This window comes from Lissotriton vulgaris, chromosome 1_1 (assembly GCF_964263255.1).
Source record: "Lissotriton vulgaris chromosome 1_1, aLisVul1.2, whole genome shotgun sequence".
NCBI lineage: Eukaryota > Metazoa > Chordata > Amphibia > Caudata > Salamandridae > Lissotriton > Lissotriton vulgaris.
In genome coordinates this window covers 1,967,895,416-1,968,039,594 of record NC_141685.1, presented here as the reverse complement: position 1 = coordinate 1,968,039,594, position 144,179 = coordinate 1,967,895,416, and the positions used below count along the sequence as shown (strand labels likewise).

The window sequence follows — 144,179 nt, the reverse complement described above, 5'->3', positions numbered from 1 at the left end:
GTAACATTATATAATTAAATAATATCCAGTATTATTACCGTATGATAGCAGAATTATAAAAAATACTATTCCCACTCCAGTGGGTGCAACAGTAGACAAAGCGTTGGATAGCGTAGGTGTAAAAATTACTATTCCCACTCCAGTGGGTGCAACAGTAGGGAAAGCGTTGGATAGCGTATGGGTAAAAATTACTATTCCCACTCCAGTGTGTACAACAGTAGGGAAAGCATTGGATAGCGTAGGGGTAAAAATTACTATTCCCACTCCAGTGGGTGCAACAATAAAGAAAGCGTTGGATAGCGCAGGGGTAAAAATTACTATTCCAACTTCAAAGAGTGCAACAGTAGGGAAAGCGTTGGATAGTGTAGGGGTACAAATTACTATTCCCACTCCAGTGGGTGCAACAGTAGGGAAAGCGTTGGATAGCGTAGGGGTAAAATTTACTATTCCCACTCCAGTGGGTACAACAGTAGGGAAAGCGTTGGATAGCCTAGGGGTAAAAAATACTATTCCCACTCCAGTGGGTACAACAGTAGGGAAAGTATTGGATAGCGTAGGGGTAAAAATTAGTATTCCCACTCCAGTGGGTGCAACAATAAAGAAAGTGTTGAATAGCGTAGGGGTAAAAATTACTATTCCAACTCCAAAGAGTGCAACAGTAGGGAAAGCGTTGGACAGCGTAGGGATACAAATTATTATTCCCACTCCAGTGGGTGCAACAGTAGGGAAAGCATTGGATAGCGTAGGGGTAAAAATTACTATTCCCACTCCAGTGGGTGCAACAGTAGAGAAAGAGTTGGATAGCGTAGGGGTACAAATTACTATTCCCACTCCAGTGGGTGCAAAAGTAGGGAAATCGTGGGATAGTGTAGGGGTAAAAATGACTAATCCCACTCCAGTTGGTGCAACAGTAGGGAAAGCGTTGGATAGCGTAGGGGTAAAAATTACTATTCCAACGCCAAAGAGTGCAACAGTAGGGAAAGCGTTGAATAGCGTAGGGGTTAAAATTACTATTACAGTAGAGAAAGTAAATACTTCATATATTATTTATAAAAATATAAATTAATATCTATAAAAAATTAATTAAAAGTTACTACCAATTTAATATAATTTAATAATTAACCTATTAAAATTAGTAATTAACATTAATTAGTACAAATAATTACCTAGTAATACAAATTAATTACGAATTAACAAATAATTATTTAGCAATTAAAAATTAATTAACAATTAATTCTAATTAAATACAATTACATAATTTATTTTTTTTAATTAATTATAAATAAATTACTTCCCACCCTATTCCCCTATAAACCCACAACCCGCTACAGAAAATACATTAGTAAAATTAAAATAATTTGCAATTATTCAATTAAATTAATTGGCAATTAAAATTTTATCATTTACACATAAACACTAAATTAACAATTAATTCTAAATAAATACAAATTATTAATTTTACATATTTAATTAATTATAATTAAATTACTTCCCACCCTATTCCCCTATATACCCACAACCCGCTACAGAAAATAAATTAGTAAAATTACCATAGTTATCAATTAATCAATTAATTAAAATTATTGCCAATTAAAATGTAATTAATTACCAAATATAAATTAAATAACAATTAATTAAAAATTAATACAAATAATAAATTTAAATATTTAATTAATTATAATTAAATTACTTCCCACCCTATTCCCCTATAATCCCACAACCCGCTACAGAATTAAATTACGCAAAAATTAAAAAACACAAAATTCATTATTTTTAAATTATTTATAACATAAATACACACTTTTCACACATATAATACCATAAAAAACACTATAAAAAATTCGATATTATTAAAAATTCGATAATTTTAAGAATCTATGGGGCATATTATCAAGGGGGTTTATCTCCGCTTTTTTGGCTTTAAAAGCCAAGAAAGCAGAGATAAAATTATCTCCCTATTACCTCGGAGATAGCAACCATCTTGGGCCCTGCTTTGCATGTCAGTGATATTTATCACTAATGACATGCAAAGTGGGCGTGCCAAGATGTTAGCAACTGGTAACAGTTGCTAACATCGCTATCTCCTATTACCAACTTTTGGAGATATTCGCGATAAGCGCGATTATCTCCAAAAGCTAACACCTGCCCTGAGCAGTTCTTAGCCATGTTATCCAATGGGAGGTGCATAACATGGCTAAGAGCATTTGCTCGGTAATGTATGAATATCGCTGACTTTTCAGCGATATTCATGCATTTCGGCCGATTTTTATCGCTTAGGAGATAAACCTTGATAATATCAAGGCTCCTAAGCGATAAAAATCGTCGCTACACGGCGATAAAATTATTGCCGCTAAGCCAACCTACCGATAATTATAGCTAGTTGTTGGTAATATGCCCCTATATTATATACTTCAATATTTTAACTTTCTATATTTTTTACTTTCAATATTTCATTACTTACCTTAAAAACAATATTTTTGCTGTCTATATTCTGTCCATTCGACATTTTGTCCAATCTATATTTAAAACTCGATATTATGTCCAATCAATATTTTTGACTTGATATTTTGTCTGTTTACCGTTGGCTGTGACGTCTCCGGAAATTAAACAACATCAACGACAACCCGACTAAAAGGATCTGAATTATTTATGAATGTATGATTGATGTATGGTGGAAACACATGTATACTGCTTGAACTATAAATACAAAACGTGTGCTAAGGAGTCTTAAGTATTGTGTGGCCCTGGCCAAACCTAGAAGAGGGAGTGTGGTTCTCTTCTCCTTGTAGCAACCGGCTCATCACATCCATCAGCTCCATCATTTAATATGCATTTCCCATTTGTAAAAGGTGCACCCCATCATCTCGAAAAATACACATTTCCTCCCGCTTTATGCCCCCATGAGAGATCACCTTAATGTCTCTTGCCATGCAAAAAACCCTCATGTTGAGTTTCCTCTGAGCTTTATCCACTGCGGTATGTGTCAAAGGCCCACCCCATTACCTGCATGGTACAGATTCTGTCCACACTAGACATGTCCCAGAAAAGTTTGCTTTGATAACCTCCAAATCGCTTTGCATATATTGCAGCAGCGTCAAGCCTGATAACTGAACAAGATAATTTTCACCCAGGGGAATCTGGAGCATGCCTGGTCAACTACTCTGCAGAACCAGCCTCGTCAACCAGGGCAAACTCAACGCATCCCCCATTTACCTCACCAGAGCACCTATTGCCAGCTGCTATGCAATCTCAGGTTCAGAACACATACTTGCTGTTCCGCTTACTTTACTGCTCACTGCACAAATGGATAGTCCCATAATCTAGATCTCTGGACTGCTCACACACCCTTCTTTAGAAGAATAGACAATTAGCTCTGGCTACATACCCTAGACCCCACACCCATCACCACAGAAAAAACCCTCATATAGCACTTTCAGCACTGCTATCTCCACCTACCTATCTGATGGGTCTGTCACCCACCCCACTGTACCCCAATTGTGCCACTGCGGTCACCGCCACAATCCAAAAGTAATGCGTCCCAAAGACAGCTGGGTCCTTTCCCAGACAGGACTCCCAACAGTTGAAATTCTGTCACCCTGCTGCCTTCCTCATGACAAAAAATCCTCTGCCACTGACCAGGCAAAAACCTGAAAGCCACGCCATTCCTGTACAGTGCAAGCCTACAGAATCCCCCTTCACACAACCATATCCACTTCCCTCTACCCTGTTGATCTGTCTAAGAGCACTGCAGCCAAATGCCCAATCATCCAAATGCACTTCTTCATGCAGCACCCTTACTCAAGTGCAGACCCCAAAAGCTCTGATGCATGAAAAGCCCCAAAAACATCCAAATCATGCATAGTCGGAAAACAGGCACCTCAAAAATGATCATAACAAGAAACAGATAACACCACCAGCAACTCTTACAGCAACTCAAATGTAATGGCATCCTGCTACGCCGACCCCCCAACCCCAATCGTTAACCCACTCTTTCAGAAGCCGGCCCAAAATCTCATCCTTGGCAGGGTCAAAGGCCAAGTGCAGCTTGGCATAGAATGAAACCCCCGCCAGCTTGCCTGCATTAGCAGTGAGCGATAAACCTTTATAATTGCAAAAAAAAACAAATCGCAACACTCTCCCTTTTGCTTCCTGTTGATCCCATGCCAAAGCCTCCAGCGAACAGCCCCAAAATAAATAAAGGTCTTCAAAAAAGGCACAGGAAATGGTGCAACCCATTGGCAAAACCTTGTCTACTTAGATGGCACCCCAAAACTTCATGCACAGTAAAGTGAAATCAGAGGGGTGTATCGGCAGCAGCCGAAAGGCAGACTTGATGTCACATTTTGGCAATCTGGTTCCCTAACCACACTGTTGCACCAGATGAATGGCATCATCAACCAATGCATACAGCACCCTGGTGTCTTCCTACCCAATGAAGTCATTCACCGAAGGTCCCTCCAGCCACATCAGGGAATGGATCAACCAAAATTCCCCTGCAGCTTATTTTGGTACCACCCCTAGCAGGGAATTGATCAAGTCTGTCATGGGCCACTCAAAATAGTAGTCTGCTATTCTTCCCTCTGAAACCTCTTTGTTCAATTTTGCAGCCATTACCCCCAGGAAATTCCTCGGCAGACCACAAATTGCATGCCCACATAAGACCCTGGTAACCAATCTTGAAACCTTCCATGAAACCCAATCCCAACTGCTAAAGCTGCTTCTCTGTCTGGATATAAATATAATATTCCATATTTGTAAAGCGCGAACATATCACCCCTTAAGGTTTCAAAGTGAGCTATTGCCCAGAGTCACATGATACTGAGCTGACTTGTCGCCAGCGCGGGGGATTGAACCGTAAGCCCTGTGCTCTTGATTTAGCTGCTCTAGCTGATGCACCACACGGATAAGCAGCAAATCATGAGATCATGGTCTCCACTCATCTTCGGCCCAGGCAGTCCCTGTTGACCTCAACCCCTAGATGCCTTCCATTGTTCCCTGGGGCTAGCTAAATCAAAGCACTGTGTGATGGTATTCTCCCCCACACGTTGCATGGGTGTCGGGAACAGAACTCCATGTTAAAATTCCAGCATGCCCCAACATTGGGTCCAACTAGCCCCCTGTGGAAGGGGGGTAGGGCTGAAAGGACCAATAGATAATGGGGAGGCAGCTCGCAGTGTCTGTAGAGGCCATGGATTGCAGAGAAGACATCCACTGCATTCACAGTTCAGAGTCCACCTCCCACTATGGTTTATCGGGATTCAGGCTCACCCTTGCCCAGAACTCCTTGTCATAACTTAGCAATGCATATCCCACAAAATGCACATGGGTCTTTCTGATGATGTCCACATATTTGAACAAAGTAATTGTTCTGTCAGCATGCCACTCACAGTAGATACAGGCACATATCAAAAATGCCGAAGTACAGTTATCCAAGTTGATTGGGACCTAGGGCCTCCTAGTCACCCTCCTTAGACTCCTCTTTAGCCTGAATGTCCTTATGTAATAGCTTGAATACGTCAACATATTTGTCCTTCCAAATCTTGTATTTAGTTTTATCCGAAAGATGGGACCCCAAGGGCATTGCCAACCCCATGTATGGGAGACTCTTCTTAAGTTACTCCTTGTCATCAGCACCCTTCCCCCTTGCAATATCCGACTTCCCCTAGTTCTCCATCTGATCCCCTTCTGCCAGAACACTTGAGCATGCCTTTCCCCGTTAAGGCACTCTTAACCTTCCCTAACTCCTTGTCAATTACTCTGCCACCAACATCCACTGACCTGCAAAGCATACCCCCAAACATTTGTTGCCCGCACGCCACACTGACCACCAATCCCAATAGCGTGAAGGCAAGAGTTCAGTGTCCTTCTTCTATCTGCGTCAGCTGCTGCCTGTCTTCGATGTCCTGTCCATGCTGTTACCCTTGTCCGCACTTGACTTCTGCAAAACACCTACTGCACTGCCTGTTGCACGCTCCTGCTCCTTTGACTGAACCCCTGGCATTCCCACTTCCTTGTCATCATGCAGCTGGCCCTCCTCTCATTCATTGCTGCGATCATCATAATCCAGCACCAGCTCATCCTAATTCTTAAAGTCATCACATGCAGTCCAAACCACAACACCACCACACTTCTGAGTGAGTACAACTCTCTTTGACAGGGACTGATTGTCCTACCTTGCTTTCAAAGCATGAGCCCTGGGTGTAGGAGTGGCAGCCGCTGACCTCTTCAGGCCAATGTCCAGGTGCCATCATGTTTCCCATCTGCATCTCCACCTGTCTGTCCGCCTCACCTGTTGGCTTTGGTACACTTTCCCCAGCAGACTGCACCAGCCAGGGGTGTCCTTCACACCACCGAGTCCCCGGGCTGCACCAGCTTCCTGCCTGCCTGTGAGCTGGATCCCCCCTTTTGGTATCCAGAGCCAGCTCCCCCTCCAGTCACTTGTGGCCCCAAAACTCAAACAACTTTTGTGGAACATTTCTGTAATTTGTATCAAAGTGCCATTTTGCATTCCCTAAATAGCGAATTTCAGGAAATGACTATTTTGGGAAAGCAAAATGGCATGTCATGAAATAGCATTCCTACAGAGATGCAATCGCAATTTGGGAATCGCTATTTAGAAATGGTTCTCCATTTCTCCCTACGGGCCACGTCCATCCAAAAAGCATTTTGTGATTACCAAAATAACAATTTTTACCGAATTGCTATTTTGTAATTGCATAAGGCTATATATGTAGGGAATCGCCAAAGATAAAGGCATAGTTGCATCAAGCTAAACACCGCTCGCAAAGGGGCAGATTCTCAGAATCTTCCCCTTTGCGACCGGTATTTTTGCATTTTGGATGCATCATCCCAAATGCAAAAATCGCAGTTAAAGTAATCGCAAAATTGCGATTACTTAAATTGCTATTGCATGAGATTCCTTAAATGCAATGCATTAAGGTTAAAAAATTAGCGATTTCGCTAATAGGGGGAGCAATTTACCATGAAGTTGAACTTCATGGTAATTTGCAAAAACTTTGAAAAATGCACTAAAGTGCATTTTCAAAGTTCCATTTTACACAGAAACATGCCCTCAGGGAATGTGTGTGTGCAAGATGTACCCATATGCAGAATTCAGGGGTGCAACAGGGTGTCCTTTTGACACCATGGCACCCTTGAAATTGCAATCTCAATTTGCGATTCTCTAATTGAGAATCGCAAATTGAGATTGTCTTCCCATTCATTCCTATGGGCCTCAACGCCCATAGGAATGAATGGGGAGGTATTCCTTAATTGCGACTTTTTTTTTAAGAAATCGCTATTTTTTAAGCGAGTTCTTCATGCATAGCATTTTGCTATTCCTTATTAGCGAATCCTTATTTTTCGCTAATAAGGAATCGCAAAATGGATGCATGATGAATCTATGGGTTAGTAACTCTTTAATATTACCAAATAGTGATTTGGTAGATACGTAATCACCATTAGGTAATACTACTCCATAGGTGCAGTGGTTTTGCATTAGCAAATGGTTTTGCCTTAGCTATTTTCAGATTACCTAATTGGTAATCACAAATTAGGTAATGCAAAACTAAGGGGGCCCAGGGGCCTAAGGCCCCCCTGAAGCACCCCAAAAATAACATATGCACATTTAAAGAACACAGATGTGTGCCCAACATGACACATTGAAAAATGCATATTTGTGCATTTTTCAAATTTTTGACTTGGAGTCGATGGTAATAGCATTTTACAAAATGCACACTTTGTATTTAAAAAATGCTTGGTACATGTGCTAAGGGAATTGCAAATTGCGATTTCTTATTAGTTGTCGCCACTTTAGTTAATAACTATTTTTGGCAATTGCCTAAAATTGGAACTCCAAACTTCATACATCTTGGAAGGCTATTTTGCATTCACAAATGGTCAAATTCAGCGATTCGCACCGTTTGCGATTGCAAAATAGGTTGACCCATGTGTTTAAATGGTTTAACTTCCTCCTAAAACTTCATGCGAGCTATTTCAAGCGTTTTTCACCTCCTGCTCAGGGCATGAACTGCAATGAACAAACACATTCTTTAAACAGTACGAAATCAATAAAATCCCCATTTATGTTAAACTATACATGTAAAAAAGTGCTCAAGAACATCGAGTCATCTTTAATTCAGATGTTAAATAAAATAGAGTATGTTAAATATGTGTATTGCTTTGAGGATATTAATTATACTCTGGAATTCAACTTCAGTGTGGCCTGACCCTCTGGTGACTGAAAGATAAGACCGTTTCCTCTGTCTGATTTAGAGCTCTTGAGTCTTTGTTCCAAGACAGATGAGGGCGTCAGCACACGTTTTTACCGCATTAGGAGATTCCTAAATTATTCTCTGAAAGCAATTCACGGTAATATATATCAACATTTGCTTTAGATAAATGCATGGGGTTGGAGTGTCTTTAAACTGCTGTCTCGCTTTTTAAATGACTCACACACAAAGAGCAACTTGGATTGCATTGATCGATGAGACATGAGTAAAACCCATAGGTCGTTTAAGGTAGGGTGGAGGGCAACATACAGACCAAATCTATTCACAGGAATGATTTATGCATGGAGTGAAACCGTATATTTCTATGGTGAAATTGTATTTAGTAGTTCAGACGAAATATATCAGTAAATTGTCCATTAACAACAAATGTTGCCCCATGATGTATTTGGTGCTTAGGGACAGAAATGTTAGTTAAACCCACACGATCACATAGCACATGGGGATGTGGTCTAACAGTTAGAGCGGTCGAACTCGGAGCTGGAGAACCAGGTTTGAGTCTCGGCAGGGAAGCTCAACGTCCTGTTATCCTGGGTGAATTGCTTAATCTATCTGTGCCTAACAAAAACAAGCATAGGCATAGCCAATATGTCTCGTCTTTGGGACCTTATAAGTGTTTAGTTATCGAGCACAATATCCTTTGTGCAACAAAATCAACTGTTGCATGGCTAAATACTTATAAGGTCCCGAAGGCGAGACCTATTATACTTCTGTCTTTACCTGGTTACTTTTACAGGCTTCAGTTGTGTTTCCTACACAGTGATAGCACTGTAGCATAACATAAGACGTGGAAACTAGTGTGTACTTTGTCGAAGTTAGCGGATTTTAGGCAATGGCACGTTTGAACGGAAATGCACTTTATATCCAGTAGTAGATACTTTTTTTGTGGCCTCCTATCATAAGTTGCTTGACTGTAAAATGTTTGAACGATTTCAGATGTGCTGTTTTTAGTGACGTAATTTATTTAGGTGTATATTTAAGCCTGTTGCTTCCGGATACTGTAGTTGTGCCATTGTTAAAAAATTTGCTAACCATAAAAGTGGAGTTAGGCCAGAATAGTAACTAGATCATCGACTCTGCTGCAGAGGAACACAAATATTTCAGTGTCTCTCTGATCTTCTATTCTTTGTATGACCAGAAAAGATCATACTAAGGGGTGAGGATGTGGCCTCACTGCTAGAACTGTCTACTTTGGAGCTGGGGAACCAGGTTCGAGCCTCGGCGTTGGCTGAGCATCTGGTGATTCTGGGGAAACCACTTAATCTCCCTGCGCCTACCAAAAATTGAATGTGTCCTTGTGTAATTTAACTGCTCTTGTAAAGGGCTCAAATATCTTTGGTCCGAGTTTGCGTTGTATAAATGTACACACACAAAAAATTGGAAAAAAAGAATCCCAGGTAAGCGCAGTGAGCTGAACGGAAAGATTTTGAGTGCTCGTCAAATTGCTATTTCATTGGCAACTAAGGAAGTCTTTCGGACTCCTAATTTCACCAGCTTTACCCAAAACTTTTAGAAAAGTTACTTTTTTTACTTGGACGTAGGTTATTATTTCTCTATTATAAAATATTTTTACAACAATTTTATACTTGAGTGGAAGTAGGCTGCAATGAATTCCAGAAAGACTTTCCAAATTTCACTCATTTTCACTCTTGATGTCTGGACTTCTCCGGCACTTTCACTGCCTGGCTCCTGGAACCCTTCCACTAAATTGCGGCACTGATGGGGATAGGGATTCACTGCGGTTGGCGCTGTGGTGCATTTGGCGATTTCTTGGCAGAGGGACAATGCCAACAAGGGACTGAAAGGTAATCTTCATTCCTGCATCAGCAGGAAAGCAAACAATGTAATGTGTACAGTTGTCAGAAGGCACAGCAATGTCAGCGCTGGCTTTACTTTGTGGAGAAGTGGTCCGGTGCGTGGCTGGGGACAGTGGGATGGGGTAATGTGTGAAAGTGCTAGAAGAGTCCCTAATTGATAGAGAGCAGAACAAATCTAGAGAAAGACGGGATAAAAGGCCAAAATCCGAACAAAAAAGACAATATCAGCTATGTACGAAAGAGCCATAGGGGGAGCCAGGCCATTATTAGAACAAAGACAGAGTTAGGGCAGTTTGGGAAGAAAGCCAGGCAGAGTCAGAACAGAACCAACCAGAGCTGTAGATGACCCCTGCAAGAACAGGTGGGCAATCGCAGAACCGAACCTTAGCCGAACAGAGATAAAGCAGGATTCATTTATCAAACGGTGCATGTACAGAAGCTAGGCAGAAACAAAACAGCACCTAAAACTCCACAGAACAGAGGTGGATGAGGCATGGAGCATAAAACAGAACTCCAACAGAACAGAGCCGAAAGAAAACATATGCAGTGCTCTACGGAGAATGAAGAGAACCAGAAATGATTACCCATCATAGATTATAGCTGCCATCAAAACAAAACTAGAACAAAGAGGGAACAATGTAAATGCCATCGCTCGAAAAAGGACCAAGACAGAGTCAACAAGTGGGAGGGGTGGGGGAGTGAGGCAGGGACACGCATTGTTAACCTTGCGGGAGCGAGCGTGATAATTGCTAACACATGGCGCCACTTGCTCTCACAAGGGAATCGCCAAATATGCACCCGTTGCCATTCAAAGCAATGCAATGCGTGCACGTTTTTGCCCTCAAAACCGAATCGATTACAAGAGGTCTACTCCTAATTAGCGTATGTGCGCTGCTTATGCGAGACCTAATGAATGTGTTGGTCTGTAACCTAACTGGTGCTAATGAGAAGTGCACTGATACCTAGGGGTGGAGTTTGCGCTATATAAAACTCCCCCCAAAAATATATATAAATGCCAAGATGTATGAGGGAGTTAGTCTATTAACCTCATAGCTGCTATGGAATGTCCAGCTCCAGTCCTGGACGTTCCATTGCGCAGGTGCAATTCGAACGTTCAACGGCCGACGGCAGCACTCCCGAGGTAGTGGTGCCGTCGGCCGGTGAACGTGCGCAGCACCTAAAGGGTTAATCACCACTTGAGGATTTTTTCTGCGTCATACAAAAGTTCGCAAACTTTGACAGGCAAATGATGTTTAGGCGTGTGTGAATTTGTGAAGTAGGGCACTTTACATTTTGCAAGCTTCGCAAAGTACGAACATTGCAAAGTTTAAAGAAAGGGATCCAGATACTAGGACCCTTTGTGCTAGCAGGAAACGTTTCTCTTGTCATTTAGGGTGAAAGGTCCACTACCACAGTGCAGGGAAACTGAGCCTTTTCTTCCCACAAGACTCACCTGTCGTCCTCCTGGTACAGGTCTGCTTTGCCTGGTTGTATGATAGTACAACGCATGCCTGAACAAGACATGCCTGCACCACACAGTCTCTACCACAACTACGTCTTTACCACTCATGCCTTCACCACACATTTCTTTACCATGCAATTTTGAGGTAAAGGGATATTTGTACTACACATCATACCCCTGACCTGTAAACTGTCCCTTTTGCCCTTGCCCTGAGCCCTAAAAATTATACCCAGGCCCCAAAACCTAAGCCAAACCTAAGCTGACCCCTACAAACTGACCCTGACCCAGTTCCCCCTCCCTGAGGCCTAAAACAGTCCCCTGCCCTGTAAACTGTCCCTTTCCCCTGCCCCACCCTGAGCCCTAAAAACTGTACCCCAACCCTAAAAGCTACCCTGACCCACTCCCCCCACCATGAGTCCTAAAAACTGACACCTACAGCTGCTAACTACCCCAACCCTGCATCTCCTGCTCTAAGCCCTGAAACTGCTTCCCTCTCTACAAACAACCCCGAACTTCTGAGTTATAAAACCTAACCCTACCCCAAAAAATTACCCCACAAAGACCTGTCCCCAGCCTCACTTACTTAACACATCCTCTACCGATTCCAGATCGTTATTCTACTTCTGGTCTTCCTCTCCCTCCCATCCCCACTCGGCAACTAGACCATGCATCGCCTTAACCACACATATCTGTGGTTAAGGCATATGCATTGTTAAGGCAAGCGTGGTACTGCTTGCGGGAAAATGGCTGAGCCTGCATTGTTACGGCAGTTTTCTTCTTTGCCTCTGTGAAGTTTGGAGCTTCAAGATTAACCCAGTCTGTACAGAGCGTTTTGGAGCATGTAGTACTAATACGAACCTATCCAGTCAGATACCACTGTTTACTGGGTAAGACATCCAGTGGCAGAAAACAACAAAATTGGGAGGGTCAAGTGTTGTTCAGCCTTCAAAGTGTTTTAATTCAAAGGACCTGGCATTCATTCATGTTATTTTTAGGTTTGGATGACCTATTTCTAACGCTATCCATAGTGTTTTTTGGATGAGCCCCCTTCAATCATTGGATTATTTGGATCAGCTTTTTCAGTCATTGGCTTAAAGAGTTGCCAATTATACCTTAGATCAGCAGGGATGAGAGTTGTCATGTTATTGGTGCACCATTCCATCTCTTATAGAGTGCTTGCATTGCAATTCAAGAATGCCTATTTTTCATTACTAAAGCAGGCATTTGTAGTGCTTTTATCATGACTCACATATGAGCAAATCCCTAATATAGCCTTCTAATTGATTTTGTTTATTACACTACCACCAACCCACATCACCAATATCATCAATACTACACACCATTGCCAAAACCACAACTACCAATACCGACAATATTAACCCAAAACCAACATTACACCACCAACAACACCAAACGCACACCAATGTCACATTATTACTACTTCCAGTACCAATACCACAAATACTCAACCTATACTACCATTACCACGACTACCACCCTGACCACAATCAATACCAACACCAGAAATACCACTCCATCAATACCAACACCACCATTACATAACTAATACAATCTACATCAATGCCACCAATCACTAGCAATTGCATCAATACCATCACATGATTATTACCCACAATAATATAATATCACAACTAAATATCACTATCAATACCACCACCATGAAACATTATCAATATCACCAATGCCACAAATACCACTAGTACCACCACCAATAACAATACAATCATTACCACCACCCCAATTCCATCAACAGTCTCACCACTAGACCAAGTGCCACCATCTATACCACACCAACAATACCATCACCATCAACACCACCAATATCACAACCACCAACACATCACTAATACCTCCACACCAATATCATCATCAAAATACCATCAGTACCACCATCAATACTACCAATAAAAATGTAACACTACCACAACCAAATACCACTATCAATACCACCACCCCAGACACCACAAATGCCACTAATATGCTGCAAAAATCACCAGCTAAAACACCACATATAAAACTGTTGGAATGAAAATGTTTCCGTTAATTTGCTTGTGCATAATTCTATATAAGTTAGCTTTGGCGGCACCATTTTATGTTTGGCCGCCATTTTGAACTATGATCGAAACAAATTCTTCCTTACTCGAGAAACGGCCTGTGGTAAGTTTCATTTCTCCAAGGTTGGGCCTTGCTTTGCTAAGGAATACACTGTACTTATTAGAGCATACCTTTCCCACAAGATAGAGGCCTTCTCCCACTGGTCTAGTGGCAGGCACGGACAGAGTGCCTTGGGTAGGAGATAGTGTGTGCCCGGCCTCAGAATCGAAAACCATTCTTCTGTACTTCTTTGTTTTGCTGCATCTGCCTGGAAAATTCCATGATGGGTGTGCCTTCATTGGTTCTGAATTGTACATACTGTATCTCCATGTTTGCTGATGTCAGTCCCTCTACAGCACTCCTAAGAGACTGTGCGGACTGGGTCCCCGCTAGAGTGTATCTGAATAAATATACATTGGTTTGTATTCTCTACTGCCTGACTGACTCTTCATTTGGTATGGAAGGCTGAGATGTGGCCGTGAGTGAACCGGGTGACCCTAAGAGGAGGAGGGACACAGGCGTAGCGAGTTTACCTTGTTGTTGCAGAAGGTGGCAGACCCTAGAGGACGAGGTTCTCATGGACGTCGTTGTGAAGTTGGTTGGGCGGACAGGGCTTAACATTCTGCGGCCTCACAGGGTCGTTCTTATAATAATCACTTTGATGACCCTTTGGAGGACAGTACTATCATGAGGATTATGACACAGATGAGGTGACAGGAATGTTTTATAGCTGGGACAGTGAGGGACCAGTTCCGATAACTGTATATCAGTGGGGTCCTTGTGTTACTGCGGATTTACATGGCTCGGCTAAGGAATTTTTGGTGCATATAAAGGTGCAACAAACAGTTCTATTGCTCGTTCTTTGGTCCCTGGGGTAGCTCTGTCTGGCCATAATAATGTTTCAATAGGTTTCTTCAGAGTACCGGTTATAAGCCCCATTTAAAGACTTCTTGCATTGAATATTGGTCCTTTCACTGTTGATTCGCCATTCTTATTGACATCTAATTTTGGAGAATATTTGATGGTTTGGATCTGTTGAAGAAATTGCATGCTACGATTTATTGCTCCCCGGCAGGTGTTTACATGACAATAGCTCCGGATGTGGTACGAGCTAAACAGTGTCTGTCCAAAGATTCGCCCCTTCTTGTTGAATTCAAAGATATGTCACCCACTTTGAGGGCAACGGGCGACACAGATGTGGGACTGTTACAATTACCGCAGGTTTCGATCCAAGTTAAAGACATTGCTATTTAGCCTCATTTCCCTCAGTATAAAATACCGTAGGCAGGAGAGCGAGCCTTATTGTAAACTGTACAGGATTTGATTGAGAAAGGTGTGGTTGAGGAAACAACTGCAAATATTTGTAATAGTCCTAGTGTTCCCATTCCTAAAAGGACAACTTCGGGTTCCTCGGATGATCAAGAAGATGTTTATCGTTTTTTGATTGATTTGCGCAAAGTTGATAAAATAGTAGTTCCCCAGTTTCCTGTGGTACTTGACATTACTAATCTTTTGACAATGATTCCTTCCACTGTCAAATTCTTTTCTGTTATTGACTTGAAAAACACATTCTTCAGCTTTCCTATCCATCCAGACTGCAAGTATTTGTTTGGTTTTACACTAGCTGGCAGAAGCTTTAGATTCTGTCGAGCTCCTCAGGGCTATACAGAGAATCCAAGTATCTATAGTCAAGCTTTAAAGACGCAATTGAATTCCCCTATGCTTCCTACAGGTAATTTATTGCTTCAGTATGTTGATGACCTCCTCATCGCTTCTGACACAGAACAGGGTTGCAGGAACAGTACAGTTACATTGTTGTTGTATTTGGCACAGCATGGACATAAATGTTCCCTTTCCAAATTTCAGTATTGTCGACAGGAAGTCACCTATTTATGTCACCTATTGTCGAAGGAGAGTTGGAGATTGACTCCTGAGCGCTCAGTACTATTGTTAAAACGCCCATCCCACAGACTCAGAAAGATATGCACGCTTTTATAGGTATCACTTCCTACTGCTTGCAGTGGATACCTAACTGTCCCTTACTAACCAAACCCTCGCTCGCACTAACTACTGAAGATGTGCATGAGCCCCTGCCTTGGACGCCTGAATGGCAGCAGTCTTTTGAGCAATTAAAAGCTGTACTTTGTTTGGCTCCTGTGCTTGCCACTCTTGACGATGGCATGCTGTTTGCGATGTGCATCCACAAGATGGCTGGGTGTGCACTTCCTGTTTTAACACAAACATTTGGAGATGAGCAATGACCATGTGCTTATTTCTCTGCTGTTCTTAACCCTGTCGCAAGAGCCTTCCCGAGCTGTCTAAGAGTGGGTGCGGCTCTGGCTGTCTCGTTATGACAATCGGCTGGAATTGTGCTTGATACCGATCTCACAGTCATGTTACCTCATGCTGTGGATACACCGTTGAATAAGACTAAGACACAGCAACTCACCAGTGCATGTCTGATGGGTTATGAACTAACGTTGTTTGCCAAACACATCAGGATCAAAAGATGTGCCACCCTGAATCCAGCCACGTTACTGCCTCTCCTTTCTGAAAAGGATGAAATTGATAAACATGATTGTACCTCCGAATGGAAGTAGAGACGAAAGGATGGGTAGACTTGAATGATGTTCCCTTATCTGACCCTCAAGGAAACTAAATGTTGATGGCTCTTGTTTCAAACTACCAGCTGCCACTACAACTGCTGCTTATGCTAACACCATATTGCTTACAGTTGTAGGGATATCACAAGTCCCTTATCAGTCAGCCCAAGCAGCTGAGTTAGCTGCCCTTATTTGAGCTTGTGAATTGAACGAGGGACTGGTTGTCAATATTTATACTGACAGCCAGTATGCCATCGGGGTTGTGCACGATTTTGGACGACTTTGGGCTGAGCGAGGGTTTCCTACTCCCCATGGCTCATTGATCCAACATGGTCACCTTATATTGAGGCTTTTGTCTGCTTTGACACTCCCGAAGAAGTTGGCAATAGTCAAGTTTAGCGCCAATAGGAAGTTTACTGACAATGTAGTTAGATGGAATGCTTTTGCAGACCAGCCAGCTAAGGAAACTGCACAGACTAAAATGAAGAGAATGTTTGTAGCAGGCCCCACTAGGCGGGTGCCTGTAGTTACCATGTTTGAAGATACGCTTGAGAATGTGAAGGAGATAAAAAGTGAGGCTACAACAGAAGAATTAGCAATATGGCAAGAAAGTACAGCACAATTGAATGATGAGGGATGTTGGATTGATACATTTATCAAAAAGAGAGGGGGGGACCCAAGGAGCTTATAAAGGTCCAGTGTCCGTGCTCCGAATGTCAATATTTAACCAACAAAGAGGACAAAGTTCCTGTCCCAGGGTGCAAAAAGTCACCCATGCATCGTGGTGCAAAAAGTCACCCATACTTAAAAAATTGGAAGAAAAAGCAAGGAAAAAGAGAAAAGGAGATTCCTAGGTATAAAGGACCCAAAATTATAAAAGGGAAAGACATTGTGTTTCCTCTGTTGCCCTCACACACCCCGAAGAGTGTCATGCTTCATCATCGGGCGTTTGCTCCTCGTAGGGCCGGCGCTGCAATTCCCTACGGGTCCCAAGAAGGGTCACTTTATAGGAGATCTTTTGGAGGAATGCCGGATGATGCATGCGGGTGTGCGGGTTATGAGTCAAGAGGAGGGTAAAGGGAATTCGTGCCAGTGTGATATATTAAAATTGAAACAAGGGTAAACATGCAGCGAATTGGTGAAAAATATTTTACCCTTGTTTCAATTTTAATATATCACACTGGCACGAATTCCCTTTACCCTCCTCTTGACTCATAACCCGCACACCCGCATGCATCATCCGGCATTCCTCCAAAAGATCTCATATAAAGTGACCCTTCTTGGGACCCATAGGGAATTGCAGCGCCGGCTCTACGAGGAGCAAACGCCCGATGATGAAGCATGACACTCTTCGGGGTGTGTGAGGGCAACAGAGGAAACACAATGTCTTTCCCTCTTATAATTTTGGGTCCTTTATACCTAGGAATCTCCTTTTCTCTTTTTCCTTGCTTTTTCTTCCAATTTTTTAAGTATGGGTGACTCTTTGCACCACGATGCATGGGTGACTTTTTGCACCCTGGCACAGGAACTTTGTCCTCTTTGTTGGTTAAATGTTGGATTGATAAGTCAGGGAAACAGAGATGGATGCTGCTAGATGCATATGTCCTTCCTGCAGTCACGAGGGCCCCTGACCCAGCCCATATCAGCGCTAAAGGTATTTGCAAGTTAGACCCGGTATGGAAAAATGACAATATTCCTAAGACAGCTGCACATTCATTGAAGTGCTATATGGTATGTATGATGCACAATCCTGGAAAAGGTACCCCTACACCACCAGGGAATTTTGCACCACCTACTATCCCCGTTGAGGTCCTCCATATGGACTACATAGAAGTAGACAGATGTAATAATGTCAAGTACTTGTTGGTGGTTGTCTGTGCTTTCAATAAACGAGTTGAGGCCTATCTCATTAAGGACAACACATCCATTACGACTGCAAAGGTACTCCTGAAGGAGTTCCTTCCTCGTTTTTGTTTGCCCCGTTTGATCTGGAGTGATAATGAAAGTCATTTTGATGCAATACAGCTAATTTGTGATGGCTTGAATATCAAACAACAATTTCATGCTGCCTTTCACCCACAGTCAGCAGGTTTGGTTGAGAAGTACAATGGTACTCTCAAACTAAAGTTGGTAAAAATTCAGGAGACCACAGGGTTACAGTCGCCAGATGCTTTACCATTAGCACTTTTGTTAATAAGAACGACAGCACATTCTAGGACAGGAGTGTCACAGTACAAGGTCATGTTTGGATGCCTGGCAAATGTCTGGGGCGTCTCATGCCCTCGTAGGTTCTCCGATATTGAGTATCCATTGTTGATAGACTATCTTTGTCCGTCAACTGAAAGTTTGTGTTCTAGTCACAAACAGGTCCGGGTTTCCCTACCAGCGACACCAGAGTGCCTCGGACAAGATATCCAGCTTGGAGACTTCATACTTGTTCGCAACTTTCAGTGGAAAAAGAGTTTGGAGCACCGCTGGAAGGGATCGGAACATGTCCTCTTTAATCCTGGGTGTATTTTGCATAGTAGCGATAATCTTAGCTACTCAAAGTGCACTTCGCACTATGCGAGCTATGCGAACTGAGTAGTGAACTGTGCAAAATGCTTTTCTTACTTATTGCACAGTGCCGGATGCTTGTCCGCACCGTGCAATCAGTGCAAACCGCATCTTGCACAGTGCAAGCGGTCGTTTTCTGCCGCTCGAGTAGATTGCTACTCGAGCGGCAGCTTTCTCAATGCAGACTGGTAGTTTCTCATCGCAAGCCGTCGCGAGTATACGCGACCACTCACAATGAGAAACCTGACCTCCCCGTGTTGAGAATCTCGCCAGGAGTTTTATTTTCCACTCTCGCGATCGACAACTTGGTGTTACTGATCGCGAACGATGATAAAAAGTGTTGCTGAGATGTCATTTTGCTCGCTTGCGGTCGCCAACTTGACGTTGAGGACCACGGGCAAGCAAAAAAAGACTGTTACGCTACGCATGTTTGCACTGTGCTACGCGCAATTCGCGTAGTGCGAAGTAGCGCAAACTTAGCAAACTACACGAGCGTAGCATAGGACTTCGCCGAGGGTTCGTCCTCTTATCCACACGTACTGCTGTTGAAATCGCTGGCCAAAAATACTGGGTGCATGCCAGCTATTGCTGCAAGGTCCCTCTACCTCTGCCCGAGCCGCGGTCGGTAGTGGGAGTACCTGCTGGGTGGTGACATGGGGAGGGGAAGGGTGGGGGGTAGTAAACAATGGATTACAGAGGTTTACAGGTAAGTAAACATATAAATAAATAAAACAAATTTTGTTGCGTGCACTTCATTGCATTTGGGTATACAGTGCCTGCAACAAAATTTGTTTTATTTATTTATTTGTTTACTTGCCTGTAAACCTACGTAATCCAAAGTTTACTATCCCCCACTCTGCCCCCCCTCCCCACGTCACCGCCCGGCAGGTACTCCCACTACCGATTGCGGCTGCTCTGCCCTATGAAGAATGGGTGAAGGAGGGAGTTGGGGACTCTGAATGTGAGTAGTTACCCCAGTTTGTTCCTTTCAGTGATGCAAAGTTGACCTGGACCATAACACATGAGGAAAATGATGAATTATTGAATGCGGTACAAAAGGGGGTGGTGATGGATGGAGGATATGAACCAATCAAATACTCAAACCCAGTCAACAGATCCGGGTTTAATCCATCACCGTTCTTTAGCCCACTCTGCCACCCCAGTTCAGACATGGCCATATGCAAATCAGTCTGACCCTGTGCCTCATGGGAACAGTCCAGCCCGAACTGCCAAGCCATGCCTTCCCTGGACTGGAAACAAGCTTCCGAGGACCGGTTTCTGGCACTTCAGCCGTCTTCAGCCCGGCTTGCTTTAATCCAGTGGCAAAGTGAGCAAGAGACTCATGTCTGAGCATACCCTGCCAACTTATGGCGAACAAAGCGGTGCAAAAGTTGGTTGTGATGGATGGTGCATATGAACCAATCAAATACTCACACCCAGTCAACAGATCTGGGTTCAATCCATCACCGTTCTTTAGCCCACTCTGCCACCCCAGTTCAGACAAGGCCATATGCAAATCAGCCTGACCATATGCCTCATGGGAACAGTCCAGCCCGCACTGCCAAGCCATGCCTTCCCTGGACCAGAAACAAGCTTCCGAGGACCAGTTTCTGGCATTTCAGCCGTCTTCAGCCCGGCTTGCTTGAATCCAGTCGTAAAGTGAGCAAGGGAGTCACGTCTGAGCATACCCTGCCAACTTATGGCGAACAAAGTGGTACAAAAGGGAGTGGTGATGGATGGAGGATCTGAACCAATCAAGTACTCACACCCAGTCAACAGATCTGGGTTTAATCCATCACCGTTCTTTAGCCCACTCTGCCACCCTAGTTCAGACATGGCCATGTGCAAATCAGTCTGACCCTGTGCCTCATTGGAACAGTCCAGCCCGAACTGCCAAGCCATGCCTTCCCTGGACCGGAAACAAGCTTCCGAGGATCGGTTTCTGGCATTTCAGCCGTGGGGTGGTGTGGAGTGCAAAAAAACAATGGATTTAGGCCCAGATCTCTGTACTGGGGTGAATGTATGACATTGTTCTGCATTCTGTCCATCAATTGTTGTTTTTGCATTTGTCACCCCGAGTGGGATGGGTATGCTCAGACGTGAGTCCCATGCTCTCCACACCACTGGAGTCAAGCTATCCTGGGTGAAGACAGCTGATAGCCAGAAACCGGTCCTAGGATGCTTGATTCCGGTCCAGGAAAGACATGGCTTGGCAGTTTGGGCTGGACTGTTCCCATGAGGCTCAGGGTCAAGGCTGATTTGCACATGGCCATGTCTGAACTGGGGTCGTGTGGAGTGCAAAAAATAATGGATTTAGGCCCAGATCTCTGTACTGGGGTGAATGTATGACATTGTTCTGCATTCTGTCCATCAATTGTTGTTTTTGCATTTGTCACCCCGAGTGGGATGGGTATGCTCAGACGTGAGTCCCATGCTCTCCACACCACTGGAGTCAAGCTATCCTGGCTGAAGACGGCTGATAGCCCAAAACCGGTCCTAGGATGCTTGATTCTGGTCCAGGAAAGACATGGCTTGGCAGTTTGGGCTGGACAGTTCCCATGAGGCACAGGGTCAAGGCTGATTTGCATATGGCCATGTCCGAACTGGGGTGGTGTGGAGTGCAAAAAAACAATGGATTTAGGCTCAGATCTCTGTACTGGAGTGAATGTATGACATTGTTCTGCATTCTGTCCAACAATTTTTGTTTTTGAAGTATTGAATGCGGCGGTCCCTTTAGAAATATAAGCTATTAAGGAGCCGCTATTTGTTGATTCAACTGTGCCTTGGGCTGCCAGGTACAATTTGTGTCCTCGGTTGAGAAACGCTGCACAAAAGGAGAAGTGAGATTAGTTAGGGATGGACTGCGTATGTCAGGTGTACTTTGCTACATTACCAACGGAATTAGTTTAAGGTGATGTGAGACTTGTGCACTGGCTTTTTTTTAAACATTTGACAGGATAGCTTAAAAGGAATCCCTTTGGGCTACTTTATCCGGATCGACCTGGGAGAGCACAAGCTTAGGACAGAGCAAGCTCCACCGCCGGTGCTCAAGAGTGCCAACATATTGATGAAAAATATAGGCCTGTACCAGTGAGGCTCTGACAGGCACTGGGAACACTTACCTTTATTATAAATTTTGTTGCATTTCTCTCCTTGCTTAATTATGCTACCCTTTGGTCGGCCTATTACGGAGAAGGATCAGCCATTTTGAACACTGTGTTCAATGAGGGGTTGGTCAACAAAAGATTAAAAAAAGTTTGCATACTAATTGTTGCGATTGCACTAGTGACAATATTTGGAATATATTGGTTTGTAGAGGAGAAATTTCCTGTAGATTCCTTGGTACTACTACCACTTACCATGAACACATTTTTGTTACTCTAGCCCTAAACAAAAAAGTGTATAGGCAGTCCTAGATGGACAGAATATTTATACAAATGGTGCATCATGCTCATAATTTGTCTAATACAACTAATTGTTGGGTTTGTGGGTTGTTCCCTTCGGTCACTTATAAGAGCAATAATTTGTTGTTGGTAATAATAATAATCCACATTTTGTAAAGCGTGAACAATCACCCGTAAGGGTCTCTAGGCGCTGGGGGCTATCTGGAAGATTAAGCAAGCTATTGCCCAGAGTCACATGGTACTGGACTAATCTGCCGCCGGCAACTGGGATCGAACCGTGATCCCCAGATTCCAAAGTCAGTCGCCCTGGCCGCGGCGCCACACCTCTACCCCTGGTGCCACTGTCATATATAGTGCCACTGTCATATACTGGCAGCTTTGAGGGTTGGTACGAATTGTTTCGACTGGTGTATTTCCAATATCATCTTTCTACTTTGGGTATGACATTCTTTGATTCTTACACTGCAAATGAATATTTACGCTTCTATCAAAGGTTTACCCCCCTAGGACCAGCAGGACAAGGGACTCTAGGAACATTGTCCTCAAGGTGTTTGTTTTAAAATGTTCCAAAGAGTAAAGGATAATGCCTGGTTTTGCATAGAAATTACTGATATCCAATGGTTTAACACTTCTGAGTACTTTCAGTCCTTCCATGTTTGAAATATTACTGAAGATAAACCGATACTTGTGCCAGTGGTCAATACAACAGCTAGTTTTTGTGTCCATGAGGAAAATTGAATTTTATATGGCCAGGTATGTCCCCTATCGTGTACCCCAACGTTCCATGTATGTGCATGACATCCATGCATTTTCCCTCCATGGCCGAAAATGAAGACGCATATACATTTGCGTCCAACGTTAACATGTCATCTACCCAGTCCTCCATGAAAGCAACATAAATTTGGTTTCTAGACACATGTTGCCAACGTCTTTACATGGTGCACTTTTAAATAACGCGAAGTACACGTTTTCCACGTTTTTCTGGCTCAGCCGAGCCAGGCCCTGAATTGAGGCTCCGAAGTCTCTTCTGTCTCTGAAAGCTGCAGTTTAGGTATGCATCCCTGACCTCTGCCTTACTTCCTGCCCAGCGAAGCGGTGCCCGGCTCGGCCTGGCCTGCCTGCCAAGACAGTATTTTGCCTACAGTTATCTGCTCAGCCTCCTCGAAAACACATTGCAGTCTAGTGAAATAGGCCTTCCTGTCTCCTTGCAAGCGATTTACAGCACCCGTTACCATGGTAGGCCCATGGCCCCCGCGCATTGTACCAAGACACGTATGCACCCCCTAGCATTCAGTGATGTATGGCCCCTGCCCGAGAGACCTTTTACTTCAGATAATACATCCTCCAAACATGAGATACCAGATATGCTATAGGTGCAGGTCGTTCTGACATCCCAGACACCAAGACTCTTCTACTAGAGCTAAAGTCAAGCCCCCCAGCTCTCCCCAGTTACACGTCTTTACCACGTCATGCCCAGTTGCGCACGCACTCAGAGTAAAGGTTTCTGCTGACCCTGTAGAATCCCTCTATGCATCCACCCACCTATGACACTTTTTGTGACGTTTCTAGCACACACCTCCGTGTACGCCTATTACACGCCTTCTTTTACGCCCATATGTTCTTATCTTCTTCTTTTCACTTGTCACGCCTACTGTATTCTATGCAATTATACTGTTTTACTATATATAATGTGTGATGTTAATAAAATGTTGAATATCCCTTCCTGAACCTTAGTGGTGATGGAACTCGATGTCCAGCTTCTCGAGATCCTTAATTAAAGCCCGTATGACTCAGATACCACGGACTCTGCCTCTCATTTTATTGAGCTATCCTTTATTGTCATTTAATGTATAGAAAAATAGTCCCGGTAATTTTATTTACCACATCCAGAGCACTGGGGAGATAAATGAGGGGGAGAGTAAATGTAATTTTACCTACATGTTGAATATGACTAATAGTCTGCCTTTGATCCTGCTCCATAATTTCTATTTTGTCAGTGGGTCATAAGCTCACGTCTGGCTCCCGAGGGATGATCAGGCACACGTTATCTTAACTTCCTTCTGCCTACTGTACATGTGGCCCCATCTAATTATCATAAAAATCATTAGCTGCAACGTAGAAGTATATTTCTAGCCCAAGTTAAAAGGGTTGTGGAGACAAAGGACATAGATCAGACAGACACCACTGCACAGCAATTTGGAAATGCTGTGATAGGCCTCCCACCTTTTTGGGGCCCCATGGCTAATAGCCTTCAAGTTTGTAAGTTAAAAAGAGTTGTTGAACTGGTTATCAATACAACTGCTGGAATAATGACAAATATCACTGCTGAGCTCCAAGCTACGAAATTAGTCACTTTGCAGAACCGGATAGTGCTAGACGTTATACTTGCAGATAGGGAAGAGGCCTGTCACGTCATTGGCAGCAGCTGTTGTGTTTATATACCTGATCATGCTCCCAATGTTTATCCAGCTATACAAAAATTACATAGAATATCGGCTGAAATACACCAAGAAGTAGGTACTTGGACGCTGTCAGGGTGGTTTTGGAACACGCTAACATCCTGGGGGGTGGAAGATCCTCATTTTCTTGGCTGTAGTTGCTGGTATCTTCTTTACATGTTACCTCCACATACAATGTCTCCCAACCTGTTGCTCCTATTGTGTCAATATCTTCATTTTCAAACAGAAAATGTTAAGTCACAATACTAATGCCACAATTATGATACAAAAGAATATTGATGATTTGATGCAGATTGCTGAAGGTATTTAGACTACATCTTTAGCCTCCATCCCTGATATTGAATATATGAACTTTTCCTAATACAAAGCTCCCTTTTCCTCGAAAATGTTATATTTTCTTTGATCATATATTGCATATTTTCGCCACATCAATTCATAACAATAGTGATTTCATTACAAGACCGGAGGCTACATTATGCATACATCTTTAATGCAGATCCCAGCAGCCGCATCACAATATAACAGTTCCAAAACAGAACAAAAACAACAGCTAAGAGCCATGAGCCAACAACACACAGCCTCTTTTAAATGCGGCTCCCAAGCAGATAAGTCTTACTTTAGCTTGTCTCTGTCTTATCTCTCTTTAGACTTTAGACTTGTAATTTTTATTATATTACTGTTAATATATCGCTATGCTGTTGTATTTAACTGTTTTAGTTAGCTACTGTTATTAGCTGCCCCTTTTGGCATGGTGTGCTGATAGCGTGGTACTTTCCTTTCCCCGCAATCCCTCACACCCTTTCCCACCAATTTCCAATCTATGGAAATTCCCCCTCTCGCGACCCCCCCCCCCTCCTCGAGTGTGTGTGGCGCCGGTCGCGTTGCGTGAGACCTTCGTTCAGAGCCTTTTTATGTAGACTCTCCGTATCTTTGACTCACCCTTAACGTGCCTCGCACGTCCCCTCTGGCGATGACCATCGTTTTCTTAAGTGTCCTTAATTGTTATCCCCGTAGTTCATTTTTTCCGTAGTTGTTCACTCGCTTTTCAGAGTCTCTCGCGCTCTTAACGAGAGACTCGGAGCCTTAGAGGAATGACCCTTGGCAACCGCGACGCCACGTAGTCGCGTTGCCAAGGGCATTTTCTTGGAAATGCTCTGCTCCGTGATCTTGGAGTTTCCTTGGCAACCCCTCGTCTCCGCATTTCGCTCGTTTCGCTCGTTAGCACGAGTGACGGTTTGTCTGTCAGTGAACTTCACCTTCTCCTCAAATACTTAGCCAAACAGTATATTTGGATTACTGTACCTGACTCCCCCTTTTCTGTGGATCTTACTCATTGTGACTCAGTCAAGCACACTTCTTGTGGGTTATTTGCCTACATATATCTAGCCCTGTTGCTGGAAACCATATTACACCTGTTTAGACCATATTATCTTTTAGCCTCATGTCTAGCTCAGGCTCAGAAGAGGCTTCCGCCCCCCCCCCCCCAGAGCTGACCAAATTTAACAAAATGCTCCAGAGGGAGATGAAAACCTGTCTGAGGGAGGGGCTCTCTCAGATCATTAGTTCCAAGCGCCCCCCTCAAGAAGACAGCTCAGCCCGGGGCAAGAGACAGAAGAAAAATAATTACAATGAATTGAGCTTGGAGGGTCTTTGCACCTCATTGGATAAAGGAGGTCCTAGCACCTCAAGGAGTGAAGGAGGTCCTTGCACCTCAAAGACTATGGGTGTCCTTGGCGGCACAAAGAAACAAGGTGTCCGAAGCGACACACGCTTAACAGATGCTCACGATAGCTATGATGATATTGGATCGGATGACTCCGAATTTCTTGACGAGTATGTCCTCGACCTTAATGATGAGGATCATGACTTCGGAGACCCTATTGAAGAGGGAACACCCTCCTCGAAAGATGTGATCTGTAACCCCTTGGGCGAGGAGATGCTCTCTCCTCAAAACTTAAAACACCCCCAAAGCTCTGAATGGTTCCCTCAGGAACACGTTGCGAAGTTTGTTAAAAAATGGATCAGATTCCCCTTGGAGAATGAGACTCGCAACATTCTACGAGCAGAATGCGCTAGGCCTTCTGTGGGTGATAAGTCCTGCTACACCCCTAATCTCGACCCTGATCTAATTAAATTTCTTTTTAAACTGGGGCGCGACCCCAGGAAAGGTATGGAGAAATCCCTGAAAGTTTGCCAGGATCGTCTGCTCGACGTCCTTGGCCCCCTTACGAGGATTCTCGACTCTGCAGAACAGAGCCACATTGAAGGCACTCGCCTCGATGCCGAATTAATCAGGGGCTGGAGCCAAAGGGCCATTATCCTCTTGGGAAATGCGAACGCAAGCATCAACGCCGAAAGGCGTAGAGTGGTTCTCACTCGGATTAACCCTAAGCTCAGTGATCTTGCCGATAAAGAACCTACTAAAAACCAGAAAGGACTCCTCTTTGGGGAAGATCTAATTAAATCCCTTGGGAAATATGTCTCGACTTTTACGGCCCTCGACAGGGCACAACAAAACATGCGGAAAGTTTTTAATTCAGGCAATAACCTTTTCGGAAGGGCCGGAAGACGAGGCCAACCTTCCGGCCGCTACTTCCAGAGGCCCAACTTCAGATCACGTGGAACTGGCAGAGGATAAAAGCAATTTCAGCAGTACCAACAATACTCAAGCCCGCAATTCTACCCCCAGAGAGGTAGGGGACAACGCGGCAGAGGCTTCAGATCTCGTGGATCGAGCGTCCAGAATAATCCCTCAGGTGAGTGCTCCCCCCCTCCCTTCCCTTTCTTTCCCCTTAAAGGTAGGGGGCAGACTGAAATATTTCTTAAAAAATTGGGAATGCATCACTCAAGATGCGTGGGTTCTGAGCACCGTGAAAGGTTTTACAATAGATTTCGAGTCCGAACCCGTCCAGACTTCACTCCCGATGAGTATCCCCATGTGCCCGGCTCAACAAGGCATCATCGAAGAGGAAATCTCTTCAATGATTCAGAAAGGTGCAATATTGGAGGTTCCCATGGATCTCATGGGTTTCGTAAGCAACCTTTTTTTAGTCGAAAAAAAGGACAAGGGTTGGAGGCCGGTCATAAATCTCCGCCAAGTGAACAGATTCATCTCTTACAGACATTTCAAGATGGAGGGCATTCACCTCCTGAGGGACCTTCTTCTGGAAGGGGACTGGTTAGTCAAGCTAGACCTCAAAGACGCCTATTTTACCATTCCCATGGCCAAGATTCATCAGCGTTTCCTCCAGTTTCTCTGGAAGGATCGCTTATACCAGTTTCAAGCTCTACCCTTTGGTCTTTCTTCCGCACCATGGTGCTTCACCAAGGTTATGAGGGCCGTTGTGTCTCACCTAAGATCAAGAGGCGTTCGTCTCATTATCTACCTGGACGATATCCTCATTATGGCGCAGGAAAAAGTGCATTTAATTCAGGACCTGGATTTTTCTATGAAACTCATAGAAAGCCTAGGCTTCATCATAAACAAGGAGAAATCTTCTCTGACTCCCTCAAAATCAATAGAGTTTCTGGGCTTCACAGTCGACACCTCTCGTTGCCTCCTCCTTCTTCCCTCCAAGAAAATCTCAAAGATAAAGAAGCAAATAAAGCATGCTTTAAGCCGTCAGAATCTCTCCCTCAGGGACCTGGCCAGACTCCTGGGCCTTCTTTCATCTTCAATTCAAGCAATATTTCCAGGCCCACTCAACTATCGGGCTCTTCAGAGGGTCAAGGCAAGAGCCCTGAGATCAGGTCTCTGGTATGGGGACCTTGTTACTCTGGATTCGGATTCTCGCTCAGAATTGCTTTGGTGGCTGAACAACCTGGAGGCATGGAACGGGAAAGCCATTTTTGGCTCCTCCCCGGATTTCGTCCTGGAATCGGATGCCAGCCTGCATGGCTGGGGTGCTTGCCTCTTGAATCAAAACACAGGAGGTCTTTGGTCTCAGGAGGAATCTCTCCACCACATAAATTTCCTGGAATTGACCGCCGGTCTTTATGCTCTTATGAGCTTCAGGAATTCTCTCCAGGGGAGGTCTGTCCTTTTGAAGATGGACAACATGTCAGCGGTGGCCTATATCAATCGCCTTGGAGGCACGAAGTCTGCAGACCTCTCGGACCTAGCCAAGAAGCTTTGGATGTTCTGCCTAGAGCACAAGATTGCTCTGAGAGCAGAATACCTTCCAGGTGCTTCCAACTCCTCCGCGGACTGGAACTCACGTTTCCTTGTGGATTTCAGCGACTGGAAGCTGAATCCTTGCGTCTTCAGGACCCTGAATCAGATCTGGGGCCCTCTAGAGGTGGATCTTTTTGCAAGCAGACTCACCTCCCAGCTTCCGGATTATTTCAGCTGGATGCCCGACCCGGGTGCTCGAGCATTCAACTCCTTCCTCCAACATTGGGGCAATCTCCGGGGTTATGCCTTCCCTCCTTTTTCGATGATTCAGCGAGTACTTCAGAAGGTGAGACACGACAAGTGTCTCCTCCTTTTAATAACTCCTTTCTGGCCCTCCCAGGCCTGGTTTGCCACTGCCCTGGAATTGACTTGCAGCGTTCCCTTCCTGATCCCTTCACTGGAGGATCTCCTCGTAGACTCGGACGGTCGCATTCACCCTCTTATCCTCAATTGGAGTTTATCCCTTCTTGCCTGGAAGGTGTCAGGAGATGTAACGAAATCGCAGGCCTTTCGGACTCAGCTTCAATCCTCCTCAGGGAGTCTTGGGCCCCAGGCACCCATTATAGATACAATAGGATCTGGAAACTCTGGGTTTGTTGGTGCCTGGAAAGGAACCTGGATCCCTTGGAGGCCCCTATTGTTGATGTGACCAACTTCCTGGTTGAGAAATTCGAGAAAGGTCTTAGTTACAGGTCTATTAACTGTTTTAGATCTGCAATCTCTGCAGGCCATTCCCTTGTTAATGGTAGGTCCATTGGTAAAAATGTCATTATTTGTAGGGTCATGAAGGCTATTCGTATCAAAAGGCCTCCTAGACCCAAATATGACGTCCTTTGGGACGTTGATTTGATTCTTCGTCTCTTTTCAGACTGGCCCTCTAACTCTCTCCTTAACAGGAGGAATCTTTCTTTTAAACTGGCTACCCTTCTATGCCTTGTTTCTTGCAGAAGGTCTTCAGACATTCGTTCCCTGGATATTACTTATCGCTCTTATAACCCGTTTGGCGTTAAGTTTGACGTCTACAGGAGGACAAAAACTATGTCTGACTCCATTTTTTTATCCTCGTTTTGACCTTCATCCTAAACTCTGCGTTGTCGACTGCATGAAAGAGTATGACCTTAGAATGTCTGGACTTCGTCCAGTCGGCGTTAATCAATTACTTATTTCCTTTGTTAGACCTCATAGAGCTATTAGCTCCCCCACTATTGCTAGATGGATTAAATCCACTATGAGCTTAGCTGGAGTGGATTTGACCAAATTTCAAGCTCACTCCCTTAGAGGTGCTATGGCTAGCAAATCACTCTGGTCTGGAGGTAGGTTGGATGACATCTTAAAAGCTGCTGACTGGTCCAATGCCGGTACCTTTGCACGTCATTATTGTAAACCTATCCAACACATGTCTGATGCTGTTTTAGGAAGCTTCCAACATGCATAATGTAGCCTCCGGTCTTGTAATGAAATTGCGATTCTCATATTTACATGTCTAGAGAATCTGGATTTCATTAAAGACTCGGAGGCTGACATTATCCCCCCCTCCCTCCACCGGAGGCATTTCAATTTTTGCATTTTACCATGTACAATTTATTGTAATGTATTGCAATGCTTACTACCTTTGTTTTTCCTCTTATGACATGTTTGGATTGGTTTTGTTTGGGTTTCTTGGACTAATTCCTTTGTCCTTTCAGATGTTGCCTGATTCTGAATTCATCTCTCAAGAGAACTTCCTGGGACATCCTTCCTGGATTTCTTCCTTCTACCTTCTACATTCAAGTTTCGTGATGTTCTGCCTTCCATCGTTGTGGAGTTTCTACTCAAGCCTTTGATCTCTTCCTGAACTTTTCTACTTTTTTCCTCATTTAAAAGAGGCTGTGTGTTGTTGGCTCATGGCTCTTAGCTGTTGCCTTTGTTCTGTTTTGGAACTGTTATATTGTGATGCGGCTGCTGGGATCTGCATTAAAGATGTATGCATAATGTCAGCCTCCGAGTCTTTAATGAAATCCAGATTCTCTAGACATGTAAATATGAGAATCGCAATTTACCTCGTCATTTCTAATGACATCATTTGCTGATATACAGCTTTATGGACTGGTATACTACTAAGCACTTTGATCGTATTTCAAAGCCAATACATGGCGTGATATAGTTATACGATGCTGATGTCAAAGCAAAATTTATGTTGACGGTGTAATGTAGAAAACTCCACTGGCAGAGCACAAATGACGAGGTAAATCACTATTGATATGAATTCACGTGACAAAAATATGCACTATAGAATCTATTTGTAATGTGTCAACAAACTTGTTTGTTTGTCAACAAACATGTTTGTTAAAATAATTAGATATACATATCAAGATGGCGCTGACTTTGACGATAACAAACAAACAGAGAGGTTGTCACGAGATTCACTGTGTTGAAAAGACTGCACTGCTTGTGGCGAGTAAGGTGGATGCCGAAACACGTCATGTTTGCTCCCTAAATAAACATTGACGGATTTTGAGAAGAAACCCCCTGAGTTCTTCTTTCTTGTGCAGAAACCTCAGGAGAGTTGAGCGGTCATTTATTTTCGTGGATGTACCTCCGCGATCAAAGCACCTGTACGTGAGTGCACTGGAAAGGTGCAATGGAGCGGTAATATATATATATATATACATATATCATGAACTTTTCCATTACTTACCCGCATGTAATGGTCCATTCTGGGAGCTGGATGCCAGAATCAGTCAGGTGACCTGCATTCCTTATAAATCTGTAGGCACAGACACTATGGTTGTTATTTCCTGCCCGTGACCAAGGCTCAAGGTGCCGAAACTAGTTGGGACTACAGGAATGTTGTGCTAAAAGCTAGATTAAAATATTTCTGTGTGCTGAAGAGGGCCTCTTGTGTGGTGCTTCATCTGCTGTGGAATTCCCGGGAATCTCCATGCCCGGTTGAAAAGGCCACCCTACAGGGTCGGGGGCTCCCCAGTCGAGGTGTTGTTGTGGATATATATATATATATTTAGATATATATATATATATATATATATATTTTATTACCTACTGCTTAAACGACGGTGAGTTGAGTGCTGTAAACTGATGTGCTGTGGGCGCTGTACCATACTGGTGGAAGTGAAGTAGTTACACCTACCGGTGTGAAAGTACTGTTTTGCCTACTGTGAGATGGTGGTGAGGTGAGTTGCCGGTTTACCTGGGGATGAAAGCGTATGCCTAAACTGGGAGCTGAGTGGTCTGTAGCATACTGGCCGAAGCAAAGTATTTACCCCTACCGGTGTGAAAGTGCTGTTTTGCCCACTGTTTGATGGTGCGGAGGTGAGGGTCTGGTGAACTCGGCGATGAAAGCGTGTGCCTAAACTGTGAGCTGAGTGGCAGAACCGAAATATTTACTGTTACAGGTGTAAAAGTGCTGTTTTGTTTAGAGTGAGATGGTGCAGAGGTGAGGTACAGTGAAACTCAGGATTAAACAGTGCGCCTAAACTGTGAGCTGAGTGCTGTAAACTGCTGTGCTCTGAGCAGTGTAGCATACTGGCTGTTGTAGCATATGTGTGCAGGTGGTGTTAGTATGCTTTTAGAGTATAGCCGGAGTGGGAAGCCAAGTACTCACTGGTACCGGTCTGAAGAGTCGGGATGAAACTGTGAGTGTAAGTTGTGAATTTATTGTTGTAAAGTGATGTGCTGTAGTATACTGCCCTCTGTAGCATACCTGTGTAAGTAGTGTTAGTGTGCGTTTATACTATAGAGGGAGTGGAAAGCAAACTCCTCACCCCTTCCGGTCTGTAGACTCGAATGAAGTGTTTTGGGAAGCAGGAATAAAGAAATAATCGTGAAGAATATAATGTAGATTGTTGCAATGCCACAGAAGAAAAATGGTGAAATTAGGTGTTTCTAAGAAAGTGGGTGTGTGTAATAAATAGTATAAGAGTATAGAAATTATATAGAAAGTGTCTTTATTTGAGTGCCATAATTGGACCCACTGGTGCAAGAGCTAGGGCATCCAGCTGATGCAAAGTTGAAGCACTAATGTTGTATTCAAATGTAAGCTCCTGCATCAGCGAATTGAATATTACATGTTATAGTTGCATTTGACAAAAATAATAGCTATTTCACTTGAATGACTCTACATTCTATAAAGAAAATAAAGGTAGGATACGATTACCACATGCATCCTTTAAGAAAAAAAAGAAATAAAAAAGAAATTGCAAAATGTAATCAACAAACAGTTCAGGTACCTTGGCAGTGCTTTTTTGTAACACAAAGTTATCAACAGTAGAATAGTCAGCAATCTGTTGTACAGTAGATTCAATGCTGTGCATGTCAGAATTGGTACTAGTTCTACCAACATTGGAACTTTGAGGATGAATACAAACATTGCGCTTCTGAGAAGCACACTTGGTACCTTTGTAGTCAAACTATACATTATTGTCTTCAGCTGTTTCAAAAAAACATTCTTGTGTAGAGAGCTAAGGCATCGAGCTGAGACAAACTCCAACCGTTTCTGCTGTAGTCAAATCGAAGCTCCTGCATCAGTGAATTGCATATTATATGTTAGAGTTCTATGTGACCTACACAATAGCTATTAGACATGGAAGAATACATTGTATAATGAAAATAAAGGTAGTTTACGATTACTACACTGTGCCAACCAGTTTCTAAACAAAGTTGTCTTATTTCATTTTTATTGTGAGGTTCTGAGCAGAAGTTGACTTTGAGTAAATTTGTGTGATAGGGCTTTTTGAATAACAGGGAGGCAGAGAGGCGTGTGCACAAAGAATAGACGTGGTTTCAAAATGGGTGTCGGGTTTAGGCTAATTTAGGAAGTAAATAGCGTATTTGCAAAGACCATACATCATCACTCCCTGGTTAAAGTTGAGACGTAATGGATAATAATGAATATAGAGTTCAAATGTCCGAGTATACTTAGAAAGTTGTTAAATAAAAGTAGTAGGATTGAAGTGTATTATAAAAAATGTAAAGGAAAAATTAAAAAAAGATGGAAAAAAATCCATTCAAGAATAACGTGAGTTTCTTACAAGTCTTGGAGATTCCAATCCAGAAGTTCTTCAGCTGCTTGAGGTGCGTATTGTTCCAAGAGGCTATTGTTGCCATCGTCTGAGAAAAGCGAAGCGATCCAATTCATATCTTCAAAGGGACAGTAATGTTCCCCGAATGTTGGATCGGCAATTTGAATTGGCTGGCAATCTGCAATGTTGTGAAAGGTTGCACGTTGCAGGAGATCTTTCGCGACTGCGCAGAAATCCCATTCCACTGAGATTCCTTTTTGCATTGCGTTTGACATTGCTCCACTGCCAGAATAATCCTGTTCATGGTTTTCAAGATAATGGATTACCTGCTGGATATCAAGAGCGATTGTTGGGATGTTGGCAAGGCATACATCCATTCACCAATCAAATGGGCAAGTTTTGCAATTAAACAATGGTTTTACGCATATTGCATAAGTGTAGATAAATGTTATGTTGTAGCTAGCTCCGATAATAGATAGAGGCAGGTAGCCACATTTTTTTTCTGTTTTTTTACAGTATTGATGTAGCTTTGCGTAGAGGCATATTCTGGCAGACATAGTTGTTACCACAGAGAGCGTAGTCATTTCTAGAAGTAGAATTAGTAGTAGGATGGCTGCAAAGAGAGCGAGAATTGTGGGCACTGTTCCTGTTATTCCAGAGATGATCGAATGAATGCAGTCTGGTATTAAAAGAAGAACAGTTTGAAAGCGTATTAGAAGGCTGTAAGAGAGCGTGTTAAAAAAGTGTGCAAGACATTGAGTGTGACAATTCACAAAGTGTAATGAGCGGTTCGTATTTAAAAGGGAGTGTATTTTACTTGAAGTTTGTGGTATCTACAGTCGATAAATTTCTTTTGCAGAAGTGAGGGAGACTACTGTTCTGAACAAAAGCGTTTTTAGTTTGTTTTGTTTCTTGAAATCTGTTTTCAAACTAAGAATTGAAGGCCAAGTTGAAGTTTGGCAGTTAGTTTGTGTGGGTGGGAATAGACATTGCCACAGTGAGGTTCTTCGGTTTCTGACTTCGACCCGTATTTAGCCGCCATTTTGTGTCTCGTCGCCATTTTGTGTTGCCCTCAATCAGGCAGCACGGCGAACGGAGTGTTTTTGCCTTTCTAAGCTGCAACGTGTCTCTTCTGTTAAAGAGTAACCCCCTGCCCTTGTTTACGAAACCGATGTCAGGGTCTGGCCGAGTTCGCTAATCCATGTCTGGGTTGATTGATCCCTGTCTCGACTGACTATTTGGCTTCTCCCATTCTGTCCTTACATTATCTTATCCGACTGGCCTTCGCTATTCTCTCCTTGTATTCTCTTGTTACACAACTATCCTTTGAGGCACTCAAATACGTCCTGCCACCTGCAAATTGGATTGTCGGTACTAGCACTGATTAATTTGTTGGGAGGGGTAACACACAGGGTTTGAGAGAGGGGCGTATTTGAGACACCTGATAGCATGTTTTCCAACTTTTCCTATTGGCTTGCTTTGTATGTTTAGGGAGTAAACATTGTAAATATGTGTGCTATAAAAGATTGGGCGCCACGGACTAAAGTGGCAGTCTCCTCAGAATATACTTTGTATGTACTTCTGGGACAACTGTGCTTAGCTGCAGCTAATAAACTTGGTTTTCTACGCCCAACAGAGTGTCTTGTGTCTCTGTTCGACAAGACAGGTGAACTCGTGGTTTTAAGGCGTGCCCTGCGCCGCCATGCCCATAAGGCCCGGTTTTCCAACAGGAAGTTACTCTGTTGAAACGGTAAGGACATGAGGTGTGCCAGCTCACAATCCATAGGAGTGCATGTTATTGAGAAGCAGATAACTGCCCTTAGAAAGATGTGTGAATGTTTTGTCGGATTGTGGGAGTTGGCATGATTTTAAGAAAGGACTCAAGGTTCGGGGCTGTAAGCTTACAAGCGCTGTGTAGTTGGACATTTCTGGATAGTAATGAATGACTGTCATTGTGGTCGCACTTTTCACCTGTGAGAAAAACTTCTGTATGCTCTTTAAGAGAGCGATATGTAAATGGGAGAAACCACTGCTCGTGAATAAACACGCTACCTTACATAATCACATACAACATGAAAAACAATATGTGCACCTAGCAGACACAACAACATTAAACACTTTGGGAAACCTGGCTAGCCATGTACACAAACTAAACATGGCATGGCACCTCTGCCTCACAATGCAGAATGTGGGGAGAGATGGAAGCAATGTATGTGCGAAGGTGGTAATTATCGATTATAAAAGTATATAATGTAAAGTCTTGAGGGGATGTGCCGGACACAGTTGATTATGCAGAGCACAGACATGTACATGTCAACGTACACTGATGGTCTATTGAGTGAAGTGGATAGTGGACGCAACCATGATAGTACAATCAGTAGGGAAGATTATGGAATGGTAGCGTGTACGTGCCTCCTCCCCCCAATAAATGTTTAGGGTAGTCGGCTGGCTCAGCGTACGCAAGGCCAGCGTAGGGGTTTGAAGAAAAGGCATGTTTCTCTGGGTGTGGTTCTCTTCCGGATTGGCGAACATGTCTGCCAGGTCTGCGCAGCTTAAATCACCACGAGGCTGACTCCGTGAGTGAAGGTGGCTGCATGAATGATGCTTTCAGCGTGCTGGTATCTAGATGGCGTAATGGCTGGTGCGACGCATATATGCTCCACAGTTCACCTTTCAACACCGCCGTATGTGAAAGAGGGCCCACCACGTGCCGGTGGAAGGTCGTGGGCCAAGGTCTGCAAGCTCAGAAGGCTCCTGAGATTAAAGTTGGCTACCGCTACACAGGCACACAGCATCCAGCCTGAGGCCCAGCACTGTGGAGTGCTCTGTATACTACTAACACAGTAGTCTTGATAGAGCGCGCAGGTCACCCGACTATTTTATTACCAAATATGCACACTTGGGCCCATAATTTATTTACCACACTTCATTTAATCGGGTAACCTACACTCTACTACCAGCAACCCTGTTCCTTATATTTGTTTCCAATGTACCTGACTTACCAATCCTTGACACAGGTACCTAAAATCACAATGGATCAAGGAGCTAGCTGTAAAGATAAGCAGTCATCACAATACAGTCTAGCTTTAATAATGTTTGCACTCTTTATAATGACCACCGACTCAGGAAGTTTTGAAAACCTTTATCTAATCATCATCATCATCATATGTCATGAGCCAAAGATTTACCCAGATAAGACTATCTATAACTAGAATTAGAAATATCGTATAGCTATGAATAAGGCAGAGAATATTAATCATTTAGAAATCGAAAAAAAAGGGAAGGTGGAAAAATAAGGAACACGCTATTTTAGATCAACAGACTTTCACAACTTCACTAAAGGCGGGTAAAGAAAGGGAACATGCTAAATCAAAGTAGACTTTCGTAATACACTAAATGTTGAAAGGAAATGAAACGTATGCAATTTTATTTATCCAGATGTGCTTATTCTCTATAGGGAAGGTAAGAATGGAACATAATCTATAAAATAATAATTTATCGTTTGGCTAAAGGTATGTAGAAAAGTGGACCATGCTAATAGACAAGTAATGCATGGAAATCTCATAAAGAGATAGGGGAGAAAAAGGAACATATGCAATTATGCTTTGCAATTATCCGAGAGTTAGAAATGCAAATATAGATAAGTAATCACCCACACACACTTTATATTTACCTAGGATAGAGTGAAGACCAACCCTGGCCACGGGTCAGTTGGAAAAGACAGGAAAGGACCCTCAAGTACTTAGATGCCAGTAAGCGAGCAGGTACAGCTCATGGACAGTCAGGACAGGATAACCCCAGAATTTGGATCAGTACTGGGTTCACCAAAGGGTACGACCAACACCCGCAGCTTCGGTTGCAACACCTGCGCTACTCCCTCTCTGCAAGGAATCTGCCAATAACCCCGATTGGGTTCTCGAACCTCCCAGCAAAGTGCTTCGCCAGCACTTTAAGTCTGCCTAAACCCCGAATGGGTTTCTCGAACATCACAACAGAGTGCTTCGCATCTCTCTGAGTTCAGTCACCTATAGAGTGCGTTAGGTCAGTGACAGGTCAGCTATTCGGACAAGTCGGACAATTTCTCTAGCTAAACCTACGCTAGTTATACTGTTTTTCGGGTCAGTGTCCCACCCCCTAATGTTGCAAGTGTAAGGATCCCCAATTTTGATTGGACAAAGGAGGAGGTTAGGTCATCACACTACCTAAAATTTAGACTTTCTCAGGCTTAATATTTAAGTTTGTACCCACCCCCTAGTTTCTAACTTCCCATGACATATGACTTTCACATAACAATGGTGAATACATTAATCAGGTACATTTGTAGCGATTTCAGTACAGTTCAGCTTCTTCGGCTAGGTTGGAGTTCAGTTTCCCAGGAGCATCTTGGCTATGGCTACCAGCTGGCTGGGTTCCCCTGCTGCATGGTTTTCTTTTCCCCCATCATGTGACTAGTACCATACAGGCTTTCCGAGATGGGGTAGTAAGCACCTTCCAGGCCCAAAGAATACGATACATGAAAAGCAAGCGAAAACAATTTAGAAATACAGAACAAGTGATTACACTGTATACCATGAATGGCTATACTATATCCCTTACTCTATAACAACTATAGCGTTAGGGTAAGTGCAGAACAAACAGCTTTGTGAACACAAAGCGGCCATGTCAGCTATATTGCGCATGAGCAACAAATTCCTACCAGAACTGCGAGTACGTCACGTCACATGAGTATGACCGACGCATGCGCAGACTAAATTCCCGCGTAGCAGCGACCATTTTAGAGGGGTAACACACAAGCTTATTAGAATTAGTAAACACATAGGCAAGCTTCACTGGGACATACCGTGTAGTGTAATAATGTGCAAAATTAGTAAGACAACCATGTTGATTTAGTCTATTAACATTATTTGAGGTTATTGATACAAGCAAGTCGCTTATCGTGCGAATCCTTGCTCCATCACTCTAACAGGTACTAACAGTGTAACAGTGTTTTTGATACCATAGTTGTCGATGTTAGAACTGTATCTGAGAGTGGAGATAAAGGTACTCCCTTCGACAAGTGCAACCAACTACGTCCCAACAGTGGAACAGTGTCTTGATCCCACAATGGACGATGTCCAATATTACCTGGTGCTTGCTTTTTACGGAGCCCCCTCCGTTGAGGTGCATCAGACTCTGTGATTCCGTAGTTAACTGTTGCATATGATTATTGGGCTTGGTTGACTGCAGTCGCTCAACTACACCGTGGTAAAGCAGGACTGAACAGTGAAACAGGGTCTTAATTATCTGAATGAGGATGTCAGAAGTTAAAGTTTGTGATGATTTTTGTGCACCCTGTCCGATAAGGTGCGAGCAACTGTAGGTCCCAACAGTGGAACGGTGTCTTGATCCCACAATGGACGATGTTAGAACTGTATCTGAGAGTGGAGATGGAGGTACTCCCTTCGACCCGCTGCAACCAACTCTAGGTCCCAACTGTGGAACGGTGTCTTGATCCCATAATGGAAGATGTTAGAACTGTATCTGAGAGTGGTAATGGAAGTAGTCCCTTCATCCAGGTGCAACCAGCTGTAGGTCCCAACAGTGGAACAGTGTCTTGATCCCACAATGGATGATGCTAGAACAGCATCTGAGACTGGAGATGAAGGTATTCCCTTCGACTAGGTGTAAGAAACTCTAGGTCCCAACAGTGGAAAGGTGTGTTGATCACACAATGGATGATGTCTGATATTACCTGTTGCTGGTTTTTCACAGAACTCCCTCTGTTGAGGTACATCAGACTCTGTGCTTCCAGAGTTAACTGCTGCACATGGTTATTGGGCTTAGTTGACTGCTATCGCTGGAATACACCACGGTACAGCAGGTCCAAACAGTGAAACGGGACGGGATATTAATTCTATGATGCAACTCTAGGTCCCAACAGTGGAAAGGTGTCTTGATCCCACAATGGATGATGTTAGAACTGTATCTGAGAGTGGAGATGGAGGTACTCCCTTTGACCAGCTGCAACCAACTCTAGGTCCCAACAGTGGAACAGTGTCTTGATCCCACAATAGACGATGTTAGAACTGTATCTGAGAGTGGAGATGGAGGAACTCCCTTCGACCAGGTGCAACCAGCTGTAGGTCCCAACAGTGAAACGTGTCTTGATCCCACAGTGGATGATGTTAGAACTGCATCTGAGAGTGGAGATGAAAGTAGTCCGTTTGACCAGCTGCAACCAACTCTAGGTCCCAACAGTGGAACGGTGTCTTGATCCCACAATGGATGATGTCCGATTTTACGTGCTGCTTGCTTTTCTCAGAAGTTCGTGTGTTGAGGTGCATCACACTCTGTGCTTCCATAGCTAACTGCTGCACATGATTATTGGGCTAGGTTGACAGTAGTAGGTGGAGTATACTGTGGTACAGCAGGTGCGAACAGTGAAATGGGTTCTTGATTGTATGATTGAGGATGTCATAAGTTAAAGTTTATGATGATTTTTGTGTACCCTCTGTGATCAGGTGCAACCAACTCCATGCTTTTGAATCGAACAGTATATGGCTATGAGGTGTTAATGACCACTGCATCTGTTCTAGACTGTGGTTAGTAGGGGTCGCAATTTAGATTGAGTGGCGATTGTTTAATTACAGAATCCAGTAGTTAAGAACGTCTATTGAAACATACACCATATTGTTTTATTAGAACATTGGATTGTTGGGAGCTCCATTGAAAACAATGGAGTAGCTCCGTTCTTATAATGTACATTACAAAGTTTTTTTGTTCACAGTGCTGGCTGTTAACAAATGCTTCAGTGGGCCTGATGGGATTCCAATCCCCTTGCATTCTCTTAAGCCTTTGCTTTATTTGTTAGAACATTCTATCCTCTAGTGGCAGAATGTTGAAATAGCCTTATAGCCCTTTGTAGCTGGGCTATGGTGGCTAATAAAGTCCCTCTCCCTTGTTAAAGGCCCTCGCCTTCAGCCTTTAATGCTGGAGAGGGCCTTTAATAGCCGGTATAGCCTGCTTCAAAGTGCTATAGGGCTATATTATACTTGGTTGAAGACATTTTTTTAGATGAGTTATAGTTTTAGTGCAATAACCAAATTCATCTTTCAAGTCAAAAGGAACAGTGAATAGTGTGACTAAGGACAGATGAAATCCCAATTCGAATTGTTTTGATTTATTTATTGTAGAATTTTATGTAATTTATGTTGTTGTATTTTGTAAAGAGGGAGTGAGAAAAAGTATTGATGGTTGTGTGTGTGATGTACTGCCTTCAATTAACAATGCAGACAGTTGTGTTCACAATTCAGATTGAGTCTCTATTGTAGATGATGCAGTCCTGTAAGAGAAGAGATTGCTGTAGTTTGCTCTGTCTGCACCACTTTTCTGCATCATTGCAGGCTCAGCACATGTTTTGTTTGCTTCGTGTATTGCAAACTGTAGAGCTCAAGTCAATGCCACGTGGCTGTTGGCCCTTGCTGAACGCTCACTCTGGCTTCTACTGCAGAATTCAGTATTCACATTTGCAATTGAGTTGGTATTGTAGATGATGCAGTCCTGTAGGAAAAAACATTGCTCCAGTGTGCTCTGTCTGCACCATTCCCACTCATCATTTCAGGCTTTGCGCACATTTTTTTTGCTTATCGTATTGCAAATTGTAGAGCTCAAGTCAATGCCATGTGGCTGTGGGCCCTTGCTGACTGCTCTCTGTGGCCTAGACTTCAGACAGCAGTGTTCACAATTGAGATTGTGTCGTTATTGGAGATGAGGTAATCCTGTAGGAAAAGACATTGGTCCAGTGCTTACTGTCTGCACCACTCATATGCATCATTGCAGGCTCTGCAAATGTTTTGTTTGCTTTGCGTATTGGAAACTGTTGAGATCAAGTCAATGCCATGTGGCTGTGGGGCCTTGCTGACTGCTCTCTCTGGCCTATACTGCAGATAGCAGTGATCATAATTGAGATTGAGTTGCTATTGTAGATAAGGTAGTGTGAGAAAGTGACTCTGTATATACTGGACCAAAGTAAGGTGCGGTGTGCAGAGAGTCCATAGTCCCCAGAGGTTTGACAGAGGCTAAAGTTAGATATAACCTTACTCTCTAAAGTGGTAGCTTGGTCGAGCAGTAAGGCAGTGTCAGAGGACAGTGCAAAGCATTTGTTGTACACACTCAGTCAGCAAATGGTCTCACACACTCAAGAACTGAACTCTAGGCCAATTGTTTTGTATCAAAAGATATAGTTTTTTTTATTTTAGAACCAAAAGGTATCAAAATATACTTTCTCAGAATGAATTACTTTAGTTAATTACTTTTCAAATAGGCAATAGACTTTTTGATTATAACAGTTACAGTTGTTGCAATAGGCAACGCAATTTCAAACACAAAGCAACATTGAGCTCAATGGGAATTCTAGTTAAATGCAATTAGTTGCTTTGTAGATTGCTTTTCTAACCTCAAAACTGAATCCTAGATTCAGTCCTGGGACATGTCCTGTAAACAGTTAAGTAAAAGCGTTTTGGTTACAGTAGTGATTTTTACAGAATATTATTGTATTTTAAAAGTTGACAGAAACGTTTTCAGGTGAAATTACCAATGTTATCCTATGGAAGGAAATTCAGTTTGCAGGTAAAGTATGTTTGCGTTACTTTTGTAATCCAGTGCTGGGCTCCTAGGTTCAGCACTGGGATATCTATGTAAAACAGCCAAGTAATTACGTTTTTATCGTCAGCACCATTTTTAGAGAATATTTGTAAGTTTCAAAAATCAACTTTTTCAGCAAAAAGCAGGCAATGATATCCTATGGAAGGAAATTCAAGTTACTGGTAAGTATGGTTAAAATTACTTTGCAGGGTCAGTACTGGGCTAAAAGATGCAGCACTGAGGTCTCTCCTGATAGCAGGTGAGTAATTCGGAATTCGCAGTTCACCTGATTTTAGATGAATATGTTAAAGTTCCAAAACTCCAAACTTAGAAGAATTTCCTAGCGAAACCAGTCAATGTTGGCCTATGGAAGAAAAGTGAGTTATCGTTTTTTAGGTAAGTACTCGATTGGTAGAGTTAAGGTTCTGGACTTGGACTCAGGGTCTCCCAGGGCTAGGTAGGTACAGTTGGTACACCCTCAGCGGCAAGTGGCAGCCGGGTGCAGAGGTAGTTAGGTCCAATGTTATCCAAAAAAAAGGCAGGGGGCCTTCGGTTGGTGACTGCTGGCTAGCAGGCCACGCAGCTGTGGGAGCTGGGCTCCTGGTCACTTGCTCAGGGCAAATGGGGAAGTAGATTAGGGCAAAGGGTGCACTGCCAGAGGCACTCGGGCGGCTGGGTGCAGGGTGTTTTTTACCCATTGGGCGCTCAATGGTATTCAATGGAGATCTTGAAAAAGGAACAAAGGCTGCAGGCTCGGGGACGGAGATTCTTCAGGAGCGACCAACACTTCGAGGGGTAATTTGGGATCTTGGAGGATAGGTAGGCATCCCTGAGTTGGGCACAGGAGGCCGGGGGCGCAGGTTGCAACTGTGTCTTTGGAAATCGGGAAATCCTTACGCTCTGCTGGTCGTGGTTGTAGGGGTCCCTGGTTCTGAGGCTGAAGGTGTCATTTGGGTTGCCGAAGAGGGACCTGGGCACTGGATTCCAGGTCACAATCACTAGGGGGATGTCCTCAGGGTCTCTGTCCACTCAGGCACAGGCCGGGCTCGGCGGGCTTAATGCATTTATCTGATCTACGCTTGGCAAACGAAGCAAATAAAATTTCTGTACAACACTCCCTGTCAATAAAATTGACCGTGACGATCCAGCCCTACTGTGAACTTAATACAAAAGTGGTTACTGCATAGACATTGATGCAGAACATTCACCTTGTGTCCCATAGCATACAGTATATCTGAGATGGGTAAGCGGGGTTGCCCTGTGAAGCACACAGCTCCTGCCCCTCAAAAGGGCACCTCCAAACTGACATCTATAGATAGAATGTTAGAGAAAGCTTTGGGTGTAGTTGCCACAGAAATAGAACGAACAGAAAGGCGCCTATCAATTACCCCAAACCTTGAGCTGACCCCGTAAGTTTGTGACTCGTCAATTGATCTAATGGGAACAAGTGTAGTGTCCACTAAGGACTAATCCATGATTGTAGACCATCAGTCCCCAGATATCCCTAAGAGTGTTACCCCTAGGTACCCGGGTAGAAAATGTAATGCAAAACGCAAAAATATAGCCAAACAACCTCCAAGAGAGAAAAGAAGGGATGGAAGTGGAAAAGGAATTGGGCAGTCAGGGGGGCTCATTGCCGATACCAGGTCCAAACCCCCTAATAATCAGTCAAATTGGGTCTCACTCTTGGTGATGAATCTCCAAGAGCAAATTGGATCTATTGTTAAAGAAGAATTAAAACTTGTAGTGGCTCTGCTAGATGGGTTATTAGTAAAGAAGAATGAAGGGATAAAAGACAAAGCAACGTCCAAAGCCACAAATAACATAGACAGAATGCCGCATGAACAGTGAGCATCCCGCAAACAAAAATTACCCCAGAAAGGCAGTGGCCCAAGACAATTCACAACATGATAGGGCGAACACGGCTTACCAAGCAGAAGGGAAACGCCCAGCAAACACAAACACGATGCCTCAGGATTGCCCATGGGAGGGAAAGAGAGAGGCTCCAGAGAACACCCACAGGCAGGGGGCGTATGAGAACCCACGAAAGCAGGACTGTAGTGCTTTAGAGCATAAAAATCAAACACATACCCGACCAATTATAAATTTACCACGGGGTCACCCCAAATGTACTGGTACTTGCAGGGGTCCCAGAACTAAGGAAGGGTACTATAGAAACACATCAAGACCTAAAAAACCAAACCACCCATTGGCTAAAAAATCATAGCGATTTTGGGTATGAGAATAGCCATGAGATAATATCCACAAGAAGGGTGGGATGGATAGGCGAGTAATACAAGGATATTTGTGGAGATTGCGTTGTATTTTAATTTTAGAAACCCGCAGATCATTGAGCATATTTTAACAACCGAATATGGCCGGAACAGAGGGAGCACCATTTTGCTACCCCTTGGTTTTTTCTATCCTTCGATAAGGAATTACCAGACATATTTTTCCTATCAATCTAGAAGGAGATTCCCTCCCATAAAAAGAACAGTACCTCTGTTTCCAGGTAATCTGGTGCACAATCCCCCGATTTTTTATATTTCTATAGGCAAGAGGTACAGCCCAGCCGAGGGAGTGGACTGACTGAAGGGCCCCAACCCAACTACTGAAGTGGGAACAGCTAGTCTATTAATTGAATCAGAGAGGCAGGATAGCTCTACTGAGTCAGAACCGGTGCCTAGAGATGGCTTGACCCGTGGGAGCATGAGCGGCTCCCGAGGCCCAGACTGTCTTCACGCCGGGCCTAGTCACAGTGAAAACATAGACCAATTAGTGAAAATAGAGCCAAAGCACTCTAATCATACTAGATCAGCAAATGCTTCACCGAACCAGTTAGGCCTGGCGCGACAAACTGGGGAATCAGCGCACCACGAGGCAACAAGGGTTTTATCCTTGAACATTGCAGGCCTGAATGGCAAATTGGATAATCCTGAATGGGGAACTTTGTTGAAAGCTTTGAAATCTGCATGTTCCAGGAAACCTGGGCAAGAAGAGAGGTTCACAAGCTGGGTTACGCAAGCTTTAATATTCCGGCAATCTCAGGGGGGTACTGTAAGACCATCAGGGAGACTGACAACCTGGGTGGGATTACATCTAGGGTGTACAGCAGTCCATATTGATACAGGGTCTAATGACATTTTAAGTGTACAGATCAGAATTGCTACCAAATCCCCAGTTGTGTTAATCAATGTATACTCACAACCAACTCTTAAGGGCAGAGAATCTAATACAGTGGAAGAGCTATCTTGTTTTTTTAGGCTCTATAGATAGTAGGAAGGGACTTCAACTGTCAGTTTGAGCCTTTAGAGGGGTTATCTCCTAACAGCCTATTCGATGAGCACCACTTTTTAAAAATCCCAGATTCCAGATGCCCCAAAATAGAAAAAAGGACCCCCTTGGTGATCCAGATGAGTTGTCTCTCACTGGGACACTCCTTGTGGGCTTGCAATGGGAGATCACCATCTGAATCATCAAATGGTTATACATTCTATAGTAAAGGGCGTGGGTTTATACTAGATTACATATTTATTAACCTATTTTCCTGGGATAGGATGATGGATTTTAAAATAAATCCCCACCCAGACAGTGATCACTCTGCATTAGTAGTAGAACTACAACCTTTCAGTACGGGTCGTCTGTCTTCTACAGACAACCCTATTGATTCTAGGGTGGTTACCTCGGATTGTAGGAGGAAAGTGAAATGGTCTAATTTTAGCCAATCGGACGATAGATTGGGCAGTCTGTATGAAGCCCTGTTGCCAGTTTTTTTAGACGCCTATAATTTATGTAGCCAGACCCAGGAGGGCATAGACTTGGAACAGGCACAACTGACCCACACTACATTAGGAAAAATCAGCTATGAGTTCTTTTATCTCACCAAAAATAATCCGCATAAGGGCAAGTTGCCATTACACCCCTGGTACAATACCTCCTGCCGTGCGGCAAAAAAGGCTCTGGTATTAGCCATCAGATCCAAAGATTGCCATACCATACGGCCGGCAAGAGCAAATGACAAAAGTGCCATAAAAGAAGCTAAGCGAAGGTGGGAAGACGAAAACTGGGCCTCACTGAAAACTGCATTAGGGGACAGAGACATGAGGACTTTCTGGGGTCTTGCTAATTCTGGTACAACATCTTCTCAAAATGCTGTTCAACCAAACCTAGACGAACAGGTCTGACAAGAGCATTTTGAATCACTTTATGCTAAGTAACCCAGAATTGGACTAGTCTACGACTGTTACCAACCAGTCGCCTGTTCAGTATTTAACTGGGATCCACCACCCCAGACCAACGGATATGAGGACCAGAACATAAGCCTAAAAGAAATAGAGGCCGCAATAGCAAGAATTGCCGCGGGTAAAGCCCTAGGTTTAGACAAGATCCCTGGAGACCTTATTTGGTCTGAATCTGCCATCTGGGCCCCTTATTTGTGGATGCTGTCTGTTTAGTGCAATCATATAAGGTATGGAGATCCATCCAAGCTGGATTGGTGCGGAAATAATTCCGATTTTTAAAAAGGGCTCCCCTATGCTCCCAACTAACTATAGACCTAAAAGTGTAATAGATATATCCCAGAAAGTTTTTGCACGGGTCCTTCTTTATAGATTGCAGTCTTGGATGGAAGAGAGGAGGGTCCTGTCCCCCCTGCAGGCCGGGTTCAGGGAAAAACTGTCGACCCTGGACCAAGTATTGAGATTACTACTGCTGTACTGGAAGATCGTACGCTTCTTGATTTTTGTAGATTTAAGATCTGCATTCGACTTAGTGCCCAGGGAGAAATTATGGTTGGTTTCGGGAGAGATGGGGGTCCCTGAATATTTAATCAGACTTTTTAAACGTTTACACGAATGCAATTATGCACAAGTCAGGTACGGTAAGGATGGCAATCTCATTGCACCTATATCCATTAATCGTGGTGTACGCCAGGGGTGCGTGCTTGCGCCAACCTTATTTAGCCTTTATATTAACTGCCTAATTGATGCCCTGTCAGAAGAAAAGGATCTTAATGCACCAAAGTTAGCCTCCCGCAAAATTTCGGCAATGATGCTCGCCGGTGACACCCTATTGGTTGCCAAATCGCCCATGGGAATTCAAAGGGTTTTGGACAAATTTGAGAGGTTCTGTAGAGATAGGGGCTTAGACATAAATCTACAGAAAACAAACTTCATGGCCTTTAATTGTCCAAAAAGCACACGCCCCAATCCGTCCCTCAATGGCAAACCCCTCGAGAGAGTATTATCTTTTGTGTATTTAGGTATTACAATTTCTGAATCCATGGAATGGGGGCCACACATTACTAAATCCATGGTAAAATGAGCGCAATCCTCAGGGGGCATCCTGAGGGTTTTCAACAACTCTAGTAAAAGAACTATCAGCCCAGTAATCGAAATCTACATGGCACAGGCGAGAGGTGGGGCCGTATATGGTGCAGAGCTTTGGGGCCACCTAAATCTGAAGAAGCTAATGCAGGTGGAAAATCAATATTTAAGACAATTATTTAGACTCCCTCGTAGTACCCCGTTGATCCCGCTACGCCTTGATACAGGTATAACTCCAATAGCCGAAGTAGCAAGCATTAAACCTATAATGTACTGTCGCCGCCTGTGGTCTACACCCAAACTTACATCATACAGGGAGGAACCTTTAGAAGTTCTTAGAGCACCAGGCGCTGCAAAGATCCCATGGCTTGCACATATTAAATCCTTATTAATCAGCATGGGTCTAGGGGATTGCTGGTCTGACCCTCAGACAGCATGTCTGTTAACATCTAAGGAACATGTGAAGGCACATTATAAATTGTATAGACTAACTGAACTACACACCCTTACTAGTATTGGGAAACTTTCTTCTGGGTTTTTGGAATTTAAAGACATTCCTTGCTTCGATCCAGCAATTGATCTCATAAATCCACCAGCAGCCAGGAAACTATATTTATAGTATAGATATGGGGTGCATCCACTCCGCTGCTTTACATCTAAGTGGAGAGACCATCATATCATTCAGTGTCCGGCTGGTGAGCACCCTGCAGAAACTGAGCTCCATGTCTTCTTTAGCTGCCCAGGCTATAAGAGAGCAAGGAGGAGTTGGTTGATCCAGATTTGCAGGAATATGGGCAATAGGCGCTGCCTTGAAGTTTTTAGGATTCTGAAAACCGATTCGAGCATCCCAATAGTATACTCTTTTGCAGGTTTCTTGTTTGCAATGTGGTGCACCAGAAGGGTCTATTTGAGCTCCAGAAATGAAGCACCGATAGTCTAGTACTGAAGTACTAATGTCAGGAGAATACAATTACTAGTTGCATTGTACATCTGTAAAGTTTTAAATGTATACATTTTTACCTTTATATCTGCCTTTTTTAACTAATTTATATATTTATTGTACTGTGCACTTTCCATAATTGTTCTTCAAAGCTACGCCTATCTAAAGTGTCAATTGTATTTGCTAATATGAAATTATGTGTACAATTATTACTGGGTTTTATCTTTTTCTTCCCCCTCTTTTAACTACGATTGACAGCATGTTGTACTTGTTTAGCTTTATCATGTAAATGCTTGCAGTACGTTGTACTTTTTAGGTCATTCTGACAGAATAAAGCTTTTTTGAAATGAAATGAAAAATGTTGAGACTTTTTCCGCATACATATGGAACCAGTAGCTGTACACATTTACTCATGTAAATACTAGCCAAGGTAGCGAAAAATACACAGTAAGTCCATGATTAATGGAAACAGATCAAGGGGTAACAAGCATTGGCATAGCCAATAGGCCTAGCCTTTAGGACCTTATAAGTGTTTAGCCATGCAGCACATTATTACCTACCGGGCATATTTCTGAAATGGAACTGGTACTTATGTAAAGTGTTTTGAAACCTTAATGTTGCCTGGTTAACAATAAATATTTGCAAGATGGAGAGGTGTGCAGATCACTTAGCAAAGGTGTCTGAGTCCGAACCAATTACTGGTGATATCTGCGCAAGTAGCAGCCATTCTGTGAAACCCTGGAAATGTAATACCTTTCTCAAGATGCCCGCAATTCCAACGACGCTGCTTCATGTTCCAGTCACAACTGTTCCAACAGCGTGTGTGAAGATGCCGTCAAGAAACACCAGAGCATTCGATAGCGCACATTTCACCAACATGGTTACACGCCGTGCGATCACCGTCAAGACCATCTAACCGTAAGCCCTCTAAATTATATTCAAAAGTACCTGGACATGTGGCTTTCAGTCACATAGGAACCAGTGCTCACCCTCCTCACGCATTGCATGTCTTTGTTGCTCTCCAAATGAGTGTGGCGAACACAAATGCGGTTAAAAACAGATGGTGACTTGACTCCGAACAGATGGTGCCCTGCTCGTAACTGCAAGCCGAAGGCCGTGGGCGGATACATTTCCTTGGAAAGGTAGGACATACACCTGCCTTTGCCCAATTGCATGCTGTCTTTTTAGAAAGACGCATGCAAAGCCCAATAGATAAAATGCTAAAAAAGCAAACACACGCACGAGCGTGTGAAAAGTCCAGAGTGATACCAGGAGGTCGTTTTCATAGGGTAGCGCGTGCGCGCTGCGCTAGGCTCGACCTAAAAAGCATAAGTGGTGCTTTCAGGGAGGAATCCGTTTATGACAGCTTTATGACTATGAATTTTCCATTCTGCACAGAAGGGGCAATGCAGTTGCTTAAAAATTGATTAATTCAGCAGGGCAAACATCTAGGCTATCATGGATTTACTTATTTTACAATCCTACTTACAGGTACATTTTTGAACAGTTAGGAGGTGCTCAAGAAATCCAAGATGCTTGTATGCATAGTGACATTGTTTTCTGGATTTCGCAGTTGGCTTTTGACATTCATTGTGTTGTTTTTGCTACGGTTGTTGTGTGACCACAATCTAGGTGTGAGTTCCTGGCAAAACCGGTTGCTTGTGTTTTTTTTCTCACTATACACTGGTGTGTTTATGAAGTGAAGCCGGATCATTTTTTGTATTACAAACCATATCCATATTGCACCTAAACCTTATTATACTGAAATTCCCTGTAGTTTTCTTTTTTCGCTCCCATACTTTTAGTTTTATTGCTGAGATAACTAGGCTATCTTCGCCCAATGTTAGCACATATCATTTCTTTTAAATGGTTTTCTGTTTCCCCCGTATTTTATTTTGTAAATATTTTTTGCTGGAATTGGCGCTATTTCTGCACCAACCAAACATTCTGACTCAAATCATCCATTTCTCCTTCTCTAGGTAAAGTTTCTGACACCCATAGCAGCCGCGTCCTCACAAAAGCAAAGACAAATAAATACATTAAAAATGAGGAAAGGTGGCAACTTGAAAATGGAAGTCACCATCCCAGGAGATAGGAGGGTGAGGCCACTTTCTGTTGTAACCGATGATGCCGTACACTGTATTTATAGGTCAGACAACCTATAATTATTGAAGTGTTTATAGAACTGCAACACGAGTTGTCCTGCAGGCAGGTATTCCATCAGTGCAGCCAGTAATTTAAGTGTTCACGATGAGGCACATAACATCAATTTATCAGGAATTCTGCTGTTGTTGTTTTATTTGTGTCAGTTGCTGGGTCATTAGCAGGCAGCCAGTTCCTGTTCTCCGCTCGGGAATCCGACATTAAGTAGTGTCTGTCTACCTCGGTCATGACATGAATACAGACTTGAAGAGTTTGATTTAGTTAACTTTAGATGAAAATGACGAGGGAGAAGTTTCAAAGACTCCTATTCCCTTCCCTGGTCCCCACGAAAGACTGTTGAAGTTAGGGTGCTATTTTGTGTGTGACATGGTCTATTGCTAACAGTATCTTGTTGGCTAAAGGAATATCTGCGGTCCAAACATTCAAGTTAAGAATAGCATACCGCTGTTAATCAATTGTTACAAGACAAAAACGATCGATTGGAGAAAAGTTTGTAGTTACTGTGAGACCTCAAAATCCATGGGGCCTCATTTATGAAAAGTGACGCATCGCTGCGTGAAAACAGCGATGCGTCACTTTTCACTGCGCCCTCCTTGCGAGACCAATGATGCGTCATATTTACAGTAAGACGCATCATGTTGCAAGGAGTTACAGATACGTCAGTATTTCTGACATATCTGTATGGCACAAAAGTGACACATTGCTGGAGTGTGTCACAAAAGTGACGCAACTCAGCAATGTGTCCTTTCACATGGGGCAAGCCCCATGTGAAAGGGCCTGCGTTAGTCTTACGCCTGCTGTGAGGCAGGCGTAAGAAATTGACGCATTTGTGTCCTAGAAGTGGCGCAGTGAAATCTTATAGATTTCACTGCGTCACTTTTATGACCCTGTCTCGCGTCAGAACGCCTACCTGCATACATTATACCTGGCGTAGGTATAATGTGGCGCAGGGGTTTACAAAGTGACGCATCTACCTAGATGCGTCACTTTGTAAATATGGTGCAACAAGGCACATTTTTTACACTGCTGGTGCATCACAAAAAGTGACGCACCAGCGGTGTAAAAGTGACTCACCGCCTCATAAATGAGGCCCTAGGTTTGAGCTCGGGTCGCAGCTTCAGGGGGAGTTTGGGGCGTGACACTCCCCCCACACCAAATAAATGGCATCATAGTTGGTTGGGTCTGGGGGCCCTAAGTCGGGTCTTCTATCTCTGTGTCGGTTTTTCTTTTCTTGAGGCTAGAACGAAAGACAAAACAGTTTCAAAATGTGAAACCAGATAACCTGGAATCAGTTTTAATTTCCCTGTTTGTCCAAATTGGGTGATCCTAGGCAAATTGTATTTCATAGAGTCTCCTCTATCATTATTGTGAAATATTCATGCACTTTTAAATTCTTGAGTTTAGGATGTGTGCCGTGCAAACACCCCATAGATATTTGATGTAATCGACTGTCATGTTGATCTATTTACATTAGGAATCTAGACCACATTTGGGGTTTACATGGCTGTTAACGAATTAACCAATTAAAAATGTGTTACATATTATTTTTGTCTTGCTAAACCACAGACGATTACATTTCTTTCTCTGTAAAACAGAAACATATTGTGAATTAATTTTCATAGCTAAAAAGACCTCTTTGTTCAGCAAGGGCATTGTAGTTGGGGGGCTAGCCATGAATGTTTCTAAAAACAATCACTTCTAATAAATGAATGTGTATGCAGTGATAAAACCTGATGTGCTAATGTGAAACGCTTCTGCATGTTAAAGAAATTGACTTTTTAAAAAAAAAAATTGAAGCAATTGTAAAATATATATACGTTGTATTTGTTGCACAGTATACATGCCAGTTTTATGGTTCTGCTTGTGCACAGACTATTGGAGCTAAGCCACACCCAAGGCCCAGCTCTGGCTTGGATTAGCCTATTTATTTGTCTACACGCCGTCCTCTATTTTTGTCATGGCATTAGTACTTGGGACAGTCAGTCACTTGATAAACTGATTTTTAAAATGCGAGGACTACAAACATGGAGCCCTGACCACATGCACCAATTTGACAACTCTATCTTCAAGGCGTCTTGTAAAAGCGATGAAGAAGAGTGCTTGAAGTGAAAATACTTTGTGTTGTACATGACCATAGTCATGAATTTCTAGGGAGAACTACCACGCCCTTTTGGGACATGCAGGGGCATATAACTCCAGTGGGGTATTTAGAGTGTGACCATGCTAAAATGCATTCTTGGTTTAGCAGATGGGTCTGGGGGTCTTGCGTTGGTTCTGCTTTGTCTATGTTGGATTTTTACGCTATTCTGATTTCCCTAAGAGGTGTCAATTTGTATATTTTTTGGCTCAATATATTAAATATATAAAATTACAATTTTTTTAAATTCAAAAGCATTGGTTGGAGTAGGCTAGGATCATTGCTCCAGTCTCAACCTGCTGGCAATCAAACATCCTAAATGTGATGGGATGAATGCTAATAAAGAGTCTAACAAGTGGCAATCGGTTGGGGTAGCAATCAAACCCATTTTTTATTCACCCAATGTGCATATGTAGACTGAGTCCCACCATATTCAAAGCAGTATTGACCATGTTCTTCATGGAACAGTCTATCACAAACCATGTTCCTTTCACCCACCCTTCCTGCAGCCTGAAGCATTTTCAAATGGGAAATTTGAGATTCACTCTCCTGGAATGTCACTGACTAAGCTACGCTCCTGTGTTTGAGAGGGCATAGTGTTTCTCTTGTTTTAAGTTTGGAGCAATGTGTGCTATTTGTAAGTGGATGTCACTGAATATCTGTAAAGGCGGCAAGGTCCTTGAACATGACTTGTATCGGTGCGTTCTAGTTTAGTGGCAGGTTAATATCTCAATGGTTATTTGATTGCTAATGCAAGTGCTGAAGCACCTGAGCAGTTGCATGGATTCAAGAAATAGTGCCAGGAAAGCATGCATAGTTAGCAAACATGTAGGAATATCACACACATGTACACACAAATGCACACATACATACATCCCTGGCTATTCAACACCTAGACATTTACAATGTCCCCAGCCTCCCTGCGAATCTGCAAATAGCGCCGGGAAACCCTTTTTGGGTAGCTGCTGCGCATAATAAGTGCAAATAAATAAAATGAAGAAATAAAGAAATCCCTTTTGCTGGGCGAGTCTTTTAAAATAGCATAAAATATATAATTGCATTGAATACATGCCAAGGTTATTTTAGTGGATACTCGCAATAACCCCTTTAAAGGTCTTTCAAAATGCCATAACGTTTTGTACAATATTATCGGACAGGTGTGGTTTAAAATGCACTAATTGCTTGTGGAAACATTTTCAGGAGTCACAGGAGAGACAAGGAGTTTTAGGTCAACATTGTAATAATCAGAGCCCTTGATCATTGGTGTTCTGTGTCTTTAAATTACTTTTTATTGGCCCAAAATAAAACATCCGATACTGCAGATCAGCATTTGACCCCCTGGGAAGCAGAATTGAGAAGTTTAAGGCTCACTCAGGCAGGTGGTGTGTGGTTAGAAACTCATAACTCAGTAATAATTTACCAATGGTTAGTAAATCATTGACCAGCAAGTGTTGTATTGGAAAATGTACTTCACTTCTACCACACTACACAGGGCAGTATATTGAAAGTTAGAGGGCAATGTTATGCTATGCAATCTGTAATGTTATCTCTTTTAATGGATCGGATAAATCATGCTGCTTAAATTGCTCATGTAAGTGCAAATCCCAACATATGCGTTCGTCGGGGAAAAGGATTTTGGGAAAATGAGTTTGAGAAGCAAGCTTGTATTTCAGCCCCCCAAATCTGGTAATTCGAATGGGACCACTCACCCTCCCATCAATTTACCAGAATTGAAGCTATAGAAAGACTACTCTTCCTCCCATTGATGCGGGATACATCAAGATATCAGTATTGAACTGTATAAGGACTACTTTACCTTCCATTGAGGCATTATACTGAAACTGGCAATAGGTAATTTAAACTGTGGAAGGACCACTCACCTTCCCACCATCAGTCTCACTCCTGCCAGTTGCCTTACTGGTTCAGCTGACATCCTGAAACTCTTTGCCAGAGGTCAGTGGTGTCAACGTGCCACACGCTTCAAGTGTCATATACCCCTTTGTTCTGTCCTCTCCTTATACCTTTCTTACCTCAACTCCCCTGAGTGATGGGCCTTTGCCTCCTTTTGCTTCTCCTCGCTGCCACTACACTTGTGGCACTCTCACCCTCCATCATCCTCATGTCACCCTATCTACTCCACTATAATGTTAAACAAACTAGTTAAATTTGGAGATGATTGCTTTAAGATCATTTACACTCCCAATCTGTCCAAAGCATCGGAAAAAAGGTTCAACCATAACACCTTTGAACAATTTCCTGATACCCTATTCATCACCCAACACCACAGCGGCCATTATGGGGGCCTCAAAGCACACCTTATTTTCTTCACTAACAACATCTCACCTTAAATATCAAAAGAATTGGGTTTTAAGTTTACGGGAATTGTTGGCGCTCAAGCACTATAGACGCAGTAATAAGTATTAATTGATAACATCAGTTTTGGTGCTTGCAGGGAGGGGAGACCTAAGAACCCCTCAATTTTGTGTGAAGCAAGTCACACAAACACAAGTACAACAGAAAGTCCTGCGCACTCAACACAAATATAAACAACAATGTGTAAGGTGAGCGAAAAGGCAAAGAAAATACGTCCCACGTCGGTTCATGGAGTTAGTGTTCTCCCTTTAATAGGTCATCAATTTCAAAATAAATTACACAGCCAGCCAACACGTGTTTCCTTGTAGACAAAACAATTTCTACATCTCTTCAGGGCTCAATGGCTGAATCCACAGTCGGAAAGGCCTAATTCCGGTGATAATTCCAACCCGGAAGGGTAACCTAGTTTAATTCCAAAGAAGATAAAAGAATGTAGTGAACGGTCACAGATTCAACCAATATCAGGTCTAGTTATATTCAAAGCGGAACGCCAGATAATATGGACCTTCAGAAAGGCAACAGTAACCTGCCTTAAGTATGATCATAAGGAGTCGACAGAGTAAAATCCGTACGGTGTCCGGAATTAACACGGGTACGTGTAATATTAATCGGCAGAATCGCCCTCGCTTCTCTGGCGTCCTCGAACCGGAACATTATCACCGGAATTGGGCCTTTCCGACTGTGGATTCAGCCATTGAGCCCTGAAGAGTTGCAGATTTTTTTTTTTCTACAACGAAACATGTGTCGGGTGGCTGTGTAATTTATTTCGAAATTGATGACCTATTAAAGGGAGAACACTAACTCCATGAACCGACGTGGGACGTGATTTCTTTGCCTTTTCGCTCACCTTACACATTGTTGTTTATATTTGTGTTGAGTGCGCAGGACTTTGTGTTGTAACATCTCACCTTAGACCAATGTCTTCAACAACTCATTTAACATTACTTCCTCCTCCTCAATCCCACATGGATACCAACTAAAAATTTCCCCTTCAGCTTGGCTCAATGAAACACTAACTATCTCCCTTTACAACAACGGCAAGGTCATGATTCAAGCTAAAGATACTTGTCTCTCTCTATATGACCACCTCTTTCCATCCCTGCTCTCAATACCTGGCACTCCGATTCCTCCTGATGCTCCAATGAACTCACACTCGCCTTTCCCTATCCATCTGGACACCAGAAGGCAGTTTCCCCAAGAGTAGCAGGGTGCCCCTATGGGCCACCCTCTTCCCTCCTCCCCCTACTTCCCTATCTCCCAATCTCTCCAACCGGACTGTTCCCCTCAACACCCCATCCCAACTTATGGACAGTACTCTCCTTTGCCCCCATGGTTCATCCCGGGACTTCAAAGAAACCCTCCACCCAACTAGCATATTCACCGCCTTTTCCAGTCCATCTTTCCAACAGCCAAACTACCAAACTCACATAGTGACCTCTCCACCATACACTCGTCCTTCTTATCCACCCCACCCTTCCTCCCCTGCTTCTTCTTACATTAACCTAAATCCTTCCCACACCCCCTACATATCTCCACATCCCACCTCCATTTCTGTACTGCCGCTCGACCGTTCACTCACCTATGGCAACCAACAACTTTCCCCCCTTTTCTCTAACCGAAAAAAAACATCCACATTTTACATCTACCCTCCTGGACAATTCTCCCCATCATCCATGTCTCCGCCCCCAAACAAGCACACTACCATACCCACATGCCATCACAACTCCCTTGTCTCTACACCTCCCCGACCCCTTCTCTTTTTTTGACTCCCATCTCTCCCCTCCCCACATACCGTCATCCACTACAGCCTTCACCTTTTTTCTTCTCATTTAATACACAATACATCTAACACTTCCAATGAATTCCCCGATATTTTTTTCTTCACCACAGAAGTTCCTACACATATCTAAAACCAACACCACTTGACTCTTCACCCTTCACTTCATAATCCTATTGCCCATCACATCTTCTCCCCTCCTCACTCTACCTCTCAAGTTGAACTGCCCCTGAACTGATCGCCCGTATCAAGCAATTTAACACCCTGTGCTCTGCTCTCCTTACAAAATAAAGTAGGCCGCCTCATCTCCTTAATCTCCCAGCTTGAAGCTGCCGTCTCCAACCTAAGTTCTAAAATGTTTACTTTACCCAACTCCCTACTTCCCATAGAGACTACACAATACTTCAAACTCTCTATCCCAAGGAGTACTCTCCTCCCACGCCCCAAAAGAGCTGCACACAATCTATCCCCTACAGACATTTCCAAGTTACTGGCTTGCTACAATATCTATAAGTCCCCCACTCTCTCTTCTCTAGACAACACAAATCATTGCACTATACCGACCATCTCCGTGATCCAAACCAAATGTCAGCCACTGACAACACAGGCACCAACCTACAGGAACCGCATCTTTATCATTTCTGTCAGCATTAACATCCCTTCACAAAAACAGTCATATCAGAGCTGCGCTGCTTACTTCACAACTGTAGATCTGCAACTAAACACAAGCTTGAAGTCTCAGACACCATCAATCAATACAATCTTGATGTACTTTTCCTCACTGAAACCTGGTTCAAGGAAACCTCTCACAAAACTCTCACACCACCTTTGATCTTCTGCTCCCCCCCAGACTGTTACATCTTCAGAAATGATAGGGATGGTAAAGTCGGAGGAGGTGTCACAGACATCTTCAGAAACTTCCTTCAATTCAAGAAATTTTCCAGGAGCTCTTTCCGCACCCTCAAATGCCTATCTTTGGAACTTCATGTACAGTACAGCTCCACTTTCCGGTTTCATGCCATTTATCACCCGCCAAGTGACTGCTCTGCCTTCAAAGAGGAATTCACTGACTTTGATATCGACCAATTCTCACAAAGTGATAAATTGATCTTTCCAGGAGACTTTAATATTCACCGGGGCATTTTGGAAGATTCAGCTGCCAACCAGCTTACCACATTTCTCTCAGGTAATGATCTCATACAACACAGCGCAAAACCAACTCATTCCAAGGGCTCCACGCTTGACCTTATTATTTCCAAAAAAGATATGCTAACAGCGGTTGATCCCATACCAGTAGACTGGTACAACCACTTCCTCATCCCCTTCTCAATGCACCTTTCTTATTCTGTAACTCTCAGCCAACCTAAAAGGGTTACTACTTGGTTCCACAATACCAACAACATCGACCTTAACAGTCTTTGTAACACCATTCTGACATCAATAACTTGACCACCCAGTGTCTCACCAGTCTTGCCATCATGATAGACAATGTTGCTCCACTACAAAGCAAAAAGAAAAGACCCACATTTCCCACTCCATGGTTTAATAATTTCCTCTATGAAGAAAGAAAGAACCTAAGGTACCTGGATAAGCAATGGAGACAATCCTCTTCCACCATTAATCTCTCTAATCTCCGTTACGCAAGATCAATCTATCACAAACTAATCTTTAGTGAAAAAGCGAATCACCTCAGAACCCTCCTCGACTCTGTCAAGAAAAGACCCAAAAAACGTTTTGACCAAATCAAAACTACTAGTAACTCTTCCTTAACCGTCAAATGTGATGACCCTCCCAAGAAAGCAGCAGAATGTACTCAATTCTTAGTTGATAAAGTGAAATTGCACATTGACTATGCAACTCATTGTATCTCACTTGAGGAATGCAAATCCAAAGTCACCTGGCACAGCTTTGCTGTCATCACCGAAGATGCCCTCCTCAAGAGCATTCTGAAAACAAAACCTATTGACCCAATCCCTAAAAACATTACCATTGATTTCTACACCTACATGCTCCCCTACTGGACTAGTCTGACTAACCTCTTCCTCACCCAATGCTCCCTTCCTGTTGCCCTCAAAACAGGCCAGGTTGCCCCACTTCTAAAGAAACCTTCTGCTGATGTGAAGGGCCTTAACAACTTCCAACTTATCACCAACCTCTCTTTCCTTGCTAAAGTTACTCAAAGTTGTGTAGCGGAGCAATTCTCCAGACATATCAAGGACAACAACCTTCTTGATGAATTTCAATCCGGCTTCAATCAAAGCTGCATCATTGAAACAGCCCTTCTACAAGTTATTGATGATGCACTGCAGGCACTCTACTCAGGCAATTCTAGTCTACTAATCCTTCTGGACCTATATGCAGCCTTTGATACTGTTAACCATAAAATTCTCCTGAACCCATTAAAACAAAGAATGGGTTTGAAGGCACTGTGCTGAAATGGTTTTAATCATATATCTTGGCCAGGTGTCAGATTATTAAAATAGCAAATTGTCTCTCTCCATCAAATGCTGTACAGCAAGGCGTTCTTCAAGGCTTGATCCTCGCACCCACCCTATTCAATCTTTACATGGTGCCACTGAGAAACCTTCTAAAAATGTCCTGGATCCATTATCACCTCTATGCTGGTAACACTCAACTCTACCTAAAGTTGTCCTCCGCACCCGCCTCAGCTCCATCCAAGGTTGGGTGACATCTCATCATCTAATTCTGAAACCCTCTAAAAGTGAATTCCTTCTCTCTGCCTCAAACTCTCCTCCTCTTGTTCAATCATGGATGGATAATCTGAACATTCTTAACAACAAACTCACAATTGTTGACAGTGTCAAATCCCTGGGTATCATTCTGAACAAAAGACTCAACTTACATTCCCAATTCATCACCATGGCCAAAAACGCCTGCTGCCAACTGCGCCTTCTCTTGAGGATTTGGCATTTCCTTTCTGAGCAAGACCTGGAAACTCTGGTCAAATCTTTGGTTCTCTCCAGACTTGACTACTGCAGTTATCTCCTTGATGGCTTCCCCAAAACACACCTATCCTCTCTAAAATCCAAACTCCCTTCAATGGCATGTTTTATCTATGAGGCCAAAATAAATTATCATATTACACCCATACAGATTTTCTTTTTTTTCCTGACTTCCCATCGAATCTAGGTCAATCTTCAAGACGGCCTGCATCACCTATAGAGCCATACACACTTCCATCTCTCGTTACCTGGCCAACAAACTCAAAATACGAGGTGGCTCCAGGCCCTCTCAAAATGCTGAAAATGTATTGCTCGAACATCCAACTTTCAAAAGGGAAAGAGTTATGAAACAATCCCTCTAGGGTAATGCAGATAGAATTGGAAAATCACTACCTTCAATCCTTCGGACGACAGCCTCTTTCCAGACTTTCAAAACAGATCTTAAAACTCCCCTCTTCCAGAGACACTTCTATGCTTAATCCTTCTCATCCCAGGTCATGACTTGACTACCTCACAATACTCACAAGTGCTCAATTTTGCAAATATGGATTTTGTACTTGTATTATCCTATTCACATCACTTTTTCACCTTTTCATATTTTACAATCTTGAATGTATCTGTAACTTGTTAATTTGTAACTTTTATCACAAGTCCCTACTCTGATTCCTTATGTAATTTACATCACTCTTTTGCAAATTGCTCTAACATCTCTGGGTAATGTTCGCGCTATGTATAAATGCATACATAAATATAATAAATAAGAAAGACAGCCTCTGATTAAGTACCATGTCCACACCGTCCTGAAAGGAAGACAGTTCACTGAAGAATAATGTGGCCCAAAACAGTTCTTCCTGCTGCGTTCTTTCTTTCAATTGTAATTTTCTTGAGCTCCCTTTAGTCTTCAGTCTGTACAAGCTTAAGGGGTAGAAACAGCGCTCACTTGAGGTGCCCACTTACTGATCATACTGAATCTGCCCTCACTGACACTATTATGGCATCTGAAAGGGGGCTTGATTTGAAGTCACTGAAGCAGACTGCGATTAAGCGAGTCTCATCTGGGAAGATTTCCCTGGTACTCATGTGTAAATGCCACCGTCCAAACAAAAGTATGAGCCTAATGTAGATGGTTGTAGGGAATCCAACAAAGGCCAATATCACTACTGTTCATAGTGACTATTATGTTGAGCAATAAGGCTCTGAAGGTACTTTCTTTCTTTTGTGCGTGACGGTCATCTTCGATAATGACATTCCATGTGCCAAGTCATCACAGGTGCGACTTTTCTGTTGCTGAGAGGCCTTGGGATGTTCGATTCCTAAAGCCACAGCAGGTACACAAGAGCCTTAAGACCTCAATACACAGCCTGGAGTTGCAAGACGGTAAGAAAGGGCCATCTTTTGCAAGGTGTACGCCAGAAATGTTTCCTTGACTATTTTTGTTGGTTGTAGAACTCTTGTACTTTACCACTGCTAAACAGTGTTAAAGTGCCTTTGCTCCCCTTTTCAACATTATGAAATTGCCATACCCCTAATTAGCATAATTTACCTACAAAATCCTAGCTTATGGTACAAAATGTACCTGGGACTATAAATTAAATGACACTAGTAGACTGCAGCACCCCTTGTGCCATCCAGTACAGTGTCTGTGCAAACATGACTGCAGGCCTACCATGAATAGTCTTGCTGATCCTGTTTTAACCTGCAAATTCAACCTGTCAAAATAACCACTTTTGGCAGGTCTAAACCTTCCTTTTGAATACTTATAAGTCACCCCTAAGAAGGCCTTTTGCCCGTAAGGCAGGGTGCATGGTATTTGAAAGTAGGACATGTAAAAGATGAATGGCAATCATGCCCTTACGGAGACAGGGCCCCAAAAGATATTTTCACTGTGGTAAGGCTGGTTATTCCATAGGAAACCATTTGATTTCATTGTTAAATCTAATAATGCTAATTTTGGTTAGGAAATATCTAGAAGTGTGAATCAAATAATTTTTGTAATAGTTATTTAAAATGCAATTTAATGGTAAAATTGGATTTATAATCATTATTGAGGAAAATGTATTTTTTTAAGAAAGTTACCTTTTACCCGCCTAAAGCCTCTGGGGACCCATTTATATGAGCTCCAATTGTCTCCTGGAAGCACAGTTACAGTTACATTACCAATGACATGAAGACATGAAGAAGACATTTGTATAGCGCACGTACACCAGCGGTTTCTTGGTGCTTTGGGACTAACTGAGACTTAACAGCAGAGCATGAGGATATTAATCATAGGCCTGTGCAAACAGCCACGTCTTCAGGGCTCTCCTATTTGATGAGATGTGAAAACTGCGCCTGAGCAGGTCAAATGTCTAAGATGTGTTGAGGTGATGTTGCGCCGGGATGCCCCCGGGTAAGCTGAGCGCATTATAAATTTCATATTATTATTATTATTGTCCCCTTGACTGAATGGCAAGTGAGCAGGGCCCAGGAACCTGATTAACATCAAAACTACCTATCCTATAATAGATACATGTTAGCTGGCACCTGGGCCCTTCCTTTCTCCCCTGTCAGGCAGGTAACATATCCACAACTGGTTTAGAGTGAATGGCTTTGGATTTCTATGGCCACATCCCTAAGGTGGGCACACAAGCACCGAAGAAGAAAGTTTCTGCCATTCTTGATTTCAGAAGAGAGGCATTGTGGGATTGTTTACTGTAGGGCACAAAGAAAAAGTGGGTAGGGTTACCCCTGGAAACGTTTACCTTATTAATTAAGGATGGGGCCAAGAGTCATCAACACCCAAAAGCTGGTGCCAAGCTTAACCGTGGGATCGATGGTACTCTTCACAGAAGACTACTGATTTAGTGGGACTTCTTGGAGAAGGTGCACAGCTTTGTGGAACACTGTTCAGCTAAAGCCTGCAGCCTTGGAAGAATCCAGCTCCCAAAAAGGTGACTAAGACAAAAGGTAGAAAGTTCCATTGGACGAAAGTGCCAAATTATCTGACTGGTAAGGGACTTTCTCTGGGCACAACATGCAAATTTCTCTGGCTTGGAATTTTCCTGCCAAAAGTCAACAGCTACACGGGAACCTCATCAGACATCCTCAGTCATGAAGCCCCCCTTGACCACAACCTGCTGCCTTGGCCAGCTGAGGAATTTTGACTTCCATTTCGGAGACAAAAGGCATGAATTAGATATTGGTGGACAGGTTACTCCATCACAACGGTGGCTGTCTGTCTAAATATAAATCCCATTATGTCCTATGGAATGTATATTTTGGCAGATGGGATATCCATGACCATTTTGAAGGAGCTACCTGTCCACCAAAACCTAAATCAGGCTCTAAGTCAGAATGTAAAAATTCCAACCAGATCAAACTTGGTTTCTGTATTCAACTGTTAGACGGGACCTGGAGGGTCGGCCGAGGACAAGGGGAGAGATCTCCGGGGAGAGCCGTCTCCAGCGATCGTACAGACAAGTAACTTCCCCCCCACGGATAGGCACCACACAAAGATAAGATTTAACGTTCTTTATAAGCAATCTTGAAGTACGGTAGAATGGTACAAGGAGGTCTGGACTCAGGGGTCCCCTCGATTCTAGTCTCTTGGATGGGAAAGGGGGTAGCGGGACAGTCTTATTACCAAACTGGTAGTTGCGATGAGATGATGAGTAGCTCACAATCCTCGAGCTCGGTCTTTCTTGAGGGACGGGCCGCGGCAGCGCCAGCAGGTCCCGAAGAAGGTGGTAGATACAACGGATCTCGGCAGCGCCAGCCGGTCCTAACGAAGACGGTGATTACAACGGATCGCGGCAGCGCCAGCAGGTCCCAACGAAGATGGTAGTTACAACGGGTCACGGCAGCGCCAGCAGGTCCCGACGAGGATGTAGGTTGCAGAGGGCCGCAGCAGCGCCAGCGGCAGGACGACAGTTCACAAGGTAGGGCTGCGGCAGCGCCAGCAGTCCGTCAAGGATGAGTTCTTCTCGGTGTCTCTCGACTCCAGGATACAACTGCCTTCCTGCTCTGGAGCTGCCCCAGTTATAGGTCTGGCGGCCTTTGATGTCCGGACCCTCGCACTTGGGGGTCGGGAGGTCCGGGATGAGGGAGTCCAGACACCCTGCAGGGGGGTGGAGCCAGCGCCCGGGGAGGCTGGGGGCGATCGGCACCTGGCGGGGGAGAACCATCGACACTTCTTTCTCCCATTGACCTGCCAAGTGGGCCGTTCACCTCCTGGGAGGATGGTGGTGCCGGGATGTCGGGGCCTGGCCAGGCCCAGGGTTGGGTCGGGCTGAGGCCACGCGGCCTCGTGGTGCAGTGTCCAAGATGGCGGCCGGGCCGGGCAATGGTGCTGACGGTGGCCCGGGCCCGTGATACAGAGATGTCCGGGAGTAGGAGTCCCGTAGGGGACGGAGTGTGAGTTGCTTCGGTGGGTGGCACCTGGAGAGCTGACGTCCCGGCCCTGTCATGCGGGGGGGGGGCGAGCCCGTCATGTGGCCTGTCCAACATGCGTCCCCCCCAGCTGAAGGCGGGGAGAGTCACCCATCTTCTTGGGGACTCTCCTTGTCGAGGCGGAAAAATCGTGACAGGCCATCCGCGTTGGCGTGTTCCTGGCCGGGGCGGTGTTCCACCGTGAAGTCCATCCCTTGCAGGGAGATGGACCATCGCAGGAGCTTGAGATTCTCCCCCCGCATCTGCATCAGCCATTGCAGGGGGCGGTGATCTGTTTGCACCCGAAAGTGGGTACCGAAGAGGTAGGGCAGGAGCTTCTTGAGGGCCCATACCACAGCGAAGGCCTCCCTCTCGATGGTGCTCCAGCGCTGTTCCCAGGCCAACAACCGTCGACTGATGAAGGCCACTGGTTGGTCGACTCCCTCAGTGTTTAGTTGGGAGAGGACGGCTCCGATGCCATGGTCGGAGGCATCAGTCTGGACGATGAACTCCCGGCTGTAGTCGGGAGCCTGGAGTACCGGGGCTGTGCACATGGCGACCTTCAGCTTTTCGAAGGCCGCTTGACAATCGGGAGTCCAGTCGACTCTTTTTGGCTGGTTCTTGGATGTCAGGGCCGTGAGGGGCCCCACAATGCTGTCATAGTCCTTCACAAACCGCCGGTAGTTTCCGGTGAGCCCCAGGAAGGCCCGGACCTCGGTTTGCGTTATGGGCGGTTGCCAGGACTGGATGGCAGCGATCTTGAGTTGGAGGGGGGCCACCAGACCGCTCCCCACTTGGTGTCCTAGGTAGGTCACGGACCCCTGGCCAATCTGACATTTGCTGGCCTTGATTGTGAGGCCGGCCTGTTGTAGGGCCTGCAGGACCTCTCGGAGGTGGCGGAGGTGATCTGACCAGTGGCGGCTGTAAACCGCGATATCGTCCAGGTAGGCGGCGCTGAATTCTTCGAGGCCCGCCAATACCTGGTTCACCAGGCGTTGAAAAGTTGCTGGGGCGTTTTTCATGCCGAATGGCATCACTTTGAAATGGTAGTGGCCATCCGGGGTGGAGAAAGCTGACCGTTCTTGCGCCCTGGGGGTGAGGCCGATCTGCCAGTAGCCCGCTGTCAGGTCAAAGATGCTGAGGTAGCGGGCAGCCCCCATGCGGTCGATCAGTTCATCGGCTCGGGGAATGGGGTGAGCGTCGGTCCGGGTGACAGCGTTCAGGCCCCGATAGTCAACGCAGAATCGGAGCTCAGGGGTGGTGCCGGGGGCAGCAGCTTTGGGGACCAGTACGACTGGGCTGGCCCAGGGGCTGTCCGAGGGTTCGATGACTCCGAGGGTGAGCATCTTGGAGACTTCTTCCTGGATGCAGGCACGTACCCGATCTGGCACGCGGTACGCCCGATGTCTGATGGGGGGACTGTCCCCAGTGTCCACGTCGTGCAGGCACCAGGGGGTGACCCCTGGGGTGAGGGAAAAGAGAGCTGCGAACTGCAGCAGGAGAGCCCGACAGTCGTGGCGCTGCTCTGAGGTCAGGGCATCTGACAGCCCGACCCCGTCCACCGAACCATCCTTTTCACGTGTCCTCAGTAGGTCAGGGAGGGGCTCGGAGTCTTCTCCTGTCCCACTGTCTGTAGCCATCAATAGGCTGAGCTCCGAGCGCACAAAGTGAGGCTTGAGTCTGTTGGCGTGGAGGACCCAGAGGGGGTTCCGGGAAGATTCCATGTCGATGAGATAGGTGACGGGGCTCTTGCGTTCGACCACCTTGAAGGGCCCCGTCCACTTATCTTGCAGGGCACAAGGTTCGGTGGGGGACATCACCCATACTTGCTGGCCAGGTACGAACTCTATGGAGGAGGCGTTCTGATCGTACCACTTCTTCATGTCCTCCTGACTGGCTTCAAGATTGGCTTTGGCGATTTCTCGGAACCGCCTGGTCTGATTGCGGAGGGTCAGGAGGTATTTGTAGACGTCTGGAGGGGTTTTCAGGGGGGCCATCTCCCAACCTTCCTTGACTAGGCTGAGGGGCCCTCGAACAGGGTGCCAGTACAAGAGCTCGAAGGGGCTGAAGCCGAGGGACTTCTGAGGGACTTCTCGGTAGGCGAAGAGGAGGCACGGGAGGAGCACATCCCACTGGCGGCGGAGGGGCTCTTCTAACCCCATAATCATTCCCTTGAGTGTACAGTTGAACCGCTCAACCAGTCCGTTCCCCTGTGGGTGATAGGGGGTTGTGAATCGGTAGGTGACCCCGCACTGCTGCCAGAGGGATTTCATGTATTTCGAAATGAAGTTCGTGCCTCTGTCGCTGACGACTTCCCGGGGGAAGCCCACCCGGGAGAAGATCCCCATTAAGGCTCGGCCGACCACCGGTGCGGTTACAGTTCGAAGGGGGATGGCCTCCGGATAGCGGGTGGCATGGTCCACCAGTACCAGAATGAAACGATGTCCTTGGGCTGTTCGGGGGTCCAGGGGCCCCACAATGTCTATTCCCCCTTTTTCGAACGGGGTGGTAACCACCGGAAAGGGCTGCAGGGGCGCCTTGAGTTTGCGGCCGCTCTTCCCGCTGGCCTGACAAGTGGGACAAGACCGGCAGTGGTTGAGTACGTCATTTCTCATCTTGGGCCAGTAAAAGTGGGTCACCAGGCGGTTGTAGGTTTTGTCCTGACCCAAGTGTCCAGCCAGGGGGACATCGTGGGCCAAGTTCAGCAGGAAGTCTCTAAAACGGAGGGGCACCACTAACACTCGACTGGCCCCCAACTCTGCGATTCTCTGTTCACTGTACAATAGATCATTGTCCCAATAGATCCAGTGGGCCCCGGCGGTATCTCCCGTGCTCTGGGCGAGGGCTTGTTGTCGGAGTCCCTCGAGGGAGGGACATGTCTTTTGCTCTTGACGGAATTGTTCCTGGGTGGGTCCCCCTTCTTGACGCCACTGAGCCAGGTCTGGGAGATCCTGGGGCTGAGCGAGTTCTTCTTGGGTTTGTTCTGGGGGGTCGACGGTGTCGGCGTCCCCCACTGGAGCGATCGGAGGAGGAGGTGCTGGCCATTCGGGTTCTTCTGGTCGGGGGATGGCGCGGGCCGCCATGGACCGGGTGGTTACGCACGCCCAGTCCGGAAGGCCCAACATCCCCAGGTGTTCTCTTCTCTCTACGGCGGCCCATGGGGAACTCTCGAGATCGTTCCCCAGGAGACAGTCCACGGGGGCATCATCGCGGACCATCACCTTCAGCATGCCGGATACTCCTCCCCACTCGAAGGGGACGCAGGCCATCCGACACATGCTCTCTGAATTGTCGGCTGAACGGACGGGGCAGAGAATGTTCGGTATTATTTGCTCGGGGGTCACCAGGTGACAGCGGACGGCCGTCACACTGGCCCCTGTGTCACGTAGGGCTTCGGCCTTGCGCCCATTTATGCTCACCCACTGACTATACTTTCTAGTGTTGGCGGGTAGGGGAGCCCGCGGGACCATGTCTCTCCCCCCCAGGCACGCCAGGACCATGGCGGCCGGTTCCCACTCTTGTTGCTCGTGTTCGTACTCTTCCTGTTCCTCGGAGACTTGCTCTTCTCCGAGGGCGGCGGCCGCTACCTGGTGGGGCCTCGGAGTCTGGTTCTGTGGACAGTTCGGGTCATTGGCGTAGTGACCGACTCGCTGGCATCGGTGACACGTGACATTGGCTCTGAACCCCGGGCGCATCGGGGGGTTGCCCCTGTTGGCCGGGGGCGGGGGCGGGGTGCTGGTAGCGGGAGCGGCCGGGACGGTGTCTTTCCCCCGGCCCTGGCCTCCTCCTCCTCCTCGGGGACGGTGATGGCTCGTTCGGGCCACCCCGGCCCACTCGGGTGCTCTCCCACCGGTCAGCTTCGGCGGCGAACTGCCGTGGATCAGTCATTTTACTGTCGAGGAGGTGCTGCCTGAGCTCGACAAAGCAGTTATTGGAGAGGTGCTCCCACACAACCAGGTTAAAAAGCTGCTCGTAGGTCGTTACGTTGCTCCCCTTGATCCATCCCTCGAGGGCTCGGCTGAAATAGTTCACATATTCCACCCAAGTGGTACCCGGGATTCGGGTGCAGTCGTGGAACCTCTGGCGGTACATTTCGAGTGTCAGCCCATATCAAGTGAGGAGGGCGGCCTTCATGTGATCATAGGACGTCATTTGGTGATCCGGGAGCTGTAACAGGGCATCACGGCCTTCGTTGACGAACCTCCCCCATAGACCGGCTCCCCAGTCACTTCGATCGATCCGGTGAGAGGACATGGCGATCTCATAGGCCTTGAACCACTGCTGTATGTCGTCGTTTCGGTAGAACTCTCGGACGACATCTTTGGGAATGTGGACCTTTGCTTCTGAAGTTCCTGAGGTGCGTGGTCGCTCGGGCACCCCCAGGTCCTTGCCTTGCTTACGTAGTTCTATTTCGGCTAGTTTGCGCTCGTGTTCATATGCCAGTCTTTTTTCTTCAAGCTCTCTTTGTCTTTGTTTTTCTTCCCGCTCTTCTCGGAGCCGTAAGTGTTCTAGGTTCAATTTTTGTTCTGCTAGTTTTAGTTCTCCATCCATTTTGAGCCGTGCCAACTCTAATTCATGCAGTCTGGTTTTCTCTCGCTCTTGGATCTCTTCCCGGGAGAGACCTGCTCTCCTTTCCTCGGAAGGAGCGGAGTTCGTTTCCGGGGCTTCGCTGTGGTGGTCCCTGGGACCAGCGGTGTTTACCTCTGCCCATGATTCTAGGGCGTGTTTAAAGTCATCTTTTGTGCTCAGACCGGTGGTAGCAATACCCAGTTCTATACAAAATTGTTTCAATTCTCGATGGTTGTACTCCTCCAGCTTGTCCATTTGGAATTTCTCTGTAGACCCGCTTTCCTGGGCCGGCATTGTGGTTTAGTCGTGGGGTGAGTTGCTTTCTGTACGATTACGCGTTGGTTCGGATCGCGCCGCTGGCCACCAATGTTAGACGGGACCTGGAGGGTCGGCCGAGGACAAGGGGAGAGGTCTCCGGGGAGAGCCGTCTCCAGCGATCGTACAGACAAGTAACTTCCCCCCCACAGATAGGCACCACACAAAGATAAGATTTAACGTTCTTTATAAGCAATCTTGAAGTACGGTAGAATGGTACAAGGAGGTCTGGACTCAGGGGTCCCCTCGATTCTAGTCTCTTGGATGGGAAAGGGGGTAGCGGGACAGTCTTATTACCAAACTGGTAGTTGCGATGAGATGATGAGTAGCTCACAATCCTCGAGCTCGGTGTTTCTTGAGGGACGGGCCGCGGCAGCGCCAGCAGGTCCCGAAGAAGGTGGTAGATACAACGGATCTCGGCAGCGCCAGCCGGTCCTAACGAAGACGGTGATTACAACGGATCGCGGCAGCGCCAGCAGGTCCCAACGAAGATGGTAGTTACAACGGGTCGCGGCAGCGCCAGCAGGTCCCGACGAGGATGTAGGTTGCAGAGGGCCGCGGCAGCGCCAGCGGCAGGACGACAGTTCACAAGGTAGGGCTGCGGCAGCGCCAGCAGTCCGTCAAGGATGAGTTCTTCTCGGTGTCTCTCGACTCCAGGATACAACTGCCTTCCTGCTCTGGAGCTGCCCCAGTTATAGGTCTGGCGGCCTTTGATGTCCGGACCCTCGCACTTGGGGGTCGGGAGGTCCGGGATGAGGGAGTCCAGACACCCAGCAGGGGGGTGGAGCCAGCGCCCGGGAAGGCTGGGGGCGATCGGCACCTGGCGGAGGAGAACCATCAACACTTCTTTCTCCCATTGACCTGCCAAGTGGGCCGTTCACCTCCTGGGAGGATGGTGGTGCCGGGATGTCGGGGCCTGGCCAGGCCCAGGGTTGTGGTCGGGCTGAGGCCACGCGGCCTCGTGGTGCAGTGTCCAAGATGGCGGCCGGGCCGGGCAATGGTGCTGACGGTGGCCCGGGCCCGTGATACAGAGATGTCCGGGAGTAGGAGTCCCGTAGGGGACGGAGTGTGAGTTGCTTCGGTGGGTGGCACCTGGAGAGCTGACGTCCCGGCTCTGTCATGCGGGGGGAGGGGGGCGAGCCCGTCATGTGGCCTGTCCAACATCAACCCACACTCCATCGCAGTCAGTCTTAACTCGAACATAGGTACTGGTCAAGTGCAAACAGATGTTCTCAGTTGGCACTTACAGTCTGTTGGTTTGGAACCTTAAAATTTGAAAAATCATATTTCTGGTTTCCTTTTTTGATATTTTGGTATCATTTCATTTATTGAAATGCACTCATTTTTCTAAATTGGTTTGGTGATTTTTCTTGTGTTGTATTTTAACTTTACTACTATGTTGGTACTGCTTAAACACTTTACGCATTGCCTCTAAGATAGGCCTGTCTGTTCTGTGCCATAGCTACCAGTGGGTTGAACTCAGGCTAATTTAGTGTGTGTTTTCACCCTAACAAGGACTGTCATTATTTCTTTAGGTGGGTCATCACCCCCATAAATTATGCCCTTATTCCGTATAAGGATCTTTTTCTGTTTGCCGCAGTAAACTTTCAGTTCTTCCTGGCTCAGCTCCACTTAAGCCTGTACTTTTCAAGACAGTGGTTTCTGTGTGCAAATCCCACTCCTGCACCCTTTCTCAGCAGTCGATCAGCTCCATCCCTCAGGTAAGGGTTATGGCAGCTCTTTCCATGCCAGGTAGCAGAATTTCCAGGTTCTGCTCCCAAACCTGTTAAGAAAGAGTTGGTAGTCATCAAACCCAACCGTGTTGCACAGCAGAGTTTCTCCATCTCCACTTTTGTGGGACACCATATTCTCGTGTAGCGAAATCTCTACACGCTAGCTCCTAGTTTCTGCCCCATACTTACACTAATTTTGCAGAAAGAGTTTTCAAAAGTCCAGCTCTGGGGCCTGTTTTCGATCTTTAATTATTCCTATCAGACTGAGCCAGCTATACAGCGCCTTGAGACCCTTGCGGGTGAGTAGTGCACTATACAAGTATCAATTTACAATAGGCATTGCCTTCAGGTGTTAGTAGGAAGATGGGGTACAGTTGGGAGTCTCCTGTCAGAGAAACACAACACAAAGGCACAAAAGAGGGAGAGGCTTCCTTGTTTACCTATCTCCACTTCCAGGGGTTAATGGAGCAAGAAAGGGCAATGGCTCTTACTGCATATCAAATAACCCTCTCTCTTCAACCCTCTACACTCTAGAGTCTGGTGCACTACAAAGCCTCGGGAATGCGTTTTGGAGAGAGAGAGAGATCCAACTGATACATCTGCTGCCTAGTATACACACTCCAGTCCTCCATCCTATACACCATTGACATATTGGAAATCAAGATAAATTCCAGCGAGTCATCCCTCAGCTACCGAACACAGGCTTCATGCTCATCTTACATCACTAAACACAAATGCAATATCAATGCCTCTCATAGTGAAAACGAAAGCCCGTTTACAGGAATCTGTCAGACCACTTTGAGATGTAGAGGGCAGGAGTCACTCGCCCTGTGAAGGCTCCGGTAAAAATGCATGTCTTGCTATTATAACCTTTTTGCTGCCACTGCTCTCAGTCTTCCACAGCCTAGTGAGATGACGGTCATCATTCTCGTAAAGGAGGGGTGCAGAGCCTAGCTTTGCATCACATTTCATGGGAAACGAAGTAGTCGGCAGACACACTTGATTATTGTGAGTGGTGAGGTGGAAAAGTGAATAAACAGCTGACACTCACTATGGCTAACCGTCCAGATCAATTAAGGGGTCCTTTCTCTACCAACATTGTCATAAAAGCCCAGGTTCTACCAAAAAAGCGGGTACAAAAACGTCTGGAATGCTTTGGGTTACTTTTCTTTTTGGTGCACAGGGCAGTTTCACTTTGACCCTGGCTTGATATACTAATGATTGCCATGCAACATAGCTGCCTCGTGGCTCCATGCGATGAGTGGCCAATTCAGCCACTCCTTGAATTTAAGCAACGTCTCTGAGACATGTATTTTCAGTGTTATAATGATAAACATTGGTTTATAAATTCAAGCATGCAAAGTGTTGTTGGGTAAAATCCCCAGTGGATGAAGGAGACCGTTTTAGGTTTGAGTCACCCTACATAACTTGCATTTATTCAAGGTTTTTGAACATGAGCCAAGTGGTAGATTGTGCTTTCCTCGTTACTCTTAAAACATGTCTACAATAAAATGCTGATGAACCACAATTAAGAGCTTTTATGTGAAATTTTTACACAAAGTCAGGTGCTTCCTGGCGACAAATATATTAGCCCTGGTCGGTGTTGGTGTTTATTTTCTAGTGTAAGATCCCTCAATATAATGCTGAAAGAAAACGTTCTGCCTGCAGTGTGTACATTTGTGGATATCTTAAGGATGTGTGTATTAGACTGACAAAATGCCTTTACATGGATAGGTACCGATCACTATAGTGGATAGGGATTTGCTATGTTTTTATCTTGCTTTTTAGGTCTTGCATACAGACAGCTTTAATTGTCTGTTCTGGAAGGCCTATTGTTTGTAATACATCAAAATATATACATATAGCTGGGTTTCGGTCAGCCGCTTGTTTTTAACTTGATGGCTTTCTTGTCTATCAGTTCCATGCTTCTAATTTGATGGCTCTCTTCTCTATTCTTTGTTTGACTGCATCTGGAGCATTTATTCTTTACATGCTCTGATTGGATGAAAAGTGCTAAGCAAACAAATGATGGAGGGAATGCTGAATAAATGATAGATTCACCCCAGTCAAGAGATCTGGGTTAAATCCATCGTTCATTAGTTCACCATGCCACCCCAGTTTAGACCCAGCCATGTGCAAATCAGTCTTGACCCTGTGCCTTATGGGAACAATCCAGACCGAACTGCCAAGCCAGGTCCTCCCTGGACTGGAAGCAAGCATCCTGGGACCGGTTTCTGGGTATTAACCTTCATCAGCCAGGCTAGCATGAATCCAGTGGCACAGCAAACAAGGGACCCACGTCTGGGCATACCATCCCGCTTAGGGTCAAAAGAGCTACGCAAACAAATGATGGACAGAATGCTGAATAAATCATACAATTAGCCCCAGTCAAAAGATCTGGTTTAAATCCATCGTTCTTTTGCTCACAATGCCACCCCAGTTTAGACCCAGCCATATGCAAATCAGTCTTGACCCTGTGCCTCATCAGAACAGTCCAGACCGAACTGCCAAGCAAGGTCCTCCCTGGACTGAAAACAAGCATCCAGGGACCGGTCCAGGGAGGACCTAGCTTGGCAGTTCAGTCTGGACTGGTCCCTTGAGGCACAGCGTCAAGCCTGATTTGCAGATGACTTGGTCTGTACTGGGGTGGCATGATGAGCAAAAGACCAATGGATGTAACCTATGCATTGACTTCCTCTCCCTCTCAACCAGTACTTAGTTACTCTCCTGCACCTCCCTGTCATATTTTGTTTTCCTTTATTTTTTTAGAGGGCCCAGCAGCAGAAGTTGGCTGCCGGGCCACTTCTTTCTCAACTTTTGTGCATATATTATTAATTGTTTTATATACTGTTCCGAGCAACGCAGATGTAATTTTGGAACAGTAAATGAAAAGGAAAAATGGTGGACCTATCATAATGTATGTGCGTGCATGTGTACTGATGTATGCATGTGTATACAATTTAATACTGAGCCGTCATAGTGTCATAGAGTCATTTATGAGAATGCTGTTGCATAAGCTGAGTCACTGGCTCAGCTCTACAAGGCTTATTTTTTATAAATAGGGGTGACATGAGTGAACTTAGTTCAATCCACCAGTGCTGAATGTGAAAGACAGGCTATTGTATCCCCACAGAACCTCACCCAATACTTAAATAAGGTGGTGTCAGTGCTTTTGGGTTACTAACTGGGAGCAGTGTTAATTCAAGCAATTGTTTATTATTGATTTAGAAAAATGGTTGAAGCTCATCTAGAATGTTCAGAAAATTCCTCCTTTTAAATCAATATGAGAGGTGCACCCGGGGTATCGCTCTCCAGACTGATTTACACACTCACTGAAAACTAAATAAGTATTTCAAAATATTAATTTTAAGATAGTTATTTTAAAATGCTGAGATCTAGTGCACATGTGGTTGGTAAGATCCCAGGGGAAAAGAAGAAGCAGCTAAGCATTTCAATAACAGTGAAAACAGAGGAAAATCCTAATGTCACAATGTATTCCCTTACACACTCGCTCTTAGAGCTGTGCTGGTTCTATCAGATGACTAAAATAAGCCTCAGTTTCAGATGTGGTGCGCTTACCTGGACAACAGGGTATGTTGTCTGTTTGAAATAGCTTGTCAGATATTTCAAGCACAAAGCCAAGAGCTAGGATATTGTATTTGTGCATGAGCACAATCCTGGCACCAGGTTGGCAAGGCAGAATGGAATACTTCACAAAGCCTCTGAGAGTCTTGCAGGAGGCTTCTTCAGTCATAGTGGAATCTGGTACTGGGTTCATCTAGATCTGTGGTTGGTGTCTGTGACCTGGGTGAAGTTTCTCTCCATACTAAATGGTCGAGTGGTGGTCCTTATATATTGTGTCTTATCTAAGACGGAGTTTCCGCCATTACATCAGGAGTGACTTTACATAATCACATACATCTGTGGATGTACTAATACTGTAACAATACATCACTATAGACTATTGTTTAGGTTATGGTTGTTATCTGACCTTCAAAAAAGCACTTGTCTCTGACTACTCTTGCTGACTGATGTTGCACTGGTGTTTGTTTTGTCTACCTAATTGACAGGAGGATATGACACATTTTAAGGTCAAAAGGATGTTACATATTTACAGTTTCTTAGGAAGGTAAAGGCCACAATTTTTTATAACTAGGAAGTTAAATGCCACCATGTGCTTGACATGCCTATGATAAAAACTGAGTCTTGGCCTGCACAAAACGGAGTCTGCGTTTATATGTTCAAGAACCTAAAACAAAAATAAAGAAACCTAGAAGAAAGTGATTAACATAGAAAAAATAATAGAATTATAAAGGGAAATAGTCATAAGATTTATGACATTCCTGGAGCAATTTCTAAACTAATGTGTACATAAAATTATAAAACAATATTGAGGGTAGTTGCAAGAAGGAATTCTAACAATTTATTTAAAAAAATATATCACTTTTAATAGTTTTTCAAGTTAAAAAACAGATATTACAGTACATTAATGTTGTATGAAAGGAACATCATACAACCTATAAACATATATCAACATTACATAAGAAAATGTTACATAAAAAACATAATCATTAATATTTTACACAATCGTTAAAAAGTAGACGAAAAAAGTGACAAATTAATACTCTTGACGCGCGTTTCGGCGTGCTGAAAAAACGCCTTCCTCAGGAGCCACAATCTATATCTGAAAAACACAAATGCGGTACTTACAGAATACATTTATAGACATGTTTTTCAACAAAGGTGGTACATATATCTCGTATACTAACATATGGACCGTCATTGTATTTAAAAAGTTCAAAAAAAGATTCCTCCTGCAACAAACCCTCCCTACATGTTTTAGCAATATGTCAATTGCTAAACAAGTTACAAACCTAAACAATATATGAGCAGTTGTATTATCCTTAACTCATGTATGCTGAGGGCTTTGAAAAAGGAGAAGAGGGTGCCATTTCAAGATGAGAGAAGAGGGTACATCAAAGCCTTTAGTGAATCCGAACTAGGATCTACAGGATAGTTCAAGAAATAACAAACCATCACTTACTAATAGCTGGTCGCTTATAATCTTTTTGTCTTTAGCGATACATCAAACAATGATATAATTGCTAACCGTTGATAAAAAAGAAGATATATATAAGGTAGGCAGTTATAGTTCGCTAAACCAATTTCATTGACAAGCATAACAAAATATATCAACCATATCAGAATGGTTTGATAGTCATATATGCTTTTAAAGGTGATTTTATGAACAGCTTATATTATCGCATTTTTTTAAAAAGAAACTAGGTTAGATACGAAGCAATGTTTTTGATCACTTCCGTTAAAACGTATTGTCAAATAGAACCACAGTAGGTGTATTTATTCCACAATTGCGCTTACCTAAAAGTGATGCGAAAATCCGTTGTAATATGGGACTCTGATTGAGACTTAATTCACTTTCTGAAAATCGCCTCGTGTATGATTCGGATGAAACTGTAAACGGGGTCACAGAATAGAGGGAAAACGAGTAAGAGTGGAATGAATGTCTTTGAACATTCTAAAGGATGATTTAATGGCCAATTCATCTTGGAGCGCTCTATTAAAATGAACTAGACTAAATACAGAGCGATGTTGTTAATTGCTCCTGTTGGAACATATTATCAAATAGACCCACAGTAGGTACATTTATTCCGCAATTACGCTTACCTAAAAGTGATATAAGAATCCGTTGCAGTGTGGGACTCTAATCAAGGCTTGGTCCACTTTTCGAAAACTGCATCGCGTGTTATTTAGATAAAACTGCAGATAGAATCGCAGGATACAAGAGAAGGAAGTGATAAGAACTTTCTGCTATTTCGGTCCAATAATTACTTAGACTGTCACTCTAAAGTTGGCAATTAGCTTATCACACTGAGAAATAGAACACTTACAGACTATAAAAGTCGTGAAGATATGTAAAATATTCAGTTTGGTGACGTTCAAGGGCTTCAGATAAACCGGGAGCGCTGTCATCAATATTTCTCCCTTTCAAGAACGGTTCTAAATGGTAAAACAGAACCATATGTTGCAAGTCCACAAGTTCTAATATTACGTGGAGGACTAGATCTAAATATAGGTAGTAAAATGTTCCTTACCAAAGTTAAAATTAGAGCCGACACAATACGACCGCCTCTTCGTAGAATATCTATTGTGTGTTCAGGTTCGATAATTCTTCTATCCGTACTCCCTTTGGTAGATTACTAGGGATAATTAAATACACTCATGTTACAAGTATTAGGGTCCAAATAATCAGTAAACATGCGAGGATGTATAGGATATCTTGAAAAGCTTTCCTGCTCTTCCTTACCGTTTCGTGACGGGCGCTGCGTTCAATGACTGCTGGCGTCTCCGGGCCGTTGGGAAAGGTGTATCACCTGAAGCGTTCCACGTGGTGTGAAGCGTCCTATAGAAGGCGCCACACCAAAAGAAAAGATCACGAGATTCATATTTACCCGATTCTTGATATGCGATTTCTAAACCACAGAAGAAGTATTACGTGGTTAATTTCTACGAAATAATCGACATTTGAGCTAAAAACCGTCGTTCTTAGATATCTATCGACAACAGTTAGGCTACCAAAAAAACGTAATATCAGATCAAAAACGGTAAAGATTATATTGTACCAGAAGGACCATATCGTCTCAAAGCATCCTAATGAAGAACGTGATATGGAACAGGGTCATGTAAATCGTTATGTTATTAAATCTGTTCAATGTAGCAATTTCTAAACTAAACAGTCACTAAATTATCACTGAATATGTTTTTGATTGACCTTGCTTATCAAACTTATTAATTATACGTTTGCAGAAAAAAGCATGTCAGAAACATGCATTTGATGAAATAGAAATTCATCACTTATTACATGTTCAATAACACATGCCTTCTAACAAAAATGAAAAAGGGTTCTCTGCACTGGAAGACATTATCCTTTCAAAAAGGCATTATGGCAGGAGCACTAGTACATATTATAGCATATGATATCCTAATCCTATTCAGTGTAAGCAAACAAGAATGATTTTTCTTTTTGCTGATGCATAACAGCAATAGCAAAGCTAATAGGTCTGCATTACGTTTTTGGATTTATCAATGGTTGTTGAATATGGTATTTTTCTCTATCATGCTTTGCCTTACCTAAATTCTACAACATAACAGAAAGATATGCCAAAACTGATATGACAATTTCAAACATTAAATGGCTTCCAGAGAAGAAAAACTATTCTCAACCGGGATTTTTTAATTAATAGCTATTTATTCCATATCAATGAAAAAATGCAACATATGAGTTATTTCAAAAAAGTTACATACATATATAAAGTGAATCGGACACAGCACAATAAAATTACATACACACATTCACTAGTCAAACATATCACAGTCATTCAACTCACATACATGCATTCGTACAATACTCAACACAATCTGGAGTGACAAATGTACCAGTGTGAAAAGTAAAAGTAACGGAACTGCTCTCTTAATCAAACTGAAATTTACAAAACAGTCTCTAAAAAATAGCACACTCCAAAGAATTAGTGATAATGACAATTATCCAGGGACATTTCATCAAAGTTGTGCAGTCGAAATGAACTCAAATGTGGTGTTATTAAACACTTGAATTTACAAGAGCAGACCATAAGACAGAGGCCTACGCGTTTCGAATCCCTATAAGTCAAAAGGGATTCTCCTCAGGGCCAAGGAAGTTCTGGAAAACAAAAAACACAAGGTCTAAATGTAAACTAGTTCCCAGCAAGCAAGAAAACTAGTGAGCAAGAAACACCAAGAGAGGTAGGCCTTGCAGTAGTAAAAAAGTTAATTTGAGGCTTTTCCACTACCAAGACATGTAAAACTTAAAAGTAGTGTCCGACTTTTTGGGCTATTTAAGGGCCTACCCTAAAAGTGACCTATTTGTATTAAAAATGAAGGTTTAGGCCTCGCAGATGGTTTATTTTGCCATGTTGAATGGCACTAAAATTGTATACAGAAGCTGCAATGGTAGGCCTGAGACATCTTTAAAAGGGCTATTTAAATTAGGGGCACAACATGTGCTGCAGTCCCACTAATAGCATTTAATTTACAAGATCTTGATATATGGTATACCACTTTACTACAGGCGTAAAACTAAATTGAATTACCATTTGGGTGTAAACTAATTTTACCATGTTTAAAGGAGAGACACAATCACTTTAACAATCACTTTAACACTTGTTAGCAGTGATAAAGTGTGCAGAGTCCTTTAGCCAACAAAAACGGATTCAACAAAACAGGAGGGGGTGAAGGCTAAAAGTTTGAAGGACTACCACCCAAGGGTGTCACGTTTCTAACAGAAGGTAACTGGGCTGAATGTGCATCCTTTCTTTCCATATGTTGGGGAAATAAAAAGAACTCCGAAGTTGTTAATTCCCTAGAGTGGATAAAGAAAATAGCCAAAATAAAACAAATGCTTTTTTATATGTGGAAAAAGGGCTGCGCAAGATAGCATATTTTTTGTCTAAAAATGGTGCCAACAAAGGGTTAGCTGTTCTACATCACCCTCTTCCCAGCTTTCATGATAAGGTATGGTATAAAAAACATTTGTTACCACAGTTTTTGCATTTTTCTAAGTGGTAGATAATTCTTCCTAATGTATAGCTTCCAGAAAGCTATACATTTGTGAAAAGGAGATAAAATACATTCAGAATTCAGCCAGGGTCAGTTGTGCTCAGGATTTCCCAAATAAACTAATCATGGACTTTAAATTAGAAAATAAGTAGGAATAAAAAGAAATTGGTGACAATATTTTCATTTGTAATTTGCTGCCCCAATAGTAGATTTAAAAAAATAAAATACTGTTATACCCACCAAACCCTTCTAGCTACTGGGTTAGAGGAATATATATAGAATATAAAAGGCAAAGGAGGAAAAGGCGCCAAGATGCAAAACAAAGAACAATAAATAATGCACAAATATATTCTGACATTGTCCCGGATTTGATACAACCCAAATCATCGGTAATTAATTTGACCAGTATGACATTGTCAACTGAGGAAGAGGAAATCCTCAACCTAGGATTATCATTTTGTCCGACTGCGGAATTTAACTAAGTCCAAACTAGGATAGACATTTTCAAATTTACAAGACTCTTGAAACTGAAAAAACATTTCTCAATGAACCAATGTTCAGAGAGCGAGGCTTCTAATCAATGAAACAGTGAGGCTTCACTGGGTGAATTGAATGTACAGAGATTGGATCTCATGCTCGATATCCAACCATCTCGTACTGTGTATGAAGTTAATGAAAGCAGTGCGACTTTGAAAGACATATAAATGATGAGCCATCAGAATTGATGAACCAAGCAGATGAGGTAGCAAGAACTGAAGGTCTGGTCATCAATGCAAGTGATCCAACAGGTTTCAGACCTAGATCTCGGTATATCCCGTACACTGCACAGGACACAATTGATGTCTTCAATGATCTAGTTGTGAACGTTTTAAAGAATTTGGAGAAATGTACTAGTGTGTGTAATAAAAAATTCAATAAGCAAGAAAAAGATCAGGCTGCCCTTAATAATAAGATCAAACAGGAAGATATGTGCATAGTACGTGATGCAGATAAGGGCGGTAACGTAGTTCTCTGGGATAGGCAGAAATACTTGTTTGAAGCCTATAAGCAGCTGAATAATAGATCTTGTTACTTAAGGATCAAACCAGAAACTATGTTTAACAGTCACGCACAGTACAACTCTGAACTTGATAATTGGTATGGCCAGCAATTGATCACGCATGATGAGTACAAATTCCTTAAAATAGTCAATCCGGTCACCCCGGTTTTCTATTTGCTCCCTAAGGTGCACAAGGACCTTTGTAACGCCCCAGGCAGACCAATTATCTCTGCGATAGGTAGTGGGCTAGAAAACACCTCAAAGTTCATTGACTCATTTCTGAATCCAATAGTTGCACTGCTTCCTTCATACATTTTGGATACTGGGGCATTTTTGAAATCCATCTATGATATTCCCTAGGAAGATGATATGATCTTGGTGACAATTGATGTCACCACCCTGTATACGAGCATTAAACACAGCGATGGACTTAATGCAGTAAGACACTTCCTGGGGACAAGTCAAATTAAGCTATGGGCTCATACTCAAATACTCTTGTCAATGGTTTCAACTTGCTTGAAGAACAACTATTTCATCTTCAATGATGAACTATTCCATCAGACGTGTGGCACTGCGATGGGCACCTGCTTCGCCCCCAGCTATGCTAATTCGCATATGGGCTGGTGGGAAGAGCAGGTGGTCCGGAAGCAGTGCCAGGAGGAATGGGACAACAACATCCTCCACTGGAGTCGCTTTATTGACGACTTGTTTGTTGTCTGGAGAGGCCCAATATCTGACTTGAATGTATTTTTAGCTAAAATACAAAAAAACAGTTTGAATGTAAAGTTCACTAGTACTGTCAGTACAGAGTCTGTTAATTTTTTAGACCTTACAGTCTATATAAAATATAATAAATTGCAGACAAAACTTTATAGGAAAGAAACATCTGGGAACACTGTGCTTCATGCCAGTAGTTTCCATTCTACTAATTTGGTGAACAGTATCCCCTATGGGGAAGGTCTGAGGGTACTAAGAAACTGTAGTGACCCCATGGAAAGAGAATGTGCACTGAATACCCTTAAATTTCGATTTAAACAATGAGGGTACAGTGATAACTGTTTGAACACTTCTTTTACAAAAGTCAGACAGAAAAACAGAGAAGATGTCCTCTTTAAACACAGGGGGAAGATGAAGAGTATGACTGAGAACGAGTGTAGGTTGATTACCAGCTATAACAAACTATATGGATCAGTGAGGAAAATATTGTCACGACATTGGCATATCATTAAAAATGACCCCCTCATAACATTCCGGAAAGCGAAATCATTCAAGCAAATGTTGGTTTAAACCACGTTGACTAAAATTAAGAAAAAGAGCAAGAAGAGTAATTGGTTGACTAGAAAAGATGGTTTTCTGAAGTGCAATAAATGTAAAGCGTGCGAGCATGGGAAAAATGTGAATACATACAAACTAGGTCTCTCCAATAGGATCAAAAAGATAAAAGGACAATATGACTGCAAGACAGTTTACTCAATCTATGTCTTGAAATGCGATTGCAACCTGCAATATGTGGGGAGCACGATTAAGCCCGTTCATCAGCGGGTGTTGCAACATCTAAGGGCGATAAAAAATGCAGATAGATCTTATCCGGTCGCCCGGCATTTTGAAAGGTTCCATGACAAAGATGCCAACAGTCTGTCCTATTTTGTAATTGATTCAATACCCGCTAATGAGAGAGGGGGAGACAGGATTAAGAGGCTACGCAAGCTTGAATCGTGGTACATTCTGGAGTTAAATTCGAAAAGCCCATACGGATTAAATATTGAAGAGGATCTGTATACGCACCTATGAATTATGATTAATATTGAAGTGTTGAATATCTTCTGTATTTTTGCTTTCTAGGTAGTGCCAATCATTTCTTAATTTTAAAGTTTTTTGTTATATCACTAGTTAGAATTTTGCTTTTTTCACTTTAAATGAACTGTCATTTGAGATGTCATCAGTGATGTCATCAGTGATGTCACTGACCATGTCATGAATGATGTAATATGTGACATCATCAGCAGTGGATTGCGGGTGCGCAATATATAGTTAGTGCAACTAACTATATATGAAATTTCAATGGTTTTGTGTGAGTAAAATAAGATTTTGTAAATGCTAATTCCTAACTATATATGGTCTATAACCCATGGTTTTTTCAGTGAATTTTCAAGGTTTTGTAAATGCTAATTCCTAACTATATATGGTCTATAACCTATGGTTTTTTCAGTGAATTTCAATGGTTTTTTAATAGCAAATATCAAAAGCTTTAAAATGTGAAGTATGTGGTAGGTAAAAACATTTTCGTGTTTATGCACGCTGATGTGCTTTGAACGCTGCCCCCCCCCCTCTTTTCTTTTAGGAGTATTCTCTCTTTGCAGATAGTGAAGGGTAGGGAACGCAGGCCTTTGCCTCCGTTGTAATGCGTCGTGCCTGCTTCCCTCTCCATTTGATTGATTGTTATCCAAGCATTTACTGTTTTAGAATTGGTTCTCTTTGGTTCATTCTCTATTTACAAACAAGCACAGAGTCGCAATACTCTGTTTAGTCTTTGCAGATAGTGAAAAATCGTTAAAAAAATAAAAAGGAATCAAGCAAAATCAGTAGGCCACTAATGGGATCTCTTTTTGACCTCGCTAAAATAGAAACATTAGGAATAACCCCTCATGAGAAATACGAAACTAGTGAGAGGAACTCAGCTCGACACCATGATGGCTGCAAGACAGCTCGGCTCCTCCGCCCACCCCGCCCAAAATAACAACAAACCCTATGCAAATATTATAAATATATACAACACACCAGCAAAGTAACAGGGTAAAACGTTTTATTAAATAACTATTTACATGGCAGCCTGCTGCAACATCGATCCAAATGCATGCCGCCATTCCCGGGATTTCTCCCCGACTACTCTGTGGCCTACGAGATGGATCAGTATGGGCAAATATACACTTGGGGATTCACAAGCAACAACAAGCCTTTGTATTTGGGGCTCAAAATCAACAACAGTGACAGAGAACAGAAGCGAACTAAGCACTCAGGGGCTACGTTTAAACGTAACATCATCTCCCCAGAGGTTCATCACCTTACACAGACATGCACTCTGATCTCCTTGGCCTCAGTCAAACATCAATAGTAAGATTTTCATAGGTGAGTGTAGGTTCATGGTTTTCCATCCACAGACTAAAACCCTGGAGTGGGACTGAAAGAACAATAACTAGGTAAGAAGGAAGGCAGAGGCTGTAGGAAGGACTCTGGATATGGCATGTTGCTTGGTCCCTGAGATGCTTCGATGTCACTGCCTTGTACAAATGGCATAAGTCCTGGATGTTGGGTGCCATAGTTGAGTGTTCCAAGCAGCGCTTGTAACACTGTCTGAAGCTCATTTGCACCTGCTGCAGCTTCACTATTCTCAAAGTAAGTGGGGGCTGTTTGATGACCTGACTGCATTGGAAAGCAATGTGATGCGGTGCCTCCCTGAACCGCTTGACGGAGGCCCCCGAGGGGCGGTGTGGTGGCGCGGACTCGGAGGGGGCGCTTGGCTCCTGCCCCCTCCCCAAGTCTTGTTGCCCTGGTGTGGCCTGAGATCGCCCCCGACATAGGCGGCCGGCTCCCGGGATCAGGCGGAACTTTTTTCCTTTTGGTGACTCCATTCTGGACCTTTTCCCACAATCCGTTTGACCTGAGGACACGTCCTGCGGTGCCCTGATCCGACCATCACATATACCTGTGCCAGGAGACGGCGTGGGGTGCACTAGAAGGGAGAGGCGGCGCGAACGAGCCTCCCCCACCTCCCCAGGTGGAGGTTTCTCAGCTACACCCCAGCGCTTCACTCGACCAGCTGACTTGCGCCCGCTCTTGCGACACAGTGCCTCGCTTGGCCAGCTGAATTGCGCCTGCTCTTGCTATTACAGCGGCTCACTCGCCATCCAACGGAATTGCACCCAATCTTGCGGTGCAGCGACAGGCGGCTGCCACGGAGCTCACAAAATGGCGGTCGGCTCCACAGACTTGGGCCTGGCCTGCAAGGATGGCTCAGGGCAACCCTGGAACTCGGACGCTTGACTGCTAGGGCATGGGCCCCATTCACAAAAGCGTCCCCTCAGCCCGGAAGATTCTACAAGAGTCACCGGGGCCCCCGACTCCCACAGACTTCCGGTGGGGAGCGACTGCCATGATTGCTCGCGGAATGGCCACGACGGAGCCACGAGATGGTGGTGTTCTCATGCTGACGCCAGCTTCAGTCTGAAACATCCAGAAACACTGTAGAGTACCAATTTGATCAGTTCCGGTGGAGCCCCAACGTGACTCGGTAGAGAAGAACTAGCCCTCCCCTCTTTGACTGATGGTTCTTGTTGCCTGTCCCTTCTGTTGTCATTTAACAGAACTTTTTGGACTGCTGAAAGGGGTTCTGTTCCAACCGCTGGTTGATGGAGACATTTTGACTATATTCTGGACCTGCATTGTCGCGTAATGCGTCATATGACGCGCCGCGTTAGCGCACCCGGAAGTGCTCCGGTGCGCGAGGCGCGAAGCACAGCTTCCCGGAAGCGCGGCGCGGAGCACGTAACGTAAGCATAACAGGTCATGTGACTTGTTAATAAAACTTTTCATTGGTTCATTTTACTTTTGGTTTCCTAATGATGGAAGGCTTGGTCATATGACCTAAAAATAACACTTTTCATTGGTTTAGAACATTTTTTTTCCCAAATGATGAAAGCCCCACCTTTTTTTTTCTCACTCTGACTTGTAAAGCAAAGGACCCAGATGCATTTACAGTTTATCACTAACAATGTTCCAGGCTAATGTATTTTCCCGGGAAATTTACAACTGTCCTGCAAGTAAAATATTCCTATTTCGAGAAAAAGGGCGTTTCTTTGTCCCATGAGGGAGCCGTTGAGCAAAAGAGGCTCGGCCTGCTGTCTTAGTCGCTGATAGGCCTGAATATCGGATTCTTATCTATCACTTTATGTTGCAGGAGTGGAAAACACAACAGCCCTTGACCATTTATCTTTACTGCTTACCTGCGTATTATACCTTTTAACCGTCATGTAATCGGGCTGCTTTATTTCACTTGCCTTTTACTGATTCGAAAACAGTGGCTATTATTCAAAACTTTACCAATCTAGGTACTACTACCATGTTTTGTTTTAAAAACCTTTATTGTGAAAATGTCAGTATACAAATACGGGCCTATAACCACGTGGGCCGGCCACGGAGCAAACTGTAATCGTATATGATGAGGGGACATTTGCACTGTAGAAGAACGTAACGGGCGGGCAATTAGGTTGCAAGAACTAAGGTGTCTAACAGTTGCGGAATCGGTGGACGTACATTTTATAATTAAAGTACGACAGGGCCAGTTACAAGAAAATTATCTAGATATACATTTGCGGGCAAGTACCATGGGTGACATTAATTCGAACTTTCAATAGTACAGTAATCAATAACACATCAGAACTTAATATCAATAGGGATGTCCAAATGTTCAATCAGTACTCGTTCCCGCCCGCCATGTGCTTTAAAACTGCATACGTATCTCGTGATATCCAGGCTGGGCAACCAGTACACAACAAGGAGTTACGAGTCCCATTTATACCGGCGCCATTTTGGACGAGGCCGGGCAGGTCCAGGATGTAGTCAAAATGTCTCCACCAACCAGCGGTCGGACCAGAACACCTTTCGGCAGTCAAAAAAGGTTCCGTTAAATGACAACAGAAGAGATAGCTAACAAGAACCATCACTCAAAAGAGGGGAGGGCAAGTTCTTCCCTACCGGGTCACGTTTAACCCTGGGCGGAGTTGGCGGAGTGGGGCTTCGCGGAGCTACGCGAAGTGGGCGAGAAACTACGCCCACCTCCGCACTCCGCGTAGCCCCACTCCGCAAACACCACTGGCCGCCAGCCCCGCCACCCGCCTCCCTCCCGCCCTCCCTAAATACTTTAAATTAAAGGAATGAAATAATTTAAAACGCACTTACCTTGCCCGCCGCTGCCCGCCGCGTCCCCGGGGCTCGCTATCTTCCGTCTTCCGTCTTCTTTACTAATGCGCATGCGCGGGCGGCCGCGCATGCGCATTTCTACGAGAAAATGCGCATGCGCGGCCGCCCGCGCATGCGCATTAGTAAAGAAGACGGAAGACGGAAGATAGCGAGCCCCGGGGACGCGGCGGGCAGCGGCGGGCAAGGTAAGTGCATTTTAAATTATTTCATTCCTTTAATTTAAAGTATTTAGGGAGGGCGGGAGGGAGGCGGGTGGCGGCCAGCTACGCTCCGTCTGCGGAGCGTGCGTAGTGCCGCCTGGCTACGCCCGCTCCGCAAAATGCGGAGTAGGCGGCACTACGCACACTCCGTGCACGGAGCGCAGCTGGCCGTCCACCCCTAGTCACGTTGGGGCTCCATCGGAACTGATCGAATTGGTAGTCTACAGTGTTTCTGGATGTTTCAGACTGAAGCTGGCGTCAGCATGAGAACACCACCATCTCGTGGCTCCGTCGTGGCCATTCCGCAAGCAATCATGGCAGCCACTCCCCATCGGAAGCCTGCGGGAGTCGGGGCCCCGGTGACTTTTGTAGAATCTTCACGGCTGAGGGGACGCTTTCGGGAATGGGGCCCATGCCCTAGCAGGCAAGCGTCCGAGTTCCAAGGTGTCCCAGGGCCATTTTAGTGGACCAGGCCCAAATCCAAAGAGCCGGCCACCATTTTGAGAGTCCTGTTGCAGCCGCCTATCGCTGCACCGCAAGAGTGGGCGCAATTCAGCTGGATGGAGGGCAAGACGCTGTGCCGCAAGAGCGGGCGCAACTCAGCTGGATGGAGGGTGAGGCACTGTCCCGCAAGAGCGGGCGCAATTCAGCTGGATGGCGGGTGAGGCACTGTGCCGCAAGAGCGGGCGCAATTCAGCTGGATGGTGGGTGAGGCACTGTGCCGCAAGAGCGGGCGGAACTCAGCTGGATGGCAAGTGAGGCACTGTGCCGCAAGAGCGGGCGGAACTCAGCTGGATGGCGGGTGAGGCACTGTGCCGCAAGAGCGGGCGAAACTCAGCTGGATGGAGGGTGAAGCACTGTGCCGCAAGAGCGGACGCAACTCAGCTAGATAGCGAGTGAAACGCCAAGGTGCGCCCCACTGCAGCTGAGGAGCCTCCACCTGGGAAGGCGGGAGAGGCCCGTTCGCGCCGCCTCCCCCCCCCGGGGCGCCCCACGCCGTCTTTCGTCGCAGCATTGTAGGATGGCCACACCAGTGCGGCAACTTGCTGGACACCACCTCGGTGCCATCCGGATCTCGGCGCGTTGTGCTGCCTTCGGCCTATTCGCACATCGGTCCACTACTGACGCCGCCTCACAGGCCAACGGATTTTGTAGGCTTTTTATAGCCCAAAGCTGCATAACAGGTCATGTGACTTGTTTATAAAACTTTTCATTGATTCATTTTACTTTTGGTTTCCTAATGATGGAAGGCTTGGTCATATGACCTAAAAATAACACTTTTTGTTGGTTTAGAACATTTTTTTTTCCCAAATGATGAAAGCCCCACCTTTTTTTTTATCACTCTGACTTGTAAAGCAAAGGACTCAGATACATTTACAGTTTATCACTAACAATGTTCCAGGCTAATGTATTTTCCCGGGAAATTTACAACTGTGCTGCAAGTAAAATATTCCTATTTCGAGAAAAAGGGCGTTTCTTCGTCCCATGAGGGAGCTGTTAAGCAAAAGAGGCTCGGCCTGCTGTCTTAGTCGCTGATAGGCCTGAATATCGGATTCTTATCGATCTCTTTATGTTGCAGGAGTGGAAAACACAACAGCCCTTGACCATTTATCTTTACAGCATTCCTACGTATTATACCTTTTAACCGTCATGTAATCGGGCTGCTTTATATCACTTGCCTTTTACTGATTCGAAAACAGTGACTATTATTCAAAACTTTACCAATCTAGGTACTACTACCATGTTTTGTTTTAAAAACCTTTATTGTGAAAATGTCAGTATACAAATACGGGCCTATAACCACGTGGGCCGGCCACGGAACAAACTGGAATCGTATACAAAGAGGGGACATTTACACTGTAGAAGAATGTAACGGGCGGGCCATTAGGTTGGAAGAACTAAGGTGTCTAACAGTTGCGGAATCGGTGGACGTAAATTTTATAATTAAAGTACGACAGGGCCAGTTACAATAAAATTATCTAGATATACATTTGCGGACAAGTACCATGGGTGACGTTAATTCGGACTTTCAATAGTACAGTAATCAATAACACATCAGAACTTAATATCAATAGGGATGTCCAAATGTTCATTCAGTACCCGTCCCCGCCCGCCATGTGCTTCAAAACTGCATACGTATCTCGTGATATCAAGTCTGGGCAACCAGTACACAACAAGGAGTTGCGAGTCCCATTTATACCGGCGCCATTTTGGATACGTCGCCCGTGCCCCCTTATACCCATTTCCCACATTGTTTTCCCTCCATCTTGTGATTTAATTAAAACGAAACACAAAATGGCGAATTACCGTTACGCTACAGGTTTGCGACCCGGTTCGCGTACCGGGAAGCGCTTCTACTGCGAAAAATCATTTTTTTTTTATTTGCCCCACGGGACCCTTTAATAACCCCAACATCATTCCTAGGGGGTCAAGAGGGGTCTACCTTGCCCCCTTTCATTAAATTCCCCCTTCGTTTTTTCTCCTCCTCTTGTCTCTCGATCCTACCGAGAGACAAGATGGCGGCCGTTCCGGACTGTTTAGAATGTTGACAGACACCGGAGAGCCAATCAGCTTCGCTTCGCAAAGTTCCGTTACGCGAAAAGTACGCGAACCAGAGCGCTACCCGGGACGCTGTCACAGATATATCTGTTTTTTAAAACGTTAATTTCTCAAAATCCACTGGAGCACATATATTGAGACCTAACAAAGGCACATCGGGCTAACAGTCCCTACAATTTTGCCAAGTTTCGTGCAAATCCATTCAGCTGTTCGAGCTTAAAGTGAGGCCAACCACCCTATGGAAAACTCAATGTTAAAAACGCGTTTGGGACCCCCCATTTTCCTCGGCCCCCCCTTGACGAAACCCCCCCAAATTTTCAGGGGCTGCTCAGAAACAAAATGTGCCATTTTCCTGAACATTTCAGCCAATTCCGTCCACAAACGCCAAAGTTATTAGACATAGAATTTTCAAAAATCCCATAGGAAAAAAGTCCTAACTATATATACCTACTGGCGACCGCCAGTAGGTAATATATATATATATATATATATATATCCAAGCTACAAACATCCCAGGATCATTGGTCCATCAAGAAAGTAGCACACGCAGGGGGTAGTTCCACAAAGGTTTATTGCGGGAACTTAGCAGCAACGACGCGTTTCGCCTTAGGGCTTTGTCAAATTGTGCAGAGAGCCGAGGCGCCCGTCTGCTTAAAAAGACGTCATTCAATGTAAACAAAAGCAAAGTAGGACTGTGAAAAAAATCTCATACATGGCCGCCATCTTAAGACGATGTGTTATAAGAGCCATAAATGCAACAATGTTAAATAACATGATCGAGTTTGCATAGCGAAGTTATAACAGTACATTCGATAACTTTTGTGTTAAAAAATTGTAGAATACAAAACTCAATATGAGCACCCACAGTCAGAACAATGCAATGAAAACTGATCAAGCCCTTGATGGGCATTGCAATTATTATAAAAATGGAGTGTGGAAACCATAACATTTGGTATACAGAAGATCCGAATTACCATATTGTAGAGTAGTGAGATCTAAGCGGTATATACCGCCACATGTATGTACCCAATGCATCCAACAATTAAAGTGCGTTGTGCATGTATAAAGAGCTCAAATGCTCAAAGTTCAATAAAAGTGACCACACTCAAACAATATCTAGCCCAGGATGGGCACAATGAAAGTATCAGCTTCAAATTAAACATCGATCATGTTATTTAACATTGTTGCATTTATGGCTCTTATAACACATCGTCTTAAGATGGCGGCCATGTATGAGATTTTTTTCACAGTCCTACTTTGCTTTTGTTTACATTGAATGACGTCTTTTTAAGCAGACGGGCGCCTCGGCTCTCTGCACAATTTGACAAAGCCCTAAGGCGAAACGCGTCGTTGCTGCTAAGTTCCCGCAATAAACCTTTCTGGAACTACCCCCTGCGTGTGCTACTTTCTTGATGGACCAATGATCCTGGGATGTTTGTAGCTTGGATTAATTAAATGGGTACACCCCCGTTGTGTGTGCACCCGCTCACGTGTGCAGCTGGCTGGTGTTTGGAAGCTCTTATATATATATATATATATATATATATATATACATATATATATATATATATATATATATATATATATATATATATCTCCAAAACACCTCTTCACACAAGGAAAAGAGCGGAGGCCAAAGGGGAATTCGTTGGAGGTGCTTTATTCCAGAAATACAAAGGTGAGTGGCGACAAATGCATTTCGCCGTTCACAGAGCCTTCCTCAGTGCCCTGCACCCACATGAGTCTTGGAAAAATGATAATCATTCCTGCGCCTCCTTAAAGTGTAATCTGGCGTCTCTGGGCTCCTCCCCTAAAGTCGTTGGCTCACCTGTTGGACATCAGGATCCATTAACCGGACTCCAACTCCCAGGGTGCATCATGTTTATGCACCTGGGTAGGTGGTATGGGGGGCAACATGGAGTGCTGCCAGTTCCAGAGCAGATTTGCAGGTTCTGATCGCTAGACTGCCTTCTTTGCATGAAAGGTCCAAAGCTCCCCCTCGGGTCCTCTCGGACTGACACATCAATCTGGTGTATACTGAATTTATGCAGGGACAGCCCTGCGCTGCATAGCGTCCAGTCAGAGGTAAAATACCTCCTGCTGCATATCTCTCCCACAGTCAGTCGGCGGACTATATATATATATATATATATATATATATATATATATATATACATATATATATATATTCACTGAAAAAACCATAGGTTATAGACCATATATAGTTAGGGATTAGCATTTACAAAACCTTATTTTACTCGCACAAAACCATTAAAATTCGCATATATAGTTAGTTGCACTAACTATATATCGCGCACCCGCAATCCACTGCTGATGATGTCACATATTACATCATTCATGACATGGTCAGTGACATCACTGATGACATCACTGATGACATCTCAAATGACATCACTGATGACATCACTGATGACAACATCCAGTGAGTGTATGTTTCTGTAAAGTTAAAATATGTCTTACATATTGAAGAATGAGTGGATGTATAAGTGTCTGGATGAAGGATTTAGTCGGTGCCTGACTGACTGTATGAGTGAGTGATTAAATGTGTCTCACTGAGTGCATGAATTAGTGACTAAACTGTCTTAATTTGTGCATCATTATGTCTGTTGTTCTGTAAACTGCTGCATGTGTTGATCAGTAGCTATATGAGTAACTATTTGGGTTCTTGATTGGTTGCCCAAGTATTTGTATGGGAAACTGAGTGTGTGTGTGGGTGGCTGGGAGGTGTATGACTCTGTGCATAGAGGTGTGGGACGTTGATTCACTAGATGTATGGGTTCAAAAGTGCATGTGGAAACAGCTGCATGGGCGGTTGACTGTGTGTATGAGTGTATTGGTGAGTGAATTGATATCTCAGTGCTACATGTCAAAGTGATTACATATGTAAAACACAGTACATGTGAGAGTTGACATATATAAATAACTGTGCATAAGAGCCAGTGAATGTGTGAGTGGCTGTATGGATCATTGTGAACTTGTATCAGGGATTGTATAAGAGAGTAAATATGTGTTAGTATATGTTTGAATAAGTAAGGTGTCTATAACTGTATAGTTGAGGAAATTGAGGTGTGATTGATTCTTTGCATGACTGACTAGGTGTGTGAGTAACTCCATGGATGAGTGACAGTCTGTGAGTGTCTGTTTACACTGAGTGTATCTAAGGTTATATTAGAGTCTGAAGAGGTTCATCGTATTATCACATGAATAATGTCATTAGTGATGTGATCAGTGATGTCATTTGAGTTGTCAACAGTGATGTCATCAGTGATGTCATTTGAGATGTCATCAGTGATGTCATCAGTGATGTCACTGACCATGTCATGAATGATGTAATATGTGACATCATCAGCAGTGGATTGCGGGTGCGCGATATATAGTTAGTGCAACTAACTATATATGCGAATTTCAATGGCTTTGTGCGAGTAAAATAAGGTTTTGTAAATGCTAATCCCTAACTATATATGGTCTATAACCTATGGTTTTTTCAGTGAATTTTCAAGGTTTTGTAAATGCTAATTCCTAACTATATATGGTCTATAACCTATGGTTTTTTCAGTGAATTTCAATGGTTTTTTCAATAGCAAATATCAAAAGATGTAAAATGTATTCTTTTTTTTTTCTTCACTAAAGTACGCTCCCCGGTTAGCTTACTGGTGCGTGTACCGAGCGTTCCCCCCGCGAAATTTTTAAATTTTTTCTTTCTTAATTTTTGCATGTATCAGCATTCTAATCCTCCCTCCGAAAACCTAGAGGGTCACAAACTGTCTACTGTGCCCCCTTCTACCCATTCCGTACATTGTTTGTCCTCCATCTTATGTCTTAATTCTACCAATACACAAAATGGAGGACTCCCGTAACGCTGCCGGTTCGCGTACCGGGAAGCGCACCGGTAAGCGCTCGATAAAAAAAGGTGGGAAAGTAATTTACAGAAAAACCACTACAGACACTTTCATCAAATATAGAATAGCCCCTACTACATAGCAGTCCCTACCATTTCCCCAAATTTGATAGAATTTCATTGTGAAAATTATGCTGTAAGCCTGATTAAATATCCTGAGGTAAATTACCTAACCAAAACACTTATGAAGTGTTAGAATTGACAACCAATCAAAATGCTACTTTCAATATCTTCTATTATTTCATGACATTTGATTGGTTATGTACCTGAATATATATAAAGAAAGAGAGAGAAACACAGCCATTTTGACTACTACTTCTTGAAGTACATATCAAGTACATTTCAACTGATAACTTGAAGTTCTATTTGAAAGGTAAGATGTTATTTTAAAAACTGAAGTATGTTCTGTACTGTAAGCTAATTAGGAAAACATTTTCTGATAGTTAAATACTATCCCTCTGTAATACTTATAGAATAAAATAGACTTCTCTGTTTTAGTTATGGATGGAGTTAGACTTGTCTTGTATAACTAAGAATTGACTTAGAGTTTATTTCATAACTTTTTTCATATTTCTACTTCCAGTTTGATACCATACACTGCCCAACGAAAAAATAACTGTTTAAAAAACCAAACTACCTGTCTGTACTTAAACACAACAGTGCCCTATCTGTACTGATATATTTTTTTTAAATTCATTTTACAGCATAGAAATGGAAGGAGAGCAGAAAAATAATGTGGAAATTGCAGAATGCAACCGAGACAAAGAAAATGATTCAGAATTCTTTGATCAATCAATGGACATAGAACTTCTGCAATGTGTTGAAGCTGTGGATTTGTTAATTGAAAATGAGTCAAAATCTGACCAAGAATTATTAGAAGTTCTTTTTAATTTTGAAAATATATCATAATAATAAATTTATATATAATAATTCAGAAATTGTTTGAGACATTATTCATTTTTATATGTATTTTTTTAACTAGTAGCAAATTGATTTTAATGTAAAATCAGACTTTATATATACTGTGCAACTTTAAGTTTGCTCATAGTTACTTCCTTTCTTCCACTATATCATCTCCAATGTGTATTTAACATCTCTTTATCATCTCCTGCCTCCATGGTGTTCCTGCTTTCCTGACAGACTACGCTATGAATTCCATATACCTCAATAACTTCTGAAACAACCTGCAAGATATCTACAAAAGAAACAATGTATTTTTATTTTTAGACTCTGCATTGGTACCTACATGTTGGTACTTAAATAAAATAAATAAAAAAAAAAAAAAATAACACGCAATAAACATACAATATTTAAACATTCTTTCATCCTATTTTCCCAATATTACGCTTCCCGGACCGCTTCCCGGTGCGCGTACCGAGCGCTCCCCCCGCAAAAAAAACGATATAAAAAATATTATTTTTTAACCCCGCGAGGCCCTTTTAAAGCCCCCTCATCAAACCTAGGGGGTCAGGGAGGATGTACTCTGCCCCCTTATGCTCATTTCCCACTTTGTTTTGGCCACCTCTTGTGTCTCGATCCTACCGAGACGCAAGATGGCGGCGACTCCGGACTGTTTAGAATGTTTACAGACACCCGAGAGCCAATCAGCTTCGCTTCGCGAAGTTCCATTACTCGTCAGGTACGCGAACCGGAGCGCTAACCGGAGCGCTGTCACAGATATATCTGTTTTTTAAAACGTTAATTTCTCAAAATCCACTGGAGCACATATATTGAGACATAGCAAAGGCACGTCGGGCAAACCATATCTACAACTTTGCCAAGTTTCGTGCAAATCCATTCAGCCGTTCAAGCTAAAAGTGAGGCCAATCGCCCTATGGAAAACTCAATGTTAAAAACACGTTTTGGGACCCCCCTTTTTTCTCAGCCCCCCTTGACGAAACCCCCCCAAATTTTCAGGGGATGCTCAGAAACAAAATGTGCCATTTTCCTGAAAATTTCAGCCAATTCCGTCCACAAACGCCAAAGTTATTCGACATAGAATTTTCAAAAATCCCATAGGAAAAAAATCCTAACTATATATACCTACTGGCGACCGCCAGTAGGTAATATATATATATATATATATATATATATTTTTATTTTTTTATTTTTTTTTCCAACGAATTGCTCCTTCTGACAACCCCTCGCCTTCAGCTGGGGTGGCTCGTTCCGGCGGAGCCACCGGCTTACAATATCCTTACGAAAACGGCGTTCCCTAGCGAGCACTCGGGCGTCGTTTATACAGAACCACAGTCCACGTACCAGTCCAACAAAGTTGAATTTATTACTCCATAAATCAACGTTATCAGTCCAAGACGTTGATTTATGGAGTAATACATTCAACTTTGTTGGACTGGTACGTGGACTGTGGTTCTGTATAAACGACGCCCGAGTGCTCGCTAAGGAACGCCGTTTTCGTAAGGATATATATATATATATATATATATATATATATATATATATATATATATATATATATATATATATATATATATATCTAAACGAAGTTGCCAAGCAAATGAAGACACCCACTCAGCATTGAATTTCACCTTTTATTTCCAGTTTGGCAGCAGCATGACATGGCAGAGGATTCAGAGCGTGATTTAGCCGTCTTGCCTTACACGTTTCTGGGATCCATTTCCCCTTGTTCACAGGCTCGGCATACAGGGGCTGGAGCGTTCGCAATTCGTTTTTTCAAGTATTTCCAGTTCATAATACCGCCCACCTGGGCGTGTCTCAAAGAGGATTGTGGATGATGTAGTCTCTTATTTATCCATAGTGGATGCGCTGTTCCAATGCCTCCAATATTATTCTCCCGTTGGGTCGCTAGTTCCTCCTGGGTCAGTATGTTGCTTATCTTGGGCCTCAGTGGAAGGTATGCCACTCCTTTTCGGTGTCCGAAACCATCGGAGACAAGGACCCGCTCTTTAGCGGTGGGGTTGTCTTTGTGGCCGTGGCAGGCCACATATTATCTAAACGAAGTTGCCAAGCAATTGAAGACACCCACTCAGCATTGAATTTCACCTTTTATTTCCAAGTTGGCAGCAGCATGACATGGCACAGGATTCAGAGCGGGATTTAGCCGTCTTGCCTTATGCGTTTCTGGGATCCATTTCCCCTTGTTCACAGGCTCGGCATACAGGGGCTGGAGCGTTCGCAATTCGTTTTTTCAAGTATTTCCAGTTCACAATACCGCCCACCTGGGCGTGTCTCAAAGAGGATTGTGGATGATGTAGTCTCTTATTTATCCATAGTGGATGCGCTGTTCTAATGCCTCCAACATTATTCTTTTTTGCTGCTGTGTCTGCTGGGAGGGTTCTTCATTGGTGCGAGGTCATCGACGCAGTTGATGAGCCACTGTGTGAAGATGCGGGCTGCTTCGTTGGGGTCCGTCGTGTTGGCGGGAGGGTTCTGGCTGAGGGAGGTGGTGAGCTGGTCAGCGGTGATCTTGCTCCAGCTCCTGCGGGGAGCCTGTTGCCGGTGGTGGTGGGTCGTGCTTCTCTTGAAGCTGAAGTGGACGCAGCTGTGGTCAGTCCAGTGAAGTCTGGTGGAGTGGCTGAAGGCGATGTGCTTGCTGGAGAAGACTGGGTCAAGCGTGTGGCCGGCGAAGTGGGTGGGGGTGTTCATCAGTTGCTTGAGTCCGAGGTTGGCGAGGTTGTCCAGCAGGGTAGTGGTGTTGCTGTCGTTGTTGTTCTCCAGGTGGAAGTTGAGGTCCCCTAGGAGGATGTAGTCGGAGGAGTCGAGGGCGTGCGGGCTGATGAAGTCTGCGATGGCTTCGCTGAATTGTGTGCATGGTCCCGGGGGTCTGTAGATGAGAGTGCCTCTGAGGGTGGTCTTTGGGTTGGTGTCTATCTGGAAGTGGAGGTGCTCGGCAGCGGTGAGGGTGTCATCAGAGTTGGTCGTGATGCGGATGGTGTTCCTGTGGACGATGGCGATGCCTCCTCCAGTCTGGTTGACGCGGTCCTTCCGGGTGATCTTGTATCCATCCAGGATGGCTATGGCGATGGCGGGTGCTGAGGAGGTGTTCATTCATGTTTCCGTGAGGAAGGCAACGTCTGGAGATGTTGAGTCGAGCAGGTTCCAGAGTTCGACGGAGTGTCTGTGGTCGGAGCGGGTGTTGAGCAGGATCCACTTGAGATGGTTGTTGCTGGTGCCTGGCCTTTCAGGTGCGGTGATGATCCGGAGGCAGGTGAACTTGCAGGCTTGGCAGGTGAAGTGTCCGTGGGTGCGTTTCGGTGTGGCTCGGTAGCAGACGGGGTTCTGGTCGGGTTTGAGTGCGTTGAGGGTGGCGGCGTTGTACGTCCATCGTGTAGGCTGGCCTCGTTGAGGACCAGAGGTCCTGGCGCTGGGCCCGGTCCAGGCACGGACGGGCGCAGACGGGCTTGCCTTTGGCGCGCCAGCGGCGCGCCAGCGGCGCGGCCGCCATGCGGCCTCCATATGAAATATAATGTGACTCCATTAGAAGGGTCAACTCCAGCACCATAAGAAAATGTGTTTTTTGCAAAACATTGTTGTTGTCGAAGATGTGGTACCTTCATTAGTGTAAATAAAAACATCGGCTAAGAGCATACATTTATTTTGGGCTCAATAAGTACATATTGCCAATGTAGGTCATGGCACTGAAGAAATCTTTTTATGAGAATGTGCTCCTAGTGAATAGGCATCACTCATGATGAAGTTAGTTGGTGGTTAAAATGGGCTGACCAAATGGGCTAAAGACAGATGTGAATGACAACAATATACCAATGGATAAAGAGGGTTGGCTTAAAGCCCCTGAATTATATATAGAATCAATAATTACACTTCCCTCTTAACCCATCTACCTTCATATGTGGAGTTAATCAATGTGAAGAGACTAATACAGTTTATTAATATTTGTATTTCATTTTACATTATTTATTCTCCAACAGGTTTTCTTATTATCATGTAATTCATAATTATACGTACATTTTTGTGAAAACAATACTTAAAAAACATGCATGAATCCCACACACAATGCAACAGTAATTACAAAAGATTGCAATATTATACAATGCATCGTTTATTTACCCCACTCACCAACCCATACCTCCCACTCACACATCACACCCATGCATTTCATATTTACAGTTGTTTTGAACTCCTAGAACTAAAACATCATTGAACAAGCAACCAAGAAGATCATTGCTTTTTAGCCTTCCATTGATGTGGCTCGGACTAAGTATTTCCATAAATGTGGTCAACGCACATCTGGGTGCAGTTCAATTTCTTTAACCACCTTCATCAGGAACTATTACTCTTAGTTTTATTATTTTAGCCAATCCAGCCGCTGGGGAAATCTCAATTTAGATTAAAAACATAGAAATATTAGGGTCACTTCCACATTTTCCTAAATGAGCATAGCTTCAATGAACAGAAAGATATTTTGGGGCTAATTACAAGTCTGGTGGCCACTGACAGCCAGACTCGAGGGGGCGCAGTGGTGGTGGTTTTCCAACCGGGCCTATTGTATTCAGGGTGGTCCGGCCACACTGGGATCACCCCAATTATCCCGGGCAGTGGCGCAGCAATCTGGAGTCCGCAGTATGCTTAACGGGAATGCTGTGGTCCCACCAAGCATATTACAAGTTTCGTCTCCGCCACGGTTTTCATAGCGGGATGACACTGCCATGAAAACTGTGGCAGAGATAAAAGGTAAGAAGCAATGAAGATATCCATCCTTGCCAAGATCTAGTTCACTAGCCTCTGGAAGGTGGCAGGGGTATTTTTCAACCCAACAGTCATCACTTTAAATTGAAAGTGGCCCTCTTGAGTAGAAAATGCTGACCTTTCATTAGCACCCTTTGTTAGGGCAATCTGCCAGTACCCTGAAGTCAAATCAAACGTACTCACGAACTCGGCAACCCCTAATCTGTCAATGAGCTCATCAGCTCTGGGGATGGGTTAAGCACCAGTCTTGGTTGAGTTGAGCTCCCTGCCATCCATGCACAACCTGAGTTCTATGGCAGTGCAGTGTAGGGCAGCTTTTGGTACCAGCACCACTAGGCTAGACCAGGGACTACTAGAGTGCTCAATCACTCCCATTTCCAACATATTAGAGACCTCTTCAATAATGCAGACCTTCACTTTGTCAGACAGCCTGGCTATTTAACTTTTGACAGACAGGCTGTCCCCAATATCAGTATTGTGGTATAAAGATGTGCAAACCCAGGAGTGAGGTAAAAGGTGAGGAAAGCTGTCCCAGCAACTGGTGATAGTCTCTTTGCTGTTCTGTGCTCAGTGAAAGGGAGGGGTTGACAACCGCCACTGACCCATCTTTTTCTTTAGACAACTGGCGGTCAGGGAGAGGTTCACTCCCCTCCTACTCCCCATCACCTGTCACCAGCAGTATTGTGACCTCAGAACTTCACGTAGTGGGGTTTGAGGTGGCTCAGATAGAGTACACTTAAGGGGTTTCTGGGGGTCTTAAGGTCCACCAAGTAGGTGACCTCCCCCTTTCTCTCAACTACCTCCTAGGGCCTATTACAAAAGTTATGGAGGGCCCAGGCCTCCACTGGCTCCATCACTTATATTTTCGATTGAGGTTAAATCTCCACCATGGTAGCCGTCTGGTTATACTATTGCTTCATGACTTCCTGGCTGGCCTCCAGTTTCTCAGAAGATTTCTTCTAAAACTTGGCCATCTGGTTCTTGCGGGCTGACATATAGCTATCCACATCTTGGGGGGGGGGGGGTTTCTTGAGAGCTTGCTACCACCCCTTCTTGACCAGACTGACACGTCCACTAACAGGATGACCACACAGAAGTTTGAATGGGCTAAACCCAATTCCTTTCTGTGACACCTCACTGTAGGCAGAAAGCACACATGGTAAGATGACGTCCAACTTCCAGATCATGAGCTCAGGCAGGCCCATATTCATGCCTTTTTTGGTTCTTGTTGAACATTTAAAAAAGCCCATTGGTTTGTAGATGGTAGGGTGTAGAGAATTTATAAGCAACCCCACTCTCCTACCACAAGAACTTCAAGTATGCAGATATGAAGTTGGTGCCTCTGTCAAACACCACATCTAGCCACTGCAGGCACAGTCCTCAAAGGGATTACCTGTGGGTACCTGGTGGCATGGTCCACCAAGATCAGGTTAAACCTCTTACCTCTTGGGATCCAAGGGTCCTATAATGTCAATGCTCATCCTTTCAAATGGAATACCAAAGACAGGTATGGGATTCAGGGGAGTTTTCAGCTTTTTTCCTTTTTTCCCACTGGCTTTGCTGATGATACTAGTCCTGCAGTATGTATCAGAGACTATACTCATCTGGGCCAATAGAAATGAGAGACAAGCCTGGCAAAGGTCTTGTCCTGCCCCAGATGTCCTGCCAGGGGAAGTTCGTGGTCTGGTCCCAGTAGGAAGTCCCAGCAGCAAAGGGGGACTACCAGCACACTTTTGCCCCATGCACATGTACCTTAGGCTCACTATACAGGACTTCATTCTCCCTTTATATGAGGTGCTCTTCAGTGGTATTACCAGCTGCCTGGGCTTACAGATTTTTCCCTGCATAGGTCCCCCTTTTACTTGCAATCCCGCAAGTTCCCATGGGTCACCAAGGTAGGCAATGTCCTCCCTGTTAGGCTCATGGGCAGCCTCCTCTGGCATACCATCCACCTGTACCATGGGAGTTTCAGGGGTTCATTTTTCATGCCCCCTGCCCTTCCCTTTCTTGGCAACTGTCTGGCCATTTTCCATGCTCAAGATCTCCTTGGCTTCCCTCCAGGGAAACATTGGGCATGTGGGTAGCATAAAACCACTCAGCCAACCCCAACATTTTCAGGTGTGACCTGAGCTCCACTTCCTTCAAGGCAGTGTGCTACATATAATTCCCTAGCAGACAGTTCACAGGCATTGCAGGCGTCACAGCAACTTTCAGAAGATCTGAGACCCCTACCACTCAAAGGGAATCAAAGTGGCAGGGTAGTGGCTCTTCTAGTTGTCTCCTACTACAACCTGGTGGACTGTATTTGTTATCACCTGCTCTGAGAACACCAGATGACACCTGACAGAAGTCATACTGGCCCCTGTGTCTCTGAAAGCCTCCACACTCTACCCAATGGTGGTGACCAACTGCCTATACTGGGAAGTGTTTGAAAGCATTTGGGCTTTGGGCACCATCTCCTTGACACCCGGGGACACTAGGATAACCCCATGTGTCTCCCCCACACTAACTGGTTCCATCTCCTCCTCAAGCCTTACACTGGACAACCCAGGGGTCTGCCCACCGCTGGGGTCTTGTGCCCTCTTTAGACACTTGAGATTACTCTTGGTGTGCCCATACAGGTAACAATAATAACACTTCGGGACACATGTTTCTGTGTTCCTGTCAACAAAATATTTCTTCTGATGGCCAGATTTGGAATGGGACCCTTTCCCCTTTGACCTATTGTTGGGGCTATCAAGGTCCAATAGAAGGCGGAGACAAGCCTGGCAATGGTCTTGTCCTGCAGCAGATGTCCTGCAAGGGGAATCTCATGATCCAGCCCCAGTAAGAATTTCCTGTAGCACAAAGGAACTACCAACACACTTTGGGCCAATGCACATGTGGCTTAGGCTCACTATACAGGACTGAATTCTCCTTTTAAACGATGTGACCTCCAGTGGTATCCCCACCTGCCTGGGCTTCAGCCTGATGCCTCATACCCTCTAGGGTTGGAAACTCCTTCTTTGCCTTATAGAACTCCTCACTCATGGGTCCCATTCTACTTGCCATTCCGCTAGTCCTGGCAGGTCACCAAGGTAGGTAATGTCCTCCCCAGTAGGCTCCTGGGCAGCCTCCTCTGGCTCACCATCCACCTGTACCATCAGAGTTTCAGCAGCTGGATTTCCATGCCCCCTGCCCTTCCCTATCTTGACACCTGACAGAATTCATACTGGCCCCAGTGTCTCTCAAAGCCTCCACACTCTGCCCATTGATGGCGATCGACTGCCTATACTAGGAAGTGTTTGAAGACATTTGGGCTTCGGGCACCATCTCCTTGACACCCAGGGACACTAGGATAACTTCAGCTGTCTCTTCTACACTAACTGGGGCCACCTCCTTCACAAGCCTTACACTGGCCAGCCCCAGGGTCTGCCCACCACTGGGGGGCTGTGCCCTCTTGTGATACTTGTTATCCCCCTTGGAACTTTTCTAATGGAGTCCGCGTAGAATCTGCAAGCCAAGCAGCGAGACACTCAGACGCCACCGTAGCGAAGCCGAAACGCCGGGATTAACTCCAGGCGACCCCTATAGCAAATCCGTCTGTCTACATAATAATTGCAGATTCTACGCGGACTCCATTAGAAAAGTTCCGCTTGTCATACTCTGAGTACCAGTAGGACCCTCTTCCAAATAGCAGAGTGCTACTCGGACTGATAGAACAACTACGTTTTTTTATTAACGAAAAACGCCTCAATAATTCAGTCAACTTTCTCCAGACGTATTGAATTATCCTTATATACTAAATTTCAGGAAGCTCTTCCGTCCTGATGATGATCTGAAATTCATACAGATCGAAACGTCGACCTACCCAAGGAAATACCCCCACTCCATTGTATATATTCATGTGGTTTTTTAACCTTGTTGTTGTGTGAGAGTCCGTTTTTTCACTATGTTCACTCATGTCACGTTCTGCACCCTACCACTTATTTGAGCACCTGAAAAACGTTATAAAAATTGTATATACAAAGAAAGAAAGAAAATAAAAACTATTTCATATGAACCTACTCCCAAAGCTCCTTAGCATTAATTAATTGTTCGCTATATTATTCTTTTTGAGGACCTTACTAGGCCACCCTTGAACCATTGTTTTCTAAAAAGCAGATTTGGAAAGGGGCCGGTTCCCCTGTGAACTATTTTTGGGGCTTTAAGAGAACTCCTTCTTGTTTTTCTCTCTCCCCTCTTTCTTCTGGTGCGAACTGTGACTATCCTTTAGGGAGTACATTCCAGATGCGTTCTTGGACACTCTGGTGCTTACACAGAGGAATGACACCTCAGCAAGTTTCTTTTTGAGGTAAGAAGGCTTGCTATCCACTAGCTGCTGGTGCAGGTCTGTAAAACAAGTATTGAGCATGTGATCTCTCAAAATCAAGTTGTACAGCCCAACAAAATCATCAACCTAGCTGCCCCTCCACCCACCCTTTCAGTAGCTTGCTGGAGTAGTCTATGAAGTCCACCAAAGAGTGGCTTGGGGTTTGAGCTGTCCCTGAACCTCTGAAAGTTTTTCATGGGGGCATGCTTTTTTCTGGTCTCTATCTCAAGGGTGAGAAGTGTGTTCCTCCCCATTATGAGCATGTGTTTCTGAAAGCTACCTGTAGAAAAATGCCCCTTTCTGAAGGGTCTTCCCAAACATTTTGCCTTCCTCCTCCTATTTTTCTGACCTTCTTTTTGTTGGCTTTAGGACTCTGAGCACTTTACCACTACTGAGGGGTACTAGATTGCATATGCTTGTTCCCTAAACATGATTATATTAGTGTACACAATTGTCATATTTAGTTTACCTGCACATCCCTTGTACAGTGGTATACCATATACCCAGGTCCTGTAACCTAAATGCTACTAGTGGGCCTGCAGCACCGATTGTGCCACCCACACAAGTAGCCCTTAAAACCTGATACAGGCCTGCAATTGCAGGGCCTGTGTGTGCAGTCTAATGCCACTACGACTTGGCATTTAAAGCTACTTTCTAAGCCTTAAACTCCCCTTTTATTACACATGTCATCTCTAAGGTAGCACCTAGGTAGGTCATAGGCCAAGGTGCTGCGTGTGTAAAAGGTATTACACATACTTTTATGTTTTGCATGTCCTGCTAGTGACTAACAGCTAAATTTGTCTTTACTACTGTGAGGACAGCTCCTCTCACGGGATAGCATTGGGAATTCCTTAATACACTTTAAAGCTGTAATTCCTGATTAGAAAGTAGTAGCTGCATCATGGTTCAAGTGAGATGGGTCCACTGATTGTCCTCAGCAGGGAAGAGATCAGTAGACAGCAGGGAAGCACAGCAAAGCATTTCTTCCAGAGCAGCAATTAAGCAGATTGGCAATCTTTGTAGCGCAGCAGTCTTTCCCCATGGCAGAGTTTTCACAGGTCGAGCAGTGTACTGTTGTGGTAGGGTCAGAGGCCTAACACTTATACGCAGTTGAGCCAGTGAAGTGGAGGTGACTTCAAACAATGGACTTTGAAGTGCACACAGGCCCTTTCTTCCCACCCCTGGCTCCAGACTAGCAACATGGGATAATTATCCCTTTGTGTGGGAAACAGGACACTGCCAATTTAGGTGTGAGTGTCAGCTCCCCCTCTCTTCCTGCCCAGGAAGAGCTATCTGAATGCAGATGTATGCAGACGAGTTCTCTGTCACACCAACCCTTCCTGTGTTTGTGGTTGTCTAGAGGGAATACCCAAAGTGTAACTGTCACTCACCCCAGATGTGTATTGGAGACATGCTGCAAGACACACAAAGCAGTGAGAGCAGAGAAATGACTGTAGTGACTTCTTTCTAATCAGGAATTACTGCGTAAAAGTGTTTTGAGTAATTCCCAATGTTAACCTATAAAAAGAGTAGTCTTCACAGTAGTAAAAAACAAATGTAGCTGCTTGTCACTACTAGAACATGAAAAACGTCAAAGTGCATGTCCTACTTTTTATTTACACAGCACCCTACCCTTTGAGCTGCCTAGGGTCTACCTTAGGGTTGCCATGTGTAATAAAAGGTGAGTTTAAGGTTTGACAAGTGGTTTTAAAAGTCAAATCAAAGTGGCAGTTAACTGCACTCACAGGCCTTTCAATGGCAGGCTCGGAAAAGGTTTGAAAGGCTACATGTGTGGGTGGTACAAACAGTGATGCAGGCCCACTAATAGCATTTAGGTTACAAGCCCTGGGTAGTTGGCGTACCACTTCACAAGAGATTACAAGTAAAGTAAATATGTCAATTGGGTATACACCAATGACACCATGTTTTTATTGGAGTAGCATATGAACGTTGGCACTGGTCAGCAGTGGTAACGTGCTCGGAGTCCTAAGGCCAACAAAAAGATACAGTAAAAAGAGGAAGTAAGAAGGCAAAAAAGTTGGGGGGGAAGATCACACTAAGGATGACAGGTCTAGCTGTGCAGTTGCATAGAGTACATTGATTTTGAGTAAAGTGGTGTAGAGTACATTGGGAAGAGTGCAGTGGTTTAGAGTAGAGTGGTATAGAGCACAGTGGAGTAGAACAGAGTGGTGTAGAGTGGTGAAGCATAGAGTAAGCTTAGACAGCATTGACGTAGAGTAGAGTGGTGTAGAGTGGTGCAACACGGAGTAAGTTTGAGATCAGTGATGTAGAATAGAGTGGTTTAGAGCGGCACAGTATAGAGTAAGCTTAGAGAACTGTGGCATACAGTACATTGGTGCAGAGTACAACAGAGTAGATTGTTTCTGAGTAGAGTGAAATGGAGTAGAGTGGAGTGCTACTGGGTAGAGTGGAGTGCTGCAAGGTAGAGTGGATTGGTTTATAGTAGTGGCAGGGAATGTACTGACGCAGAGTGGAGAGGTGCAGTATGTAGAGGTGTGGCCTAGATTGGAATGATTTAGAGTGCAGTAGTGAAGCATGCAGTGGTGTATAGTAAAGTAGAGTGCACTGGCATTGAGTAGAGTGGTGCTGAGTAGAGTGCCGAGGTGTAAAGGGAAGTGTCATAGAGTGCAGTGATGGAGAGTGCAGTGGTGCACAGTAGATTGTAGAATGCAGTGGTGTGGAGTGGTGTAAAGTAGAGTGGTGCTGTGGCACAGAATGCAATGACATAGAATGCAGTAGCTCAGAGTAGAGTGGTGGAGGGTGGAGTGTTTCATAGTAGAGGGTCATAGAGTGCAGTGGTGCAGAGTAGAGTGGCTTAGAGTGCAGTGGCATACAGTGCAGTGGTGTAGAGTAGAGTGGGTGTTGTTGATACGGATATAAAGGAAGAAAGGATTAAAATCATATTTGAAAAATATGTATTGGATGTTTATGGACTATAATTCTTTTCTAGTGCGACTCTCCATTTGTTGCTATTTCAAGTGCTGGAAAGTAAATTAAAGTGACTTGAAGTGAAGTGCCATAGAGTGTAGTGTCACAGAGTGGAGCGGTGTGGAGTGGAGAAGTGCCGGGTAGAACACAGTGGCAGAGTGGAGGGATGCAGAGTGAAGCGGAGTAGAGTGTACTGGCTTAGAGTGCATTGGCATTGAGAGGCATAGAGAAGAGTCCTGCTGAGTAGGCTGCCATGACATAGAGTGCAGTGGCATAAAGTAAACTGGCATAGATTTCCATAGCAGAGAATTCAGTATTTCAGAGTTGACGGTTGTAGAGTTCAGCGGTGTATCGTAGAGTGGCAAAGAGCGCATTAACGTAGAGTTCCGAGAAGTACAGTAGTGCAGGGTAGAGTGGCTTAGAGAGCAGTGGCGTAGAGCACAGTGGTGCAAAGTAGAACAGAGGGGCGTAGAGTGCAGTGACATAGAAAACAATGTTGTAGAGTGCAGTTTTGTAGTACGTTGCAGAGTGGAAAATAGACTGGCGTAGAGTGCAGTGGTGCAGAGTAGATTGGCATTGAGGGCAGTGGCATAGAGCGCATTGTTTTTTAGTGAAGGGGTGTGAAGTGAATTGGATTAGATGGCAGTGGTTATAGTAGAGTGCAGTGGTATAGAGTAGAGTGGTATGGAGGAGAGGAGAGTGGCACAGAGTGGAGTGGTGCAGAGTAGATTGAAGTGGCGTAGAGTGGAATGGTGTAGAGTAGATTAGAAGTGGAGTAGAGTGGATGGCATAGAGTGCATTGACATAGAGTAAAGTGGTACACATTAGAGTGCATTGGCAAAGAGTGCAGTAGCATAGAGTGCAGGGTTGCTGAGCAGAGTGGCATAGAGTAGAGTGACATACATTACAGTAGTGTAGGGTGCAATTGGTGATGAGTGCTGTGGTGCGTAGTAGAGTAGAGAGGGGTAGAGTGTATTGATGTAGAGTGATGCAGAGTAGAGAGATGTAGACTGTAGTGGCATGGAGAAGAATGGTGCAGAGTAGAGTGCAGTGCCACAGTGTTGAGTGGCATATAGTGAAGTGGCATAGTGTGAATGGTGCGGAGTAAGGTGTAATGGCACGGAGTGCTTCAGACTAGAACGGTGTGGGCTAAAGTAGAGTATGCATAGTGTGGCAGCGCACTGCCAGTAAGGTCAACCCATCTTCAATTGAAATGACCATTACAATTGCACAGACATACAGTTTTACTGATAAAAGTATACAGTGCATAAACTATCTTTGTGGAAATGTCACCTTCTAGTGTAGTGATTGGTTTTGATGGTATTAAAATATTTGTTTTCACCACACTTTAGAAACGCCCCCCTAACCAGCATGATTGTCACATAAATCCTCTCACTTTGAAGTCAGAGAAAGAAAAGCAAACACCAAGTAACCTTGGAAGATGGAGCCTGACAATTGACCTCTGTCATTGAATGCACAGCAAATTTTATTATAAGGTATGAAAAAGATTTAAAGGCCTGTTTAGAGTAAGGGAGCACTCCGAAGGATACTGTAAATAAGGTTTGGGCAAGGTAAGGGACGAACTCAAGCTAGGCAGCCTAAAACAAATAAAGTCAGCAAATAGAAAGCAAGAAAATGTGAGTTGCAAACCAAACAGACAGCGGTAAGCAACGGGCAGAATACATTCTCAGGGAAGCTTTCCGAATGTCCCTAAGATGTCAATAGCAAAGCAAACAGCTGCACCGTCTGGCAGGCTTCCATCTAAAATCTAACCATATACACTACATTGTAAAAGTAAAAAATAACTTACACAATTTTCAAAAGATAAAATGTATATATAGCCAGCAGAATGGCTCAGTGAATTGTACTAATGGCTCGTTCCAAAGTGGATAAATGCAGTACAATGAACTCGGTAAGAATAACACCTGCTGTATGCAAGACTTAAAAATAGCAGAACTTTGGTATGGACCTTGCAAAAACCTTATTTATTATTATCATAGATGTAGGAACCGTAAAAAATGGAATGCAATACTTATTCTAGAACAACGAACTCCTTATTTCTAAGGTGCATAAAATATAAATCATTTGTCTTGTGGACAAACACCTGGTACTTGTTTGTATTATTATTTTTACTCAGGGGCACCAGCTCCGGGTCAGATCTCAGGGTCACTCGTTTTCAGAAGCAAGGAAATCATTGTGAAATTACTTTCCTCTATGACCCCAGCAAACCTCTGGAGAAACTCATCAAAATATTAATAACCCTTGGCTGTGCAGGAGGAAAGTTGGGCAAAGTTGTCATAGTGGCTGATAGATGTGGCAGCACTTGCTTTCCTTAGCTGCATGCATAATTTGTTTGGAATTAATAAGGTATGCAAATGTTGCATTTCCAGTGATAAATGAGACCCCCGAGGACTCTGAAAATGAAGTTGGGAATGTAATTGCACTTTAAACGTTGCACTCATTGCAGCAGCCGTTTGCTTCGCGGCCCTGGTCTCAATAGTTTTACGCACACTTCTTTATCATTGCTTTTCTTTAATTTATATAACCGCAAGACACCTCCCTTTAACCAGCCCTGCTTCAATTCTTGAGCCCTGTACTGGGTTGTTAATTGTACTTTCTCGTGTATTTTTGATATTTCTGTGTTTTAATTGAACTGATTGAGAGTTGTTCGGACGCCTTACTTTGTCTCAAACGCGAGGGATATCCCGTCAGCCTCCTTACAAGCACATTGTACCTCGCGGCACTTGTAATAAGAGGTAAGGAATTTCGCCGCGTTTGTGATGAACAACACCGAGTACCCGTCCGCCAAATAAGGTCCTAAGTCTTCATACTCTTCATCTCTATCTGACAATCTTAACAAGAAAGCAGAAATGTATTTAGAAAAGACGATATATTTCCTCTCTCCACTCTTCAGTTACTTACTTTCGCAATCCTGAATGGTGTGAGGGGGGCCAGTTTATCCTTATTGTACTACCGTCAAAAGGGATGTTATTTCTGGCAGACAAATTGGAGGATTGGGCTCGTGTTGTACAACGGTTGCTTCTGTAATTCGTCTGCACGGAAGGTTGTTCAGTGCTGACCTTCCTGTCCATCCCTGGGCTCTTCAGCTTCAGCAGTGCAAAGGAGGCCATTCGTTCTTCATGCATTTACTCCCCAGTGCTGTCTTTTCCTACCATGGCAGGAACCCACCGTGCAATAGGTGCAGCTGATTCCCACATGTTGCTGGTTTTGGAGTGTCAGATCTCCCTGTTAAACTTTTAAGGTCAGGTTGACAGATCCTCTCTGATTTTCATCAGAAGATTTAGTACTGTCTAAGAGTCCTTTAATATTCTATCTGCTGGGTTCTCTTCCGTAGGTGAATGATTGCCTCCAACTCAGGAGTGCTGTGCCTTCAATTGTTTGGACTTCATAATACTGTTTTTCCTTCACTTTTGATTGCCCTCTCTGGCAGACGTCAATCATTCTATATATTCATATTGGGCTTTGGTACTTGGTTCTCTAGCTATCTTTGCATGGCTTGTTTTCCAGTGGCATGTTAAAGGTCACAGAGTGTACAGTATTTGTGGCTCTGGTGTAGTTTCTGGGGACTCCAAAGACTGCCTTGGCTCTTTGGTGTACTTCATGAGTATGGGCAGTGAAATGGAAGAGGGACATAGAGGGAATGTTTAATGCATGCTTCCTTAAGAGTGATATTTATCACTTTTATTCATACTCTTTCGCGTCATAGTATTTATGGCCCTCCTACCTGTTCGGCCAATGTAGGTTTATTGGATAATTCAAGGGTGGTTCAGAAATGTGCACATGTATCAGGGCATTCTGCTAAGCGTGAGCACGCCTTGTATTCTCTGCATTTTAAAGTGGTATTTCTAAACTTGGAGGCTCTACAGTTTGGATGCAGAAATAGTTTAGATTTATCTGGCTAGGTCTCTCTTCCTTTAGCAATATGAGAGGCTCTGATTGTCAATGTTGGTGACTAGCTGGTATCTGAGGGCCTTTTCTTTTACTTTGAGCAGACAGACCTGCTTGGTTATCTCTTTTTCATTTTGTTCACAGAGAGCAAACACTCTATCTGCTATTCAGGGATGTCTCACCAGTGCATCAGAACATCTTGGACTTGGCCCTTTGCTTGTTTGCGTGTGAGGCACTATTTTGACTTTTTGACTTTTTTGGCTCACAGTAGACTTGAGTTGAGAGCAAAGGAATCTGGTGATATTTGGATGGCATTACTTTTTTCTATTCTCAATTCTTGATGATGTCTTGTTTTTGATTCCAGCAATTGTTCCATTGACGTTACATGAATTTACAATATTCTGGAGTTGGTTGTTTACATTATCCTGCGTGCCTCGATATGATGTTGATATAGCCTTTAAAGTAAGGATCTGGCCAAGAAAGGAAATGTCGTAATGCTTGGATTATTGCCTCGTAATCTTCGTGCTCTGATTCTTTCATTTTCATCCTTTTCTTTATCACCTGATCTAAGTCCATTCAAAGTAAAGAAGGGTGAAAGGATGATAATGGTAAGGGAATGAAGATTATCGGGAGATAAATGAAACAAAATGTAACAAAGAAACGTTTTTTAAATGCTTTCTCTCACAATGGGAAAAATCTCAAAATTACCTTTTTTGGACTAGCACCATCCCATTATGCTTATAGGGGCTTCCGGCTAGATTGCTTCATCCATTGTTCTGTTTTTGTGTCATTCATAATTTCCCTGCACCCTTCTTCAGAATGTAGCAGTGAATGAGCCCACTTCAGCCACTGGCTAACTCCGGAGTGAATGACAACATTTACTCTTTGGCAAGGGGCTCATCCACACAACAAGTAGTACTATTCGGTGTCAGGGACTAATGTGCGTGATGTTTGAGACCTAAAAACTACTTTTGCTTTTAGCCAATTCTTTTTTAATTTGATGAGGGTCGGTAGCGCCTCCACCAATAAAGTTTTGCAAAATAAATAGCAAAACAAACCAAGCATAGACTAAGCCAAAATGGTTGCAGTCATCACCAGAACTATTGCTTCGCAAATGCTTGTTTATTGTACCAATAAGATTGAAAGCTAAAACCAATTATCAGTAAAAAGAAGAGTCCTAGCCTGAATAGCATAATATTCTGGACACCAAGGGCCATATTATGAAGAAAGGGTGATACATTATGGCCGCTTTTATCGGCAGGAAACTGCCGCGATAATGGGCTTGATAATATAAAATTCCCATAGAAGCCTAGGTTCTCGTGTTAACCTGGGCTTCTATGGGAATTCACAAGGGCATATTATCAAGTCCATTATCGCCGCTTTATCGGCAGTTTCCTGCCGATAAAAGCGGCGATAATGTATCACCCTTTCTTGATAACATGGCCCCAAGTTCTCTTAAAACTGCGATCCATTAAAAAACATTACTGCCGCACTGAAAACCCTCAGCGTGATATGTTCAATCTCCCATGTACATGGACCATATATTCTTACCTTAACATGACTTTGTTAGCTTTGCAGCATAGCCGCTGTGCAGGAAGTTAATTGCTGCTTTGAGGGGGCAGGGGCTGCTTGTAGTGCCAGTATATATATATATATATATATGTATATCTGTTATTTACTCATTCATTGATTTATAGAATTGGAAACAACAAAGCTTGAAGAAGCTGCTTGTTTAATTGTTATTGAGTTTGCCACTAGGACTTATAGGCCGCCTTCCAATAACATCATGAATGCGATATGATTGACTTTCTCCTTAAACTAAACATACAAATGCTATAATTATCTCCTTCTGGGGAGAAAGCATTGATAGAGTCCAGATCAGTTAATGACAACTTCCTGCCGTGTTTTGACACAAAGGTCTCTTCTATGTCAAGAAAGTCTGCGGTTGAGCTTGACACAATTAATTAAAGACTTCCTTTTAGAAGCATTGACACAGAAGCCACAATTATGCACAATTTAATCAAGGCAAAGGTTAATAGGCAAGTCACATGTCTGCAGTGAAAACAGTACCACACATACAAGAAGCACAGCCGAACCGCTTACATCTATCCTCTGCTTCATTACTTTAAACTCAGGGGAAAGTAGACTAGACGAATGTGATTACTGCCAAGCACAACTGGAAATCAGCTTAAAGTACTGTTTGTTGAGCAAGTCGAATATCATATGGGTTCACTGAAAATATGAATGCTGTTACTTATGCCAAAATATGATGGCAATGTACACTTCATAAAAATATGCTTCCTAAGAAAATAAGTCTTTTTCGCGGTCTCCTGTGCACGACATTGGGATTTACACAGCATTGATTGAAAACAAGGGAGCTACTTGCTAAGCCACTAATTAGAGCCTTGCAATATTTATGAAATTAAATCTAACTGAGGCAGTGAAGCAAAATAAAGATTTTATTAGTTTGCGTTTGGGAAAATATCTTTATACAAGTCTCTTATTACACAGTGTCCTTTTCAGGGCTGGCTGCAGAATACACATAACACAGACTGCACACAGCACGCACCCTGCACATCCCGAAAGGGTCTTTGGCTCGGCCTCCGTCAGCCATTGGGTTATTCCACCTACTGCATACCACTGATCTTGGTGCCGCCATCACTGAGCCTTTAACTGTGCCCTTAATGCAAAGTAACCGATGGTGTATGAGAGAGTCATCCTTAGATCCTCCACCCTGCAGCTGCAGCTGCCACCTTTGGCTACACCATTATGGAGCCCTTGACTGTGGTACAGGCTTTGGAATCATAACTTGGACAACCATTCCAACACGGCCACCAAAATGTAGGTGCCGTCACTTCATCTAGTGCTCCTGCAGGCCATTTTGATTCCAGGCAATGTGAGGCATGACTGTCAGTCACATTGGAAGGATGTTTAAAGCTGTGCCTACTGCTCCAATCAATCCCTACAGCCAAACCATACCATGTCCTTCGCCCAATAAGAAGGTTTGGTTGCATCCTCATTGCTTTATCATCAAGCTCCTCACAAATAACCAACCCCTGTGGAAAATAGAGATGCTCCAGCTCAAAGCGCAGTTACCCAGTGGTTTCGGTGAGAAGAAAAAGCTGAGGGTCTCTCAAATGAGATTGGCCGATTAAATTAGGGCGTGGCCAGTGCTTGAAATGGAGAAATAGAACTGAAGGTACTCTGTAACAGAGTACATGCTTGTCTCCAACGAAGTGCCGGTATTCTCCAATTAAAAGTATTACGTTTTTCTTGAGAAGTGCAGGTACGCTCCCTCTCAAAATAAAACAAGTGCAGGTCCTCAGTACTGGACAGTACCGGCCATTTAAAGTACTGGGCATGGCTTAAAACACATAAGCTAAAAATCTGTGCTTAGCATAGTTTGCTGCTTCTGTCATTATCTACAAATATACAATACAATAAGTAAAACTACACCAACAACAAGCCAGGACAATTGGCTTTGTCAATGGTTGTAAGTTACATGAGATAAATAAGCAACATCTTTGGCTTTGTTGTCTATAACACTGTCAAGTCTCTTTGGAGTAACATCAGAGGCAGTAAAGGGTAGTAATGCTGCAGAATTAAAGATGTTTTTTCTCCCTGATTGTGAGGGAAAGCCAGATAGAGACCCGTCTCAGCACCTGGTTTTTACAACTCACGGTGCTGAGCACCGGTAGGACCCGGCCCATTTAAAGCCCTCCATTTACCGTCAGCTGGAGCGTTCCCGTCCTTCACCAGCCATCTCCAGGCAGCACAGTGTGATGGAGGATCACTACATTGACAAACTCCTTCTAACGTAACCACTTTCATAGGTTTCAAAACTCTGGAAGTCTATACGAGACAAAGAAATGTACGTAGAGCACAATTTTCAAGTGGGATGCGCATTTCAGCCAGTCACAGTGTTTTTATTATTAAATGTTCTTTAATATTTAAAAAAAAATCAACTAGGCAGGCCACATAACGGAATGTATGACTTGTTTTTTTGGAATCTCAAGGAAACTGTGTTGCAACCTTCAAATAAAGAAGCACAAGGTGTGCAAACATTTGGTTCAAATACTTTATGTAGAGGGTGCATGAAAAGCAGCAAGAAGCCAAAAAAAGCTCCTGAATTTTTCCATCATCTGAAAATGTTCTGATTACCTGATTGTGAGGGTCTCTATCTAGAGCAGAATACAATTTTCTGACGAAAATAGCGAATTCAAAGCACACATTGAGTTATGCGTCTTGTGTCTCCCATCTCTTCCAGACGCTTACTCACAATTAGGCCGGACGAATTTTTAATTATACCATGGAAAATTATAAAACATAACATTCTACATTGTATTATTCTACACAACTTTTTTTTGTTTTATTGTTTTTAAATATTTCTTATTACACTGGCTCTGAATAGTACATAGAACCATCACATCCACAGATTATACATAGCATATCATTGTTATTAGCAAACCTCCCAAGATCATTCCCAATTTCCCTACCCCATGTGAATTCCTAGAATGTTCTTATCCAATCAGGAATAGCCCACCCCCTAGCTCCCTACCCCACCTAGTAACCACAGTAGTTCTGCCAGTCTCCTCATAGTTTAGCCCATTTGTGTGGCCAACCCCTGGCTTTGTATACCACTTTCTCCGCTCTTGCACACCAATCCATATCAGACTCACTTCCGGTATCTGCCTTGCCCCCCCATTTGTGGGCTGTATTTTGTTTTGCCACCATCACAGCTATCTTCAGCCAAATAGTTGTGTAATTCGGACAATTATCATCTCCTGTGATGCACAGAAGCATTCGGCGTGATTCAACCAGAATTGTTATCCCCGTGACTTTTGACATGACATTTGCCACTCCTCTCCAGCATTCATATATATATTTACCATCCCACAGAGTATAAAAAAGGGTTCCAATTTCTCCACAGTCCTTAACACAGTATTCAGACATCCCATATCCCAATGTATATATCACTGATCAAGAGGCATATGACCTGTGTAGTCTGTGCAACTGTACAAGACGGAACTTGGCTCTAATTGCCACTTCCCTGGGGCTTTGTACCACCTCTGCACAATCACCGTCCTCACAGTACAGTAAACAGTGGGTCCTAATAGAAAGAGATCAGTTAAGAACACACAAAATTGAATGTCATCAGGCATTAATACAATTATACTCATTGTATTTGTGATCAATAATATTGAATCCTATCGATCAGCATGAAATTCGATCCAGTAGTTAATCTGGAAACAATATATCACAGAGGTGCCCCTCTTAAAAGGGAAGGGGAAAGGTTGTGTGCACTTAGTGAGGGTTGAGAGAGTGAAAGGAAAGGTAGTGACAATATAATCATCACAACATGCTTCAGAAACATAAGTGGGTTCATTCAGCCTTTTACTCAAGTAATAACATAGTACATAGCCATCATTCGAAACAATGCCACAGTGAAAAAGCACTCCTGCCAAACTGGCACAAGAAGGTAACACAGTCGACGTTTCGACCCCAATTAGTAGTAGGTTGCTTATATCCATACAGCGGGATCTTCCTCTGGACTGGGTGTGGGGCACCTGGGAAATTTAAAGATAAATTCTTAATGTCTAAATATTTTACTTAAAATTTTTATTTTGACTTAATTATAAACAAAAATTTTAACTAATTTACCATGTGCCACCCTATTCTGGATGGTGAAAATGTAGTGAGTGGGCCCATCGGCTCCAAACGCAGAGAGCAGGCCAAAGGCACATAAAAAACAGAGTATGTGTCATCAGAGACATGTATCAATTAAAGTAAAAATAGCATTGAAAGGTCTTAAAAAAGCGAACCAACACACTTACTTTCAATGAATGAATAGGGATGCTACCGAATGAATGGCACTCTTAAATCAAAGATTAAAAAGGTCGTGCCAAAAACTAATTCCAAGGTTCCAAAACAACTGCAATGTAAAAGGAAACGAAGGTCAAACTAGCACTCAATAGTTTGTTTTAAATGCGTTTAATAGTACATCTTTAAACACACCCTCGCTGAAATTACCTCAAAGGCAGGACCACCGTCGCTTCCTTTTATGAAGCCCCTCGGGTGCTTCTGTTCTAAAAAGAGGGGGGAAAAGGACAAAGGTTTTAGAGAAGTTCTCTTGTAACAATTCATGCACACTTTATTTTCCTGTGCCTGTTCTTCAAATATAGGAATTTAAAACATTTCCATTTGTATTTGTTTCCCCTCTTTTTAGAACAGAAGCACCCGAGGGGCTTCATAAAGGTCGCAACTGTGGTCCTGCCTTTGAGGTAAGTTCGGCGAGCATGTGTACAACGAGTATAATTGTATTAATGCCTGATGACATTTAATTTTGTGCGTTCTCTAATAATCTTTTTCTATTGGGACCCACTGTTTACTGTACTGTCCTATACCCAGGTCCCAGTGGCTTCTTTGGGTTTACCCTTATCAACCATTTCTATTTCTATTTAGGGGGTTTTGTAGAGCGCATGGTGACGCAACAGCGGCGTGTCCCCGCGCTGAGGAGAGACTCTTACTGGAGCCTACAGAAGCGGCATACCTTACTGAGCGAATAGTGCGGTTTTAAGCTTGGCTCTAAAAATTGATTCTGATGGCTCTAATCTCAATGCTATGGGTAGTTTGTTCCATCTCGAGGCTGCAAGGTACCTGAAGGATCTACTGCTCATCCGTGCTCTAGACACCTTAGGAATAACCAGGAGTCCAGAGCCGGAGGATCTCAAAGAGCGGGACGGCTCGTAAGACGTCAGAAGTCCTTGCAAAGGGAGAGGAGATCTCCCATTGATGATCCGATGGCACGTGCATAGTGCTTTGAATTCTACCCTGCTTCTGACCGGGAGCCAATGCAGAGACCGGAGGGCTGCTGCAGATGCGGCTCTTCTGGGTAGTCTAAACACTAGTCGGGCAGCGGCATTCTGTAGGACCTGTAGGCGGCTGAGATTCTTCTCCAAGGTCCCTAAATAGAGAAGATTGCCATAGTCCATCTTTGATGTGACTAGTGCATGCACCAAGGTTTGTCTGGCTCTCACAGGTAGAAACTTCAAAGTCTTCCTGAGACTTTTGAGGGTCCCAAAGCATGATCCGACCACCTGATTAATCTGGGGGCCGAAGGTAAGGTCAGTATCAAACCAGATGCCCAAGTTCTTTGCTTTCTGGCACGGGATGGGTGTTGGACCTAGACAGGATGGCCACCATGCCGACGTCCACGCTGATTGGCAGCCCCCCACGACCAGCACCTCGGTCTTGCCTCCGTTGAGCTTGATTTACAAAAGGGGGTGGTGATGAACAGAGTGTCTGAGTTAAACAGACCACTCTTACCCAGTCCAAAGATCAGGGCTTGATCCATCACCGTTATTTATCTCACTGCCCCATCCCAGCTCAGAACCTGGCTACATGCAAATCAGTCTGTCCCTGGCCCAGTGCATCATGGGAACAGGGCAGACTAAACTACCAAGCCAATTCTTCACCAGAAAGGAGACAAGCTACCGGGGACCGGTTTCTGGCATTTCAGCCTTCTTCGGCCCGGCTTGCTTGAATCCTGATGGAGCAGTGAGAAAGGGACTCATGTCTGAGTATACCCTGCCACACCTATAGTGGCCAAAAACGATTTACAAAAGGGGGTGGTGATGAACAGAGTGTCTGAGTTAAACAGACCACTCTTACCCAGTCCAAAGATCAGGGCTTGATCCATCACCGTTATTTATCTCACTGCCCCATCCCAGCTCAGAACCTGGCTACATGCAAATCAGTCTGTCCCTGGCCCAGTGCATCATGGGAACAGGGCAGACTAAACTACCAAGCCAATTCTTCACCAGAAAGGAGACAAGCTACCGGGGACCGGTTTCTGGCATTTCAGCCTTCTTCGGCCCGGCTTGTAGTTTGGTTTGCCCTGTTTCCATCATGCACTGGACAGGAACAGACTAATTTGCATACAGCCAGGTTCTGAAACTGGGATGGTGCAGTGAGCTAAAAAACGGTGTTGGATCTAGCCCTGATCTCTTGACTGGGTGAGAGTATTCTGTTTAATTCAGAGACTCTGTCCCTCACCACCCCTTGTTGTAAATATTTTGTCCACCCTAAGCGTGGAAGGGTATACTCAGATGTGAGTCCCTTGCTCATTGCACCATCAGGATTCAAGCAAGCCGGGCCGAAGAGGCTGAAATGCCAGAAACCGGTCCCCGGTAGCTTGTTTCCTTCCCAGTGTAAGAATTGGCTTTTGTAGTTTGGTTTGCCCTGTTCCCATCATGCACTGGACAGGAACAGACTAATTTGCATACAGCCAGGTTCTGAAACTGGGATGGTGCAGTGAGCTAAAAAACGGTGTTGGATCTAGCCCTGATCTCTTGACTGGGTGAGAGTATTCTGTTTAATTCAGAGACTCTGTCCCTCACCACCCCTTGTTGTAAATATTTTGTCCACCCTAAGCGTGGAAGGGTATACTCAGATGTGAGTCCCTTGCTCATTGCACCATCAGGATTCAAGCAAGCCGGGCCGAAGAGGCTGAAATGCCAGAAACCGGTCCCCGGTAGCTTGTTTCCTTCCCAGTGTAAGAATTGGCTTTTGTAGTTTGGTTTGCCCTGTTCCCATCATGCACTGGACAGGAACAGACTAATTTGCATACAGCCAGGTTCTGAAACTGGGATGGTGCAGTGAGCTAAAAAACGGTGTTGGATCTAGCCCTGATCTCTTGACTGGGTGAGAGTATTCTGTTTAATTCAGAGACTCTGTCCCTCACCACCCCTTGTTGTAAATATTTTGTCCACCCTAAGCGTGGAAGGGTATACTCAGATGTGAGTCCCTTGCTCATTGCACCATCAGGATTCAAGCAAGCCGGGCCGAAGAGGCTGAAATGCCAGAAACCGGTCCCCGGTAGCTTGTTTCCTTCCCAGTGTAAGAATTGGCTTTTGTAGTTTGGTTTGCCCTGTTCCCATCATGCACTGGACAGGAACAGACTAATTTGCATACAGCCAGGTTCTGAAACTGGGATGGTGCAGTGAGCTAAAAAACGGTGTTGGATCTAGCCCTGATCTCTTGACTGGGTGAGAGTATTCTGTTTAATTCAGAGACTCTGTCCCTCACCACCCCTTGTTGTAAATATTTTGTCCACCCTAAGCGTGGAAGGGTATACTCAGATGTGAGTCCCTTGCTCATTGCACCATCAGGATTCAAGCAAGCCGGGCCGAAGAGGCTGAAATGCCAGAAACCGGTCCCCGGTAGCTTGTTTCCTTCCCAGTGTAAGAATTGGCTTTTGTAGTTTGGTTTGCCCTGTTCCCATCATGCACTGGACAGGAACAGACTAATTTGCATACAGCCAGGTTCTGAAACTGGGATGGTGCAGTGAGCTAAAAAACGGTGTTGGATCTAGCCCTGATCTCTTGACTGGGTGAGAGTATTCTGTTTAATTCAGAGACTCTGTCCCTCACCACCCCTTGTTGTAAATATTTTGTCCACCCTAAGCGTGGAAGGGTATACTCAGATGTGAGTCCCTTGCTCATTGCACCATCAGGATTCAAGCAAGCCGGGCCGAAGAGGCTGAAATGCCAGAAACCGGTCCCCGGTAGCTTGTTTCCTTCCCAGTGTAAGAATTGGCTTTTGTAGTTTGGTTTGCCCTGTTCCCATCATGCACTGGACAGGAACAGACTAATTTGCATACAGCCAGGTTCTGAAACTGGGATGGTGCAGTGAGCTAAAAAACGGTGTTGGATCTAGCCCTGATCTCTTGACTGGGTGAGAGTATTCTGTTTAATTCAGAGACTCTGTCCCTCACCACCCCTTGTTGTAAATATTTTGTCCACCCTAAGCGTGGAAGGGTATACTCAGATGTGAGTCCCTTGCTCATTGCACCATCAGGATTCAAGCAAGCCGGGCCGAAGAGGCTGAAATGCCAGAAACCGGTCCCCGGTAGCTTGTTTCCTTCCCAGTGTAAGAATTGGCTTTTGTAGTTTGGTTTGCCCTGTTCCCATCATGCACTGGACAGGAACAGACTAATTTGCATACAGCCAGGTTCTGAAACTGGGATGGTGCAGTGAGCTAAAAAACGGTGTTGGATCTAGCCCTGATCTCTTGACTGGGTGAGAGTATTCTGTTTAATTCAGAGACTCTGTCCCTCACCACCCCTTGTTGTAAATATTTTGTCCACCCTAAGCGTGGAAGGGTATACTCAGATGTGAGTCCCTTGCTCATTGCACCATCAGGATTCAAGCAAGCCGGGCCGAAGAGGCTGAAATGCCAGAAACCGGTCCCCGGTAGCTTGTTTCCTTCCCAGTGTAAGAATTGGCTTTTGTAGTTTGGTTTGCCCTGTTCCCATCATGCACTGGACAGGAACAGACTAATTTGCATACAGCCAGGTTCTGAAACTGGGATGGTGCAGTGAGCTAAAAAACGGTGTTGGATCTAGCCCTGATCTCTTGACTGGGTGAGAGTATTCTGTTTAATTCAGAGACTCTGTCCCTCACCACCCCTTGTTGTAAATATTTTGTCCACCCTAAGCGTGGAAGGGTATACTCAGATGTGAGTCCCTTGCTCATTGCACCATCAGGATTCAAGCAAGCCGGGCCGAAGAGGCTGAAATGCCAGAAACCGGTCCCCGGTAGCTTGTTTCCTTCCCAGTGTAAGAATTGGCTTTTGTAGTTTGGTTTGCCCTGTTCCCATCATGCACTGGACAGGAACAGACTAATTTGCATACAGCCAGGTTCTGAAACTGGGATGGTGCAGTGAGCTAAAAAACGGTGTTGGATCTAGCCCTGATCTCTTGACTGGGTGAGAGTATTCTGTTTAATTCAGAGACTCTGTCCCTCACCACCCCTTGTTGTAAATATTTTGTCCACCCTAAGCGTGGAAGGGTATACTCAGATGTGAGTCCCTTGCTCATTGCACCATCAGGATTCAAGCAAGCCGGGCCGAAGAGGATGAAATGCCAGAAACCGGTCTCCGGTAGCTTGTTTCCTTCCCAGTGTAAGAATTGGCTTTTGTAGTTTGGTTTGCCCTGTTCCCATCATGCACTGGACAGGAACAGACTAATTTGCATACAGCCAGGTTCTGAAACTGGGATGGTGCAGTGAGCTAAAAAACGGTGTTGGATCTAGCCCTGATCTCTTGACTGGGTGAGAGTATTCTGTTTAATTCAGAGACTCTGTCCCTCACCACCCCTTGTTGTAAATATTTTGTCCACCCTAAGCGTGGAAGGGTATACTCAGATGTGAGTCCCTTGCTCATTGCACCATCAGGATTCAAGCAAGCCGGGACGAAGAGGCTGAAATGCCAGAAACCGGTCCCCGGTAGCTTGTTTCCTTCCCAGTGTAAGAATTGGCTTTTGTAGTTTGGTTTGCCCTGTTCCCATCATGCACTGGACAGGAACAGACTAATTTGCATACAGCCAGGTTCTGAAACTGGGATGGTGCAGTGAGCTAAAAAACGGTGTTGGATCTAGCCCTGATCTCTTGACTGGGTGAGAGTATTCTGTTTAATTCAGAGACTCTGTCCCTCACCACCCCTTGTTGTAAATATTTTGTCCACCCTAAGCGTGGAAGGGTATACTCAGATGTGAGTCCCTTGCTCATTGCACCATCAGGATTCAAGCAAGCCGGGCCGAAGAGGCTGAAATGCCAGAAACCGTTCCCCGGTAGCTTGTTTCCTTCCCAGTGTAAGAATTGGCTTTTGTAGTTTGGTTTGCCCTGTTCCCATCATGCACTGGACAGGAACAGACTAATTTGCATACAGCCAGGTTCTGAAACTGGGATGGTGCAGTGAGCTAAAAAACGGTGTTGGATCTAGCCCTGATCTCTTGACTGGGTGAGAGTATTCTGTTTAATTCAGAGACTCTGTCCCTCACCACCCCTTGTTGTAAATATTTTGTCCACCCTAAGCGTGGAAGGGTATACTCAGATGTGAGTCCCTTGCTCATTGCACCATCAGGATTCAAGCAAGCCGGGCCGAAGAGGCTGAAATGCCAGAAACCGGTCCCCGGTAGCTTGTTTCCTTCCCAGTGTAAGAATTGGCTTTTGTAGTTTGGTTTGCCCTGTTCCCATCATGCACTGGACAGGAACAGACTAATTTGCATACAGCCAGGTTCTGAAACTGGGATGGTGCAGTGAGCTAAAAAACGGTGTTGGATCTAGCCCTGATCTCTTGACTGGGTGAGAGTATTCTGTTTAATTCAGAGACTCTGTCCCTCACCACCCCTTGTTGTAAATATTTTGTCCACCCTAAGCGTGGAAGGGTATACTCAGATGTGAGTCCCTTGCTCATTGCACCATCAGGATTCAAGCAAGCCGGGCCGAAGAGGCTGAAATGCCAGAAACCGGTCCCCGGTAGCTTGTTTCCTTCCCAGTGTAAGAATTGGCTTTTGTAGTTTGGTTTGCCCTGTTCCCATCATGCACTGGACAGGAACAGACTAATTTGCATACAGCCAGGTTCTGAAACTGGGATGGTGCAGTGAGCTAAAAAACGGTGTTGGATCTAGCCCTGATCTCTTGACTGGGTGAGAGTATTCTGTTTAATTCAGAGACTCTGTCCCTCACCACCCCTTGTTGTAAATATTTTGTCCACCCTAAGCGTGGAAGGGTATACTCAGATGTGAGTCCCTTGCTCATTGCACCATCAGGATTCAAGCAAGCCGGGCCGAAGAGGCTGAAATGCCAGAAACCGGTCCCCGGTAGCTTGTTTCCTTCCCAGTGTAAGAATTGGCTTTTGTAGTTTGGTTTGCCCTGTTCCCATCATGCACTGGACAGGAACAGACTAATTTGCATACAGCCAGGTTCTGAAATTGGGATGGTGCAGTGAGCTAAAAAACGGTGTTGGATCTAGCCCTGATCTCTTGACTGGGTGAGAGTATTCTGTTTAATTCAGAGACTCTGTCCCTCACCACCCCTTGTTGTAAATATTTTGTCCACCCTAAGCGTGGAAGGGTATACTCAGATGTGAGTCCCTTGCTCATTGCACCATCAGGATTCAAGCAAGCCGGGCCGAAGAGGCTGAAATGCCAGAAACCGGTCCCCGGTAGCTTGTTTCCTTCCCAGTGTAAGAATTGGCTTTTGTAGTTTGGTTTGCCCTGTTCCCATCATGCACTGGACAGGAACAGACTAATTTGCATACAGCCAGGTTCTGAAACTGGGATGGTGCAGTGAGCTAAAAAACGGTGTTGGATCTAGCCCTGATCTCTTGACTGGGTGAGAGTATTCTGTTTAATTCAGAGACTCTGTTCCTCACCACCCCTTGTTGTAAATATTTTGTCCACCCTAAGCGTGGAAGGGTATACTCAGATGTGAGTCCCTTGCTCATTGCACCATCAGGATTCAAGCAAGCCGGGCCGAAGAGGCTGAAATGCCAGAAACCGGTCCCCGGTAGCTTGTTTCCTTCCCAGTGTAAGAATTGGCTTTTGTAGTTTGGTTTGCCCTGTTCCCATCATGCACTGGACAGGAACAGACTAATTTGCATACAGCCAGGTTCTGAAACTGGGATGGTGCAGTGAGCTAAAAAACGGTGTTGGATCTAGCCCTGATCTCTTGACTGGGTGAGAGTATTCTGTTTAATTCAGAGACTCTGTCCCTCACCACCCCTTGTTGTAAATATTTTGTCCACCCTAAGCGTGGAAGGGTATACTCAGATGTGAGTCCCTTGCTCATTGCACCATCAGGATTCAAGCAAGCCGGGCCGAAGAGGCTGAAATGCCAGAAACCGTTCCCCGGTAGCTTGTTTCCTTCCCAGTGTAAGAATTGGCTTTTGTAGTTTGGTTTGCCCTGTTCCCATCATGCACTGGACAGGAACAGACTAATTTGCATACAGCCAGGTTCTGAAACTGGGATGGTGCAGTGAGCTAAAAAACGGTGTTGGATCCAGCCCTGATCTCTTGACTGGGTGAGAGTATTCTGTTTAATTCAGAGACTCTGTCCCTCACCACCCCTTGTTGTAAATATTTTGTCCACCCTAAGCGTGGAAGGGTATACTCAGATGTGAGTCCCTTGCTCATTGCACCATCAGGATTCAAGCAAGCCGGGCCGAAGAGGCTGAAATGCCAGAAACCGGTCCCCGGTAGCTTGTTTCCTTCCCAGTGTAAGAATTGGCTTTTGTAGTTTGGTTTGCCCTGTTCCCATCATGCACTGGACAGGAACAGACTAATTTGCATACAGCCAGGTTCTGAAACTGGGATGGTGCAGTGAGCTAAAAAACGGTGTTGGATCTAGCCCTGATCTCTTGACTGGGTGAGAGTATTCTGTTTAATTCAGAGACTCTGTTCCTCACCACCCCTTGTTGTAAATATTTTGTCCACCCTAAGCGTGGAAGGGTATACTCAGATGTGAGTCCCTTGCTCATTGCACCATCAGGATTCAAGCAAGCCGGGCCGAAGAGGCTGAAATGCCAGAAACCGGTCCCCGGTAGCTTGTTTCCTTCCCAGTGTAAGAATTGGCTTTTGTAGTTTGGTTTGCCCTGTTCCCATCATGCACTGGACAGGAACAGACTAATTTGCATACAGCCAGGTTCTGAAACTGGGATGGTGCAGTGAGCTAAAAAACGGTGTTGGATCTAGCCCTGATCTCTTGACTGGGTGAGAGTATTCTGTTTAATTCAGAGACTCTGTCCCTCACCACCCCTTGTTGTAAATATTTTGTCCACCCTAAGCGTGGAAGGGTATACTCAGATGTGAGTCCCTTGCTCATTGCACCATCAGGATTCAAGCAAGCCGGGCCGAAGAGGCTGAAATGCCAGAAACCGGTCCCCGGTAGCTTGTTTCCTTCCCAGTGTAAGAATTGGCTTTTGTAGTTTGGTTTGCCCTGTTCCCATCATGCACTGGACAGGAACAGACTAATTTGCATACAGCCAGGTTCTGAAACTGGGATGGTGCAGTGAGCTAAAAAACGGTGTTGGATCTAGCCCTGATCTCTTGACTGGGTGAGAGTATTCTGTTTAATTCAGAGACTCTGTCCCTCACCACCCCTTGTTGTAAATATTTTGTCCACCCTAAGCGTGGAAGGGTATACTCAGATGTGAGTCCCTTGCTCATTGCACCATCAGGATTCAAGCAAGCCGGGCCGAAGAGGCTGAAATGCCAGAAACCGGTCCCCGGTAGCTTGTTTCCTTCCCAGTGTAAGAATTGGCTTTTGTAGTTTGGTTTGCCCTGTTCCCATCATGCACTGGACAGGAACAGACTAATTTGCATACAGCCAGGTTCTGAAACTGGGATGGTGCAGTGAGCTAAAAAACGGTGTTGGATCTAGCCCTGATCTCTTGACTGGGTGAGAGTATTCTGTTTAATTCAGAGACTCTGTCCCTCACCACCCCTTGTTGTAAATATTTTGTCCACCCTAAGCGTGGAAGGGTATACTCAGATGTGAGTCCCTTGCTCATTGCACCATCAGGATTCAAGCAAGCCGGGCCGAAGAGGCTGAAATGCCAGAAACCGGTCCCCGGTAGCTTGTTTCCTTCCCAGTGTAAGAATTGGCTTTTGTAGTTTGGTTTGCCCTGTTCCCATCATGCACTGGACAGGAACAGACTAATTTGCATACAGCCAGGTTCTGAAACTGGGATGGTGCAGTGAGCTAAAAAACGGTGTTGGATCTAGCCCTGATCTCTTGACTGGGTGAGAGTATTCTGTGTAATTCAGAGACTCTGTCCCTCACCACCCCTTGTTGTAAATATTTTGTCCACCCTAAGCGTGGAAGGGTATACTCAGATGTGAGTCCCTTGCTCATTGCACCATCAGGATTCAAGCAAGCCGGGCCGAAGAGGCTGAAATGCCAGAAACCGGTCCCCGGTAGCTTGTTTCCTTCCCAGTGTAAGAATTGGCTTTTGTAGTTTGGTTTGCCCTGTTCCCATCATGCACTGGACAGGAACAGACTAATTTGCATACAGCCAGGTTCTGAAACTGGGATGGTGCAGTGAGCTAAAAAACGGTGTTGGATCTAGCCCTGATCTCTTGACTGGGTGAGAGTATTCTGTTTAATTCAGAGACTCTGTCCCTCACCACCCCTTGTTGTAAATATTTTGTCCACCCTAAGCGTGGAAGGGTATACTCAGATGTGAGTCCCTTGCTCATTGCACCATCAGGATTCAAGCAAGCCGGGCCGAAGAGGCTGAAATGCCAGAAACCGGTCCCCGGTAGCTTGTTTCCTTCCCAGTGTAAGAATTGGCTTTTGTAGTTTGGTTTGCCCTGTTCCCATCATGCACTGGACAGGAACAGACTAATTTGCATACAGCCAGGTTCTGAAACTGGGATGGTGCAGTGAGCTAAAAAACGGTGTTGGATCTAGCCCTGATCTCTTGACTGGGTGAGAGTATTCTGTTTAATTCAGAGACTCTGTCCCTCACCACCCCTTGTTGTAAATATTTTGTCCACCCTAAGCGTGGAAGGGTATACTCAGATGTGAGTCCCTTGCTCATTGCACCATCAGGATTCAAGCAAGCCGGGCCGAAGAGGCTGAAATGCCAGAAACCGGTCCCCGGTAGCTTGTTTCCTTCCCAGTGTAAGAATTGGCTTTTGTAGTTTGGTTTGCCCTGTTCCCATCATGCACTGGACATGAACAGACTAATTTGCATACAGCCAGGTTCTGAAACTGGGATGGTGCAGTGAGCTAAAAAACGGTGTTGGATCTAGCCCTGATCTCTTGACTGGGTGAGAGTATTCTGTTTAATTCAGAGACTCTGTCCCTCACCACCCCTTGTTGTAAATATTTTGTCCACCCTAAGCGTGGAAGGGTATACTCAGATGTGAGTCCCTTGCTCATTGCACCATCAGGATTCAAGCAAGCCGGGCCGAAGAGGCTGAAATGCCAGAAACCGGTCCCCGGTAGCTTGTTTCCTTCCCAGTGTAAGAATTGGCTTTTGTAGTTTGGTTTGCCCTGTTCCCATCATGCACTGGACAGGAACAGACTAATTTGCATACAGCCAGGTTCTGAAACTGGGATGGTGCAGTGAGCTAAAAAACGGTGTTGGATCTAGCCCTGATCTCTTGACTGGGTGAGAGTATTCTGTTTAATTCAGAGACTCTGTCCCTCACCACCCCTTGTTGTAAATATTTTGTCCACCCTAAGCGTGGAAGGGTATACTCAGATGTGAGTCCCTTGCTCATTGCACCATCAGGATTCAAGCAAGCCGGGCCGAAGAGGCTGAAATGCCAGAAACCGGTCCCCGGTAGCTTGTTTCCTTCCCAGTGTAAGAATTGGCTTTTGTAGTTTGGTTTGCCCTGTTCCCATCATGCACTGGACAGGAACAGACTAATTTGCATACAGCCAGGTTCTGAAACTGGGATGGTGCAGTGAGCTAAAAAACGGTGTTGGATCTAGCCCTGATCTCTTGACTGGGTGAGAGTATTCTGTTTAATTCAGAGACTCTGTCCCTCACCACCCCTTGTTGTAAATATTTTGTCCACCCTAAGCGTGGAAGGGTATACTCAGATGTGAGTCCCTTGCTCATTGCACCATCAGGATTCAAGCAAGCCGGGCCGAAGAGGCTGAAATGCCAGAAACCGGTCCCCGGTAGCTTGTTTCCTTCCCAGTGTAAGAATTGGCTTTTGTAGTTTGGTTTGCCCTGTTCCCATCATGCACTGGACAGGAACAGACTAATTTGCATACAGCCAGGTTCTGAAACTGGGATGGTGCAGTGAGCTAAAAAACGTTGTTGGATCTAGCCCTGATCTCTTGACTGGGTGAGAGTATTCTGTTTAATTCAGAGACTCTGTCCCTCACCACCCCTTGTTGTAAATATCCGTTGAGCTTGAGGCAGTTGGTGGACAGCCAGGCAGCTAGATCTTGCATGCAGGCTCTGAAGATGTCCGCCGAGAGACCGGGTGTACGCGACAGGGAGATAACCAACTGAGTGTCGTCGGCATACGACACCAAGCGGAGGCCGTAACTCTCTACTAAGGTGGCAATCGGAGCGACATAAAGGTTGAAAAGTGTTGGACTCAGGGACGAGCCCTGCGGCACCCCCTGGTCCAAAGAGATTCGCTCAGAGTAGTGGTCACCCTGCCTCACTTGGAAGCCCCGGCCAGTAAGAAATTAATAAATCCATTTCAACGCTGCCCCTCTCACCCCACCTTTGTTCAGACACTGTAGCAAGATGGAATGTGCTACAGTGTCGAACGCAGCGCTGAGGTCTAATAGGATTAGAGCCATGGTTTGTCCCTCGTCTGCACCCTGCCTGAGGGATTCGGTGGCCCTAAGAAGGGCAGACTCCGTAGAATGACGGGGTCGAAACCCAAATTGGGTGGGGTGAAGAAGGTTGCCTTCCTCCACGTATTTCATTAGCTGTTTGTTTACCACCTTCTCCGCTACCTTAGAAAAATAAGGCAGTAGAGAGATGGGGCGTAGGTTGTCCAACTTCTCAAAGCTAATGTTGGGCTTCTTGCGGAGGGGAAGCACCACGGCCTGTTTCCAATCCTCAGGTAGAAAACTGGATCGGAAGGAGACATCTAGCACGTGCCTGATATAGGGTTCAAGGGTCTCCAGACTGTCACTCAACCTTTTTGGGGCTGCAGGATTTCGGGGGAGCCAGATTTAACAGATCTGCAGATTTTAACTAGCTCTTCCGGTGAGGGGATGGTAAAATTAAGTAGCAGATTTTGATCATCTTCCTCCGCTACTGGGTCTGCAGGCTCTTCCGCTGCAGGTGGGATTTCGGGAAAAGCAGAGTAAATTTTAGACACTTTGTCTCCGAAGTAGTTAGCGATGCGGTTGCATGCTGCTACTGAGTAATCTTCATCTAGGGTAGAGGTTTTAGGGGTGACTAAGGACTTATATATGCTGAACAGTTCCCTGGCAGAGTTCTCTGCCCCCTGGATTCTGTCTGCATAATATGTGGCTTTCTCTATCCGGATTTTATTATGATAGGTGCGTCTCTTAATGAGATAGGCCTCTTTCATCCGGTCATCATATGCCACTCTCCATTGTCTCTCTGCTCGTTTGCAGTCCCTCTTGGCGCAGCGCAGCGCCTCGCTGAACCAGGGAGCAGCCCTCCCAACAACCATCGCCCTCAAGCAGCCCCACTTACTTCTCCCATGATGCCCGGAGAGGATCTATTGGATTTGGGGAGTTATAGAGCAATTTTTATAGGTCAGGGAGGTGGCCTTGGTCTTCATCAGGTCCAACAGTAGTCTATCTTCCATTGAGGAATAATCTGGCAGAGTATCGCCCTCCCTAATATGCTGGTATGGTGCGTGTCTGAGTTGTAAGTATTTATGTTGTTCCGAATCTGCCAATTCGTATTTCCCTTGTAGTTCCGTGAATGTGAGCGGTTTCTGACCCCTCCATATAGCCTTTCGTTTCTAAATACCCAGCATTCCCCATTCCCCGAAAGTCTTCCTGACGGTCTTCAGTTTCAACAAGTGTTCACTGTCCCATAATGGCATTCTCCCGGTTAGCCCAATAGTACTTAATAATATCAGGGACTGCCAATCCCCCCTTCATTCACTCCCCTCTGTAGCTTACCTAGTGCTATCCTGGCACTTATTCTACACAACTTTTAAGCGGGAGTGAGGCATGTTTCCTCTCACCACAATTTTCATGGCGGTGGAACCAGCATGAAAACCGAGGCAGAGAGGAAACTTGTAATATGCTTGGCGAGACCACAGTGGTTTGTTGTGCTGGTTTGCTGCTTGCTGCTTCTGTCCTGGGAGTATATGGATTAGACTTTGCATTCTACATCCTGTTTCAAAGGTTCTCCAAGGGCTTTTGCGTACTTGCCTCCAGGTTAGTCTCAGGGCTGTCAAAGATTCACCTCCTAGTGCGTAGGCTGTTATGCTGAGAGTCCTGACTTGCCAAGTGGTACCAAATCCAGTTACTGGGCCCTTGGAAGTGTATTCTAGTGATCCTAAAGAGAAAATCCGTGCATTGACTTCCAGCACCTGTTTTCTCGATGCATCACTTCAAAAGATTGACACATAGCTGCTGCTTGCACCGAAGCGTTGTTCCTGCTGGAAGCAATAACCACTACCTTCACTACAGGCCCCAGCCTGCCATCACAGAGCATCCGAGAAACCGCCACAGTGTGAGTCCTGAACATCGTGTCACTGCCGTCCATGGGCCATGCACCGACTCAGCACCTGATTGCAGCTAAAGTATTGACGTAGCGCCTGCCTCGCGGCTGCGAAGTTAATGCAGCTCCTGTATCGCTGCTGCTGCATTGACGCAGCACTTCTGGGTTTTTGATGCATCATCCCTTGGCGCCGACTCTTTATTGACACTGCACTGTAGTAAGAAACCAAGGCCACGTGTCTGGAAACCGATGCATCATCTCCCCTGCCAGTAAGGAACCAACACATCACCTTTGTTGTGCATTAAGGAACTAAAGCAGCACTGTGCTTTACCAGCACCTGTGTCTTGCACTGTGTTTTGATTTTTGACTCATCTAAGGTACTTTGTGCTAAAACAAACACATTAATTGATTTCTATAGACTTACTACACCTACTTAATCTTTTTTAATCTTTTAAAAGTGATATTTTTACTTGTTTATGTTGGATGTTTGGCATTTTGGTCATGTTTTATTCAGATAAATATTGGCTATTTGCAGCCAATATTTAGCTAATATAGTGGGGCAACACTCCTATGCCATTGTGGAGGTGCCACCACTGTCTATTTGCTTAAACTGGTGTGGGATCCATTAATAGTGTTTTCCTTGTGTTATGGAGTGTGTCGGTACAAATGGTTTACACATTTGCTCTGAAATAAGCCTGAATGCTCGTGCCAAGCTACAAGGGTTATCCTAACTGTGTGACTCCCTTACCCTGACTAGAGTGAGTGTCCCTACCTGGACAGGGTGCAAACCACTGCCAACTAGAGACCCCATTGCTAACATACATTCACTCCAGATACTATCATAACTGCCTTCACCCAACTAGAAGTAGTAGCTACTGAAACAGCCCTATACGGCAATACATATGAGATCAACAACTGATTCACCCCATTACTTCTGAACTCTTCCATTCTTGACTCATACTCCTTTACACCACTTACCACACAAAAAACGTAGGATAATCTGCAAATAGTGGATAGAAATTGAGTCTGACATAGTTTTTGTTCTTTTCCATATCTCAAATTACACCCCATCTGGTTGATAACATCTTCTAGTAATGTCTAAAGTTTGAATAATGGAAAAAAAGAATCCAAACAAAGTAATGTCACCAGTTTCCAAGACAGCTCTCTCTATGACAAAACAATATTTCCTGGCCATGACTCAAATAGATTAAAAACCAAATTCACATCCCACATAATGTTGTAACCTGATTTAGAAGGTCACTTAAAAGAATCCCCTTCAACACCTTACAAATCAAAGGGCTCTACCCAATGAATAAACCATTCAATAGGGAATGTCATTACACAATAGCAGTCCTGTAACAGTTTATAATTCAATACAAGAAACCCTTAGTAACCAATTCTGCCAACGAAGTAGCAGTCTCTACTTTATCTGCCTCCAAGTGATCCAACTCCCTTTCCAAGTACTAACATATCCAAGCTTTCCAAGCACCTCTGTATTTTTTCTTTGTTCCTGGTGTCTAGGATTCATTGAGAAGCTCCGAAGCCGCTCCTGAAAGGCCCTTAAATCTTCATGACTTCTTGAAATTTTCCACACTAAAAGGCTGAGCATAACCGACTCAACCAGAAGATGCGCATCTCCTTTTAAACATTCCAAAATCCTCTGCAAAACTCACCAGAACAAACACTCAGAATCATTGCAAATGGAGGGAAAGCATAACCTTTTCAATTCAACCAATTCTGAGTGAAAGCATCCACTCCCATTGATCTGGACACCAACTGAAATACTTCTCCTTATGGAATGTCAATTTGGAAGAAAACAAATAGGACCCATCTTTAAGTATATTGCCTGAAAAATGTCCTTCCTCAACCTACAGTCACTGCTGTCCCTTAAATTACATGAATTCCAGTCCGCAGCTAAATATTCCTAGCAGATATTGTGTAATTACGTGGATATTGTACTCTTGGCATATTTCCCAAAGTTCTCTTGCAATTTCTGACAGTTTCTTTGATCTGGATGTTTGACATTACAACGCATGCTTTTACCACGCATGCTTTTACAAAGCAAGTATTACAACGCAAACCTTTACAATGCATAGCGCTTTAGGGTGCTGGATAGTGAATAGTTTAATTTACTATTCCAACTCCAGTCCCCGTGGGCACTAGGGAAGGTGTTGGATAGTAAATTAAATCTGTTCCCTATCCTAGAGCGCCCCCCAGCGCAATGTGTTGTAATGGTTTGCGTTGTAATAGTTGCGTCGTAAAGGCACTGCGTGGTAAAAGTTGCGTTGTAAAGGATGTTCCCCCTTTGATCTGCTTCCCCCCAAATTTCTAATTTTACTCACTGCAGTTATGTGGTCCATCCTCAATAACACTGAGCCCCCTTGTAACTGGATTTGAAACTGTGAAGAGCAAACAGGAATACAGTCAATTCCAATCAATTTGTATGCACCACTATCTCCATTCAATGTCATCTCCCTCTTCTTGGGTGCATTTAGGGCATTTCGGAGTGGCACCCTTCCCAAATTTAGAGAGCTTTAAGGGTGTCCAATAAACCCTATGGAGACACAAAATGTGGTTTCTCTTTAAATTTGCAGCCTGCACCGTGGAATACAAAATGTTACAAGATATTTGCCATAATTCTTCTAGATGGATCGCAGGCAATTTTTTTTCCCACAGCTCTATCGGCAGTCTGAAATGACCCGCTGAAAGACCAATCAAGAGACAGTATAGGGTTGCCACATCTTTTTTTCTAGCCACTTTCCTCATCAATGCAGATTCCAACTCATTTAGGGTGCCAACGTCTATTCCAGCTGCATGATGCCAACTTTTCATTTGAATATATTTGAATCTGGATAGCTCACTATCCGTAAATGATATTCACATGTTCCATCACTGTACAATGCTACAACACTTCTGGGCAGATGTTAGTAATAGCATTTCTACAATACTCTGATTTGAACTTCAGGTAAGCCCAGTGTTGGTCTTCTTTGCGATTCCGGAACAGTATCAATCTTTATGCTCTGATAAAAACAAATTAATGTTTAATCTAATTTTACTGTCCCAGAGAAAAATCTGTAAAAACTGCATTAAAAAGCATTCCCCCGACTGTAAGAGATTGGATTAATTCTGTGAAATACATAATCAAGTTGGATAGGTTATCAACAAACAAGAAGAGAAATTTTTGGTTACCATGTGTGAGGTGGCTGGAAAAAATAAAAAAATATATATATCATCTCCCTCCTGTTTTCTGTCCTAAACGCATGCCCCAACCATAAGAACTCACATCCAACTCAACCATAATGTCTGGGCCGGTTCTAAAAACTATGCAACCATTCCAAGCCTTCAAATTCTCTACCTACTGGGTTAATTCCTTCCTCCCTTTCTGTCTTACCACTTCATATCATACAACTCATGGCAAACCCGATTTCTTTAAATTGTTGCAAAGCTCTGTAATGTAAGCGGGCAGGATAAACAGCTTGAATGGATAATGAAAGCAGACCAGTAACTTGTGCAAGCTCTCTCAAAGTAATTTCCTTCTTCTTTCCCAAATGACTTACCTCTGAAGGAAGTGGCCCGCTTACAGTCACCCGCGTCACTCAAGACTACCTTTCAGCCTTCCATACCAAATGAAGAGTCAGTCAGACAGTAGAGAATATAAACCAATATATGTTTGTTCATATACACTTGAGAGGAGACCGGTCTGCCCAGTCTCTTAGGAGTGCTACAGAGGGACCGACATCAGCAAACATGGAGATACATTATGTACAATGCACAACCAATGAAGGAACACCCATAATGGAATTTTCCAGGCAGATGCAGCTAAACAAAGAAGTACAGTAGGATAGGTTTCAACTCTGAGGCCGGGCACACACTATCTCTTACCCAAGGTCACTCTGTCCGTGCCCGCCACTAGACTGGTGAGAGAAGGCTTCTATCTGGTGAGAAAGGTATGCCCTAATAAGAACAGTGAATTCATTAGCAAAGCAAGGCCTGGGAGAAATTAAACTCATCAGAAACCGTTTTTCAGAGAGACAGTTTCAATCACAGTTCAAAATGGTGGCCAAACATAAAATGGTGCAGTGAATGCTAACTTACATAGAATAATGCACAAGAAAAGATAGTGAAAACATTTTCACTACAACAGACCCTCCTTTTAGCATGAGCTAACTATTTTCAGGAAATGATCAAAGAAAATATAACATTTTCATGGACAAAGGAACATCAGAATTTGGAACAATCCATATATTCAGTGTCAGGAATAGAGGCTGCAAGGAAAGATGTAGTCTCAAAAAGGCCTTCATCAATCTGCATGAAATCATCAAAATCGTTTTGTATCATAATTGCAGCACTAATATCATGAATTGGCAGTTTCTGTTTGGGGGTGAGAATATTGACACAATAGGACCAACAAGCTGGAATTCATTGTATACAGAGGCAACATGTAAAGAAGATACCAGCAATCACAGCCAAGAAGGTGAGAATCTTCCAACCCCAAGATGTGAGTCTGTTCAAAAACCACCCGACAGTGTCCAAGTACCTGTTTCCTGGTGTATGTCAGATGAGAGTCTATGTAATTTTTGTATAGCTGCTTACAAATTGGGAGCATTATCAGGAATGTAAATACAACAGCTGCTACCAATGATGTGACTGGCCTCTCCCGTATCTGCAAGTATAATGTCTTAAACCATCCTGTTCCGTAAAGTGACTAATCTCATAGCCTGGAGCTCAGCAGTGATATTTGTCACTATCCCAGCGGTTGTATTGATAACTCCTTCAACAACTCTTGTTAATTGACGAATTTGAAGGCTATTAGCCAAGGGGCCCCAAAAAGGTAGTGGACCCTTTATAATGTTCCCAAATTGCTGTGCAGTGGTGTATGTTTGATCTATATCCTTTGTGTCAACTACCCTTTTGACTCGAGTCTGGAAGGTACTTCTATGTTGCAGCGGATGATTTTTATGATAATTAGACGGGACAACATATACCGGGGGAAGAAGAAAAGAGAGATAACATGTACCTGACCATCTCCTCGGGAGCTAGACGTAAGCTTGTGACCCACAAACAAAATAGACATTATGGTGCAGGATCAAAGGCAGACTATTAGTCGTATTCAGCTTGTAAGTGAAATTACATTTACTCTCCCCACCTTTATCTCCCCAGTCGCCTGAGCACAAAAACTAGCTGTCGTATTGACCACTGACACAGTTGTCGGTTTATCTTTGGTAATATTTAAAGCTCGGAAGGATTGAAAGTACTCAAATGTGTTAAAACCATTGGAAATCAGCCATTTCCATTTTAAACTAGGCATTGTTCTTCACTTTACAATGCGTGTTCACACATGACTTTGGGGACAGAGACCCTTATCTTGCCAGTATTATAGGGGTAAACCCTTGATAGAAGCATACATATTCATGAGCAGTATGAGAATCAGTGGATGGCATACCCAAAATAGAAAGGTGAAATTGGAAGTACACCAGCCGAAACAAGTGATACCAACCCTCGCAGCTGCCCATATATGACTGTGGCATTGACAACAAATTATCTCTTTTACGAAGGGAGCAACCCACAAACCCACAATTAATAGTATTGGACACATTATGAGCATGATGCAGCATTTGTATAAAAAACATTGTCAGTATAAGACAGTCCATTAGTTGCTGATCAAGGATTTGGTCCACCCATACAAACAGACCAACAATGATGGATGATCTTTGATGGTAAAGTGAGAAACCGTGCAACAGAAAAAATAGTGACTTTAAAATAGGATGAAGTGTCCTCCTATTTCTAACTTTATTCTACGGACGAACCACACCTCCTAATTAAAAACATAGAACAGTGCAAAAAAAGGACAGTCAACAAACATCTGTCTAATAACGCGGCGCTTGAAGTCCCAATGATCAGGGGACTAGCCTGATTTGCACCGGGGTTTGGCCATATGATAGGACAGATCATTGAATCAATTTGATGGTAACCCTTTGCTAATTGTTTGGATTTGTCAACCATGTATGAATGATCTGTACCGTGTTGGTCTTTCCTATACCTATAGTGTTCACCTTGTTTTGAAATAAGCTGTCTTGATGTGACTTATCCACCCCGAGATTCTGTTAACTCGGCTTGACAGTGCAGCCACATAACTAAGCTGGTAGACCCCCCTTTTTTTGTGTTATACATATGTAAGTAGCTGGGGATAATAATCAGGTAGGGGTCTTTAAATTAAATATCCCTTGGACCCTCTCTAAACGGTTTGGTTGTTGATTATTGTTTTAAAAGATAAAAATGCTTTAGTAAACAGTGTTTGATAAAGTTTGCTTTGTAGGAATGCCGTTTGTCATTGATGGTGCCAAAATTTAAAGAGATGAGAACAGTTAAAAATGTGACCTGATCTGTTGCATAAAGGCCTAGTTGCAAATGTGACCCCAGATAATACAGCGTTGTGGAAAATTGCTGAAATGGCTATTCAGTAACTTTTTTTAGTGAGCGAAAGGAATGAAAGGCAGATATTGCATTAACAATCTGATGTTTGCCACGCTGCGCCCCCACAAGCCTCACATAGAGGCTCATGGAGAGGATAGAAGAAGGTGCGGGCGAGTCAGGCTGATAAGCTGTAAGTGTGGACAGGGCCCAGCCCTCGGGCGCATCTGGAGAAAAAACTGAAACATTCTAGATGAGCTATGAGCAGATTCTACCACAACAATACCAATACAAAAACACACTTGCACCCTTCCCATTTCGATAATAAATCTTTAATACATATTTTAATACATGGAGTGAGACATACATTAGATGCTTGTTATAGGAGCATCCCACAGCTTTCAACAAGCTTTACTGGGACAAGGTGTCAGAAAATGCCATTGGGGATATTTAAGGGTACACCAACCACCTTGCTGGGAAAAGGAAGAAAGTAGTCCAAAGTCAATGCCAGTTAACAGTTTCCGAAAGAGTCAACCTTAACCTTTTAGAAAATGTGACACCAAAACACACAACATGTTGATTGTGAAAACTAGCAGTCTTGCTCCAGCCAAGTATTGCAAATAGAGCAGAGTACACAATGATGAGCAGATGAAAATACCGGTCTTTGTGGGCTTGAAGGCCGCTCAGGCATTGTAAAGAGGAGAGACAGCATAGGCAGAAGTCATGCCAAGTCCTATTCAATTTCAGACAAGAGGCACTGTGTGAAGAGGGCAGCCTGGTGCGGTCAATCTGGAAGCACGCTGCTTGAAAGATGAGAGGACGATGCCAGTGAAATGGGTGATACTGGTCGGGGGGCTTGCAATAGGGGATGGCTCAACGAAACACAATCTGCATAGAGACTTTCAAATCTGAACCCCCATAGGGAGGCCTACTTGTCAACACAGAAACCTATCAGGTGGCTGCCTTTAGCCAGCTTCCAGCTCAGTGAGAGTGACAGTCATGCAGCAATGAATCAATATCAGGTCACACAGCTCGCCCATTGGCAGCCCACCCATCATCTGAAGGCAGGACGTGCTGAAGCTATGGGCTGCTGGTGATGTGCTCAACTTCAGGAACTACCACAGCAAATCAACAGTTTACACTCTCCCTATCCCATGCTGCAGTACATTCCATGGGGTAGTGCACATCCAATGAATAACTGACAAGCTCTCAAGCGTCATGTGACGCAATTTACCTTAATCATGGTTATTATTTGGATGTTTCCTTAACTAATTGACATTGTTTCCACATCCTTTATTGGTTGTTAGCACTTCCATATCATCCTCAGTTCCCCTCTCCCCACCACGTCTGATCCTGACATTCGTTCCCTCTCCCTCCCTTCCATTGCACTGTGCATCCCATTACTCCGATATTGTCAGTGTGGTTTCTATTTGTGACATTTTCGTTTTTGACTGCAGGTATGTAGCCAATAAGATTCACTGTTAGAGAATGTCCCAACTTCTTTTAGTCAGATCCTGACTTTAATTGGGGCAAATGTTAGCATGGCTGTTTCCATCTGGCACAATGGGTGAGGGTGCCAGACAGCTCCACTCCACTGGCAGTTGCAGAGTTTTACTGAACTCGGGATTCAAGTGGAGCATGGACTGCAGAGCGGAGTTTTCCACCTAGTCCAAATTGGAATTGAAAAATAAGCATCTTTCAGATCTAACTTTACCATCCAACCAAACTCCTACAGAATATCCCTCAGCATATGTAGACCAGCCATATTGAAGTGTTGATAGGATACATGTTTTAAAGACATTAGAGGTGACACTAGTCTCCATCTGAGGTCCTTATTTTGTACTAAAAATAAAGTACTTACAAACCTTTCCGCACCTCTGTTTTCTTTACAATGGCCTCATTGTCAAACAATTGTTGATTCACCTTTTATATTATTTTCCTCTGATCGAGGTTGAAATCCAATTCCCTTGATTTTGATTCCTGAATTGGAGCCTCATTGAATTCTATTGCATAACCTCATATTGCTGCTAACACCCATGGATCGTGAGTTATTGTTTTTCCATTTCTTCGTGAAATGTCTCAACCTGCCTCTAACCTTGTCAAGATTTGAGCCGAAAAATAGTCCTTATACTCAGCATGTGCCTCTCTGGAACAAAAATCCTCCTCAAGACTGATAGCCTTTGTAATTTCCTCTTCATTGGTTGTACTGGACTGTAAAATTTCCATGGCTGAAAGTGTGCGCCCTCCTTCCGGCCCTCCCATATAAATTGTTTTATTCAAATACCTTCCTCATCAAATTTGTATCTTTATCTAAAGCTCTAAAAGTCGATGCATACTTTACAATGAAATTTAACATCTCCTCTCCGAATAACAGACCTTTTTTTTTAGCTAAATCAATTGAATTAGGGCTGATTCACATCAAGACAGCCTTTCTCCTTTCTGAAATTAGACCTGAATTCACATTGCCCAGAATGCATATAGCTCTCTGGTTCCAGCCTCATGTCATATTGCTTCCCTTAAAATTAGTCTCCTCTTCTAGATCACATATTTGTGCCAAAGGACCCAGGAACACCCAACTACTTGTCCTCAGAATGCTTCTAAGCTCATTTGAATTCTTTCTATTTTAAACATATACGTAATTAGTGCTGGGTCCAGATTTGCACTCCTAATCTCTCTGTCACTCTAAACTGATCTAGAGCATTTATCTCTCTCCATTGCGCTCCTAATTCTCTATCTTATGTACTCAAAGAAGTGTTTGAATGACCACCCAATTGAACTCCTAGGATGCTTTGCATTCTTAGGATCAAATAACTTCTGGACTAAAACCCTTTACAGTCTCTCTAGAAATCACCTTTATGTTATCAAATTCTACAAATGTATTTCCTGAATATTTATCAGCATCTAGATTAAAGAGTGCATTAGACCCCAAATCCAGACCCTCTTGGTATCTCTTCTATCGACAAATGTCTCTATTTCCTTTTACATTTACATCCCGGGCCCCTGTTTGACAAATCCTCTTCATCTGATAAAGACCCAAATTCCTCATCCTCATTGATAATGGTCCTTTTTTTGTAAGAAACTTGCAAGGGCTTCTTGCTCTTACTCAAACACATGAGCTAGAAGCTCATTTCATGCATCAAAGCTAGGCCCATTTTCTTTAAAAGCACTCACTACGTGGTTTTTACCCAATACAAAGATGGCCACCTGCTTTAATTAAATGGCTGAAGCTTGAAAGAATAACTAGCCCTTACCTAGTCACATGTGTTAGAATGCTCGAGACACATCAAAGACAGCTCAGTAGCTGAAAACCTCGATGATCAATGCACAAACTCGTAACACTGAAAAGTAATATTTATTCTTACAACATTGCAATAGAATGAATATACATTTTAAATGCTACATTCTAACCTGCTAAGAAATTAAAGCTTTCTTTAAACTAGGAAAATATATACTAAAGCTATATTAACATACATCATACATCTTAATCCTCATATTGTCACTCATACCAATCCATGATTTTGATTGAACAAAAATATTAAATATCCCAAATAAACAGCATGTACTTATGTGCTCAGAAGAAGCAAACAAAAGAGGGAGAAGTCGGAATGTTGGTGGATTATATGGACTGTAGTGTTCTGTTTTGTGTTTATGAGCCATGGCAAGTACATTTTTGGGAAGTTTGGAATGTTAGCTGCTTGGAGGTGGTAAATAAAAGAGTTAAGAGAATCACTGACAATGGTAAGTAGAGTTAGGAGAATATCGCAGAGAAACCCTTGATAAAGGTTGACTTGCTCAGCCTCAGTTGGCAGCAACACAGTGCCGGGCTGCGGCTCAGTCCCGGCAACAGCCCTCTGATCCTCGGCGCAGAAAGCGGCAGCCCCACCGGGTCAGAGCTTTTAGGGGACAGAAGGGCCCCTGGTCAGACGCGGAGGTCTCCACTGAACAGCAGTAGGAGGAGAGGGTCCCCGGATACCCACAGTACCAGCTCTCCTGTTTCCAGAGTAGACAATCAAAAGCTCATAAAATCCAAACTTCAAAAGCTATAAGGAGAACTTCATCTTTGAACACAATAACCGGACCATACCTCACAAGACAGTGGCCACGTGACCCCTATGCACTCAACCCATCATGCATGGTAGATGAATTTACTCAGACGCCCAGCACATGGGTAGGAGTGGAGCAGAAAAGTCCCCATCAGTGGTCGGCATCCTGAGGAAGTGCTGACCAACTCAAAGAAATTGCAAAATTGAGGCATCAACTTCAGCGCAGTAAGCAAAGCAGCCGTCACAGTAAAGAAAAAGACCGCCAATCACCTTTACAAGGAAACAATATAGCAGTCCATTTAACACAGGCTTCTACATCAAGATTGGTTTCTGTGCAATTATCTAACATGTCAGTGCCAAAATCAACAGTATCATGAGTCTCCTGTAATCTCGAAGGAATAAGCCCCGAGTTCGAAACCATCTTTATTAAGGAAAGCAATGAAAAAGAAGCAGCAGCTAAGTTAGGAGACATTCCTGATGATCCTCTGACTTCTCACTACCGGAGCAGCAGTACATGCAGTATTGACACCCAGACTCCCTCTGTCCATATGGCCAGGGACTGCCAGAGTACCCCCCCCTTCCGTTAATAAACATTATTGACCAGGACTTGAGAGGGATATCTTTGGAGGCGGGGGGTCCTACAACACACCAGCCATATTTATTAAAACATACAAATAAATCAAAAATTGAAATAAACAATATTTACACAATTACGCAGAAAATGTTCCGTGACATTCGATTACAATTGATATATACAGATAGCAGATGGCTAACCTTAACATACTTCTAGTACAAGGTATTTCCTATCCAAAACTAACCTATCAATCATATTATACAATATTTCTTTTTCTGCATATCCTATTTGGGCCTACTGCAAGGTCACTACATGGTGTCAGATCCTAATCACTTAAACTACGCCCTCCTGTCCAAGTGCCAATGCGCAGGGGTCCACTTACCGTGAGGGTACTTCCCCCCCCCGCCGGTTACCCTTGTACGCCCTATTAACTCCATTAAAGGGGGGCCTTGCATCTCTGCCCCGTTTACTGGCGTCATTGTGAAGGTGCGGGGTGGCCAACCAGCCTTGAGAAAGCAGGACCCTCCCCTCCCCCGCACCCAAGTAGCCAACAGGCTGTAACTGCCCCTGGAGTTCTAGGAGAGACCACTTGTCCCTCCCTTTGGGCGACCCCATTCAAGAATGGCACCGCCCCTAAGGACCTTAAATTAACTGCTCACCAATCATGACCTTACCGCCTGACCAAGGTATAGCAATAAATATGTTGATTGATGACCTGTAAACGGGATAAAGAACTAAGGAACAAAACGTATTAATCAGACACTCTTGTCATTTATAAACATCAGTAACAAAAACTGAGAAAACCTTCATAACACACAATACCAATCATCTGCTTCAGGGGATGGTGGGTGGGGAAAAAGAATAACTGCCTCCTAAAGGCTGGAGGAGCAGGCCGTGGTGCGTGGAGTCAGAGAGGCAGACTCCCGTGGTCCACGGCCTTTTAACCCCTCCTCGGCCAGGCCAGATCTAATCAGCCTGGCCTTTGTTCCAAAGTGACCCGGAAGTGATTAAATCACTTCCGGGTCACTCCGGGACCCGGGGTCCGATCTATGTTGAGGCGCGCCCGCCTCATCATGGTGACTCAATGGTGGCGGGCCCCAACTGCTAGAGCGGGTAGCGGGTGGGGGCCGGTGCGCTCCACCATATGTGCGGCGGGCCTCGCCTTTCCCAGAGCGGAGTAGTAGTTTCAGTAGCCATTCACTAAGCAGATCCCCCTTTTGTCCTCCGGAATCTCATGATGAGAGTCCATGCTCAGCTGAGGATCTTCTCTATGATTGTGACAAAGACAGTGGGAGTAGCTCACCATAGCCCAAGAATGCCTCATCTCCCAAACCAAACAACAGCTACATGTTCAAACGAGAATCCCCAGAGGGATGTGAACGGGTATGGTCTCTGAGGGAATATCGTATCGGCTGCTTGTCACAGCCCCCCTCTTTTCATGCCTTGACAAAAACAAAGTACATTTCACCCCCACTGGATCAGCTTTCTGTCCTGTAAAACTTTTAGGACCTCTGCTACCAGCATATGACCTACCACTCAAAAACAATCCAATCTCTGCCCAGAATACAGTTTTGAGCACCAGGGCAGTTGTAAGTCTTTCTTCACAGGCTACTAACTCAGCTCTGTTGGATATTGTAACCAACACAACAGACTCAGCCGAGGCGTCGGTTCAGCAGATCTCCCATCACATAGGTCAGGAGCTACAGATAGAAGTATACTCTACTCTGAGCTGTCTAGTGATCTAATAATACCTGACTGAGCAGGCCTTTGACCTACTGCTGAATAAGTGAAGCTGCATCTAATACATACTCAAACATCTGCATGCGACATAGAAACCTTTTCGGAATAACAAAATAAAATGTTTGAGCTAGCGCTTTTTACCATTTCAATAGAAATGTTCTTTGCAGGTTAAGGAATTCTACTCAACATTTTGCAGACTGCAGCTACAACAGCAACTACAACATGCATCAAGTGAAGACTATGCATTTCAATATTACATTGGACGATAATTGTGTTGTGGCCTGTTAACGATTCAGTAGGAATAAGCTCTATAATGAACAGAAATGCCTGTATAATTTGAAAATGGTTTGTCGTTGTGCCCGTTTGAAATTACTGCACTTTAGAAGTTTGCTTACAATCTATCTAGGTGTTTGTTCCTACCTTCTGTAATATAATGCAAAAACAAGCAGTGATAGCAGTGAATGGAAAGTATCCTGTGGTCTAGCTTCAGGTACTTCTGTTGAAGTCTAAACTCAGGTAACTTGGAATGTAAATTAAAATGGAATACACATTCTTTGGCTAAAATACTCGATAAAAAAGGTTGATTTTAAGACATCATCTTCATACCAAGTGGTTCTGATGAAGTTGACTATGTCAGTGAGATCTAGAAGAGATAGGGCTTTGAAGGCTAACCATTGTAGGATATACTGGAAGGTGCAGATCGGGAATACCGTCGTAAAAATATCGACTAACCTTAATATCGCCACAGAAATATCTACAAGAAGAAATATCGATGTCAAAAATATAGTTTGACCAGAATATCGACAGACAGGTAAGTAATATCGTTAACATTAATATAGTTGTAATAAATATCGTTTACAAAAACATAGTTTACAAAAATATCGTTTTTAAATAATTAGTAATTTAGTGTTTTTAATGAGTATTGGTTGTCAAAGTAGTATTTTTTGTAGTATTTTATTAGTTAATAACGTATTTTATGTTGAATTTAGTGTTAATAGTTCCGTAGCGGGTTGTG

At 44.2% G+C, this 144,179-nt stretch overlaps 1 pseudogene; it reads left to right on the top strand.

Annotated features, from left to right (window-relative positions):
* Window positions 1-61,436: 61,436 nt before the first annotated feature.
* LOC147751462 (glucocorticoid-induced transcript 1 protein-like) lies at window positions 61,437-143,169 on the top strand (annotated as a pseudogene).
* The last annotated feature ends 1,010 nt before the right edge of the window (window positions 143,170-144,179 follow it).